Source organism: Canis lupus, chromosome 26 (genome assembly GCF_003254725.2).
Source record: "Canis lupus dingo isolate Sandy chromosome 26, ASM325472v2, whole genome shotgun sequence".
Classification (NCBI taxonomy): domain Eukaryota; kingdom Metazoa; phylum Chordata; class Mammalia; order Carnivora; family Canidae; genus Canis; species Canis lupus.
The window spans coordinates 21,295,458-21,437,898 of record NC_064268.1 but is presented as its reverse complement, the minus strand read 5'-3'; the positions used below and the strand labels follow the sequence as shown (position 1 = coordinate 21,437,898).

Sequence of the window (142,441 nt, the reverse complement as noted above, 5' to 3'; positions counted from 1 at the left end):
TGGGTTAAGCTCTGAGATTTAGCAGTGAACAAGCTTCCATTCAAGTTGGAGAGACAGAGGATAAACAAATGAGATTATTGTAACTGGTGGCAAGGACAATAAAAACAAATAGGTTAATGGTGGGGAGAGGGCTGGGGAGGGGAGACGAGTTCTTAAATGAGGTACTTAGGGAAAGTTTCCTAGAGAAGGGAATATAGCATCTGTCCTCAGACCCGAAGGCTGGCCATGCTAAGATCTGCAGAAGGGGCATTTCGGGCAGGGAGGGCAGCATGAGCAAAGGCCCTGAGGTGGGAAGAGAAACGAGGCCAGAGTGGCCTCAGGCAAGTGAGGAGTGGGAGGAGAGGGGTTTGGAGAGGAAGACTGGAGTCAGATCAACTGAACCTGGAGAGCACAGAAAGGAATTTGGTTGCTCACCAAGAGTATTTTAAATTCTTAAGAGCCGTGCATTGTGTTAAACACGGACCCTAGGGCAGCCTGGGTGGCCCAGCGGTTTAGCGCCGCCTTCGGCCCAGGGCATGATCTGGAGACCTGGGATCGAGTCCCATGTCGGGCTCCCTGCATGGAGCCTGCTTCTCCCTCTGCCTGTGTCTCTACCTCTCTGTCTCTCTGTTTCTCATGAATAAATAAATAAAATATTTTTAAAAAAGGACACTAAAATGATACCGTCCAATTCTCCTGCTGCTGAGATTCCAGGTAACTGACCGCCTGTCTCTGCCAAGCTGCCTTTGCTTGTCTGCCTCCAGTGACGGGGAGCTCATTACCCAACAAGGTAGGCCATTGTGTCTGTGCATAGCTCTGACAGTTCGATGCCCTTCCTTAAATTGCCTTCTGGGGACTTTCGCTTTCGCTCAGTGGCTCAGAGAGGAGATAAGGGAGTCACCCCCTTCTGTCTACTGTGTGCCAGGCATTGGGACCATAAAGAAGCATAAAACAGCCCTTCACTGGCAAATAGCTTATGGTCTTTTAGGAGAGGGGAGATGCTCAGATCTCCTAGAGCATATTATCCTATGCCGTAATATTAATCCACAACGCCAGGTTGCCCAAAGCATGGGGAAGGAAGGGAAAGTGGGAGGCATTCTCACTGGATAAACCAAGGAGGGCTCTGTGGAGGAAGGGTATTCTGGTCAGCGGAAGGGCAGAGAGACCCGGACGAGGGGTGGGCTGGGGTCTTCTCCCTCTGAGCAGCTGGGGGGCCTATGGCGTGGCGCAGGGTGAGCCCCAACTGTGTGTGGGAAGTGTGCTCTGAGGGTGGCAGGAATGACACTTTGGGCTGTGAAGCGATGTCCCCTGCTTCCCCCATCCTTCCTCCACCTTAGGTGCCAGAGGGGGCTGTTCTGAATTTCTGCCTTAGGAGTGGTTGTCACAGCAAAAGAGGAATAAGCAGGCGTCAAGCTCGTGGGTTTTGGATCTCAAAGGTTTGTTTTATGGCACTTGGATCTGGCTTTTGAGCCTCAAAAGTTGAAGTCTCGAACGGCCCAGGGCACAACACTTGGACTATGATGGGCATCACGGGATACTGTACCAGCTGCAGATGTTGCTGCCCTGGAAGAGATGGCACAGGAAGAGGGGGTGAGAGGACAGTATCCCATGGGGGGTAGTGGGAACCCTGCCCAGCAGTGGGGAGGCTATTGGTGAGCAAAGACGGAGCTGGGTGATAAAAGCAGTGCCTAGCATCTCATAACTATCCTGTTACACGAGTCTGTGCGTCTGTTCCGACCCCCTGCTATCCTTGTGGCTGGCCAGAGTTTTCTCAGGTGAGTCCAGGGCCTCCTGGAGAACTCTCTCTTCCGCTGGCTTTGCTCAGTCACTCCCAGGGGAGAGGCTGCCTGAGAACAAAGTCAATCAAGTGGAAAGTTGACTGAAAGGCACGGGCAGCTTCTTGTTAACATTGTTAAGCTCCTGGATCCAGCCGTACCTGAAGTTGTCATTTCAAGAATTTTTCAAGTATGCGAGAGACCAGATGATGGTTCTATTTTGCCTGTTGCTTGAGCTGCTATGAGTTGGGGTTGTGTCACTCACAACCAGGGGTCCTGGTAACGCCACAGAGGTATTATCATGCATTGAGTCGGGCAGGATGTTTTCCCATTCGTTTCTCTTCAACCCTGTGAGCCAGGGAGCTCTCTGATTTTACAGACGAGGCAGCTGAAACTCAGAGGAGGCGCGGGATGAGCCCAGGCCTCATGGCACAGCAGTGGTGCGGTCACGGTTTGAACGTGGCTCCGTTCTATAACCCAGCTCGCCTCCCTGCCCGGGTGTGCTCCTCCTGTAGGCTGCCCTGCTGCTGATGCTGCAGCCACAAGATAGGGAAGGGGGGTGTCCGGGGTGTGCACAGAGTCACAGAAGCGAACCGTTAGGCAGGAGAGAGCCGCTGAGCGCATCTGGATGGGGGAGAGAAGCAGATGGCCCATCTGACGCCACCACGTCGTGTAAGTTTATGGCGGCGGCAGGTTCTCCTCCCTGCTGCGTTTATAGGGATGTCTTCAGGATTTCCTTTTTGATATATGAGAGAGGCTCGTTGGCTGGGGCCCCCTCCGTCAGAGTAAATCATGGCAAACCAGCGGCAAGTGTTTGCATGGGGCCCGCACCCCGTGCGTGCTTTGGGATAAATCTTCTAAGTAACGTGCTTACACGTGTGACCCCGGGGACCAAACAGCGTGAAAAGGTCAAGTACGGAGGGCACGGAGAAGCTTGTCCTTTGCTCCTGCTCTGGACCAGAGCACAGAGCGGGGAGAGGGTAGGAGGGCATACTGGTTTCTCAGGGCTGCTGTAACACACCAGTACCTCGAAGCCCGAGGCATAAAACAACAGAGATTTATTCTCTCGTCGTTCTGGAGGCTAGAAATCTGAAATCGAGGTGTCAGCCGGGCTATGCTCCTTCTGAAGGCTCTAGGGGAGAATCCTTCCTTGCTTCTTCCAGCTTCTGGTGGCTGCCAGCAATTCTTGGCGTTCCTTGGCTTGTAGACACATCCCTCCAAATCTGCCTCTGTGGTTACGAGGCAGGCATTCCCCTGGCGAGTCTCTGCCGTGGATCTCCCCTCCATTCCCTTCTAAAGACACCGGCCACCAAATAAGACACTGGCCCCCACTCTAACCAGAATCACCCCAACTTAACTGGGTGGCATCTGCAAAGACCTCATTTCCAGACAGAGTCACATGCCTAGATTCTTGATGGATATGAATTTGTGGGGGGGAGATACTCTTTAACCAACTATAGAGGGTGACAGGGCACTTCCTGTGTGAGGGAGGAGCTTGTCTAGAGTTGGGAGGGGCTTCAGAATGTGCACATGCCCCTTTGGGGGATTTCCTTAAGATAACAAATATCCTAGAAGCCTAGCTTCATCCTGACAAATAGTTAGGTCCCTCTGGGGCCCATGTAGGCTGAATGAAAGCATTCTTTATAACCCAGTGACTCCACTCCGGGGAACATCCTCAGTAGAAATGAGTCCTGTGGTCACTGGAAGATATGCACTAGAATGTTCACAGCAGAATTATTCATCTTGGCTGAAACTGGAAATTACCAAATGTCTGTCCTGATAGATTAAGAAAACAGCCACAATGCTTTGCAGTCTACCCCACGAAGAAGCAGAGTCTATTTTTTTTCCCCTTGAATCTGGGCAGCTCTTTAATTGGTGTGGCCAATCGAACATGGCCGAAGCGATGTATGCTAGATCTAAGACTTCCAGAGGTCTTGCACACTGCCCCCTGGCCCTCTTGGAAGTCTGCGGTCACCATGTGAAGAGCCCAGGCTGGCTGGCTGGAGGATGCGAGATAGGTGGGCTTTCCCAGCTGCTGTCTTCCTAGACCAGCCAGCCCCAGCCACAGATGCAGACACATGAGTGAGCCCAGCTGAGATTAGCCTAGCCCAGCCCAGAAGTACCACCTTGCAGATCCCAGCCCAAATCCACCAGCAGAAGCACGTGCTGAATAAATGGCTGTTGTTTTAAGGCACCAAGCTTCGGGGAGCTTTGTTACCCAGTGATAGCTCATTGATACATCATCAAGAGTAAAATGGTTACATGGGTACAGTCACGCATGGAATAATACCCAACAAGGGAGAAACCAATGGATTACCATAATACACAATGCGGATGAATCGTGGATGTCGGGTAAGCCTAGCACAGCAGAACATGTACTATGTGATTCCATTTCACGAAAAGTACAGAAGCAGGTGAAAGGGATCTATGGTGAGGTAAGTCAGGATAGTAGTTCCGCCTGGGGGACAGTGATTAGGAGGAGGTAGGAGAGGGGACTGCTGGGTGCTGGTTATACAGGTATGTCCACTTGGTGAACCTCTTTTGAGCTGTAGACTTACAATGTGTGCATTTGTGTGTGTGTGGGTTCTACTTTGGGAGAGAGGAGAAAAATGCCAGGTCTCTTGTTTCTTTTTTAAATGCCAGAGAGCCGATGGGATTGCATCTTATTGGAGGACACGTGTGCCGGGGGGAAAGCATGTATAGTCAAAACACACTTGAAAATTCCTTGGGAGGGGAGCCGGGGTGGCTCAGCAGTTTAGCGCTGTCTTCAGCCCAGGGCCTGATCCTGGAGACCTGGGATCAAGTCCCTCATCAGGCTCCCTGCATGGAGCCTGCTTCTCCCTCTGCCTGTGTCTCTGTGTCTCTGTCTCTCTCATGAATAATAAATATATAATCAATAATAATAATATATTATATAAATAAATAAATAAATAAATAATAAATAAATAAATAAATAAATAATAGAATTTCAAAAAAAGAAAGAAAATTCCTTGGGAAGCTGTCGGGTTGGGGCCAACTGCTATCTCAATAAACCCAGCACAGCCAGTTTTTCCTCCTGTGCTGGGACAGATCGCTATTTCTCCTGTCAGACTGCAGAAGAAGTAGGGATTTATGTTTAGGGGTCACACGCTATGACTCTCACAGGGAACCAGAGAGGGTGGGTGCTCACACCCAGGCAGATGTGTGGGACCAGAAGTGAGGTGCTCCGCTTGGGGCAGGCACCCATCGAAGCCGAAGGAGCTGGGGAATGTGCTCATGCCACGTAACCTCTCTTGTTTTGGTGGGGCAGGCGATGTGTTTAGTTAGGTTGACCTTGACCAATTTTAACTAAGTTCAGTTAAATTCACATATGATGGGAGGCCAGAATGCTAAGGGCTTAACTCTTGATTGACCAGTTGTTCTTCATCTGTAACTCCCCAACCCCTCCTGAGCCAGCTGGGATGTCAGGGTTGTGTCATAAAACGTGAACTGTGATCCTAATGTGGTCCCAGACAGGTCACTTAATCTTTCTGGGCCTCAGTGTCCTCAGCTATAAATACATGATGAGAAGGGGGCAGTGGATTTGGACAAAACAGGTACCCCCTGCTAGCCTGGGGTTGTAAGCTGCCCTGTGGGAGAAAAAAAACACCCCAAGCCCCTTCCTAAGGGCTGCCATAGACTTTCTGGGTGACCCCGGGCAGTGCTGGCTTCCCTGCTTTATCTCCCCATCTGTGCATTGACTGGCTTAGCTCCATGGTTTTCTATTTGCAGCCACTGGGCATAGGCAGGTGCTGGGGCTGTAGATTAGGCCTGTGGTCACCAGGTCCAGGAAGGAGGGATTGCTTGGAATAAAAGAGAGCAGCCATGCACAGTAGGATGGAAGCCGGAGGAACAGGCCATGTGCTTATGGCTTTAGGGTGGGGCTGGGATGGGGCAGCTTCTCCAGCAGGTTGGCTTTCTCCTTAGCCTCGACTCCTTTCTGAACTCGTAGAGTGTCCTGAACTGGGCTGGGGAGTGGGTGGTTCTGGCTGCTGCAGGTGGACCTGGAGGGTTGAGGGGTAGGGGTGGCGTGGGGCAGGGTAGGGAGTGATATACAGAGACACTGAGAAGCAAGAATGGAAGGGCCAGACGGAATGAGAGGGCCAGACAGGCACAGGGGCAAGAGCAAAAGCCACGAAAGGACGTCACGCACACTTCTAGGCATGCTACAGATATTTACTGAGCATCTACTAGGCGCCCGATGCTGTGCTTGAGGCAGAGAGAGGGGTGGAGAGAGGGGGGAACAGAAACAGAGATGAGAAGAGGTAGAAAGATAGAAAAAAACAAAGACAGAAAAAAAACGAAGATAAGTTCCTTCACTCATTTCACGGGTGTTTATCGAGCACCTGCTGTGTCCGAGGCCGACTCGGGCAGAGAGGAGAGGCTGGTGGACTGAGTTTGTAGCTGGGCGATGCCTCCTGGGTGAGAGCAGGATGGGGGGAAGGTGTCCTGCCGGCAAAGCCCCCCAGCTCCTCCCGCAGATTGAGCCCCCAGCCTTCCCCGTCCCCCAGACCCTGTAGGGGCCCGAGCCTGGCGGCTCTCCAGAAGCGTCTGGGGCCCCTCAGAGAGACTGCAGAGTCCCGGACCCCGACTCGGGCCATCTGGCCGCGGGCCGGGGCCGGGGCCGGGGATTCAGCAGGCGCGGGAGCCCAGGTGGTGGACACGTGTCCCCGGGGGGCCTCCGCTGGGGCTCCCGCCGCTGTCACAGCCACACACGCCCTTCTGCAAACACACTCGGCCCGTGATTGATTCTCCGCCGTCCCCCCACAGCCCGGCGGGTCCGACTGAATGGCCGACGTGCTGCCCAAACACCCTGCTGGAACCACTTCCCTGCCCTCTGCCCCGGAAGTCGTTTGTTTGTTTTTAGACGCAGCCTTTATGTCCGGCTGAATGGCCAGCGGCCTCCTCGGGCCGCCCAGCCGAGCTGGAGGCAGGCCGCTGGGGCTGCCGGGGCCGCGGTCCCTCTGGGAACCCCGGGGACGCCCCCGGGCCTCCTGCGGCAGGGACCGAGACGCACCTGGGCAGGTGTCCCCTGGGAAGACACGCGGGGGCAGCTCTGCAGAGGCCGTCTCGCCCTTCCCTTAACCCCTTGCTAAGCCCCTGAGCCAAGCTCCTGCAGTTCCAGCACCTTCGGGCCTGGTCCCTGTGAATGAATCCAAGGCAGCCTCTGTTGTGAAGAGGCCAGGCTCTCCAGTGCAACGTGGGCTCGAAACCCAGGCCTGCCCCCCCCCCCCCGAAGCCTCAGCTCCCTTATCTACTCAGTCGGGTGACTGGGAGGGCTCCCCACATCCTGGATGAGAGCGACAAGCCTGGCACCCGCCTGGCACGCACTAGGTGCTCAGAACCTCTTCCTCTCTCTGTCCCCCTGACTCCCATTTCTCTTGGTCTCGGCCACGTGGCCTCCCTCCCCACCTGGATCTGCCCTGTAGACAAGGGAGCACCCTGGACCCGGAGTCCAGAACCCTGGGTCCGGATTCTCACCTTGCCCTACTCTGCAAACACCTGCACCTCTCTGGTCCAGCCAGGTCACCTCAAAAGCTCCCTCTCATATTGGGTGTCCAGGCTGTGAGTTCCTGGGGACACTAGAACTTTCTGTGTGCTTTCTGTCTTGCTTGGGACACATAGTAGGTGCTCTGGGAACGAACAGGGAAATGAGGTAAGTGGTTCATTGGCGATATCTGGGCACCAGATTGTGCAGAATTGGTCGGAGGGCTCTGGTTGTCAGAAGGGGCTCATTCTCCTGGGCCAGCCCGGCCAGGCTGAGCTGGGGAGGAGAGGTTCTTGTACTTCTATTCATGGAAACCCCATCAGCCTCAGCCTTCTCACTTCTAGTGAGGCAAAAATGGGGATAGGGTGGGATTAGGGGGCCAGCTCTAGCTTCAGAGACCCCCAACCCTCTGTTGGGCTGGAGAGACACCTGGCCCTGCCCTTCCCTCCTTCCCCTCCCCTCCCCAGGGCCTCAGCCTGCTTTTTTCCTTCCTTCCTTTCCGCGTTTAGCAGTGTCCAGGAAGCAGGGCCCTGTACTCATCTGTTACTTCACCCACCCACCCACCCACCCACTTATCGCACAAGCACATCTGTGGACATGCCCTTAGGGTTTCTGAACCTGGTGAGGGTGACAGGAGGTCAGGTAGCAGGGATAATTCAGGGCATTGAGGGCTGTGATGGGGACTCACAGGGCCTGTGGGAGCCCACGGGAGGCTCCTAAATCAGCCTGGGGTATTGGCTGTCGGGGCAGGCTGCCTGGAGGAGGGGATGTTGAACAAAACACCTGCAGTAGTTAATGGGGAGGTGGTGAGGGGTGGAAGCGTTTTGAGTCAACAGAACGCACAGCATGTGCGAAGTTCTGAGAATGGCCCTGGAAGGAAACAAAGGCAGCTCGAAATGGCTGGAAATGGGGAGCCAGTAATAGTAAGGACGGCAGTAATCATCACCTTCCCCAGAGGTGTTTCTCACTGAGCCCTCCTAGCCATCCATCCCCATTTTACAGACAAGGGAACTGAGGCCCAGACAGGTGCAGACTGGCCCCAGGCCCCAGGCTGCCTGAGCGAGGCCTCCTCGCCAGGCCTGGGAGCCGGCTCCAAAGGGGCAGGAGAGGCAGGGTTGACGGGCTTCCTCCCAGAGCTCCCCTGGGCTGGGCTGGGCTGGAGGCCCCGGGAGGCCCCTCGGGTGGGGGCGGGGCGTGGGAAGGCTGTAAACTGGTTTGGGGCGGCAGGGCTTTCCTGTCGCTGCCGGTGGCCCCCGCCTTTGTCCTCATGTGTCACTGAGGAATGTGGCTAAGGTCTGGATAAAGGCATCTTTGTTTGAAGGCCTGGGGGGGAAGGGGGAGAGGGAGGCTGGAGAGAGGGAGGAACGTGGCCAGGAAAGGGTTACAGTCCCTCCCTCCTGGCTGGCCCCGCCTCAGGTCTGGGCAGGCAGCACCCTGGCCCTGTGGACACCCATGTCCTCTGCTTGGTTGGCTCTTAATGCACCTCTTGACCTTAGGTCCCTAGCTTCCCTTTCTGTGAGCCTCAGTCTCCACATCTGGGTAATGGGAATTATCTTCCAACCTCCATGGATAGTCTGGAGGCTCCAGCCAAAGAAGCCACGCGGTTGACTACATGGGTCAGGTCTATTGATGAATGAGAAAAAGGCAGTCCAGAGAGGTAAACGGACTTCCCCAAGGTCATGCGGCTTGACCTTGAAGGGGGCCGATGAAGTCAGGGGCCTGCCGAGGCTGGGTGAGCAGGGAGATGGGGACCTGTGTGCCTCTTGGAGGTGGCTGGGCTCCAGGTGGGGCCTTTGGCCTTGGTGAGGAGGAGTTACAGGGATCACTGGCATGAGCGCACTTGCTCAGGGAAGCCTCTTGAGGGTGGGCCCTGGATTTACCCTTGGCTGCCCCCGCCCCTCCCCCACCCCCAGTGCCTGCACGAGGTGGGCAGTAAAGACCAGCGGTTCCAGCCACCGCCTCTGTGTGATCCCCCCCGCTGGTCCCGAGCTTCTCTGCGTCCTGGCTTCCTTCTCTGTGAAAGGGATCTAAGAGGAGCACGCACGTCCCAGGGTTGTGGGGAAAGTTGAAGGAAATAACGGGTACGGAATCGGCCCAGAACCTGGCACTGGTTAGGAGGATTAGCGGGACAATGGACATCTGCTTGATGGCTGCACAAAAGATTTTCCCAAGGTCACAGCGAGGGGAGCTTGGGGCAGCCCAGGGCTCCTCCTGGCTCTTCCTGCCCAGGAAGGAAGGGTGTGAGTCCTGGAGGAGCTGCCGTCCTGGGTGGGACAGTTGAATAGAGAAGTAGGTAGCCTGGGCGGCCAGCTCTGCCCTTTTGGGAGGAGGTGTCATGTGGGGCTGGAGCTCAGGGCCGTGGCTCCCCACCCCCTCCCCACGGTGACAGACTTGGACAGACAGATGGGACAGGGCTCAGCACGCTTAGTCATGGCCCAGATATAATCTTGTCCCCAGGGGCGGCTACCTCTGTCTTGCTCCCTCCCAGCAGCTGCAGCCGATCCCAGTAAATCCGAGAGCCTCTCTTTGCTCAGTGAGTGGGGCTGGGCTCACTCCCTTTGGATGCAAGAGGAAATGGAAGCCCAGAGAGGGGGAGTGGTTTACCCAAAGTCACACAGCAAGCAAGGGACACAATTAGTCCCCTCACTCATCACTTGGTAAATATTTTTGGAGTGCTAAGGGCAGGGTAAGTCCTTTAAGGAGGGTGTTCCTGGAGGGAGGGCTGACTTGTTGCAAAGGTCTGGAGAGGTCCTGAGATGGTCGAGGGGGTGGGAGCTGGAACTGGTGTGTAGGGTCAAATCCAGGCTCTGCCACTTGCTGTGTGACCTGCTCTGTGCCTCCGTTTCTTCACCTGTAAATTGAAGATATTCATAGTGCTTATGTCATGGGGTGAATGTGAAGATGACCCCGAGATAAGCCATGTAGGATGCTATGCCTGATGCATAGCAGGTGCTCACTAAACGGGAGCTGGTGAGAGGGTACAGAGAATGAAGGGCATCTGGACCTGGAGGAGCACTGAGTCAGAGATGGGTAGGGAACATCTGGATCCCAGAGGGGGAGGTCTTCGGGGACCACAGAAGGAGTCACGTGGTCTGAGTTGCCATTGTGGGGGTGGGGTGGGGGGTAGCCTAGAGGCCTGTGGGTCGCAGAGGAGATGAGCCAGAGGAACAGTAAGTGGGGTGGGGTGGGGGGTGATGCCCGGTGCTGGGCCTCAGCAAGGAAGAGAAGGAGGTGGAAGGGAAGGACCCGGTGGGGCTTGTCTGGACATGGCAGGAGGAGGAGCCTCAGGTTCTGATGGAGGCCAGGAACGGTGGAGGGAAAGGGCGAATGGAGCCCTTGACCAGAGTGAGAAGCCCCTCCTGGGAGCCTCCTGGGCACCGGGAAGGGCTCCGTACAAAATAAAACCACACGCTTCCTCGTTCAAAAAGCAGGAATAGTGCCCATAAAGGTACACAAATATGAAACTTTTCTTTCCTTCTGCCCGTCTTGTCTGCTCACGTGATGCGTGCTATGCTCCAATGTCCCATCGGACCTCGCTTACATAACACGGGCTCAAAGATAAAAATTATTAAGAATTTTAAGGGGCAAATAAAATAAAATAAAATAAAATAAAATAAAAAAAGAATTTTAAGGGGCGCCTGGGTGGCTCAGTGGTTGAGTGTCGGCCTTCGGCTCAGGGTATGATCATGGGGTTTTGGATCGAGTCCCACATTGGCCTCCCTGCATGGAGACTGCTTCTCCCTCTGCCTATGTCTCTGCTTCTCTCTCTGTGTCTCTCATGAATAAATAAATAAATAAAATCTTTTTAAAAAAGTATTTTAAGACAGTAACAGAGAAATGTTAAAACCTATGTGGGGCCCAGCAGTCAGGAGCACTCCCCACAGGGCCCGTGTGACCATAGAGATCACTTATCCATAAATTGACCGGGACTGTGCCCATTTCTCAGATGGGAAAACAGAGGCTTCAAGGAATTAAATGCAGGGGACGAGCGCCCCGGAATTCTCACCTGTTCCCGAGCACCCTATATTTTCCCCCACCTGCGCCTTCTCACCTCTAATTTCTACTGACTGAACGAACTCCAGAGGAGTTCAACTTCATCGAGGCAACTTCACCGTAAAACACAGGAGCTGTTAACAGGGGCGCAAAGGGAGAGGCAGGCTGCCCTGGAGGAAGACCCAGCCTAGACCCTGCGGCATGACCCTGAACAGGCCACTCTGGGCCACGGTCTCGCTGCAGAGACTCTCCTGCCCACCTCTGTCCCTTCCTTTCCAAGGCTTGCCTACCTCCACCCACGTCCCTCTCAGTGTCTGAGGCTTGAGGCCCTCATAAAAAATAAAACCACAGTCCCCCCAATGTGCTTGCCGGCTTCTCAGACCTTATTTTTTTTGGCTGCTAAGGAGACTAATAAATGGCTTGCCACTTGACGTAATCATTAAGGGCTCCACTGAGCTGTGGGCAGTGTTTCCTCCCCTCCTTGGCCGGGCCTGGGGCGCCCAGCCATCGAGGGTGGCAGTGATGGATGGTGTCATCACGGGGCTTGCCCAGGGGGAGTGCGGGCGGTGGGCGGGCATGGCTCTCTCTCCTGCGGGCTCCTGAGCTATTCATTATGGGAAGGGGGAGTTGATGTGTGGGGCTGACGGCTGGCTTCCAGAAGGGGCACGAGCAGGACTTCCAAGGGGAGTGTGGACCAGGATGGATGTGGAAACCAGTGTTTGGGTGCAAGGAGTCCACTGACCAATGGCCGATAAACAGATGGAACACGAAGAGGGTAACCTCAGGAGTGTGTGATCCATAAACACACACTACGATGTCTTTTTTTGAAAGTTCAAGAATTATAACAAATTTTAAAAATATCCTTAAAAAATATAGCACAGGGATGGCAAAAATTTTCTCGATCTCTGAGACTGAGTCTCTCAGTCTCGTCCCTGTATCTATACCCCTGCAACGTGGCTTCTCAGTTCTTCCCATCAAAAGAGCGTCTGGTTCCCACTCCTTGAATCTGGGCTCAGTCACAGGACTGGTTTTGGCCAATAGGATGCAGCAGAGGTGCCGCGGTGCCGGTTGTGAGCCTGGGTCTCAAGGGGCCTCGTGGTGTCTGCTTGTGCTCTGAGAACTGTGCCGCCACCACGTGAACAAGCCTGGGCCGGTCCCCTGGGGGATGAGAGACCGCGTGGAGCAGAGACCAGCCCCAGACATACCATGGCACCCCATCAAGATCAGTAAAGCCACCCAAACGTTCATACTTGAGCCTGGCAGGAGACCTGCCCAGCTGACCTGGAGATGCAGGAGTGATCATAAGTGCTTGCTGTCTTAAGCCAGTGAGTTCTGGGGTGACTTGTCACACAGCTCTAACTAGCTGATGCAGATCATGAGACTCAATGTTGGTGACGGTGTGGGCAAATAGACTCCCCTCCCTCCTGTAGGACCAGCAGGAGGGCAGCTTGCTAAAATTGTGCATATCTGTGCAAGTCACTAAAAGATGAAAAGTGGTGTAAATGCAGTTTTGTGGGCCTGTTTCCTTATCTGGAAAATGGGGGTAGTCGTGCCCATCTCACAGAGGTATTGCAGAGATGCAGGGATGGCGTTATGGCACAACACTTAGCACTTTAATAATGCCCCCAAGATGACTGTCCTTCTTTTTTTTAAAATTTTTTTAAATTTTTATTTATTTATGATAGTCACAGAGAGAGAGAGAGGCGCAGAGACACAGGCAGAGGGAGAAGCAGGCTCCATGCACCGGGAGCCCGATGTGGGATTCGATCCCGGGTCTCCAGGATCGCGCCCTGGGCCAAAGGCAGGCGCCAAACCGCTGCGCCACCCAGGGATCCCGACTGTCCCCCTTCTTATGAGCACATCACAGGGGCAACGACACTCTGGGAAGCTTATTTGTGCTCTCGGCTTTGGGGGGATTAATTCCCTGAGAAATCCTAAAGCATTTGTTTCTTGTGGACAAAGATTTATCAACGAGGATGTCCGTGGCAGCCTTGTTACAGCAAGCAAATAACAACAAACAAAATGACCAACATTACAGCAACCAGTGTTGCTTATTTTGCTGCCTTTTTTAAAGATTGCTCATTGTTCACCAATTTTTCTTAATATCGCCCAAATAAGTTATGGCTATAGGCTGTTCTGTTACAGTTCAGCTGCAAAAATCAAGGTTTCGAGGGAACTTTACTGATATTAACATTTTCAGGCTGTTCCACGAAAGTAAAAATCAAGTCACAAAAATAGAATTCTAATGCGATCCCAATTCTTGTAAAAAAAAATTCTTTTATCTCTCTTTCTAAAATCTGTGCAGAGAGAAACCTCTGGAGGAAATGAACCTCAAATATTGTCTTGGTCTCCTTCCCGCCCCCCCACCCCCTGCAGTGGGGCTAGGTGTCTCTCTCCCTCTCTCTCTTTGCCTTCTTCATATTAATGAATTTATTTTTTTTAAATTTTATTTATTCATGAGAGACACACACACACACAGAGAGAGAGAGAGAGAGAGAGAGAGAGGCAGAGACACAGGCAGAGGGAGAAGCAGGCTCCATGCAGGGAGCCCGACGTGGGACTGGATCCCGGATCTGGGGACCACGCCCTGAGCCAAAGGCAGACACTCAACCACTGAGCCACCCAGGTGTCCCTAATGCATTGATTTTGAACCTATCTGATGCCAGGTGCCTTAGGAAATGCCTCTGTTTATTTGGGCATCTGTGAGTTCTCACAGTGAATCTTAGAGGTGGAGCCTAGAACTGTCCCTACTTCACAGATGCCACCAATAAGTGGGAGGGATGCCACGCGATTGTGAGTTTGGTGAGAGAATGAGTGAGCGAGACCGGAAGCTTGTGGCCAAGATGAGGAAAAGTCTGGAGGCCTCAAATAAGAAAGAGCGAAGGCCGGGTGTTAGTGTCCCCATCCTGACCGGTCGCCATTCCCTCCGAGACTCCCCCACATGTCCCTCCTCCTTCCTCCACTTAGGACCGGAGTCCTTCCTGTCATCTGCTTGAGCTCCTCGCTGCGTTTTCCAGACCTGGAGGGACCCTGAGAAGTTATCTTCCCCTCCATTCTCAGGATTTTTTTTTAAAAGCAATCTTTTCACTCTGACGAACAAAGAACTATTCATCGTGGAAAATTTGAAAAATGATAAAGGTATGAAACAGCAGAACAGCCCCCGCTCCTGCCCCACATTTCCACCATCAGCACAGTCAAGGTTGACACCTGGCTGTGGTTCCTGGTGGAGACTTGCCCTCGGTTTTCCCTATACGTGGTTGGCATCGCACTGGCTATATAATCTTATAACCTGCTCATTCTCTGTCATGTCAGTAAAGATCCTTGTAGACATAAACACGGCAGGTGGAATATTCCAAGTGTGGGCATCCCCAGTCGACGTAACCGGTCCCTGGGGTCTGAGGAATCCCACAATTTTGTAGGAAGCTACTCACTCTGACCCCAAATAGCTCTGTGATTAACTGCTTTATTTTTTAAAATTAATTAATTAATTTAAGAGAGAGAGAGAGAGCACGAGCAAGGACGAGGGGCAGAGGGAGAGGGAGAAGCAGACTCCCCGCTGAGCAGGGAGCCCAGTTCAGGGCTCGATCCCAGGACCCTGAGATCATGACTGCCTGAGCCACCCAGCTGCCCAATTAGTTGCTTTAGATATTGGGGCCCACCTACAATTTTGATCAAGAACAATCCTCTAAGAAGGTTCAGCGTATCATCTAGAGAGGAGGTGTGATCTGCTCAAGGGCTGCCAGCAAATCAGGGAGGGGCAGACCCGGGACTGGGCCCCGGGCTGCCTGCCTTGTGCATTTATCGGACAGTCATTAGTGGGCACCATCTGTATGCCAGGAACTGTGCTCAGCCCCGAGGAATCAACGCTGAATCAGACAGACTTGGCCTCTGCTCTCTCGAAGCTTCCATTCTACGAGCGAGGCTGTAAAATCCTGGTCATCCAGTCAGGTGATCAGTTTGACTGGAGCGTTGGGAGCTGAAGGCAGGGTGGGGTGGGGAAGAGCCGAGCAGAGGGAGAGGTGGGGCCTAGGGTGGGCTGACCTCTGAGCTGAAGCTTAAGGATGGGAGAGATGAGAAGGCCAGAGGGGAGGCTGGCTTGGCATGAGCGAGGACAAGAGCAGGAGACGGGGCCAGAGAGTGGGCAGGGCCAGGGCACACAGTCTCAAAGCCCGTGGTAGGAGGCGAGCAGAGGGTTTTAAGCAGGGGAAGGACGTGACCGGATCCGTGTTCTAAAAGGTCACTGGCTGCCGTAGGGCTGTGGCTGGCGGTCTGCTGAGGCCCTGCAGGTCCGGCCTCCAGGTGCACGGCTCTGATGGGACCCTCTCCCACCCCTACCCCTCGGCATCCCTCCCAGGGGCCTGCACACTGGGTGGGTCCATCCGCCTGGCCACAGGCCAAGGCCCCCTTGCACCCATGGGGATCGGGGACCCCCTTCTCCCACTGCCGGGAGAAGGGAACAGCAAATCTCTTCCCTGGCCTGGCTAAAAGCCTGCCTGCCCTGCAGGGCCCGAGTGTCACCCCTGTTCTGGGCATCACGCGGGACTGGGCTGGCTGTATCCTGCTTCGCTCAGCCTCCCTGCAACCCTCTGACCTCAGTGTCATGACAGGAGGTGGCCTGATGACCGCAGCTCACTGGGCACCCTGTTGAGGTCAGAGCCTGAATTAAGAGTCCTCCTCTCAGCTCCATCAGCTTATACCTACCCCACATGCCTGGTCTCAACAGTCAGGCAGGGCCACAAAGTCGCCTGCCCAGGATCATAACAGCCAGCCCATCAAGGGCGCAGCGGGCCTGTAGGACAGCTCTCTGTAGACCCCACATGTCCCACCCTAGGCTCTGCTTCTCAGCCCCTGGGGGGATGCTTGCCATTGTTCAGAGGAAGGAGGGCGAGGAACAGGGTTCCCTCCAGCGGGAGCAACATATGCCAAGTCCTAGATGGGACAGTGTGTAAATATGTGGGTGGTTTTCGGTAACTGCTTTATTGAGGTATAATTCACGTACCATATCATTCACCCATCTGAAGTGTACAGTTCAGTGGTTTTTTTGGTATATTCAAGAATCGTGCAACCATGGCCATATTGAATTTTAGAAAGTTTTCATCACCTCAAAAAAAGAAACGCTGTACACTTAGCACTTAGCCCCCAAACCCTTTGTCCCCCTACCCAGCCTCTTGGAACTTCCAAACGATAGATTTGCAAATTCTGGACATCTCATATAAATGAAGCCATACGATATGTGGGTCCTGTGACTGGCTTCTTTCATGTAACATAGTGTGTGAGATGCTTCCAAGCGGTGATGCGGATCAGTGCACTACGGCTTTTTATGGCTGAAAAATATTCCCTTGTATGGATAGACAACACTTTACTTACCATTCATTAGTTGATGGACATTTGGGTTGTTTTCACCTTTTGACTATCACGAATAACGCTGCCCTGATCATTTTTGTATGTCCGTGTGTTCTCATTGCCTGTGGATATATCCCTAGGAGAGGAATTACTAGATCATATGGTAACTCTAGGTCTGACTTTTTATTTTTTTTACTTTTTATTATTTATTTATTTTTAAAGATTTTACTTATTTATTCATGAGAGAGAGAGAGAGAGAGAGGCAGAGACACAGGCAGAGGGAGAAGCAGGCTCCATGCAGGGAGCCTGATGTGGGACTTGATCCCAGAACCTCAGATTCATGCCCTTGGGCCAAAGGCAGGCGCTAAACCACTGAGCCACCCAGGCGTCTCTTGGTCTAACTTTCTAAGCAACTACCAGGTTATTTTCTGAAATAATTCAAAAGTTGTATGTGTGTGTGTGTGTGTGTGTGTGTGTGTGTGTGTGAGAGAGAGAGAGAGAGAGAGAGATTGAGAGAGAATCAGTGCATGGACACCTGCATTTGTACATGCGTGTTAGGTATGTGAGCACTTTTGTTAGGTGTCTGAGTTAAATTGCCCTGAAGTAGGAGCTATTTGTGATAGTTTTTGTTCTACTTATAGAGGTAGGTAGGTGGGCATTCCTGGCAGGGGGCTGGGTACAGGCAACAGCTGGGAGGTAGAAGCGAGAGAGGGGAGTTCTCTCTCCAGATAGTGCTGGAAAATGGCTAGGTCCCCTCCACTTCCACATTTGAGCCCACATGTCTTCCTTCCACCCTCCCAGCCAGGGCCACCAAACCCACAGCATCTCATGCAAATTGCATGCAAATCTCCTGCCTCCCATCAGCCCCGCGGCCCCCAGAGGAGTGGGAAATATTCTCGTTTGGGTCCTTCCCTTCATTAATTTCCGAGCCGTAGTACATTACTCATGGATAATTAAGAGTGAGCTATTAATACAACATTTAATATTCAAGTGCAGCGAAGAGGAGAGAACTGTAAGTCACAGAATCCTATTCGACAAGACATTGCAGTTTAGCAATGAGATTTTTTTTTTTCCTCCTTCCAGATGCTCAGGACTGCTTGCATCAAAATGTGGGCCTGAGAACTTCATTTATTGATAGAATATGAATAAGACCTTAAATCACCAGGAAATCCATTTATTTGAAGAGCCCAGTGGAGATGGCCGGGTAGTAATTACACCCAGAAGTGTAACTGTCTCCATGGGGCATGTCCAGAGCCAGGAGATGGTCCAGCTGTCCCACGGCTGACGGGGGGATTGACGGCAAGCGGGCTGGGCAGGGGCAGAGACAAAGAAAGAACCGTGGAAATGTGACAGTGTCTGTCTACACCTGGGGCAAGGGATGAGACGGGGGTGTGGAGCAGTTGGATTCAGGCCACCCATAAGCCCTGCTCATCCTGGCTGGAGGCTAGGGCTGCTGGATTGGCCCAACTCCCTCCCCATGTAACCTTGAAAATAAAGATCCTCCTGTGTTTCAACCTCAGTGATTCCCCGGGCCTGCCATAGTAAAGGAGCTCAATAAGCATAGTTGAGCATCTTGAGGCCTCAGTTTCCAAAGCCATAAAATGGGCTTTCAGGGGAACAGTCTCTAAGAGCCAGTTGATGTTCATGGAGGGGGGAACAGCATGCGGCACATGAGAGTCATTTGAACGCCAGCAGCTGTCTGGCCACGTGGCATGTGTGGGTGCCAGACCTGGGTCGCGTCCTGGGCCAGCTGCTCACTAACTATGTGGCAAGTCCTGTCCCTCACGGGGGTTCCTCCTCCCCTTCTGTAGAGTGAGAATAAGTTGTCCTGAGGCCTGCTCAGTTAACGCACAGATGGGACCTCGCACGTCGTGAGCCCTCTGGTAGGTATGTGGCACCTGCCACTGGCAGAGAGTGGCTCTGTGGTTTTGGCAGTGGCTTTGCTGTGCTCTGATTGAGCAGCCCAGGGAGTCAGGGTGGGGGTTTCAGTGGAGCAGGGTGGGCCTGCAGGCAATGGGGTGGAGGTGGAAGAAAGCTGCTCTTTGCCAGGCATGAACTGGGTACTTCCACATGGATGGGTCTAACTCACACCCAACCTGCAGGAGCAACTCATTCCTCCATTTTACAGGTAGGGCCAAGGAGGCCCAGAGACATCGAGGAACCTGCCCAAAGATGCTCAGCAGAGCCCAGTTCTGAGACTCTTGGATCTCCGTCTCCGAGGCCTGTGCCATGGGTCCTTGCCTGGGATTCAGGGGAGTGGTCGGTGGGTGGGTGTAACCAGCTGGGGCTCAGAGTCAGACAGACCTAAGTTCGAACTCCAACTTCACTCTGTATAATCACAGGAGTTATTTCTTATTTCACCACTCGGGCTCCTCATCTCGAGGTGGGAATAGCAGAATGAGAACCAACCTGTTGGCATTGTTCCGAGGGGCAAATGAAGTGATGCTCTCTGGGCCCGCAGGGATTGTACAACTCATCTCACCGGTGGGAATGATCTGGATACCCATTCACAGATCATAGAACTAAGGTTCATAGAGGCAAAGCAACCTTCAGGGTCATTAGAGAGCAAGATGCTGCTTGAACCCAGAGTTGTCTGAATCCAAAGTGAGCCTTACCACACCATAGTTAATATTAGATTAATTAATATGATAATGACTGTGATATGAGTACTGATTTCTTCTCCTGCTGACCCCTGGGGATGCTTCCTGTCTCCATCACCCTCAGAATCTGGTGGTGTTAAGCTGCTGTGGTTTCTCAGGATGGGGGTCCTGGTGAGGCCAAACTTTGAGAGGCAGGAACACAGGTGGGCAGAGCAAGCCTCTCCCCAACCCCATCCTGGACCTACCCTCCCTGGCCTCATGTATTAAGAGGGATCTGTCACTGGTCCTCCTTTCTTGCCTATGATGGGCCAAACAAATGGGCTGTTCCCTGTTTGCTGGCCTGCCCAGGCCTCCTGGGCCTCTGCCAGCCTCTACTGCCCACCTCGCCGTTGCAGGAGGGTGAGGGTACATCTTGGCCCGTGGGGGTCTGACAGTGCTGCTGGCTGCAATTCATCAGGGTGCCTGACTCCTCGACCAGTGCTTCTGTGCTCTCAGATGGCTCACCTTGCAGAAAGTTGGGGGAAATTGATTTTCAAATGGGGTAATGAAGCCTGGCAATGTGGCAATGAAGATATAAATGGATGTCCTTTCTAGGGTGCCAGCAGGGAGAGTTTGGGTTCACATGTTAAAGGAGATGCTCCATGTGCAGGCTCACTGGAGGGATGGGATGGGAGTTGTTTCAGGGTCCTACCACAGGGGTCTTTGGCTCTTACTGGAAGGTAGAGAATTAAAATTAAATAACTTTTCTCTTCTTGATGGTGGCCATATTTGGTGACGGCTGCCATGATGAGGTGGCCAGATTTTGTGTTAGCTGATAGCTGTGACCTAATCATGGAATTATGAGGCTGAGCTAAATTTTGCAGTGGGCTAATAAAATTTCTAGATTTTCTGCTGAGATCCCCAGAGGTAAAGGGAACAGGAAAAAAAGAAAGAAGAAAGAAAGAAAGAAAGAAAGAAAGAAAGAAAGAAAGAAAGAAAGCAAGCTTGTAGTTGGAAAGAGCTGGATGTGGTCCAGCTCCCCATTTTATAGAGGAGGAAATGGAAGCCCAGAGAGAGACCAGAGGGTGTCCAGGGCCATGCAGCGAGTCTGCGATGGCAGCCAGACTCGGGGAGGAAGCACGACCTTCCTCTGAACACAGTGAGTGGCAAGGTGTCATAGCCCAAGGGCACTCAGTTGGTAAAGGGCACAGTCGATCTGAGAGCAAATTGCCCTGGTCTCCTAGGCCTTCTGCTGAGGGGCAGCCTACATATTCTGTGAACTTTGGGACAGGCTCCTTCCTTAGTCTGGCTCTAGTGCTCAGCTTGGCCCTCTGTGCAGATACTTCAGGAAGGCTTGTTGAGTGAATGGAGAAATAAGAGAAGGATATTACATTCATTGTCTACCCATCCACCCACCCATCCACCCATCTGCCTGTGGAGTGAATGTTTGTGCCTCCTCCCTAATTCATACATCGAAGCCATGGCCCTCAGGTAGCTGTATTTGGAGGTGAGGACTCTAGAGGAATCATGAAGGTTCAATGAGGCAATAAAGGTGGGGCCCTGATCCGATAGGTTTAGTAGTCTTATAAGAAGAGACACCAGAGAGTTCTCCCCACCCCTATCCCTGTGCACATACAGAGGAATGGCCATGTAAGGACCAGCGAGAAGGCAGCCATCTATAAGCCAGCAAGAGAGGTCTCACCGGAAACAGAATTAGCTGGAACCTTGATCTTAGACTTCCAGCTTCCAGAACTGTGAGAAAATAAATTTCTGTTGTTTATACCATACAGTCTATGGTATTTTGTCTTGGCAGTCTGAGCTAATACACCTTCCATTTCCCTTTCCCATTCCTTCTTGCCTTTCTTCCTTTCTTCCTTCCTTCTTTCCTTCCCTCATTTCCCTCACCCATCCTTCCCTCATTTCATCTCCCATCCATCCATCCATCCATCCATCCATCCATCCATCCATCCATATATCATCCTTCCTCTCTTCCCTTCATCCCTTCTTCTTTTCCTTCCTTCTCTCTTTCCATTCATCTACCCATCCTTCCATCATTTCATCCATATATCCATTACATATCTATCCATATGTTAGCCTTCCTCTCTTCTTCCCCTCCCTTCTTTTTTTCCTTCCTTCTCTCTTTCCATTCATCCACCCATCCTTCCATCCATTCATCCACCCATCCTTCCATCCATCCATCCATCCATCCATCCATCCATCCACCCATCATCATATATCCATCCATATATCTTCCTTCCTTCCTTCCTTCCTTCCTTCCTTCCTTCCTTCCTTCCTTCCTTCCTTCCTTCCTTCCTTCCTTCCTTCCTTCCTTCTTTTCCTTCCTTTTCCTTTTCCTTCCTTCTCTCCATCCACTCAGCCACCCATCCTCCTGCCCCATCCTTCCTTTGCCTACCCCTTGTCCATCCCATGCTGGTACTGCTGGATGCCCTGACACCCTCACCCCACTCTCTGCACCATAGCATTACCCAAACCATGTCAAAACCTGCCCCTGGGACCCTCAGCCCAGAGCCCTGATGGGACACCTCTGTATATTTTCTATCCATGGTGCCTTACCACAGGATTCTTTCTGACTCCTTTGTCACACAGGAAAACTTTGTGAAGTCAGAGCAAAATTACCCTTTAAATGTAATAATAAAAAAAAAAAGCCAACTAGCCATAAGTTTGTACCATGAGGGAATAAATAGAAAATTAACTTTATTTACACAAATAGGAATGATCAAACCCCAACAGCTGTCCAGGTATCAGGCTACAGAGTCTGGAGTATTCGAGGAGGACTTCCAGACGGGAGGCTGGCCTGGAGAAGCTAGGTACCTGGAGGAAGGCCCCTTCAGGGGAGCTCACCAAGAATTCCCAGCAGCCTGTCCCACATGCTCCACCTCAGCCCCGCCCAGGCTAGCTCCATGCAAATCACCCAGGAGCCTCATTTGTATACACACCAGCTCATTTACACATCCCCCAGCTCTGGGTGCAGAGGTTGCCACAGGCTGGCTGACAGCAGCCCTTTTGTTTTCACCACCATTCAGGGAGCTGCTGCTTCATCCTTAAAATGGGGGGCAAAAAAGAAAGAAAGGGAGAAAAAAAGAAAAGAAAAGGGAGTGAACCCCTCAAGACAAAGAAACAGGCACCATCTGGGCAACAGGAAGAAAATGCTACTGTCTGGGGTTTGGGCCCTCGGGGAAGCAGGTGACTGGGACCAGGCCTTGGGAGTGGCTGGAGCAGAACATCTTAGACTTGCTGGCACTGGCTGGGGTCCCGTCTTGTACGTCGCTCTGGCATCTTGGGCTGTGCCTCTGTTTCCCCATCTGGGAAATGGCAGCCTCATAGTACCAGTGTGGAGGTTGCTGGCATCTAACAGCTTCCAGAGCTCTTGCTTGTGTATTTACTCCTGCTGCAGACCCCTTGTGGTGAAGGGACCTGGAAGGGCCCTCCCAGCCCTGCCATACCTGCCCCTTCCCCGCCATGTGCCTTGGTTTCCCTCAGTGGTAGGACCTTCAAGGACTGGTTCCCTCTGGTTCTCCCCTCCTCCCACCATTTAATAAATAGCAACAAAAGTCAACATATGTAGTGATGATAATAATAATATGAATATTAATCATGCATGTAAGCAAGATTCCCTTCCTGACCAAGCTCTGAACCTGAATTTCCTCATTTTATCCTAGTCCTAACTGCCCAGTGGCCCAGATTTTACTGCCATGTTCATTTTACAGATGAGGACATGGAGGTGCAAACGGAGGCCTCAGGCTGTGGTTTCTGCAGGCAAAGCTTTCACCTCCTAGAGGACTTTGCTTGTGCTCCTCTTAGTCCCCTCCCCACAGGTCCCTGTGCACAGAGCAGCCACTGGACACTCCTGCAGTGCATGAGTGGGAGGGCATGGCATGCTGGCAGTGCCAAGGACCTAGGGCAAGAGTTGCCCTTTCTCAGCAAGTTAGACCTTGCCCAGGAGAGCCGTTGTTTAGGCATGGTGGGCCTGGGGTTTGGTGGGCTAGAAGCTGAAGTGTCTTACGGGTGGTGGAAGGACACAAATATTTAATCTTGCGCTTTGTCCCTGACTTCATGGGCCCTTCCATCCTTGATCCTGACCCTGTCTCTGAAACTACGTGCCCCTCATTTCTCACTATTCTTCTTGAGTCTTTCTCCTCTTCAAGTTCCTGTTTGAGTGAGTGTGGTGCAAAGGCCCTGTGGTCCGTGCATCTTATGGTCTTTCTTCCTTTTATTCTCACAATTTGATTGCATTATGTGTGTGTGCATGTGTGCATGCGCCCATCCCACTAACAGGAAGAATAGGCTTTATGCGTGTAGCTGTGAGTTCACATATGTGGGGCCCTTGTGTTTCCATGGGGTTTAAGAACATGGATTCTGCTGCCAGCCAGCCTGGGTTCAAATCTCAACTCTTCTAGCTGCCAGATGTGTGACTATAAGCAAGCCATTCAACCTCTTGGAGCCTCGATTGCCTTACCTGTAATGGGGATGGTAGTAGTTTTTAGCCTACTAAGTGGATAGATGGAATGAGTAACACATGCATAACTGTGAAGAATGGTATTTGGCCCAGGTTAAGCTCTCTTATAGGGGTCAGCTATGATAATGCTTGAGTGTGTGCATGTGTGTGTGTGTATGTGTGCGCACTGCAAGTTGGGTCCAGAATTTTTATCCAAGCTAGCACATATGTTGGGCTTATCACATGTGTGTATTCACACATGCCCGTGTGGGTGAATGTCTGTACACAACATATGCTGGCACACATGGGCACGCCTGCATTTTATGTACCTGTGTGTATTACATGTGACCTGTGTATTCATGACGGGTAGATGCAACCTGGTAGTCAAGAGACACTTGCAAGGTGTGGCTTGTGCTTGCTCTGAACACTTCATATCAATGTTCATTAACTCGATTAATACCTTAATTTGTGTGGAAGGGTTTGTAGGAAAATCGAGCTTGTTCTTTCTGTAGGAGGTAGTAGGATTTGCCTCAAGCCCTGTGAAAGAGGCTCTCCTCTCTCTCTCTCTCCTCTCTCTCTCTTGTTTCTCTCTTTCTTACCATCTTGGAATCAGGAAGGATGCCCCCCTTCCCCAGTCAGGAAGAGTAGCTCACATGACCAAGGCAGGCCCACGGAGCCCTGTGGGTGGGCTGGTAATGCTCCTGCTGTCTGCAAGGCTGGCTTCAGGAGCCGCTCTCTGGTCACACCTGGGAACGAACTCTCTCTGCAGTATTCTGGGGGCCTGGGGGGGTGTCCCAAACTCTTCTTTTGGCCCCAGTCCTACCCCCAAGTGTTTTCCCAAGGTTCACATTGCAGTTTTAAATTTAGCAACTTGCAAAGCCTTGTATAACCCTGGCTGTTTCATCTTTCCAACCCTGGCTCCTGCTTGGGATCTGGGGGCCTCTTAGAACCTTTTTTGGAAGGGATAGAATTGGAACCATCATGAGGGGGATCAGAGGGGGCAAGAGACCCTCAAGTCCTCATCAATCCCCCTGGGACACATCCCATTTCATAATCATTCCTCTCTGCCCGAGAGCCTTCAGGCTACCTGGTCATGTGCCTCTCTTTCGGTTGGAGGAAGCTGGCGCCAAGGCAGAAACACTTAGCTGGAGTCACACATGCGGGTTTGAGAGCTGGCTCACCTCCGAGTCTCTATGCAAGTCGGAGACCCTTCTGCTCCATGGACCTCAGTTTCCCCTTTCTCCACCTATCCAATGGGCTTTTTGTTCCTCCCCTGGTCTTGAAGATGGTGCAAAGATGAGAGTGTGTCTGTGATCTGCAATTCACTGTCTTCTCTTGAATTTCCCTGGAAGCCTTAACTCCAGAAATGTTGGTGGGTTCATCTGCTGCTGGGAGGGGCATATGGAGTATGGACGGGTTGGGTGGGTGGCCCAGAGGTCTTAATTTTTGTTCCCTGGTAGCCTTGGGCATATAGAAGTTGCCATGCAAGTGGTGGTTGAAGGATGATACCTCCTAGGAGTGGTGATTTCTGGAATGTGACCCTCCCCCTCAAGGTCACACAGCCGGGCGAGGGCCAGCTGGTTGCTGGGAGGGCATGGACCCTGGTGGTGACACAGGCCACCATTGTGCAAGTACTGTTTGTGCCTGTCCAGGGGGAGGAGGGCGAGGGATTAGCACTCAGCCTGTCTGCTCCCTGGGAGGCCTGGCGAGGCGGTCATTGGGCCAGCTGGTCTCAGGGGAAGGCGGGGGGAGAACCTGACACCCCAGAACACTTGGCCCTGTCACTCCCAGGGGATTTGGTGAGCCGGTGGGTAACCTGGTCGGGTACACGCTGTGCTGGGTGACTGGGGGTGTGGGGGTTAGGGGAGTTGGTACATTCTTCTGAGTCCAGCACAGTGCCAGGCACATAGTAGGTCCTCTGTACATATTTTCGTATGAGTAAATGAACAGAAAAAGTCTCGATCTCCCCACCTAAAACCTCCACCAGTCTTCCCAGGCCAATATGTGTTCCCACCATGATCTCAAAACCTAGATCCAGAAGCCTGAGAGGCACCATTGCTTCCTTCCATCACCAAGACCCAACGATTCCACCTCCAATGTATCCAAACCCACCCTCTCCCCTCTCTCACCTTCACCATTGTCTCTCCCTCTGCCCCTCTCCTGCTCCCCCCAATTTCTTCTCCACCAGAAGCAGGGGCGGTCCTGGCTGAGTGTAAGTGGTCACATCAGTCCTCTGTTCAAAGCCTGTGGCTTTAAACGCAAATGCAGACTCTGCCTGCAAGGCCCTCCTTTTTTTACTCAGCCCCATTGCTCTCAGTTTTGCTCCTTAAATGGGCCAAGTTCAACCAGGTTCCCACTTCAGGCCTTTGCTTAGACTGTTCCTTCTTGATGTTCTCAGGGCTCATTTCTGCTTGTCTGGCAGGCCTCACCAGTATTTGTGATTTTATTCTTATGTCCTTATGTTCTTTCTAGTGGTCACTACCTTGATATCAGGTTATAGGGACATGTCTGGAACAAGATTGGGGTGACAAAGGTGGTGGATGCTTGGAATGATTTTGCGGGAGCAGAGACACCCTTCACTAGGATGGGCTGCTTGCCATGTAGTCATCTGTTAAACTAATTATTCCTCCTTCCTTTCTGTCCATCCATCCATCCATCCATCCATCCATCCATCCATCTCCCCATCCATTCATTCATCCATCTGTCCATCCACCGGTTTGTCTACCCATCCACACCTGTTTGTCCATTCATTTCTTCATCTGTCCATCCATCTATCCATCATCTATCCATCCATCTGTCCACCTGTCCACTTGTTCATCTATCCATTCACCATCCATCCACCTGTCCATCTGTCCACCCATCTACCTGTGTATCTGCCATCCACCCATCCCTCCATCCATCTATCCACCCACCTATCCACTTACCTGTACATCCATCTATCCATCCATCCATCCACCCATTTGTCCATCTGTCCACTTACCAACCCATCCACTGGTCCATCCATCTACCCATCCAGCCATCTATCCACTCATCCTTTCTTCTACCCATCCATCTACTCATTCACACAATTTTTTAAAAAGGATTTTACTTATTTCTTCATGAGAAACACACACACACACACACACACACACACAGGCAGAGACACAGGCAGAGACACAGGCAGAGACACAGGCAGAGACACAGGCAGAGGGAGAAGCAGGCTCCATGCAGGGAGCCTGAAGCGGGACTTGATCCCAGGTCTCTAGGATCACGCCCTGGGCTGAAGGTGGTGTTAAACCGCTGAACCACCCGGGCTGCCCTCATTCACACAATTTTTATTAAGCTTTTTATTTGACCTGGCCAAGTTATACAATCTTGCCGGGCTTCAATTCTCTTTTCTTCAGAATGGGATAAACATTCCCTCGCAGTGCGGCTGTGTGGCTCACACGAGATGATGTAGGCATGGTTCCGAAGGTGTGCCTGGCACAGAGGAGGGGCTTGGCCAACACCTCTCTCAGAAGCCCTGGCATCAGTACGGGGATCTGGGAAGCAGGCATGTACTCCTCATCTAGCTCTTGTGCTTGCAGAGCCTCTACCTCCTCTTCCCTAGCAGGTTAATTCCTCAAGGGCTCAGCCAAGTCACACCACACCCATGGAAGAGGAGGGAGGGAGGACCTACTGCCCAGGTGACCCTGGGGCGGGGGCCACCTATCCCCTTGCCCTGGCGAGGGACCATGGGGAGGGGGATTCACGAGGGGCCAGGCTGTGTGTGGTTGTGGGACCTCGGTCCCCTCTGGATCTCTGCTCATGTCCCCCTACCCCTGCCTCTCCTCTTTTCCCCCCTCCTCCTCCCCTCCTCCTCTTCCTTCCCTTTCCTCTCCCCAGCCCCAACCCCCGGGCTCTTGCTCTCTGTCAACATCAGCGGGAGAACCTGCTTCTGCAGTTTGGCCCTGGTTGTCTCAGAGACACACGATCACAGCCACGTTCTTAGACCCCAGGAGCAACCGACCGCATGTCCCATCTGAGCCGCAGAAGCCCTGAGGAACAGAGGACAGTGGCAGCAGAGAAGCCTAGAGTCGAGAATCCTGGGATCTAAGCACCCCAGAAGTCTGCAGCCAGGGCTCACGGGATCTGGGATAACAGAACACTGGGGGCAGAGGGTTTGGGAGTCAGGGGAGCACTGCTTGGGGCTGCCTACGCCAGTTGCCAGTACCCCACCCCGTGTTGCCAACACCTCTCTTTCACAAATATTTACTGAGCACTTACTATGTGCCAAGCACTGTTCTAGGCCACTTGGGGATAAATCCATAAGCTAAGCAGGCCAAAGTGTCCTGCCCGCTGGCCTTCACCCACGGAGGGGCCGTGACCACACAGAACCAGCCGGCCTGGCAGGTTAGGGGGTGCGCACTGGGCGTCTTGGCCGTAACTCGGCACCACCTGTATCATCTGCTTCCTATTTTTCTGGAAGTTGGCTCACTTCACACACACAAATACATTCTTTAAAGGAAGTTTGCTGCTGCTGAAAATAACAGGAAACCAACGTTAGCGGCATCCGACAGAAAGTGTCTTCAAACATGAGCATCGCGAAAATAAAAAGCCGTCATGTGACAGCTGACTCGATGATTTGAGATCCGCCTCTTCCTTGAGATCTCGGGGGTCTGCACCACCTTGGTTGTGAAGGGCAATTGGAGGCCACTGGAGCCACCGAAGACCAGAAGTGCGAGGACATAGAGAGGCTGGAAAATGAAAAGGTATTTTTTAAAACATTCTCTCCATGGACCATGGACACCGTCAGCCTGCCTCTGGGCCTCCAACTAGTGTGACATCAGGCATGTCATATAACCCTTCTGAGCCTCAGTTTCCCTATCTGGAAACAGGGGCATGATGGATACACCTTCGTCCTGGGGCTGATGCGGGTGTTAATGGAAAGTAAGGGCTTCAGGTGACCTGAAGGCTTGGCGAGGTTGGTTAATTCCTCTGCCACGGCCCCGCCTCCTGGCACATCTGTACAGCTGTATCTGGCTGCTTGGAGGGGGAGTCCCCGGGGATCCAGCACCTCCTTGGCCCCCCCAGGACCCTCACGCCTTTGCCTTCTCCTGATCAGCCTGACCGCTCTGGGCCGAGCCCTCCGGGCCAGCGGCTCCGGGGCAATTTATGGGCCTGCCGTTCCCTCCTCCCTGATTCCCCCTGGCAGCGCGGCTCTAACCACCCCCAACCCCCGCACCGGCTGTATTTCATACCCAGAGAGATTTAGGGCCCCACCATCCTCCTGTAGGGAAATCGGGCCAAGGGGAATTCTAATGTGGTTTTATCAGCTATATCACACTCACTTTGCTCGTTGGGGGACGTGCAGGTGCCGTTGGACAAGTGCTCGGAGCAGGTGATAAACTCTCTACATCTTCAATCCTTGGGAGAAGGGGCTGTGGGCCATGTAGACCCCCGGGACGCCCGCAGTTCAGATAGTTTGGAACACCCGAGTCTGGAGCTTCCAAAGGGTCCTGGGGCTTACCCAGGTGTGACCGGTGTGGTTCATTCATTCGTTCCCTCTCCTCCCCACTCCCTCCCTCACTGAAGCATTGAACCTGTGCGTGCCCTGAACCCCGCACTAGGGATGCAGTTATGAACTGAACACGGTGCCTGCCCTCTGGGGGCTCACACTCCCAAATGCAGCAAGCTTTGTCTCGAGAGACTCGGGGTGCCCTGAGAGCCCCAAGGAGGAACATGGCCCAAATGGAGAAGGCCAGGAAGGCTTCCCAGTGGAGGCAGTGGTGGGGAGCATCCAAGCTGAGTTATGGGAGGACGAGGAGGAGCCTTCCAGTGTGGGGGGCAAGGAGCTGGGGAAAGAGGGGGAAGGGAAGGTGTGGAGGGAACAGCATGTGCAAAAAGCTCAGAGTGGGGAGATGGAGGGGGCCTCTGAAGAAGCAGCTGGAGCACAGGGCGAGTGGGGGTGGGGTGGGGATGATGCTAGGGAGCAGGAGGCAAGGCCTCTGGCTGAGGCAAAGACTGTGTCCTGAGGGCCATGGGTTAGGAGAGGGGTCTGGAGGGGCCAGGGAAGGCCACAGGGACATGGCCAAGGGACATTGCTGTAGGGTGCAGGAGAGATGGGGACCGGGAACGGGGGGGAGTGAGTGCATTGTATTGCTCAGGCTACCCTGACTCAGAGATGGCGAATCTCTTTGTATACCGGACAGACAGACGTCCTGTGGCCCTCAGGGACCCCATCCCCTGTCTTCTTTCCCCAGATGCCCTTGGTCACAGCTTCCCCTTCCAGCTCTGGGAGGAGGTGTCAGGTGCATGGGAGGATGGGGCCATGGGGTGGGGCGGTGGGCCTTGGGGAGTGCAGCGGTGACAGAGGGGGAGGCCACCCCTCTGGGGTCCCCAGGGACTCTGCGGTATGTCCTTTATTTCTCTCCACAGCAATGCTAATTCGCTCCCTCTTGCATCTTTTCCTTTTCCCCTCCCCCCTCCCCTTCCCTCCCTTCCTCTTCCCCGTCCTCCCCTTCTGTGCGATGCTCCAGGTCCTCTTCTAGGCCACTGAGGGTCCAGCACAGAACCGATCAGGCCCAGGTTCCTGACCTTATGGCGCTTACATTCTAATAGAAAGAAGACCCATGATGCACAAAACAGGTCAGAGCATAGAATATGTCAGATAATGATCAAAATGAAGCAGAGAAGACCGGAAGCGGGCACGGGGGTGGTCAGTCCCCCAGGAGAATGCCTCTCCCAAGCTGGGTCTCTCGTTCCCAGGCCTGCCCTTCCCCGTGGCTACCAGCTACCGACTTAGGTAACCACCAATGGTATACGGCGTAGCCCGGCGTGTTTCAAAACTTTCTGTAAATGCAAGCATCCCCCATGTATATCCCATGATCACGTTTTTGGCTCGACGTCCTCGTTTGAGACTGATCCTTGTTGATACGTGACGCTCCAGTTGACACACTGTCACCGTGATAGACTATTCCGCAGTATGAATGTGTCACTACTCATTGAATCATCCTCCCGCTGATGGACATTTAGGTTGTTTCCAATTTTTTTTTCTTTCTCTTTTACCACCCAAGCTGTAGGAACTTTCTTGTACCCGTCGACACCCTCGGCCTCGGTGTTCTTTTAGGAAAGAAAACCACCTGGTGACAGAAAGCCAATAGTACCTGTCAAACCTCTCAGCGGGCCCCACGATGACGAGGATGACGAGGATAACAGACAACTCCCAGGTCCTGAATGTTTCCTTCATCCAAGTCTGCCGCAAGCCCCTTAGCCTACAGCCTCCTGTCCACCCCCACGCCCCACGAGGTGGACCCTGGCATTGATCTCACGTAACAGACAGTGGTGTGGAGACCAGAGAGACCTGACAGCTTTCCCAAGGCCACCCAGCCAGAATGCAAACCCTCTGAGCCAACTGCTGCCCTGCCCTGCTGCTCCCTCTTCCTCTGTCACCTGTCCCTCCTCTATCACATCCCTCAAATACCCCCAGCTTGGTCATAACTCTGAGCATTCGCACCGCTATTCCCTTCTGCCGAGAATGCTCTTCCAGCCTCATGTCCTATGCTGCCTCTCAAGAGCCTTCTGGGATCCTTTATTCTTTTTCCTTCCCAGCACGCACTACATGTATAATTAACTAGTCCTCTGGGTCATGGTTTAGGTGTGTGAGTTCCACTGGGCAGAGCCTTGATTTTCATCTCTATGTCCTTATTCTTTTTTAAAGATTTTATTTACTTATTCATGAGAGACACACAGAGAGAGGCAGAGACACAGGCAGAGGGAGAAGCAGGCTCCCTGTAGGGAGCCCGATGTGGGACTTGATCTCAGGACCCCAGGATCATGACCTGGGCCAAAGGCAGACACTGCACCACTGAGCCACCCAGGTATCCCCCATCTCTATGTCCTTAGCACCCAGCAATGGCGTCAAGTAATGCTGGGACTGAGCACTTACTCCGCACCGGCCCTGGGCAGAGTGCCTTACATTTGATCTTCACAATTATCTCTTGAAGTGGGGACATGGTCTTCATGTCACAGGCAAGGAGGAGGAGCAGGAGGCAGTGGCTTAGAGGCATTAACCAGTGTGGAGTGGCTTGCCCAGGGTCACACATCAAGGACAAGCAGAGGTAGGATTTGAAACCAGGTCTGCCTGGTTAACATCACCATGGCCTTCACTTGTCTCCTTGGACACTTGAGCATCACAGAATTCACACATATACCGCCTTCATTTCACCTAGGGGGAGACTGAGGCCCAGAGAGGGACCACGACTTGCCCAGGGTCACACAGAGTTGGCAGCAAGCATGGTCCAGCCCCGGTCATCTCCTGAACCCCTAGGCTCCTGGCCACACCGGCCCAGACTGCATCACCCCATTGGAATGAGGGTGACATGTGTCACACGTCTCCTTCCACACTGGGGGCCGGTGGCCAGGGACACGGCCAGGAAGGGAAAGCTCGGTGGTGGAGCATGAGAGGCACGGAGCAGAGATGTGTCTGTCACTCTGGCCGGATGCTAAAGGCAGCTCCATTATTCAGGTCATCAGGCTGAGCCACCGGGTGGGGGAGGGAGGGCCTGCCGCAGCCGGGATGGTCAGCTGGCTGGGCTGCAGGGGGCCGCTGGGCCCCGGGAGCTGTCACCGCTGACGGATGGATGGGGACAGCTTCCAGTCGCCGGCCGTCCCCGCCACGAGCCCCGTGGCCATCGCTGTGGCCTCCCACGCTGGCCTCCCGCCCAGCGCCTCGCTTTGAACGTCCACAAGGCCTTTTGTTCCCGCAGCAGGGGCTGGGCGGGCAGCATTGAGGGGCCTCTTTCAGAGGAAGGAGCTGCCTGCTGAGGCTTCCCCCTGCCCCCAACCCCCACTGCGTTCCTCTAATTACCTGTGGGCAGGAGGGCCAGCTGAGGGGCCAGCTACTTAGGAAGCTGCTTGGAAGGGGGGTGGGTGGTGGTGGCGGCTGGAGAAACCTCGAGTTCCAGCCTCCAGATCCCAGATGGGAAGCCGGGGCCCAGAGAGGGCAACAGCCTTGCCTGGGGTCACACAGCGAGTGAGAGGGAGGGCTTGGGCTGGACCCAGGAGCGTAGGTAAGAGGAGGGAGGAAGACAGCACGCGCGTGTCTCAAACACCAGCCGTGTGCCAGGCACTTGACACTCACGGTCTTCTTGAATCAGACAGACCGGTGTCAGCTTACCCTCACCTGCCAGATCTGGGGCCTCGGGCGTGTTAACTCCCTTCTCTGAGCTCCGGTGCTCATCATCTATGAGACGCACTTATTTATTGAGCACCTTCTATATTCAGGACCACGAGGAGTCATAAATTAGACACAGTCTCTAACCTCGTGGGGCTCCCTGCCAAGGGAGGGGGACAGGTGAGTTAGTAGAAAGCCCAGCACACAAGGAAAGTGGGGTGGTGGGAGGGCAGAGGGGGCAGGAGGACCTCAGGGGGACCCCTACCCAGCCTGGAGTCCGGGAGGGCTCCACGGAGGGCACTGGTCTGGAGGATTTTATCCAGAAAGCACTGCGGGGCCATGCATGGGTTCCGAGGGTTCGGTGATATCTCCCCAGGTCCAAGGGGCTGGGGCAAAGGCAGGGGGTGGTGTCAGACCTCCTGGGAAGGTCCAGGTGAGAGGGGACTAGAGCCTGGCCCCAGACCCCACGTCTTCCCACAGGCTGGGCTCTGAGCCAGAGGCCTGTGGACTCCTAGTACTGGCCCAGTTTGTCAGTTCCTCAAAAAGCTTAGACTTACCCTTGCCCTATGACCCAGCATTTCCACTCCTGGGTGTCCGCCCAAAGGGGTTGTAAACAGAGAGTTGGGGGGATACTCGTACACCCGGTTCACAGCCGGGCCATTCACAACAACCATTGGGTGGAAAGAGCCCAGCTGCCCATCACAGGTGAGCAGAGAAAAAAAATATGCTCTAGCATACAACGGAATATTATTCAGCCTTAAAAAGGAATGAAATACTGACCCACGTCACGACGTGGACGAGCCTTAAAAACATCATACTAAGTGACAGCAGACACAGAAGGACCAATGCTGTGATTCCACTTATTCACAACGTCTACAGAAGAGGCAAGTTCATAGACAGAAAGGAGAGTAGAGGTTCCCCGGGGCTGGGTGGGGAGGGGGGACGGGGAGTCATTGCTTCATGGGTACAGGGTTTCTGTCTGGGGGGATGAAGAAGTCTTGAAAACAGAGAAACCTTTGGGTTCCCAACACTACGGTATTATAAATATCGCACCCGAATTGTCCAATGAAAATGTTTAAGACAGCAGGATTTATGTTGTGTATATTTTACCACAACGAAAAAATTAATTGTATACCAAAACCCACTGAATTTATACTTTAAGTGAGTATATTGGGAAGCCCCTGGGTGGGTTAAAATGCCTGCCTTTGGCTCAGGTCATGATCCCAGGTCCTGGGATCAAGCCCCACATCATCAGGGACCCTGCTCAGCTCGGAGTCTGTTTCTCCCTCTGCCTCTGAAGCGCTCTCTCTCTCCCCCTTTCTCAAATAAATAAATAAATCTTTAAAAAAGTGAGTATATCTGTGGCATATGAGTTCTATCTCAGTAAAGCTGTTAAAAACAAAACGGTGGGAGCTATGTTGGGGCTCCTTGGATTTTCAGTAAAATGGAAAGAAGGAGAAATCGCCTTTGCGGAGAAAGAGGCCAGTTTGGCAAATGACGGCGGGCTGTCGCTGATCCCTCCCTGGGGGTGTACATTTTCCCCCAAAGGCTGTCCAGAGATTCCGGCCCCATTCTTCACTGACTTGCTGTGTGTGCTTTGGCAAGTCACACAACCTCTCTGGGCCTCGGTGTCCTCATCCATACGTGAACTCCGTCTGCAGAAGGCTGGCTGTGTGCTGTGAATTGTCTCATCCAGTCCTTACCGCGTTGGAGAGGACACAGGGGCCCAAGGAGGGGGGAGCCTTGCCCGGGTCTCCCTTTGAACCTGGTCTGCGGCTGGCCCAGGTCGGCCTCGGTTCTCTTGCCCCTTGGTCCCAGCACTCCCGGGCCAGCCCCCCTTCCTCCCCTCCGTGTCCGTGCAGAGCTGGTCACGGATTTGGTTCCTTCTGCAAATGATCTCCATGTGTCGGGGATTGGGTTTCCCCTTGTCTGGCCCTGTCCCTCTTGGGACCCGAGGCCCCCCACGGTCTGCTGCAGCCCAGGTGGGGCCTCCCGAGCAGCTCCATTGCTCATTCTGACCCGGGAGGGGGCCCGGGCGGGACGGGGCCTGGGCATCTGGTTTAACGATCAGAGCAGGGGCTTGTTTCGGTTTCAGTGACCCGTGGAGCCCCCGGGAGGGGGAGAGAGAGCAGACCGGCAAACGGGGTGCAGTGAGGCAGCGGGGGCGACGGGAGACCCGGAACTGAGCAAACAAATCCTGGAACGGTAGGCAGAGCAAACACACTTGCACGCACGCACGTGCACGCACACGCACACACACACACATGCATGCATGGAGGAGAAAGACCCTTTAGGCGTCCCTATTTGCAGACCTTCATGCATCCTTTCATCTAACCATTTAAATGGCTGCTATTCTCCATGCACGTTCCATTCGGCCCTGCTTCTGGGCCTTTGCCTGGCGGTTCCTGCACCTGAACCCCCTTCCGGGCCATTCCTGTGGTTGCCAAAGCCCTGGCTTCTTGAGCCCCTCCCTGTCCCCATCCCCTGACCCCCCAACACTGGCAGGGCCCTGGGCTTCCCCAGACCCGTGGGCCAGGGAAGGGCGGTGACGGCCCCTCTGCTGGGCCGCTGTGCGAGGGCTCTGTGGTCTTGGGCAGGCCCCTTCCCCCATGTCCCCTGCCCCCCTGCCCCTCCGTTTCTGGTGCCACACCTGTAAAAAGGCAACTCCACACCTCCGCCTCACTGGATTTTCATGAAAGCCCTGCTGTGATCATGCTCATTTTGAGGATGACTAAAAGAGAGTTCCAGAGAGGTGTAGTCGTTAGCCCAGGGTCACCCAGCTGGTTAGAAGGGTTAAGCTCCAGCGCCCGGGTTTTCGTGGCTTCCCTTGTTAAGGACGGCCAGCCCGGGAGTCAGAGAGGCCTCAGACATTGCTGCCAGCCCCTCAGCGCTCCTCTGCTCCCCCTTCAGTTCTGTCCCTGCCCCGTGGGAGGGGCCCGGGCATCTCTCAGCCCCTCTGGGCCTCCGCCTCCTCCTCTGGGGGCACGGAAGCCTATTCCTGCTTGCTTGGCCCGACCCTCCATGCTGGGAGGTAGAGTGGATGGGAAGAGGGGCTCCCACTTCTCAGAAGGGCAAACTGAAGCTCAGAGAGGCCAGTGGTCTTTCCAAGGAGGCAGAGCCAGGCCAGGGTAGGGCTGGGATTTTGAACCCAGGCTTTCGGCTTCGCTTCTCAACCCCAGACCGTCTTCTGCTTCTACCTGGTAGGTGTAAGCCAATCCCCATGGCGGGTGTGCATCTTGCTAAGCCCCTCACTGATCCTGACCTCGGGAGTCCCAGTCAGAGCAGGCAATAGGGAGGGGCTGGGGACGTGGTCTGGGGAGAATAATGCTCTCTGGGGACTCGAGGCTCCGTGGGCCCTTCTGCGGCACCTCCAAGTGGGGTGGTGGCTTTAGTTCATCTATCAGGTGGGCAGATGGGCGTACTATGAGGATGCAAATGAATTAGTAGTAAAATGTGTCCAGTGCTTAGGACCAGACCATGCAAACGTTGGTGATGTACTAACATCACCAGTCATCAGCTGGGCCTGGCATTTGTTCGGTGCTGAGGCTGCCTTTCTAGCAAAAATCTAGTTCGTTGTCATGAGGACTTGGGTTGGGTTAGGCCATGACACTTGGCCTTGGCCTCTCCAGGGCTCAGTGTCTGCATCTGAGAAATGGGGACCAGGCTCCTAGCTTCATCATTCTCAGGCAATCCAAGCCTCAAGCTACTGGGAGTCACCAGATGACAGGTCTGATGTGGCCCACCCAGGCTCCTCCACCCCATCCCTGGCTGCCAAGCCCCAGCCCAGGACCCAGGAGAGAACCAACTTCTCCCGGGTGGGTGATGTGTGGCGAGTGGTATTAGGTTTCAGTGCCTGATTTCTCCTCCTGCAGGGCTGGCTGGGGCCAGTCTGCCCCTCTCCCCAGATTGAAAATACCCATGCAAATCCCCCTTGTAAAACAGCCAGCCTCCTCCCGTTGGGCCTCTGGGGGACACGCAGAGGCGAAAATGTCAGCAGGAGCCTGTTCCTGCCGCCACCTGGTTCTGCCCAGCCCCTTGGGGCTCAGTACTCCTGGCATGGGGGGGGGATTCCGAAATGACAGCTGGCAGGTGGGTGCCAGTCGGAGCCACCTCCGACCTCCGGGAAGGGCTGGGAGATGGGGTTTAGAATACAGATTCCCTGCCCTGACCCTGAGAGGCAGAGTTAGCGGCCAGATGGGAGGGCCTGGAAATCTGCTCTTTACAAAGCTCCCAGGTGACTCTGCTGCCAGCTAGCCTGGGCTGTCCACCTGCCACCACTCCTGACACTGAGGTGTGCTTGTTTATTCACACCTGTCTCTCTTGCAGCAGCATCCAGGCCTCTGAAGGCAGGGCTGGGTCTGAGTGACGGCTGCCCACCTGAGTAGATGCTGGGTGGGATGAACGAAGGAACAAATGAATGGACGAATGAATGGATGGCCACTGGAGAATTCTGGACTTTCTCACACCTGACCGCAGGGACAATTTTGGGGCTGATTTTCCTTTTACTATGAACTCAGTTTAAAGCCACGAGGAAGTGTTTTCTAGATTGTCTGGGATCCCCTCCTCCAGGCAGTCTTCCCTCATGCCTTCCCCACCTGCTCTGCCCCGTGACCTCACCCATCTCATGTCATCCCTTATTTGTCTCCTCACCCCCCCGCCCCCCACCCTGGCGCCCACCCCAGGCCTGGCATGGAGTATGTGACTAGTAACTGCTGAATGACCAAACAGATAGATGAATAAAGATCCATGTGATCAAATCCCTCCCAGCCTCTGCCTCCCAATAGTGGGAGGTCTTGGAGAAGCGCCCCTCTTCTTGCTGTGCTCCCTCTCTGTTGCTTCATGCCAGTCCTGTTGAATGTGTTGGGATTCTTGATACTTTTTCCAGCTCCCTGTCCTCTGCATGTGCTGTTCCTTCTATTTGAAACTCCTTCCCCTCTAGCACATTCCTTCTCCTCCTCCCTGTCTCTGCTTCAGGGCTCCAGCTGTCACTGGGGCATTCCCTGATCGTCCCCCCAGGAGCCCCAGGCTCTGACTGAAGCTGCTCTCTGTGCATTCGAAATGTGAGTTCCTTGGGGACAGAGGCCACGTCTGCTTCATCTCTGTCTTCAGCTCCTGAGTGAGCTGGGAATGTTTGTTGAATGAATGCATGATCTTGTTGGAAAAATACAACTGTAGCTTCTTTTGACTAGTTATTTATGTATTTTGAGAGAGAGAGAGAGAGAGAGAGAGAGAGAGAGAGAATCTCAAGCAGATACCCTGCTGAGCATGGAGCCCACTGCAGGGCTCGATTTCATGACCCTGAGATCATGACCAGAGCCGAAACCAAGAGCCAGGCACTTAACCAACTGAGCCACCCAGGGGTCTCTGTAGCTTCTTTTAATGTTGGTTTTAAACCCCAGCATGGCTGGGGGACCTGAGCCAGGGCCCCATGGAGGTAGGTGAGTCATGAAGGTTGCAGGTACCGCTCTGGGGAAGGGCCTTTGAAGGGCCCTGCGTCCTGGAAACTGGTCAGCCTGGGACCAGAGGCCATTTGTTCTCCAAGCATGGGCTCCTCAGTGTAAGGCTGCGCTGACACCCCCAGGGGGCTGAGCTGCCCATCCATCCCGGAGCTCAGAGAGGGGCAAAACCAGCCTGAGGTCACATGGCCGGGGGTGCAGAAGCAGAGGGCAAGCCTGCTGCAAGTAGCCCCAAAACCACGCTGGAGAGAAAGGGTCCTGGCTCCCACCTCCCCTCAGGAGGAGGAAGGGGAAGCCGCACCTGGGAAAATCCTTGGTAACTTTACGGACCTGTGTGATTGTCAGGGGCTGCTGTCATCACGCTGAGACGCCCCCACTTCCAGGAATGGCCTGGCCCATCCTTCTGAGTGATGGTCATGATGGCGATGACGGTGTATTAATTAACTGAGAACGCAGGAGTGTCCGGCCTGGTGCTGAGTGCTGAGGGGACAGAGAACAAGAATAACACGCTGACCACGGTCACGGAGCGATTGCAATGTGTCCCATGCTCTCCTAAGCCTACCTCCTATACTAACTCATCCAACCTTCTTGATAACCCATTTTACAGATGAGGCAACTGGAGCCCAGAGCAGCTAAGGGAGGCTAACGACGTCACAGAGCTGGGAGGGGGTAGAGGCAGGATTTGACTCAGGACCTCTATGCCCCTGACCATGACATGAGCCATGTGGTCAGCCCTGGTCCCTGCCTCCAGGGAGCCGGGCCCGTTCCCACTGATCTCTGAAGCTCCTGCTGTTCCTGGCTCTTTGATCCCAATGTGAAAGATGCGTGCCTTTCTGTCTTCTCTCACTCATTCAATCAACAAACACTTGTTGAGCACCTCCTAGGAGCCACCTTCTCTGCGCTGGAATACAGCTAAGTGTGGGGTAGAGCTAAGCTCACCCCATCCAGGGGACGGGACTTCCCAGCTTGGCTACACTCTGGTGTGTGCTCTGAAGGGCAAGCCCAGGGACGTGTGAGACTCACCTTGTTTTGTTTTGCTTTTTCTGCCATTTCCAGAGCAAGTGAGGTGTCCATGGAGGCTGGAAGGGGGAACAGGAGTCAGGCGGGAACCAGCAAATGTGCAGAGGCAAGGAGGAGGGGAGATACTCCAGGGGCCTGACGTTCTGGTTCATCCCACTGGCGGGCCTTCACTCAGCCTGTCCCTCCTCCGGCTCTGGCTCCCAGCTTGCCCAGCAGGCCGTAGCTCAGACACTGTCCCCTCCAGGAAGCTGTGGCCTTGTCTCCTTGGCTGGGCTGGTGGCCTCCTCTAGGCTCTGACTGGTCCCCTGCCACCCAGATTGCTCCCTGGAAGCAGGGCCGGGTTTGGGCACCACACTGGTCCCTGTCACTACAGTGTGGCGGGAGTGCTCGGTGAGTGTTGAGTAAAGGAAGGAGTGAGGAAAACCACTGCCTGACTTCTCTTTGCTGAGGGTGAAATCTGTGACGCTGGCGCCCAGGAGACTCATGGGGACAGTCCCTTCTGCCCCTGGTGGCACCACCCCAGAAGTTTACCCAGACCCCAGCCGATGACCCCACAGGGATGCACGGGGTGGGGTGGGGACACTGGATCCCGTCTTCCCAGGGGAGGAGGGAGCTTCCGCCAGCCTGGGTGAGGCTTCCCCAGAGGGCCAACTGCTTTTGATCTGATTTTTGTTCTCAGGTGTTTGGAAATGTCTGTCAGTACACACCTATAAGGATCTGTGGAGACACACACAGACGTGGCCACAGGCGCAGGTACACACAGACATACACGCACAGGACCACATACACATACCTGCGCATGGACAGACACAGAGGAGGATGTGCACATAGACTCTGGACACACACACATGGATATGCACAGAGACTCTCATGGACACAGGCAGATATGCACACAGATTCACACAGACACACAGATATGCACACAGACTCTCATGGATGCACACACGGATACGCACACAGACTTACATGAACACAAGCACATGGATATGCACACACTCTCATGGATGCACACACGGATATGCACGCAGATTCACACAGACACACAGATATGCACACAGACTCTCATGGATGCACACACAGATATGTGCACAGACTCACACGGACACACACATGGATATGCGCACAGACTCTCATGGATGCACACACGGATATGCATACAGACTCTCACGGACACACATGGATATGCACAGAGACTCACATGAACACACACAGATATGCACAGAGACTCTCATGGATGCACACGGATATGCACACAGACTCTCACAGATATGCACACCGACTCACACATGGGGACACATGTGGCTCTGCCCTGAGGCAGGGGGGCCACCACCGGGTACCCCTGGCCTCTGGTTCTGCCCTGTGGGTCTCGCGCTCTCCCCCACATGGAGGGCAGGGAATCAGGCTAACAGCAGCTACATGGCCAGCAAGGTTAGCATGAGAATTACATGTGCAGACGTGGTGAAGACCTCAGCTTCCTGCTGCACTCCCCCGGAGGCACGCAGGGCATGGGCCCACCTCTGCCGCCCCGAAGGGCCTCACGCTCAGAAAGGCCGGTGTGTGGCTTCCTGCTCTCCCGTCGCTACCTCCAAATTCTTAGTCACTTCTGAACAAGGCACCTCGCAGTGTCATCGTGCCCCGGGTCCTGCAAATAAAGCTGCTGGCGCTGGGTGTGTCTCCGGGGTCTGCGACCTGCAAGCACCAAGTGGTGGTGGTGGGGGGGCTCCACCTGAACCAGACTCACGCTGGGGTTTTCTGGAAGGCAATGAGGCCAAGCAGGAAGGGTGCGGGACTCCAGGCTCAAAGGCGAGGCTCCGACAGCCAGGGGCCCAGAATTTGCTGACTGGTTTACTGCAAGCACCAAGGGTGCGTGAGGACAGGAGCAAAGAAGGTGGGGATCTAGGCACTCCCGAGATCCAGGCCCACCTTTACCACTGCCTGGGCCTCAGTTGTCCCCATCTCTGCAGTGGGCACTGACCACAGACCCGTCTGAATGTGGGGGCCCTGTCCCGGCTCTGCCCAGCCCGCTCCTCCACCCAGGAGCTGGGGCCTGATGATGTCTACGCGGCGAATCTGGCCCCGGAGGCGTCCGGAGATCAGCTGCTGGCCGGCCGAGGGGGAGGGGGCCTTATCTGGCTTGGAGCAGGTGGAGGGCCCGAGCACTCAGGGCCTGCCGGCTGCCTGGTTTGTATTTTTAACACCCGGCTCTCGGGCGGTGACAAGGTGTCTGCTAAGTGAGGTAATAGGCAATTGAGTGGGTTCCGCTTTGCCGAGGGCCCTCATAAATCACGTCTGTCAGGGGCCCGTGTCACGGTCCAGGGCAGCGGCCGCGCGTCGGCAATTAGCCAGCCTGCGCCCGGTGGCTGGCCCGCAGCCCACTGGCCCGGCACCGTGGCCTTGGCAGGGCCCGAGGGGGGCTTCGGGCCCCCACCCCCTTTCTCTACCCTCCCGGCCCACCCTGGCTCGGCCTTGGACGGACAAGGAGGGGCTGACCGGGTGCAGGAGCGGACCCCAGGGTGGCAGCTGCCTCGCCGCTCGGGAAGCCTCCCGGTGAACTCAGCAAATATCTTCCTCTCTCTGGGCCTCGGTTTCCTCGTCTGTAAAGTGGGTGAGATCATTCTTTGCTTTTTTTTTTTTTTAAGAGTCCATTTATTTATTCATGAGAGACACACAGACAGAGGCAGAGACACAGGCAGAGGGAGAAGCAGGCTCCCTGCAGGGATCCTGATACGGGACTCGATCCAGGATCACGCCCTGGGCCAAAGGCAGACGCTCAACCACTGAACCACTCAGGTGTCCCTGGGTGAGAAAAATCTTGCTTGGGGACTAATGGGTGGAAGAGGCAAGGGTTGTCATCGTTACTATGATGACAATAACAAACACTTGGATGCTTGCTCTGCACCAGGCACTACTCCTCTCACATCCCCTTCCCTGATTCTAAAGCTTCCTTTTTTGGCGGAGACAGTGGGGGCTTCATAGTGGCTCAGCTAGCATTCAGGGCAGCTGCTAAGGCGGTGCTGTGTGCCCGTAAATCATCAAAAATCCTGCGAGGTAGATAAGCCCCTTCTGCAGATGGGACAAGTGAGGCACTGCTAGATTAGTAACACCGCTGCATGATGCGAGGCAAGTCTCAAAGCTGGGCAGTCTGGCTTCCTAGTCCACACACCTCTCCTGTGTGGTTCAGGCGGACGACGGCGCAACCTGAAGCCTTGGGAGGGAGTGAGCTCTCCATCTGGCAAGGAGCGTAAGCAGTGGCTGGGCAGGCCTCTCCCTGGTTACTGGGGGAAGAGGGGAATCCTCTATTGGGCAGAGTGGGATGGACACTCTGGGAGATGTAAGCTGTTCGGGACCGGGTTGCTGACAGGGAAACCAGGACCAGGGAGGGAAGGGCACTTGCCCAAAGTCACACAGCCAGTGGTAGCGAGTGTAAGACTTAAAGCCTGTGAGAATCTTGGGTTGGGTTCAATGTGGTTCCACAAACATTGTTGCCCTGGGCACCTGGCGTATAAAATGAAACCCCAAAGGGCACTAGCCCCATAAGAAACCTGTTTTTTTTTTAAAAAGATTTTATTTATTTATTCATTAGAGACACAGAGAGACAGAGAGAGAGAGAGAGAGAGAGAGAGAGAGAGAGAGACGCAGAGACACAGGCAGAGGGAGAAGCAGGCTCCATGCAGGGAGCCCAATGCGGGACTCAATCCTGGGACTCCAGGATCATGCCCTGGGCCAAAGGCAGGTGCTAAACCACTAAGCCACCCAGGGATCCCAAAACCTGTTTCTTTCTGTCCACAAGGCAGCCTTCTCCCTAAGGCCTGCCTTTGATCCACTCCAGCATCGTTACTTGGCACCTGAGCCCCGACCCCAGCCTCACTCTGCTCATCTGTAAAATGGGCTCTTGTCAGTAGCTGCCCCACAGGCTGTGAGGATACCAGGGGTGCATGGTGAGGGCTTAGGCTAAGGGGTCTATCTCGGGGGGGATGTCACTATAGGTGATGGGTGTTTTATTCTTGTTACCTCATTTTTTCCAAATTTGCATTTTACCAGGACTGGGCTGGAAAGCTCCGGTAGCAGGTGGCCAAGGCCTGAGGCCCACACAGGGTGGGTGCTTCTGGGCCTGGAGTCTCCAGGGTGGGAGGTGGAGCCCTGAGGTCCCTTCTTAGATATGTACCCTCACCTAGAGGGAGGACAAAATGCCACACTATGACACACACTCACACGCACTCCCTCACATGAGCTCAGAAACACAGATCCTACTTACTACCAGTAGTTCCCAACACCTGCTGTGTGCCCCACATGGGGAAACAGAGTAATCCAGACCCAGAGAAATCCCTGCCCTCAGACAATGTACCCCTGAACCCCACCCCCTTGCACGCACAGCCTGATACACACACACACATAACACGGGTGCACCCACACACGGGAGGCCCCGGTTAGCTCCTCAAATCTCTCCTCCGCTACCCTCCCCTTGTCCCAAATCTTCCTGCCCTGCTTTCCCGGAAAGTAGGGTGGGGGACTCAGGCAGCATTGATGGCCCCAAACAAAGCTGAGTGGGGATCCTGCCCCCACCCAGGCCTCCTGAGGGCCTGCAGATGGGAATCCCGTGGCTGCCACCACTCCCCTCCCTGCCCCCCTGTGCCCCACCCCTCCCGCCAGCCTGATCAACCTTTGTGATGGGGAAGGGAGCAGGGGAGGCCCCAGGAGAAGATTCTTCAAAGAAAACCTCTGGCCCCGCCTGTGCCCTCCTGCATTCAGAGCCTCTGGAGTGGCTCCCCAGTGGGCCCGGTCAGAATAGGGGCCGGAGGGGGCATCCGGGTGGTTTAAAGAGATGAAAGATGCTTCTGTCAGGGGGGCACTTGGACCCCAGTAGGGCAGTGTTTCCTGAATATTTCTGCCTCTTTCTGGGGACAACAGACACCAAGTGCAGCCTCCAGGCTCATCTGGGGCCCATCAGGTGCACAGACCCCTGTCCCACCGGCGGCCCTGGTTGGGGGTGGGGGCAGCGGGCCCCGGAGACTGGAGACCGCCATCTGCGTGGCCGTCTTGGCTGCCTTGCCTCCCTGGGGGTCACCAGGGGCCGGGATCGATGCCGGGCCCAGCTGCCCAGCGGCGCCCCATTACGAGCCGGGCCTGGCCTGGCTCTAATTGATTACACTGGGGCGTCTGCGCGGGCCCAGGTGGCAGGGCCTGGGCAGCCTCTCGCTCCCTCAAGGCACGGTCGGGCTGGGGACAGGGGAATGGGAAAGAAAGGAGCCACGGGGCGAGGGCGTCTGTGAGCCCCAATTAAGCCACGAGTGGCGCGGCCCAGGCTGCTCCTAATTTGGTTTGGGATAATGAGCTGGGGAAATTGGCTCCTGTCTGACTGGAGTGTAAGCCCCATCTGGGCTGGGCCCTGGGAATAGCCTCTTCAATCCCTGGCCTGGGGATCGGGGAGCAGGGGCTGGAGCAGGCTCCTGTGGTGGGCACATCTCTCTAGTGTGCAAACACTTTCTCCTTTGTGTTCTCAACAGCATCTGTTGGTGGGGGTGGAGGGAGGGAGGGAGGGAGGAGGGGGCACCATCATGGCCCCATTTTACAGACGGGACAAACTGAGACCCAGAAAGGGAAAACGAGGGAGTCTCCATTGACACTCACTCGAATCTAAGCCTTGGACCCGTATCTTCTCATTCAAGTGCTTCTTGTTTTTCCTGAGGATTTTGTTTTGTTTTGTTTTGGCTTTTAGGGTTGCCAGGTTTAACAAATAAAAGCATAGGATGCCCAGATTTTAGTTTCAGATCAACAATGACCAAAATTTAGTCCAAGTATATCCTGTGCAGTATTGGGGACATACTTATGTTAAAAAATGATTTATTCTGTATTTTATCTGGCAACATTATCCACCATTCTTAAGAGCCTTGGCAGGGTCTGGGGGTAGCAGAAACAAACTCTGGAGCCAGGGGGACTTGGTTCCAGCTGTTTTGGGACTCTCTTCCCATGAGGTTGAAGGGGGCAAAATAACACTCCCCCACATTACCTCCCAAAGACGCTGTGTCCTACCCCCTGGGAGCTGTAATATGTCACCTTACATGGCAAGAGAACTTTGAAGTTAGGGCTTTTGAGGTTGGGAGATTACCCCGGATTACTTGGGTGGACCCAACGTGAGCACGAAGCTCCTTCTAAGAGGAAGGTGGGAAGGTCAGTGAGTCAGGGAAGTCGTCTTGACCGAGGCAGAGGTCGGAGTGACGCACTTCGGAGAGGCAGCAAGGAGCCTTGAGCCAAGGAATGCAGGTGGCCTCTAGAAGCTGGAAAAGACAAGGAAACGGATTCTCTTCTAGAGCTTCCAGAAGAACCGTGGTCCTGCTGACACCTTGATTTTAGCCCTAGAAGACTCGTTCTGGAATAATGACCTCCAGAACGATAATAAATTTGTGTTGTTTGCAGCCACTGAATTGTGGCGACGTGTCATAGCAGCAATGGGAAACAGATACAGGAGCCTTCGGTGAGTTGCTTAAGGTCTCTGGGCCTCTGTTTTGTCGTCTGTAAAATGGGGATGGTCCTCTTTTCCACGCAGGGTTGATGTGAGGCTCACTCAGGGCGGAGCAGCCAGATGGTCCACTTGGCTGTGTTTATCGGAGAGCCTCAGTGGGATTCTGCGGGCCCAGCTGCGGCCTCCTTCCCCCAGCACCAGGCCTGCAGTGTCTTCAGATGACCTGGGGGGAGCTGAGAAGCAGCCCTGACTTTCTGGGGCGTGAGCTGGGCCCTGACTCCAGAGGATAGGGCTCACTGCACCTCCCAAAGCTGCTCTTCAGGGACCAAGCAGCATGGGTCTTGCATTCCCCCTGCCGTTTCTCAGCTGGGTGACTTTGGGTAAGTGAGTCACCATTCTGGGCCTCAGGACACTGTCCCCTCCCCGGGCCTTTCAGAGCATGAAGTCACAGGCACTCAGTGAGCACTGGTTCCCATGGATTCCAGCTCGTTCCCATTTGGCAGGTGAGAAAAGTAAGGTCACAGGGGACTTGCTGAAGACTGCACAGTGTGCAGTGGCCAGACTGCTGCAGCCCCCTCTGTGCTGGGATGACCTGGCACTCTCCTCTGGTCGGGGACTCTGTAGGTATTTTAAATCCCTGGGATGTCAGGAGGAAAAAGACAGAGCACGTCCTCTATTAGACTGAAGGAGACAGCTCTGAGATGTGCTTCTGATTCTGTGTGTGCAATGACCTGTGTGTGGGCACCCAGGTGACCGTGCGCCCTGCCAAGTGGTCCCCTGAGATGGGGCTCTCATTCTGATGAGGAATGGGTTTGCTCATGTCATACCTGACATCTTCTTTGGAGTGAATTCTGAGCCAGAACATGGGCCAGCCATGCTCCAGCCTCGCCAAGGCTAGACCTTCCTCCTCCCTGGCCAGCCTCTCTTCTTTCCCTGCTGGATTTGATCAGAGTCCTCCTGGGATCTTGGGGATGCAACCCCAGAAGCCTTCCCTCACCCCTGGAACACCCAGTAGGCCTGCGGTAGGTGTTAGGATCCTGATCCATGGAAAGTGAAACAAAGGCTGAAGGAACCTGCCCAGACCACTCGGCTATAAGGTGTTGGGTTGCGAAGGGGACTCAGGACTTCTGGGCGGCCCCCAAACCTGCTCTCCCCTCACCAGGAGGAAGAAAAGGTTTAGCGATTGTGAGGCCTTTGATGCCATGCTGCCTGAGTTCAAATCTCAGTCCTTTTTGCGCCAGCTGTGTGACCTCAGAGAAGTCACCTCACCTCTTTGAGGCTCAGTTTCCTCATCTGCAAAATGGGATGGATAATAACAGTTGTCCCCACTTACGAGGACTGTCAGGTTAAATGAGTGAATAGGAGCGAAGCACTCAGAGTGGGACCTGACACATAAGAAAACCCACTTCAAGCACTGACATCCTTATATTTATTTTATGGTGAGAGACTTAGACTGCTGGCCGGACAAGGCTGGCTGTTCCACGGCGCACGGGACGTGGGATTAACTGACACCAAACCCCGGGGAGAAACGGATTCCTTTTTGAAATTCCCATTTGGTCTGCTGAGTCACCGTGGAGGGGAGCATCTCGGTCAGGCGCCCCTCTGGCTCTCACACCTCCCCCCCACCTGCTCATCTTCCTTTTTAACCCAAAGGGGCCAGGCAGCAGGCCAGAGATGCGGCAGGCAAAAGCGGCTGCTTTAGGACTCAGCAACACATTTTTCACGGGGTGCATTTTCACACTTTTATTTTGTGACAGCTGAGGCTGCTTTCCCGTTTATGAGGCTGATACCAAATGTCCTTTGGAAACAAACTGGCCTGTTGGAAATGGTCATGAAGAAGGGACCATGCCCTCAAGTTTTCCCGTCCCTGTGCCGGCGATGGCTGGGCCTCTGCACCTGCCTCCTGTGTGATCCAATCAGAAGCCTGGACGGGGATCTGTCGAGGACGTTTTAAAGAGTGGGATGCAGAATCTTTCCTTGTGTAACTTTTGCCTTTCTGAGCCTTGGTCACTATGTAGAGAAGACACAGGTGGTCCAGTTATGGGCTGACCACATTTTTTGAAAATGTTGTGTGTTCCAGAAACAGCGGAATGACTTTGAATGTCCAAGGAGTCTAGAAACACTAAGAAACTCCTTACCTTTCTCCTTTTTAGTTTAAACATTTTTTATTTGAGAGAGAGAGAGAGAGAGAGAGAGAGAACATGACAAGTGTGGGGAGGGGGAAAGAGAGAAGGAGAAGCAGATTCCCCACTGAGCAGGGAGCCTGATGTGGGGCTCGATCCCAGGACTCCAGGATCATGGCCTGAGCCAAAGGCAGAGGCTTAATCAACGGAGCCACCCAGGCGCCCCTCTCATTTTTAGTCTAACTAAACACAGTCCCATGGTGCCCTCTCCTTTCCTGCCACCTGAAGTCCACGTTGGTATAATTTCTTGTGGAGGGCGATTCGGAAGTAGACGTTCAACGTGCTATATATAAATATGTATTTATTTATCTCTCTGCTCATCTGCTTCATTCTTAGGGCTCCATTTTTAAGAAAATAAGTTATTACAATATCACATGAAGATTCAGCTATAAAAGGATATTCATCTCATCAAACATTTAGAAACAACCTACCTGCCCAGCCATAGGGGATTGGTTAAACGGATCATGTGGCATGCCCATAGTGGAATATCATACAGCCAGCTTGTTAACAGGTTGTAGCAGACGAATGGCAGCTCCACCAAGGGTAGGGTTCTTGTTCATCTTTTGGGTTTTTTGCTGCTGTGATCCCCAGGATCTAGGACAGTGCCTGGCATAGAGGAGGTGCTCAATAAACATTTGTTGGAGAATGCGTGAAGGAACAAATGCTTAACATGGAAAGGTCATCTTCCTATTGTCAAGATCATCTGTGTTATCCCCTTTTTGTGTAGACGTGCACCATGCCTGTGTGGAGGAAGGGTCTAAAGGGAATAAGAAGACGAGTGTGGTGACTTTGAGACTTGCTGATTTTAGGTGGTTTTCCCTTTATGATTTTTCGGTGATTAGTATTTTCTTAAAATTTATTCAATTACTGAGGGTGCTTGGGTGGCTCAGTTGATTAAGTGTCTAACTCTTGATTTCGGTTCAGGTCATGATCTTGGGGTCATGAGATGGAGCCTCGAGTCAGGCTCCTCACTCAATAGGGAGTCTGCTTGAGATTCTCTCTCTCCCTCTCCTTCTGCCCCTCCCCCTTGCTCGCACACGCTCTCTCTCCCTCTCCCTCAAAAATAAATACATCTTTAGAAAAATTTATTCAATTACTGTATTCTTTTTGAAACTGAGAAATCACACACGGGGTATGCTCCTCCAATCCTTTTGATGAAAAGATCTCTAGCACGTAGGTTCAAAAGTGTCTAATGGGAAGAGCACACAACTTCCCAAACTCTCAGATCTCAGCTCCCGAGAGCACGCAATTCCAAATCCCAGGGGCCAAGGGTCCCTGCAGTCGGGCCTTGGGTTTATGCTCCAACAGCCAGTTCAAAGCTCCATGACCAAGATGTCAAATCTGGAATTTTAACCAATGACAAAGCAAGAGATTTTCTCATGTTTTGATCTGGAAATCCTGGGCTTTGGGTACGAAAGTGTCTGGCCACCCTCGGCCACCTCAGTCTGGATCAAACATCCAGGATCCAAATGGATGGGGCTGGCCTGGGCTGCACAGCTGGGATCAGCTGCCTACCTTTGGTTCCTCAAAGTCAGTGCAAAGTTCCCTGATTAATTGAGGGTCCATCAGGAAAATACTCAGGGCAGGGGCAGGGGTTGGGTAGGGAGGTTAAACATGATAAAGGCTGAGTGCTTTATAAACAAGCAAACAATGCTGGTAAAGGAATTTCAGACACCAGAGCATAGAAGGGAGGGGAGGTGGGAGGTCTGGGGGTTGGCCGAGGCAGGGAGGGAAGGACCCCCTGCCTCTACTCCATTTGAAGGAGGCTTTCTTCATTTGTGGGTAACTCAGCTAGGAATTGTTAAGAACAAGAAAACTTCCTGTCGTTGTCTTTTTATTCTTTGCTTTCTCTGGACATTTAACTCCTGCCTTGGGACTTAAATATACTAAGGTCAAAATTGCAGTGGTGTCTCATCAAACGCATGATCAACTGGACTGTGGGCCCCACCAGGGGGCCTTCGGAGGAAGTCCTCTAGGGCCATTTGGAGGCGACATGCTGATGCCAGAAACCAGGCCCTGTTTCTTACCGGACGGGGCCCCAGGAAACCTCCCAGGCATCTCTGTGCCCTTACCCTGGCCTCTCCACGAGTCTCTGTATTGACCCCCAGCGAGCCTGTGGGTCCTTGCTCACAGAGGGTGCCAACATTGTCACAGTGCAGAGGTTTGCATTGAGGCTGGGGTGTCCTGTCAGGATGGCAGGGGTATGACGGGTTGGAGGGAGGCTGGAGCTCACCTCCGTGTGTGTGGCGGGTTGCCGGGAGGCCCAAAGGAAGAACCATGGGTGTGCCCAGCTAACCCCATGGGCCTGGTGCTGCCGGCCGCTCCTGGGGACACCAGGTTATTCCTCCTGGCACCCCCTAGCCGTTCTTGGAATCTCAGGCCCACTGAGGATCCTGGGTTCAGCAAACATGTTTGGTACGAGGACCATCTCTCCAGGATTCATGTGGGAACCCCTGGGCCCCTTCCTTTCCGGAGCGGGGTCCCCTTCCTCCCCACCAAGGTTGGGGCAGGAGGCAGAACCCAAACTTGCCTGTGCTGGGGAGCCTGTGTTCTTGCCTTCCTCTCTCTTTCCATTCTACCTGCTTTGGTCCTACAGATGCCAAGGCTTTTAGTTTTTCTTCTTAGTCATGGCTCCATTGGTTCAGGCAAATTCTTCCAGAACCCCTGAGCTAAGATGGATGAGAAGAGCTGCCCTGGCTGGGGAGGGGTGAGGGCCTGTAATCCCCTGCTCCCCTGTCTCCCATCCATACCCCACAGGGCTACTTGTAGGGGCTTCACAGAACCCCCAGGGTTCCACAGAGGACAGTTTGAAAACCACCAGTGGGAAGTCGAGCTCCTTCCTTGGGGATTCAGAGCTGGGCTTAATGCCAGCACTGCCCTGGCCTTGCTGTGCGGACCAGTGGTCTCGGTTTCCTGCTTTTACCTCAGTGCTCAGAGGAGCCAAGGTGAAAAATAAGCCCCTCCTTTGACAGTGAGGAAAATGAGAGGCCCAGAGAGGGCACTCCACTCGGCCCAGGGTGCACAGCTTTGTCCAGAGGCAGAAAACACCCCGGGTTGAAATGTCAAGACCGCTCTCAGAATTGAGGGGAGTCCTCATCTTGTTGCACGCATCTTCCCTCCGGGCTGCCATCCTAAACCCAGCGGGATGGGCTCAGGCCAGATGAGCACACACCAGCCCCACTCCCCCGAAGCCCCAAGGCTGGCTTTCCCATCTAAAGGCATGGCCCTCTCAGGGTATTTATTTTATTTCTGTAGAAGTGGGAAGCAGCTCTCCAGGGCCCTGCCAATGACACGTCTGCTCGGAATGTCTTCCTTGATATTTCAGGATTAAGACAGTAAATTCCTTCTCTGGGGTGTAATGTTATAAACACTGGGCTGTTGGGGCGGGAGGTGGGGATGGAACAGCCACTCGGCCCCCAACCTCAAGTCTGTGGCTGAGGTGGGGACCGGGGAAGGAGCTGAGGCCTCAAGATGACCCCCACTCCAGATTTGCCGGGGGCCTCCTCCTCCTCCCCCCTGGGGTTGGAAGTAGGAGGCAGGTTTTATTTCCTGGGACAGTGAAGGCTTGGGAGCCCACATCCGATGGGCGATGGGTGGTGAGTGGCTTTTCCTCTCTGATCCGAGGCTGCCTCATTTCTAAAACAGGAGTAATGGCCAAGCGCGCAGCACCAGGCCAGGCACATAGTAGGTGCTCAGTGCATCACAGCTACAATAATTACTGGTTTATTCTTACGGCCGTTATTGTGAAGTTATTATGAAGCATAGTTGAGTGGGACGCACCTGCCGCCCCTGCAACGTCGTGGAGGAATTGGGGAAAGAGGTGAGGATTAGCAGTCTGAGTGAAGAGTGCTTGGGATCAGGGATGGGCGGGTCAGGTGAAGAACCAGAGAGGGAAGAAGGGGTGCTCCAGGCAGAGGGCTCAGCGTGGGCAAGGACTTGGCAGGGTGGCGCATCACTGCTTCTTGGAGAGTGGAAAGAATTTCGACAAGGCTGAGACACCATGCGTGGGGGGTAATGGCCAAGCAAGACTGGGGCATCCTCAGGGACCCCATCACACCACATCCCATGAGCCATGGCAAAGGAGTGTGCAGTCTTCCAGAAGGTTTGCATGGTAAGCACGGGGAGGTACACTTTATGCCAAAGGACAATTGGCATATAGGCAATTGTCAACAGCAGGCTTACTGGCATGGGTTGCTCTTGGGGAACATAGGGCTGGGGTGAGGGCCAGTGACAGTGTGTGCTCACGTGGGGCTTTCCAGCAGCTTCTATGCTTAGGGGTGTAGGAGGCCAAGGGCAGAGCCTGAAGAATCAGGTCAGGGGATGTGGTTATCGTTAAGCCGAGAGCAGAGCGTGGCTCCTCATTCCTGGTGAGGTGCCAGTTAAGTTGCTATAATCGGCAGCAGTTGTGAAAAGGATCTGCAGGCTCCGCTGAACTTGGGGAAGTGGGGATCCAGCTCAGCCAGGCGACCAGGAGCAGGGTTCCTGAGGCTGGGCAGGTGAGAGGCCTGGAGCCAGGCTGCGGGGCCCTAGGCCCGCTCCGCTGGGTCCTAGAGAGGGGAGTGTGGGTTTGGACCCGAAGGGGTGGGGACCTGGCCTGGGAAAGCCACATGGAGCCCCCAGTCCAGGGCCTGAGTGTAAGGGCCCCCATGTATGCCAGGGATTTTACTTTGCAAAATGCCTCCTGAATTCTCTGGCGTAGTGTGTGTGTGGGGTGGGGTGGGGGGGTGAGGTGGGGGTAGTTCTGAAGCCAGAGGTTCATGTTCAAATCCCTCTGCCCCTCGAGAGCTAGCTAATCTCAAAGTTCTCTTATCCTCTGGGTATGTTTTCTCATCTCTGAAATGGGTTTGTCACACTCCGACCACCTGCTATTATTGGCAAGGGCACAGGATAGCCGTGCAAAATGCCCTCAGGGCTGGTGTTCACAGTAGGTGCCCGGGGAATAACTCCGTGTGGTAAAATGATGACACTGATTCTAAGGTGTGGTCTGCTCTGTGCCTGGCCCGGGAAGCGGTGGCTCTGAGGCCAAGACGCAGCAGCTAACGTGGGGAATCCATTGATGGATTAATTGCACCAATATTCAGGGGCCCTAGGTTTACTGGAAATACAGGTTGTGCAGAGCTCTGGCCCCAGTGAGGAGCCAGGGCCCTCTTCCCCTGCTGTGTCCAAGGCTCCACACTGCTGATGGCCCACTGTCCCCTCCCCTCCTCCTCCTGTCTGCCCTGGGTTCTGTTTTCTCTCTCACTCCTCTTCAGGCTCCTCTGTGAGCTCTTCTTCTTCTTGTCTCATAGACTGGAGCTCTCCGAGCTCAGCACAGACGCTCTTCTTACTCCCCCTCACCTGCTTCATTTCTCACTCCCCACTTCCTCTTCCCACGTCAGCTTTTCCAAGGGGGCAGGCTTTTCCTGCCTCAGGACCTTTGCATCTGCTGTCCCACTCTGGGCTTGATGTCCATTTTCTACCAACACCTCCTCAACCTCCATTTCCATTCCAGGCTCATTCATTCATCCATCCACCCATCCACCCATGAGATTTTGTCATTGTAATGGAAGCTCCACCATGCAGGAACTTTGTCCTGCGTGTCACCCTGGCCCCAGTCCCTGGAGCAGGACTGGCGGATGGTAGATTGCAACCACACTTTGCTCTGTGAGTGAATGAACAGTGAGCCTCACGGGGGAGGCACCCTCACTCCCTGGTGAGAGGAGGCCCAAGAGGAGGCCAATCTCCCTGACTAAGCTCTGGATTACGTGCAGGAGAGTTGGAAAAGTTCCCAAAGGATCATCCAGCGCATCCATCTCACCCTCATGTAGCAGATGAGGAAGCTGAGGCCCCAAGCGACACAACGGCTTGCCCGGAGCCTGGGGCAGGCCCCGGCTTAGGGAACGGGGCTCTTGCCTCTTGTCCAGGAGACCGGCGGGGTCCAGGCGCCCCCGAGGCATTCCGGCAGCCGTGAGCCGTGTCGTATTTCTGTCATGTTACATAATGGGGGGCAGGTAATAACCACTCAGTCTCTGCCGTCTCGGCGCATAATAGGTAGGAAAATGAATTCAAATGTCATTCGCTACAATAAAAGAAAGTATTCTTAGTGCTGGCGGTGTTCAGCGGGGCTGAGGCGAGGGCGAAGCGCATTCTCAATGAATCACCTGCTACCGCGGGAGCGAGGGGATCTCAATTATTCCCTGGCAACGTCAGCCCGATGAAGTGTAATCACTGAGGTTATTTTTATAAGTGAGGCTGGTGAATAGGCGTGTGCGGGTGCAAAGGCGAGGAGGCCAGACGTGTGCGTGCGGGTGCCTGGGGCAGGGACACTTGTGTATGGGTGTGTGCGGGTGGACCCCTGGGAGAGGGTTAGCGGCTTGAGCAGGCGCACATATGTGTGCACGTGTACGTGTGTGGCACTCGTGGATCTGGGCATTCTGTGTGACTTGCCCACCCCCTGGAGAGTCAGCCCCGTGAGGACAGGATGCCTTGGGGGTGTCATTCACCCATGACGAGGTTTCCCTGCTGCCCGGACTGGTGCCCGGCACACACAGGTGCTTCATAATGTCTGCTAAATGTGTAAACAAATCACCAAGCCCCTTGGTTCTTCCTCCAATAAAACCTTCAGATCTGACTGCTTTTCTGGACCTGGGTCAGACCCACTGTTGTGACCCTTACAGTGCATGGTCTGAGCTACAGCCCTGGGGGGGGGGGGGTCTTCTTAAAATTCAAATTGGACCAGGCCAGTCTCCTGATTAAAAAAGCAAAAACAACCCAGTGGCTCCCCACCGCACCCAGAACAAACCCCTAAATCCTCCCCAGGACATAAAAGATCCTTTAATGTGGTTCTTTAATTCTTCCATGGGGGAGGGGGTGGTCTTTTCCTGCCTCAGGGCCTTTGCATCTGCCGTCCCCTCTGTTCTCAGCATCGCCTGCTTAATACGGTGCCTCTCCCGAGGGGCCTCCTTGGCCCACCCTGATCTCCGTTCCCCCCCACCTCCATCCCTCAGTTTTTCTCTAGCACAACTTTGGGTCCTCAGGACATTTCTCACCCTCCATGAGGATCTCATGTATCAGTTTCCCCAACAGACTCCAGAAAGTTCTGGAGGGCAGGCAGGGCCATGTCTGCTTGATCACGCAGAGCCTTGCAAGTCCCCCACCACCCCCGGGCGCGTGGTGGCTGGCCCCTAAATAGCAGCCAGTGACTGCGGACGAGCACGTGTGGAGCGTCCTCTTGGGGACGGCGAGGTCTGAAAGCTCCCGACGCACCAAGCTGGGAAAAACACAGCTTCCCCAGCGGCCATCCCTCCTTCCGGATGTGGGCCACACCCTGCTGCCCCATTTCGCACTTGCCCTGTGCTTAAAGACATTCACCTCTCATTTCATCGGGAAGCCTTCTTTCATTGCTTTGAATTGAAAACTTACCACAAAGGAGAAGTAACTGCTGAATTAGAAACGCAAGCGTCAGGTGCCCAGGTGCCTCAGCTGTCAAGCATCTGCCTTCAGCCCAGGTCGTGATCCCGGGGTCCTGGGATCGAGTCCGGCATCCGGCTCCCTGCGAGGAGCCTGCTTCTCCCTCTGCTTCTCTCTGTGTCTCTCATGAATAAATAAATAAAATCTTTAAAAAAAGAAAAAAAGAAATGCAAGTGTCTTTCTGGTCCAGCTGGCCGCAGGCTCGCCCCAAGGCTCCGAGGCTCAGGACAGTGGCTCCCTCTCTGCTGGAGGGGGAGATGCAGCAGCACCCAGGAGACGCCCCCTCCTTGCCGGATCAGGGGCGCTGGAAGGCAACCAGGACGACTTGTGTCACCCTGGCGTTCAGCGGCTTTTGTCTCGTGGCCTGTGCGTGGCCCCCAGCCCGCTCTGTAGCACCTGCTTTCCTGCCCAGGACTTTCCGATCCTGCAGAAAGACCTAAGCACTTTTTCAGTCTCTCCCCCTCCCCCTCGGCTCCCCCCCCCCCCCCCCCGACTCCCCAGCGACCTGTGTCACACTCCAGGGGCAAGTCTGGGTCCGGAGCGCCGCACTGGGGGCCACGGGCTTCTGCTTGCAGGGCCTCGGTTTTCTCTCCTGGCAAATGGGGAGCCTGGCATGACCGCCCGGCTCTCGGGCAGCAGTGAGGATGAACCGGGGCCCCGGAGGGCGGGCCCCCGTGCTCAGGGGGGACGAGGTCTTGGCTCCGGTCTTTCCTGTGTTTCCAGCTGCTTCCTGGGACAGTTTGGAATTTGTATTTTTCGGTCTTTGTCTGCAAGGGAGAAGCATGGGCCTCTTTACATAATTTTCATTCCGTGAGGCCGGAAAGGGGGTCTGCGCAGGTGTTTTCGGGAGGGAGCTGGGGGCCCCGGGGCGGCCGTCATTGGCAGGAGGCCAGACGTCCTTGCTCCTCAGGACCGCGGGTAAGGAGCGCGGGAGCATGACCGAGTGCCTGCTTATTGGGGCACCAGCTGCCACCTCCTCCCCACCCACTGACTCCTTCAAACGACCCACAGGGAGGGGCTGCTGCGACCCTTCTTATAGACTCGGAAACAGGCTCAGAGAGGCAACGCACTTGCCTAAGGTCACAGCTGGAAGTGGCAGAGGCAGGATCTGAACCCAGATTTGTAACCCTGAACCACTGTCTCCCTGTCTTCTTTTCAAGATTTTTTAAAAAAGATTTTATTTATTTATTCATGAGAGACACAGGGAGTGTGAGGCAGAGACACAGGCTGAGGGAGAAGCAGGCTCCTTGTAGGGAGCCCCATGTGGGACTCGATCCTGGGAATCTGGGATCATTCCCTGAGCTGAAGGCAGACGCTCAGCCACTGAGCCACCCAGTGGCCCCTTTAGCCTTCTTTTCAGACAACAACAAAGCCGCACATGGAAATAATAATACCCCTTCCACTGGAGAAGCTCCCCCTGGCCCACAGAAGGCTTTGGGGACATAGAGGAGGCCCAGAGAGACAGGAGGTGACTCGTCAAGGGTGATGTAGCATCTCTGACCCCCCCCATCCTCCTGTCCCTCAGTAGCTGGCTCTGTCACCGCCCTGTCATCCCTCTGCCTTTTCCTGCAGACTGTCGCCCAGCACAGGCAGCAGGGTGGAAATTCCTCAGCACCCGGGGATTTGGGGGGCACTCCCCACCCTACAGTGTCGAGAGCCCCGTGACTGTGAGGCAGCCTGTGGTGGGGAAGTCACCGCTCTGATCCTGTCTCTCAAGTGACTTTGCTCTGGGGGAGGCGGGGGCAGGAGACTTCACGAGGAAATCCGGGGTGTCCCCCGCGGCTCCGGATGCCACTGGGCCGCTCTGGGCAATGGCCACTCCGGCCTTCAGAACCCTGACTTCTCCGCCTTCAGGGATGAAAACCTGTGCTCTCAGCCCGGCCGGGCTCCCGTCCTGCTTCGTCCGTCCGTCTGTCCATCTGCACCTCTGCTCTCTCCACTGACCCTGCCAGTCCCTCCGTGTCTCTCCTCCTCTCACTTCCCCTGTCCCTTCCCCTGTCTCCGTCTCTTTGCTTCACTTCCATTTGGCTTCAGATCCTGTGTGTGTGACCCCCGAAGGACAGATTTAGGAAAACAGATGTAAAAGGACCCAAACTATAGCTACACAGATGACCTGTGGGGTTTGGTTTCGGTTTTTTATTTTAACTTTTTTGGATGGGATTGGGAGGCGGACTCAAGGGGGAACAAAAAACCATAACAAACAAGATAAATATTGTATGAATTGAGTAAAAGATGAGAAAAAGGAATGTCTCTAGACAATGAAAAAGAACTACAGACAAATTGAAATTCAGCTCCCTCTTCCTTGTCAAACCAGTTCGGAGCCCAGTTCCTTCCTGAGAAGTAGGAGACAAGACCTCTCTCTCCTGCCTCAGTGCACCCCCTGCCCTCCCCGGTGGACAGGAGGCGAGATGCTCAGGAGAAGGTGGGCGTGGGGAGTCGGGGGGCAGGGGGCGGGGGGGCGGGTAGGGGGCCTCCTCCTTGCGCTGCACCTGCCCCAGAACAGGTGCTCCCGGGAGGTTTCAGCTGTGCGGTCTTGGGGGGGTTGCTTGCCCCGTCCGAGCCTTCACGTCCTCATGTACAAAATCAGGACAGATTCAGAGTCCTGGCCGTGTCCCCAGGACTGTCTCCCTCCTGACTCTGGAACCTGCTAGCGGTGGAGGTAGAGGGGAGGGGATAGATGGTGTTCACAGGAGCCAAGCCGGGGAGGGGGCCAGGCGGGGCGGCAGGGCAGCTGCTGAATCACCCCCCACCCCCCACCCAGAGGCGGCGTGGGGACCTGACAGGCAGCCCCGGGCACCTGTCTCCACGCCCCAGTCCTGGATTCAGATTCCCACCCCAGCACTGAGTCTCGCATCCGAGGCCCTGCCCCTGGCCGTATCTCCTCTTGGCTGGTCTTCCAAGCCCGCCCCTTGGCTGGCCCGCCTGCCTCCTTCCTGTAGCCGTTGGGGAACATTCCACCCACCACTGCTGCCCCGAGGCTTCAACAGTCTCCAGGGAGCCTTCGCTGGCTCTTCAACCCCAATCGAGGTCCCCCCCGCCCCACCTTCCATCTCTCACCATTGCTCTTCTGCTAGGAAGAAGCTCCCTGGAAGGGGCTGGAACCCAGGTCCCACTGATGGGCTAGTCTCCTGAGGTTCGTGCCACCCCAATGCCCCCTGAGGTTGGCAGGGGAGTCACTGACCCGGCCCCTGCCACAGTGTTCTAGGTGATCTGTGTCCCAGGGTCAGAGAGACCAAGCAGCTGGCTTAAGGCCATGCAGCATAGCTGGGGGTCCTGGCTAGAGCCCGGCAGGCCCCCACCCCTGGGGCCGGGACTGAGATGGCTGAGACTGTGCCCAGAGGACCCCGTGCTCTGTCCCCTCCAGACGACCCACGCTGGGATGCGGGAGGCACGGGTGACGCCGGCTGGGGCGTCCAGGCCGCTTGCTGTGGGCCTGCGCAGTGGACCAGCAGGGCTCGGGAAGCTCATCAATAATAGATCTGGCCGCAGCTGACGGCCCCCGCGGCGGGCGCCCGTAAATCAGCCTGACCGCGGTGACCACGCCGGCCAGCGCCTCGTGACCAGAGCACAGCCCCAGGGAGTCACCCGGGCTGCCAGACCGGCGTTCCCAGGTTCCTGGCCCAGGGCAGGGGCGCACTGGGCTCCGCTCGCCCAGTCTCCGCCTCTTCTGGCTCTCGCTGGGCCCGGGCCCCTCCGTCCCTCCCCACTGTCACCCTGGTCCACAGGGACTGCCCCAAGCCCGGTCTGCTCTCTGCACCCGGCACCTCCACGTCCACGCAAGACTCTTCCCTTGCCACCCGGGTCCACCTCCTAGATCGTTACATCCCCTCTAAGCTCAGAGTGTAAACTCTCTAGCGAGTTCCTGGGTGCCTCAGTTTCTCCCTCTATGAAATGAAGATAATACAAGTGCGCCCCACATCGGGCTCATGGGCTAATGCATGTTAGGCCTCACAGTGCCCAGAACCTGTAAAACCCCAGAAATGGGAGCTCTGCCCCCTTTGCCAGCCCATCTGTGGCCACACTCAGCACTTGCCACACATGCACACCCCTCTACAACAGTGCTCTGATTTTCCTATTCAAGCCCATGCTCTTCACATGCCCACATGCCAGCTTTGTCATGAACACATTCACATATGCATCTTGCACATACGTGTCTACATGTGTTAGACCCACCATGCATTCTGGTTAACTATGCAAGTCAGGCTGGGGAGAAGGTGCACCCGACTGAGGAAGTAGCACTGTGCAAAGGTCCTGTGGTGGGAGGGCACAGGTAAGCTCAGGGACTGAAAGAGGCAATTGTGCCTGCTGTGGCCACATTCCTGTTTGCTCCCAAGGGACCTTAGATAACAGGCCATCGTGTAACCTGACACAGGGGGGCTCGATCTCTTGCACAGTCTTGCCAAGCCAATGCTTCTCAGGTCGGGGTCTTCCAGCTTGCCTCCATCCTGCCGTTAACCACAAACATTTACTTTCTCTTAGTTCGGCCCCTCCTCCCCTGCCTCACAGAGGGTCTCAGGCCTCAGTGGCCAAGCCTAGGGAGCTCAGTTTTGGTGAGAGTCGAGCTCAGGGAGAGTGCGCCAGGAGGGAGGAGGCTGGCCATAAATTCCCAGTGAGTTGCCGCTGGCAGCTCTCCGCCTGCTCTCAGAGGCCATAAAATTTTACTGGAGCAAGAGCTGCTGCCCAGGAGGGCAGCCACGCAGGATTAGAGGGCTGCCGGCCCTCGGGGCCCCCCTCACCTGCCGGGCTGCGCAACCCCGGGGCTCATCCATCGGGCCTGCTTTCCTCAGAGGCTCAGGACGGCCCGCCACCTGCCCAGAGCAGAACATTTTACAGTTTGGGAAGTAATTTGCACCAGCCCTTCAGGGAATCTTCCAGGCCTCCCAGGGGGCTGGCAGGCCGGAGTCACCGTGATGCTCATTCGACAAATGAAACAGGCTCAGAGGGGGTGACTGTCCCTGGCCAAGGCTGCCCAGCGGAGTCAGGTGACTTGCATCGAGGATGCTTGAGTCCCATGAGCAAAGAGTATTCTTTCCCCTGGATTTCTCCTTTTTTATTCACCCACTCATCTGTTCACTTGTCCACCCTTTTCTTCTTTCCAACTATCCGTCTATCCATTCTCCCACCCACCCATCCATCTATCCGTCCGTCTGTACATCCGTCAGCCTCTCCGTCAGTTGGTCTGTCCACCCAACAAATGTTTGCGAAGCAGAGAGTATATGCAAGGTACAGAGCTCAACAAAGCACAGCCCCGCCCCCAAGGAGACAGACGGCTGCTGATGTCCCTGGGGAAGGTCAGCGCCCACCCCCCGGCACCCGCCTGTGGGCAGAGCAGAGCTGGGTGCTGGCGACAACGGGGCGCCCGTCATCTGAGCTTGCTCTCAAGCTCCCTTCTGTGGGCCAGAAACTGCGAGGAGTGTCTTCCCAGCCACGCCACGCGTTTGGAGCACGCACCTACTGCACGCAGTGTCTCCCGGGGTTGACCTAATTCGTGGCCGTCTTAGTGTCCTTAGTCTGCTGCTTTGAGCCTTCTCAGCAATCGGGACCCCCGGGACCCGAGCCGGCGGCATGGGGCAGTTAAAGGCTGTCGGGGGAGCCGGGGGGGGGGGTGGGTTGCGCAGGGGCGCTGTGCCAAGGTGGCCGAGGAGCAGAGGCCTCTGGGAAAGGCCTGCGGTGGGCACCGGCCGGGTTCAGCCCGGCTGAGGCCCGTACAGGAAACATCTTGGCCTGGCAAACAGGATGGTCGTTTGCCGTCTGAGCCTCGGGCGCCGTGGTGCCGGGGCAGAAAGGCCCAGAATAGTTCCTGCCCTCCCCTGCCCCCTGCCCCCTGCCCCCTGCCAGGCCCCTGCCTGCTGTTCAGCGGCCTCCGACCCCCCGCAGGTGCCCGCAGATGGGAACCTCCACCAGCAAGCCTGCTTCCTCCGGGCTTCCCACGGACCCTAGCCTGCAGAAGGGAAAAGCAGAGGTTCAGGGAGGGGAAGTGGGTACCTGTGGGATCCCAGCAGTGTGCAGGGGGGTGCTCAGTCAAAGAGCTTCCAGCTCCAGGCCCGGGGTGCCTTCAGGATCGGGGGTCGGGGAAGAAGGAGCCGCCTTTGGGGGTTTTCTCACCTCCTGGCCAAGCTGCCATCTGAGTGGATCTAGATCCCCCCTTTCCTGGGGCTCCTGGCCCTCATCTCTGCACCCTGCTCCCCCAGGGCACGGTTCCCAGAGCTCTAACCTCTGGGAGCAGACTCTTTCAACGTCCTTCAAAGGCTCCTCCTAAGGGCAGGTGGCTCTTAAGAGAGATTTCTGGAATGGAGCGCGGTGACACAAAGGGTATGGGGGTGTGGTGACCCTGCATCTGACAAGCTCTGAGTCTAAGCCATCCTAAAAGCTCCCCCATCCCTCCCTCACTGCCCTTCCCGCCCACATCCCTCCCCACAGAGTGTCCATGCAGGGGTGCATGGCAAGCTCTGTCCGGGCTTGAGAGGTGGGGCACACTGACCGCCACCCCAGACGGCCCCTGGGGTGCCAGGAGCCCAACCCTGCCTTGCTGTGTAATCTTGGGCAGAGCACACACCCTCTCTGGGCCTCCTCACTGCACTGGAAAGGACATCAGTTGGGAATCTCTCTTCTTGCTCTTGAATTTTCTAATTTGATGATATTAAGATTCCTTCAGCCTCAGGTTTCTGAGAGTCTGTGATTCTCAGACTCAGCCTTTCCAGAATTTTCTCGACCACTTTGTGTCTGTCTTGTGCACCAGCGATTGTTCTGGGAAGCCCTGCAGGGTCAGCTAAGGCTCCAGCCCAGCTGTGGTCCTCCCAGGTCATACCTCAGAGGTGTCCCTCCCCTTGGGCTTTGCCTCTGCCCCCTCATAATTACTGGTGCTGTAGCTTGTTGGTCAGCTTGAGCAAATCACTTCACCTTCCTGGACCTGTTCCCTCATCTAACAAATGGAGATCAGGGTGCCCACGTCTCGACGTTCATGTCTGCTGGGGGAGTGGTGGTGGCTGCTGAGGGTGAGGGGGATTGGGCCCTAGTGTAGACTCTGCCTCCAGGGCTACTATTTTGGTGGGGGGACCAGGCATCAATTAGGGACAGGACTGTCCTGGGAGCCCAGCGAGGGGCCTGAGGGCCCCAGAGGCACCTTGGCCCCCGGGGCCCAGCCTCAAAGGCCCATGCAGGCGTGAAAGGCTGAGCTTCTGTGCCTCCGACGCCACGAAGCGGGGCGTGAAATCTGGGCGCACGCGGTGCAGCAGAGCAAGGGCTGGGCGGACGCAGGCCATCCTTTGATGTGCTTTTGGGGTGTGTAATTAACTGTAACTGAAATATTATTTGATCTTTTATGTGGAAAATCAAATTGTGTTGTGTCAGACGTGAATAAATACACACCGGTCGGTTTCTGCGGCGGCTCCTCCCCAGCCTTCTCCTCCCTCTGCCCGCTCCACCCCCTGCGCCATGGTGGAAACATAATTCTCGCCTTTTAAACTTTTTCCCTTTGTCTGGTTGTGAAAGGCCCCATTGTCCTGGGGCAGGGGCAGGAGGCGGGGAGGGGTCCCCCGAGCAGGCGGAGGGGCTGGGGCTCGGGGGCTCAGCATCGGGAGCTCCCTGTCTCCAGTCTCCCACACTGGGTGGCTGGGAGCACAGCGTTTCAGGGGTCGGAGCCTCAGTCTCCCCATCTGGGGTCCCCTCAAGGAGGGCCCCACGGAGTGGGGGCAGGGGAGCCTCACTTTGTAAGTGATGGGCCCTGAAAGTGGGATTTGAGACGCTGGCAGTTGCTTTGACGCAAGGGGGACGGTGTCTCTGGAGACTCAGTAGGTGATCCGAGTTCTGATCGGTTCCTCGGGTGAAGCCAGGGGAGGGTGCTGGGGGCGGGCGGAAACATAGTCCAGTGGTTAGGGACCGACTTTGGAGCCAGCCAGGCCTGGGTTCAAGTGGTGCCGCTGCTATTTACCAACTGTGTGACCTCCCCGAGACTTTGTTCCCCCACCTGGAAAGTGAGGCTGCTCCCTCCCTGGGTTGGAGAGCACCTAACCTGCGCATGTTCTGTTCCTCCTGCCTAGGACTCCCTTCCCTGCCTCTTGTCCTAGTCGACACCTCTCCATGTGCCAGGGCTCAGCTTGGACGTCACTTATTCTTACAAGGGACCTTGGCTGGCACCCCTGGGCTTGCCTTCCTGAAGGGTCCCTGGTCCCCTCCCTCTGCTTTCTCCAATTCTCTCCCACAATCCCCCCCACCCTCATCCTATGCCTGCACGGACCTGTTCTAGTGGCCACCTTACCCTCAGCACTGTGAGCAGAGGACGCTCCCCAGAGATGCCTCTTAGCTTTTTGGCAGCGTCCCAGCACCTGGAACAGCATGAGGCACAGAGTGGGAGCTCAGGAAGTGGTAGCTGCCATTATAGCTGCAAACTCCGGCTCCGACGGGAACCTCCCCCTGTGCTCATCAACCCCAGTCCCTACAGGGAAATCTGGTGCTGGAGTGGGAGCAGGAATCAGAGATGGCCAAGTGAAAACACTGGGAGCTGGGCCCGGGCCAAATCAAACATCCGGGAATTAAAAAAATAAACAAAAAAAGAGAAGCCACAATTATTGTCTGAACCGGTAATATTTACCTGACTGGGAGACAATATAATTTTGAGGAGTGAGCCGTCCAGCTTCTAGCTGGTCTGCCTCTGGGGGTGGGGTGGGGGTGGGGGTGTTTACGTGGGTGGAGGGCTTCTTGCTTCTCCAGGCAGAAAGGCAGAGAAAGAGCCAGGAGAGGATCCCCGACTCTGAGACTCTCGCTGTAGAGCTGGGGAAACTGAGGCCTGCCAGGGGACAGCTTCCAAAGATGACACAGAGGGAGAGAGAGCCCAAAGTGGTTTCCATGTCCTGACGCCTAAACCAGTGCTGCTTCCTCCAAGAATGACAATAAAAGCATTTGTCAAGCATATACTAGATGCTGGGTCCTGGGCCAAAGGTTTTCCATGCAGGTACTTTTCCCTCCCTGTTTTATAGGGCTCACATTTTAGTTTTCATGAACCCCTTTCTCCATTAAAAAATACTGAAAATTAGGGATGCCTGGGTGGCTCAGCGTCTTAGCACCTGCCTTAGGCCCAGGGCATGATCCTGGGGTCCTGGGATCGGGTCCTGCATCGGGCTCCCTGCATGGAGCCTGTTTCTCCCTCTGCCTGTGTCTCCGTCTCTCTCTCTCTATGTCTCTCATGAATAAATAAATAAATAAATAAATAAATAAATAAATAAAATCTTTAAAAAATAAAAAAAATCCTAAAAATTATATTTTATGACTATGTTGGTAGAACAATGAAAATATTGATTTCATATGTTAAGCCACTGTGTTCAAAAGTTCTTTTTTTGCCCTTCTGATTTTAATTTATTTTATTAAAGATTTTATTTATTTACTCATGAGACACACACACACACACACACACAGAGAGAGAGAGAGAGAGAGAGGCAGAGACATAGGCAGAGGGAAAAGCAGGCTCCATGCAAGGAGCCCAACGCGGGACTTGATCCCGGGTCCCCAGGATCATACCCTGAGTTGAAGGCGGCGCTAAACCACTGAGCCACCCGGGCTGCCCTCCCTTCTGGTTTTAAAATAAACTAAAACACATTCAAAGCCCCTAATGTTATCTCGGGTCCTAGGCTCCGTGACTGCCGTGGCTTGATGGTTAAATTGATTCTGTACAGAGGGGAAACTGAGGCACAGGGCGACGTTGAGGCTCAAAGAAGTAAGGCCCCTAGCTCAGACACATAACCTGTTAACAAAAGGAGCTGGAAAAACCAAGGTTCATTTTGGGGTGGGTGACTTACCACCAAGAAAGGGGCCATCCCCCTGCGCCCCCAGGACTTGCCCCCTGCAAAGCCTCTAGCTGAACCCCATGTTCTCCTGGGTCTGGGCTGTCGCTGTGCTGGCTGGTGTCCAGCATCTGGAAGGCCTGTGGTGCCCTACAAGGCGACACATTCCCAATGTCCCTCCCTTTCTTGATTTCTACAGTTTCAGGACTTCCTGCCCTGGGTGTTCAATGGAGTCCTGGGCCAAAAGCCATTGCTGGAACTCGTAGATTATATCCTTGGTCACTGTAGGTCGGGACTTCCCAAGGGCTGGACCGCCGGCCCCAGGCTGGAAGAGATGCTGCTGTCTGTTGGCACAAAGGACATTGAACAGTGAGAAAGTGGCTTCTTGCTGGTGTTCCTTCAACCTGCTGGTAATACCAGGGAGAAAGTCTTGGTTGGGTGTTAATGTGTCGGCAATACTCGTCCCTAAGACTGATTTCTCTCCCTTTGTAAAGCCTCGGGAAATGGAGAAGGCAACCACGTCTGTCTCTAAGTTAGCTGCACTGCTTTTTCATCGTTTTGAGGGTTCCTTTTTATCGATGGCATCTTATACGGGGTTCCCATTTAAGACGGAATAGAAAGTTTCTTTTTTTAAAGATTTAGTTTATTTATTCACGAGAGGCACAGAGAGAGAGGCAGAGGGAGAAGCAGGCTCCACGCAGGGAGCCGACGTGGGACTTGATCCTGGGTCTCCAGGATCAGGCCCTGGGCTGGAGGCGGCGCTAAACCACTGAGCCACCCAGGGATCCCCTAGAACGTTTCTTTTACAAATAAGTTTAAGTAAAAGATAGAGGTCAGTTTAGAGGAAAATACTAAGTAGATCGGCACAGAAATCGTGCTGGAGGTGCATAAAACCAGTGAAGTCTGGAAAAGCTGCTGGAGGCCACAAAGGCCCCCTTGTCAGTTTGACTTCGGGCTCAGATAGGGCCAGTGACTTGCCCAAGGTCACACAGCAAGCGTGTGGCGTGTAGAAAGGCCTCAAACTCAGGTCCTTGTGCGTGCAAAACCTATGCTTTTATTTCAGGAATTGTTCACTTTTTGGAATGGGGTGGGGTGGAGGTCAGGGCCCTGTTGGTGGCCGGTTCCTCAAAAGAGCTTGTGAATCATGAAGGCATGATTTCGCCAAAATTTTCAGCGGCTTTGCCATTTAGTCTCAGAACTTCCGCACACACTCTGCCACCTGTCCTTGTCACCCCCTGCCTTGTATGTATGATGACAGCTGCTTTCCCTGGCTGGGACTCTGTTCTGCTCCTGATCACGTTCCTCGTGTCCAGTCCTTTCTCTAAGGGTCACCATGGGGTGCAGAAGGGGCCACAGAGGTCGGTGGGACACATGTCCCCATCTGCGTCCACGTGGCCCCAGAGAGCAGAGCAGGGAGCCAGGCCTCCCTCAGTGGAACCAAGCTGGTTCTCAGTGCCAGAGCTGTTCCGCCGGTGGGGCTGCCTGGCTAGAGAGTGATCTCTCCGTCGCTGGAAGCATGCAGGCAGAGGCCGGGGTCGGAATTCTCACCCTAGGAATGAAACAGCCTCTAAGCTCCTCTTCTTTACCAGACATGGTCCCAGCGTGTCCGCGGGGCTGGTGAATGCCGTCTGGGCACCTGGGGCCAGACGGGGCGGACTGGGGACCCGACTCCTCCAAGCCCCACCTCCCCCCGTTCTTGGCTTCCCTCAGCTTGCTAGCGCCCATCCCCGCCTCGTTATTGCCGTTCTAGGTATCAGCTGCCGTGTTAACAAATACCCCATAACTTAACTGGCTTAAAACGGCAGCCACCGTTCACCTGGCTCTTGAATCTGTCACCCGGCTCGGGCTCAGCAGAAGGGACTCCTCGCTGCTCCGGGTGCCATCAGCTGCCATGGTCTGAGCGGGGTCTTCTTTTCCCCTTCATGGTCCACGAGCCGCTTGGTCCCCCTCCCCGCGTGGAAGCTGGTTCCAAGTCTCCGCACGGAGCACGGGGGACGTGTGTGATGTTACCCAGCCCGCGTGGAAGGAACACGGCCGCCTTCAGCCGCCCTCTGTTGCTCCGGCCATCACAAAGGTCAGCCTCGTTTTACAGAAGTGGAGATGGAGGCTCCACCTCTCGAGTGTGAGGGACAGGGGACACGGCGGTGACCGTCCTTGGAAAATATATAATCCGTTGCCTTAACTCTGCTTGCTTCTCTGTTTGCTGTCCCGTGACCACAGGGACCTGGTGTCACTCGCTGCCACATCTTCAGCTTCTGGACGGTGCCTGGCAAACAGTAGGTGCTCGATATGTGCTTGTCGGATACAAAAATGGAGAGAGGATGCAAAACAGAGGCAGAGTGCCTGGTCGGTGGCTGGCGGAGGGGCGGCTGACGGCCCGCGGGACCCGGAGGCAGGGAGCCCGCCCCGGGGGAGGCCGGAGCGGGCCAGCCTGTGGGGTCTGCGGCCCATGAGCTGCGTGGGGCACCGGCCTGGGGCGGGGTCCAGGCAGGCGGAGGCCGCGTCCACTCGGCAGCCTCCCTCCGCTGGCAATTTCCCTAACGGCCGGGGCCGCACAGCCAAGAGTAATGAAACAGAGGAATGTGGGTGACATTTTTCTAAAGAGGAAAAATGTAGACTTTCAAGTCAAACTGAAAGACTTATCGGGTTCGCAGCGAGGCTAGAGCTCACGTTTGCGAACCGGCTGCTAGATTGAGGGGCACAGCCGAGTCCCGGGGATGCTCGCTCCCCGCCGGGCCGTGCCTGCCGACACTGTTTTGACTGGATCCTGGCACCTATTTTACTCCGGCTCGTCCGAAACGGAGATGGGCTGTGTCTGGGGATGGCGGCCGGGAGGCTGCGCAGGGCTCTTCGCTGATTGGGGACGGGGCAGGTGGCCGGGCTGGGCACCCGCTGGCACCCGGCGGCTGGGCGACGGAATTGACCACAACACCCAGTGCGATTCGCCCATCGAGAAAGTTCTCTTTCCCTCTCTCCACACGCCCTGTCTTGTTTCCGACACCCCCTCCCCGCCCAGCAGCCCCTCGAGGCTCAGAGAGCTCCAGGGCCTCATCCAGGGTGACGCCAGGGAACTCGTCCCGAGGCCCCACACAGTCCCTGGTCTCCTGGTTGTCAGGCTACCGCGTCCGGAATTGGACCTTCTGGTTAGTGGAGGACTCTGGTTAGGTGCGGGGTGTCCTGGTCAGTCCTCTGGGTTTGTTTGTTTATTTATTTATTTATTTAAAATATTTTTATTTATTTATTCAGGAGAGACACAGAGAGAGAGAGAGAGATAGAGAGAGAGAGAGAGAGAGAGAGAGGCAGAGACACAGGTAGAGGGAGAAGCAGGTTCCATGCAGGGAGCCCGACATGAGACTCTATCCTGGGTCTCCAGGATCATGCCCTGGGCTGAAGGCAGGTGCTCAACCGCTGAGCCACCCAGGCTGCCCGTCCTCTGGGTTTAGATGCTGGCTTCCAGAGGCTTCTTCCAACACCCCTGAGCCCCTTTCCTGTCATGTGTGTCCATCCATTCTGTAGAGCTCCGTTTACTGGGCCATCGGACCAGTGTGGCTGTCGGCACCTTCGTTCCTGTCCCGGAGCATCTGCTGTGTTTAGGCTGAGATCTTGAACTCGATGTGCCCCAGACTGAACCCGACATCCCCTCCTCTTCCCTCCTCGCTCTCCCCTGGGGTGGCTTCTCTCATAAACCGGAGGAACACCTCTGTCTTTCTAGGAGGTGCCCTCGAGTCCCCTCTCCCAGGAATCCCCAGGCACGACTGTCCCCGAGGCCTTGAGCATCTCAGGTCTGTCTGCCTCTCGCCTCCCACACTGCCACCACCCTAGTGGGTCAAGACTGCCAAGCACCCCCCACCCCCACCAGTCCACCCCAGTCTGTTCTCCCCTTTGCAACTCAGCCACCCCACAGCAGCCAGAGCCTCCTCTAAGATGCAGCTCACCCCCTGCCTCAAATCTAGCTTCTCAAGGGTCTATGGGGTCTGGACACCCTGCCCATCTGCCTGCCACCCCAGTCTTGCCACCTGTCCAAGCCCCACGTGCACGACCAGATCACCTGCAATTTTGCACGTGTTCTTTCTCTTCTCCCTCATACCTCAGTGTGCACATGCTGCCCTTTCTACCTGGAAAGCCACAATGTATTCAAATGGTCTGCTCCTCCCTCCTGTCCTGCCCTGGGCGGTGAGCTCCTTGGAGACAGGCCTGGACTTTACCCATTTGGGTTCCCTGGTACCCTTCATATGCCTTAGCTCATCACAGGGGCTGGATGCACGTTCATTGTATGACTAAGTGACTCCAGCCTGTTGGTTGACCACATCCTCTGAAGAGGTGGTCCAAAGCACTGGGGGTTACCCAGACACGTGGTGGGTCCCAGGGGCCTGGACATTCAGCCCATGGTGTCATGGGATCCAGCTGGGCAGAGATGGCCTTAGGAGCTAAAGGTAAAGTGAGGCTCAGCATTTGGGAGCTGGGAGCCTATGGTTGTCCAGAGAAGGGACTCAGGTCAAGATGTTTTGGGTCTTGTCTGGGGGACAGGGAAGGGAAGGTCCAATGGCCTGAACAAAGGCCTGGAGGCCTGGAAAGGAAATTGTCACGGAGGAGGGAGACGGCCAACAATGAGGCTTGTCTGAAGCCAAGACTGGTGCAGTATCAGAAAGTCAGGCAGTTAAGCGTCTGACTTGATGTCGGCTCAGGTTGTGATCTCAGGGTCCTGGGATCGAGCCCTGTGTCAGGCTCTGTGCTCAGCAGAGGGGGAGTCTGCTTGGGATTCTCTCTCTCCCTCTCCTTCTGCAACTCCCCCGGCTCATGCTCTCTCTTTCTCTCTCTCAAATAAAATAAAATTTCAGTGCCTATAGAAACCTCAAACCCAAGCCTCCATTCATGGGTGGGGAAATGGAGGCCAGGGGCAGGGGGCCTTGCTTCTGACAGAACCAGGGGGCCTTGCTTCCGACAGAACCAGAACTGAAAGCTGACTCTGAGTCGAGTTTCCCTGGTTCGGGAACACACCCCGAGGAGGAAAATGGGAGGTACTTGGCCTACAGAGAAGCCCTTGGGGCCATGGAGGGAAACGGCACTCCTCAGGCCTGTTCAGATCACCTCAATGTTACTTGAAGGGTGTGGGGGTCACAGAGGCACAGACTACAATTTCCTTGGAGGAAATGACCTGCCGTCTGGGGTGGCAGGGGCATGTCTGGGGAGACTGGCTGGTAGACCAAGGGGAGGGAAGGGAGGTGCACCTTGCCATGTCTGGGTCGCTTCTGCCACCAGCTGCCCCTGTCCTCTGGGCCGGCCTCGCCGTCCAGCAGCCAGCGGGGGACAGGGAGCTCGCCAGCTTGGGAAAGCCCTCGCCTTCCCATCCTGTTCCAGTCCCGTCCAGAGGGGCTGGCTGGGGGCTGTTGCCTGGTGCCTCCATCAGCTCTGCCCCCGCCCCTCATATACTCACAGTAACAATAAGTCTTAAACACTACCACTGGTGGTTGTGCATGGCCCGCCTGACTTCAGCTTAATCCTCAGGAGTTAGGAATTCTTCCCAGTTCACAGAGGAGGAAAGTGAGATTCGGTTGGCTGGATTCAAACCCAGATCCGCTTGGCTTCAAAGCTCTGAGGTAGTAGACTGAGTGTTATGGACAGGCTCAGGCCCGGTGTCCTACTGCAGGGGATTGTCGGGAGCTGGCTGGCCCCGGTCCCCACTGCGGTGTGTCTGGGCTTCCTATTCTGGAATCGAAGAATGTTGACAGGACACAGTATCTGCCACCAGATGCTTGGCCTACAGGGAAAGACGCCCGGCTCTGTGATGCACCTTGTGGAACCTCCCCGATGCCTTCCCAGAGCCCCCCACCCCCCAATGTGCACCAAGGCGGGTTGTTCTTTCCCTCCCTCCCAGCTCTGGCTCATGATGTTCACAGGACGTTTGCATGGTGTACGCCCCTCTCGATAGATTCGCAACTCACAAAGACGGACATGGCACCCCTAAAGCAATGCCTGGGCCCCATAGGTCCTTCGTTAGTTCTGACTTAATATTGTAAGATAAACACGCACACACACAGAAACATGCCAAAGTAAGCCAGGATATGTACTGAGGGGTTTCGAGCAGGGCAGTGCCTTTTTTTTTTTTTTTTAAGATTTTATTTATTTATTCATGACGGACAGAGAGAGAGAGAGAGAGAGAGAGAGAGAGGCAGAGACACAGGCAGAGGGAGAAGCAGGCTCCCCGTGGAGAGCCTGATGCTGGACTTGGTCCCAGGACTTCTGGGATCACGCCCTGAGCCAAAGGCAGACGCTCAACCGCTGAGCCACCCAGGTGTCCCAGGACAGTGCTTTGAAAGGATTATTATTTTATGTATTTTACACGAGTGAGCCATGTTCATGATAAAAATACTAGAACATCAAGATAAGGATTAAAAATAAAATCCCTCTCACCAGTAGCCGCTATTACTATTTTGGTAAATGAGTCTTCATACTTTTTCAAGCTATATGCAGGGATGTTGCATTGACTCATTCCAGCAGGGCACCATGCATACGGTATTCTTGAGTGATTACAGTTGTCTAGTGCACAGCCTGGGCCACTGTGTATGGCAACCCGGAGTATGTGTATGTCTGTGCATGTTAATTTTTTATAGCAATGATGCCAAACTACATATACTGTTTGAAAAATTGCATTTACTACCGAAAGAATACTGTTATCATCTTTTGTGTTAATAAATATCTCATTTTTAAATGTCTTTAAGATAATTTAGGCTATCAGGTTGTTTTCAATGTTTTCCACTTAGTGATACTATCCCATATTATGATGAACATGCTTCTGGGTCTTTGCGCATTTAAGTTCTTGGGATAAATTCTAGGAATTCTGAGCGAGAGGATATCTGGTGTCTAAGGCTTTTGATACAAACTGCCAAGTTTTTCTCTCGGAGTGCTGTAGCGATGCGCTGTTCCACCAATAATGCAGGAAAGAAAAAGGCCAGTATAAATCTGATACGACAGTAAGAGGAGGAGAAGGAGAGGATATGATGGAGTACTTGGTTTGCCAGGAGCCTGCAGAGAGAGATTTCTCTTTAGCAGGTTGAAGGAAGAACAGTCTGTCAGTAAGGGCTCAGCCTCGTGGCCTGTACTGTTGAAGCCGCAGCTTTACAGCTCGGGTTCGGGCTCTGCCCTGAATCTCTATTTGACTTTGAGCAAGTCGTTTACCCCTCTGCAGTTTCTCTCCTATAAACAAGCAAGATTAGGCTAAATTTGGAACAGAACATAGATCACCTTGTGATTGATTGGTAATGCCTGCCTCAGAAGAGATTGCCCAGCCCTCCTGCCTTGGCAGGGAAGAGTTCTGTGATCACTTAATAATGCCTGCCACAGGCATGGGAAGTGGGGTGATGGAGCCTTTGCCATGTATTTGCTGTTTCAGGACTAGACACCCTTAGAGGCTACTGAAACTCCGAATAGGTAGGGAATTTCCCCCAATACCTCGTTTTTCAGAAATGTCTAGACTTTGAGTCATGCTTCATCGAGTTAGCCAAGTGCTCCTACTCTGGTCTGTCGTGTTCTGGGTGTATTGCAACGGAGCTGAGAGGCAAACGACATCTAATTTCTGTCTCTCGACCCTAATCTGCATCTCATGACATTGTCTTCAGCCTGTAGAGGGAGGATTGGGGATTTCCTGCAATTTCAGTATTCCATTCAGTTTTTATCATTTTAAGGTTCATGCGTTTCTAATTGTTATGAATACCATGGCAAAATTAATAGTTCTATGGTTGGTTTATTACATTTAGTAAAATTATGTGCATGCAGTGTTTGCCAAGAGAAGACGCGGCAGGCTCCTTAATCATGTAAAGATGATAATTTAGTTGTTACACTTGTTGAAATGATGGGATTAATTTTTAAAAAGTTTGCAAACTGGAGGAGAAATGTAAAACATTAATTTAGTTAGACAAGCAAGCCGACAACTGACAAATCCTTTCAGCCAAACCTGGTAATGGAGATGCTATGGACCCCGCAGGGAAGAGACTCATCAAGGAGGCTTTGGCTCTCTCGGGGAATTGGGAGTGTGAGGATGGAGTGTGCTGTGTGACTTTTGGGGAACCACTTTCCCTCTCTGGGCCTTTATTTTTCTTCTATAGAATGGGACCAGAGGTATGGTTTCCATATAATGTCCTGCAGAGTCCTAGGGCTTCAGAAAATGTCTTGGGAGCTTAAAAAAGGCAGATGGGATGAGATTTCAGCAGAATGGGCGTCAGTTTTGGGGAGTCTGTCTAGATTCCATTTTTGAGTGCTGGCACCCTGATTGTCCCTTGGGGAATCTCTCTCCCACCACTCTTATTAGTTCCATGTAGTCCTTTTTTTTTTTTATAAAGATTTTATTTATTTGTTTGAGAGAGAGAGAGAGAGAGAGACGGAGACAGAGATAGCGAGAGAGCATGAGTGGGGAGAAGAGGGAGACGCAGTTTCCTCACTGAGCAGAGGGCCCAAAAGGCAGATGGGATGAGAGCCCAACACTGGGCTCCATCCCAGGACCCTGGGATCATGACCTGAGGTGAAGGCAGACCCTTAACCCAGGCACCCCTGGTCCATGTATTTCTGGAAGAGTTAACCCACCTCCTGGTTCCAGAGGGTAGCTCTGACCCAGATTGGCCAGCAAACTGCCTCGACTATAGTGATGGGTTTGGAGCAATCACGTGACTTCTATGTGTCCAGTCAGAGCCACTGAACCTATTATCCTGGCATTTTCGTTAGAACTATTTAGAATGAGTGTCTCATAACTTTGGGGTGGCTGAGCCAGGACAATGAGAGACTAGAGCTTTGAGGGCCATCTTGGTCATGATTTGGGAAGAGTTTGTTTGAGAACAAAGCTGATGCAAAGGAAAGTAGAACCAAAATACAAAACAGGGACACCTGGGTGGCTCAGAGGTTAAGTGTCTACATCTGACTCAGGGCATGATCCTGGAATCCAGGGATCAAGTCCCACATCGGGCTCTCTGCGTGAAGCCTGCTTCTTCTCGCTCTGCCTATGTCTTTGCCTCTCTCTCTCTCTGTGTCTCTCGCGAATAAATAAATAAAATCTTCAAAAAAAAAAAAAAAAAACAGATTCCCAGTGTCAGCTTTCCAACTCCTGGATCCAGCCAGACCTGATGCCTTGGACTTTTAAGTTATAGGAACCTATGAGCTTATGTATTCCTTTTTTTTTTTTCCTTCAGCAATTATAAGTTGAGTTACTGTAACTTAGAAGCCTAAAGGGTCCTGACTCACGTGGACTCTCATCCCACTTCAACTCAGGGGACCTCCATCTATCCATTTTATACTTTGGAATTCCACTTTAAAATTTTGTTTGAACAAAGAATCCCGTTACTAAAAAGTAAGATTGAGACTAGAGGATTCATAGAGATCATTCTACCTGTGACCCCCTGGGTGACACTGCAGGTGTGTGTGCCCACTACTGTATGAACTAGGTGTGGAAGGAGGAGGAAGGAGGCTGCTCTCATCAGTTTCACTGAGAAGGAACCATGTGACTTGGGTCTTGAAGGATCAATAGGAGTTCTCCAGAGGGAAGGAGGAAGCGAATGGAATTCCACATGGAGGGAACAGCATGTGCAGATGGCCTGGAGGTTGAGGACTAGAAGGTACTGGGGGAGGCTGGACAATCTGATGTGGCTCAGGTCAGGGATCATGGGTGGAGAGAGCATGGAGACTTGATGAAATGAAACAGAAAAGCAGGTACAGGCCCACTGGGCAGGGCCTCAAATTTTGGCATGAGGATTTGGACTGTGGCTAGCGGGCAGTGGGCAGCCATGGCAAGTCCTTGAGCAGGAGAGAGGCAGGCCCCTTTGGGAGCTGGTTGCTGGGAACGGGACAGACTATGGAGGGGAAATCGGTCTCTCCGGGTGGCTCTGCCTGAGACTTCTGGTCCTCCTGTCAGCTCCGGAGGGATCCCAGGTCCCCACAGCCTGCATACCAGAGCTGGCTGGGCCTCACCATTCCCAGCCCTGGAATCTGAGCATGCTTTTGAGGAAGGGGGCCTGGGAGGCTGCTTGGTGGAAACTGGGAGGGTGGGGAAGGACTTTTCAACTCTTCTGGCTCCTTTTAGCCGGGTGTGATTTACAGGGATGTTGTGCTGGTTCCCAGGGGAAACCAACCTTTTCCCACTACCCTGGGGACTTTGTTGGAATCTAAGGATATTATGGAAATTCTTACAAGTTTTCAGGGGCTACTCTCTTTTCCCTTGACGGCCTCCTCCCTCCAGTCGGCCATATGAGCCGCATTACATTATAACGTCGGAGGCTATTCTCTCTCCCTGGATCACCCTGCCCTGCCTTTCCTTGCCCCAGGGTAACGGTGACCCTAACAACAGCGGAAGAACCAGCAGCCACAGCAGACAGGAACGTGGATTGCATGCCTACTACGTGCCGGCACAGCACTAAATGCTTTACATGCACTTGCTCACAAAATTCTCTCACCAGCCTGATGAATCTAAGACTTTTAACCAAAGCAAGCCAGAGAGATGAAGAACTTGCTTAACTAAGGCCTAGAGCTGGGAAGAGGAGGAGGTGGGATTGAACCCAGGGCTGCCTGAGATGGGACAGGTCTTGGATTTGGGGAGGCTTGGCTGAGAGTTTGAGGAATCTGGGTGTAGGGAAGAGCAAGAGAAAGGGAAGGTTGAATCAGGGGTGTAAGAGAAGGGGAAGGGGAGCAGAGGGACATGAGTCACGTCTCGGCAGCCCTGATTGGGACAGCTTGAAGAGAGGAAGCAGAAGGATTTGCAAAATGAATGTCTACGAGGCTCCAGGCACAAAGCAAAAGGAGACAAAGGACATGGGGCCACCCTTAGGATGAAAGGGAGCAGGTGACTCACTGTGGGTGAGAGATGGGATGCAGAAAGCTGGGGCTTCTGGAAGCCCCAGTCTGGGAGGAGGCGCAGGGCCTGGTGCCTGACACCCGGGGCTTCTCAAGGAGCAGGGCAGGCTGTTGGCCGCTTAACTTTCTGGGCCTTCAGAGCCATATCATCAACCAGGAAGGGGCAAGGGGGTTACAAGTGTCCAGGTGCCTTTTACAAGCTCACCTTGACCACAGTGCAGCTTTCAACGCAGAGAAGCCACAGGCAGGGAGATTGGATCGTTGGGCAAAATAACCACATTTAAAAAATACAGCAACATGCATGGCACCGTGGGTGATGTCGTCTGGGCACCAGGCAAGGCCAAACGTCTTCCACCTTCAACCCTGTTCGTGTGTCTGCATGACTGAGCATCTGAGCTCCCTGGGTGGCACTGTCCAAACCTCCAGGTCTTATTTGAGCAGCTCTCTGGGCTTGGGAGGTGGGGTGTGTGTGGCAAACTGATCACCCTCACCCCAATGGGCACAGACGGGCAGAGCAACCCTACTACCCTACCAGCTGTACTGTGACTCCAGTGTCAGCATTAGCTCCATTTTACAGATGAGAAAACAGGCTCAGAGGGGACTGGTTGGCATCTGGATATGGGTCGGCCTCTAGAGCTTGCCCCCGTGCTTTTCCCAGGGTCGAGCCTCCTGCCCCCTCGTTTCTCAGGGGTGGGTATTTGGCTGGTTCAGAAGGAACCCCCCACCCTGTCCCCACTGCCACCCCTGCCCTTGATGGGTCCCCACCCTGGGTGCAGCTTGAGGTTACTGTAGCTGATGCTGCCAGGTGACCTGGTTGGCTTTTGTGCCCAGACCCAGCCTCTTGCCCAGGGGGCTCCTAGAAGCTGCATGCTACAGGTAAGATGGGGAGAGGGGCACAGAAGGAAGAGGGGAAAGAGTGGGGAAGGCTTAATTCAAAGGGAGAGCAAATGGAATGCCATTCATGAAAGACAGAAAATAATAATAATACTAATAATAATAATAATAATAATAAGGGACACCTAGGTGGCTCAGTCAGTTAAGCTTCTGCCTTGGCTCAGGTCATAATCTTAATGTCCTGGGATGGAGCCCCAGGTCGGGCTCCCTGCTCAGTGGGGAGTCTGCTTTCTCCCTTTCCCCCTGCCCCTTGCCCCCTCTCTGTCTCTCTCTGTCTCAAATAAATACATAAAATATTAAAAAAAAAAAGAAACAGTAAGAACAAGAATAGTAGTAATAGCCAGGCCCTCTTGATGAGCACTGTCCACAGATTATCTTACTGAATTTGGACGGCAGCTCTAGGAGGCAGGTATTCTCATGCCTCCATTTTACGATGGGGGGACACAGAAGTTTCGGGAGCTGCTGAGAAGGGCCGGGGATTCTGGCCCTGCTTGAGTGGGTTTAGGAGCACGTCGGGGCAGGGGCATGGCCAACATGACCTTTCGGGCTGTCCTGTCTGCAGAGCCACCGTGCAACGCTGGACAGTGTCGGCCCAGAGCCGACCAGGCTGCCCAACAGCGGCACGTCGCCCCTCCTTCCCTGAGCCATCTGTGGGTTCCAGGGAGGAAGCATCCACTGAGACTAGCAGAGCGGCCGGCGGGTCTCCTCTCCACGGTGGGGCTTTCCCTCCTGATCTGAGCTGGGAGCAGCAGGAACAGCAATCACAGGACAGGGAACAGCAGCTGTGCGGAGCCAGGCCCTTGCTGCTTTATCTCATCCAATCCCGTCGCATCTCCGCCAAGTGTGACCAATATTCCCATTTTGCAGAAAAAAGAGACTAAGGCTCCGAGAGGTCACGTGACCCGCCCAAAGCTGCACAGCAGGGGGCAGCCAGGCTGGGCCGGGCCCCCAGGTCTCTCCCTCCTTCCTCGTCCTGAGGTTGGCTGCAGACTCACGTCACCGGCGCTCCAGCGTCCGCCCCTCAGGACTGCCAAGCGGGACTCGCGCTCCGGGCCTGACACCGACGGTGGAGAGAGCTACCCTCTCGGGCCGTACTCCCATCATACGTCCTCCCTTAGCCTGGCCTGAGTCAAATTCATGTGATTTATGCTGAAACAAGCCACTATGTGTGTTTAATCCTGGGGCTGTGATGACCGCAGCTTTGGCCTGATTTATGGGGCTGTCGGGTTTTTTATATGAAAATCACTACCTGAGAATATTCGTCCTCCTAGTATTGACGGAGTCGGACCATTTGCTTGAGAGGCGCTGAGAGAAAAAGGGAGTCCCGTCTTAGCCTCTGGGAGTTGGGCTGCAGATCGCCGGGGGAACTGCAGGAGATGCACATGTGGGGAGATCCACACCCTCTGGGAACGCACGCACACGGGCACGTAGCCCCCACAGCACGTGTTCATGCCCATACACTGTGTACATGTGATAGGCGTGCCCACATGCAGACACACGCGTGAGGGAATATATGCTTGTGCTTACACTCAGCCACAGTGCACGCCCACACTGGTGTGCGTGCATACATATGCTATGGCCATGCCCACACATACACATGTGCATGCACACACATGCACAGGGATGCACCCAGTCACGCTCACACGGGACCATGCATTTACCCAGGCTTAGTGCATCTGTGTGTTTGTGCAAACACACATAGACCCAAACATACTCAGATGCTCATCCATGTGTGTCCACACTGCAGGCATGCCCACAAGCACACTCATGGAGGTTCAGGCATATATTTCACACCACCCAATTACATATCCACACTCATATATTTGGATAATTTCATGTCCTGCACACTACCCTGGTCCAGGCCTGAAGGCACAGAGAGGGACTGGGTGAGGAGACCTGGGTTCAAGTCCTGGCTCTTTCCCTTCCCAACTGTGGTTTTGGGAAGATAGATATGACTCTCCATGTCTCAGTTTCTCCATCTGTCCAAAGGGGGCATGGAAGCCAGCTCAGAATGCTGGATAATTAAGGGAGGCAACATCGTTAGAGAGCATGATGCATAGTGGGGCTCAGGAAGTGATGATTCTTTGAACGAGTGACTGGACCCTCAGGAGCCATGACTCTGGGTAGGGTAGTTGCTTCCCAGCTTTGGTGTTCAGGCCTGACTAGGTCCTCCGTCTGTGTTCCGTACGCACTTCCCATTCCAGCTGTCTGGAACTACTTATAGTTCCCTGAGCCCACAGACCTCCGGAGCCTCTAGGGTTTTACCAATGATAACCCCAGGGCTTGGAATGCCCTTCCCTTACATCTCTCCAGAAAACTCCTACACATTCTGCAAAGCCCAGCCTCGGAGTCATCGCCTCCAGGAGGTCCTCCATGAATACATTGCCCTCTATGCACTCGCACAGGTACCTCTTTCTTTGCCTGTCTCCGGGTCAAGCTCCAGCGCCTGGTATGTAGCAATTACTGGCCCAAGTGACACTCTTTAATAAGAGATTAGCTCATGAATCCACTCCCAGGACTGTTTTTTTCACATCACTGAAGTAGGGGCCTAACAATAACATTAAGGGCTGGTGCTGGCTGCTAGGCCCTGTGCTAAACACCATACCCTCACTGTCAAACTTCTGTCCCATTTTACAGGATAAGCCAGGTGAGGCACAGAGAGATAACTAGCAGGCCCAAGAGGCCTGATGGGGAGGAGCTGAGCTTGATATCTGGTGGACTCCAGCATTCGAGCCTTAGCCACCTGCCATGGAGGATGAGTTGATGATTGACTGACCGGCTGACCAGCTGACTGACTGGCTGACTGACTGACTGAATGAATGAATGTCAGCCCAAAGGAAGGAATGAATCAAGAGACAAATAGGCAGATGCAGAAACCAATGGCTGCTTTACTTCCTCCTCATGGGTCACCGTCAACAAGCCCCCTCAATGCCACCAACCCCAAGGCAGCGACCAGGGCACCTGGTCGGGAGGCCCTAGCGGCCCTGGGCAGCTTTGATTTTTGGACAGACCCCCCTCTCTCCCCCAGCTTGTGCTTCCTGCTTTGTCTAGATGCCAATGGACGTTGGGCCGTGGCTGTCTGCAGGATATGGACTCTGGGTCCTGAGCCCCGGCTGGCACACGTGCCCAGGGCCAGCCCGGCGCCACCCCAGTGCCCAGCCCTGCTGCGGCTGATAGACAGGAATCCATCCAGGGCCAGCTGCACCCCCCTTGGCCACTGCCTGCAGCGGGAGGGAAGTAGGTCAGCTGGAGCCTCTCACCTGACACGCGGGCCCATCATTCACAAGGGGAAGGCGTCAGGGGTGCATTTCGACTACACAGTCATAAGCTCCGGGATTCGGGTCCGTGAGTGCCGTCCTGACAGATAAATTGGTTGGAATTCAATCGTCTGTGACAGGCGGGCCAATGTCCCCGACTGCTTTCCGCCTGGGACTGCGTGGCTCCCGGGAGGGAGAGTCGGGAGGCCTGCGAGAGTCGGGCTTCTGGTCGGGGACCTGCCGGGGTCCCTGGAGGCCGGTGCACGCCTTCCTGGGGTGGGCGAGCAGGGCTGTGCCCAGGGACTCTGCCACTTGGCCACTTGGTTCCTGCTTGCTGTGTGACCTCAGGCAAATCTTTTTCCCTCTCTGGGCCTCGGGTCCTCCTATTTTAAAATGTGAGGATCCATTATCTTTCCTTCCTTCCTTCCTTCCTTCCTTCCTTCCTTCCTTCCTTCCTTCCTTCCTTCCTTCCTTTCTTCCTTCCTTCCCCCACCCCTCCCTCCATTCATTCCTCCCCTAGGTGCTAAGAGGATGTTAAGACTTATAAGGGGTCTAGTCCTCAAGGCATTCATTCATTCATTCATTCATTCATTCATTCACTCCACAGATATTTATTCAGGACCCGCTCTGTGCCTGGAGCTGGTAAACAGCACGGGAGCTGGGAAGACAGGTCCTCATCCTCCTGGAGCTGCTGAGTCAGGGGGAGACATGAGTCAAGTCAGCCCACAACCGTGAGTACAAATTATGCTGGATATACTATAAAGTCAAGACAGAGGAAAAGAGAAGCAGGGGTCCCACCTGGAGAAGGTGCTCAGGGAAGCACCAGAGAAGGGGAAGGAAGGCTGAGTGCATGATCTGGGAGGTTGGAAGGCTGAATGGCCGTGGGTGGTCTGGGGCGAAGAGCATTCGAGGAGGAGGGGAGCCCCGTGCAGAGGCTGGACGCCAAAGAGGGTGCTGTGGCTGTTCCCGGATTTCTTGGGGACCAGGGAACCTCTTTTTCTGCATCCTCTGCTCCCTTAGCCTGTCCCCTGTTGGCCTGGACCTTGGCCCACCTGAGAAGAGTCTATACTTCAGTACAGTGGAGATACATCCATTTTCCTTGGCTTCTTCATTGCGCTGACTCTCCCCCTGTCATCCCCTAGAAAATGACAAATATCTCAGGAAGCAAAACAAATATCACAGGGAACAGAAGGTAGGCAGGCATAGGACAGGGTGCAGGTTGGACAAACAGCCTGGGGAAAGCCTCTGGGGACCGCCAGGGCTGGGAGGTGAGGAGGCTGGGAGCCAGGGTCCGCCTGTGGCTGGGTGATTCACCCACCGGGGGCTCAGTTTCTGCATCTGTGGCTGGGGAGAACCTGCTGATTGCGTGGTGCCTTTCACCTCCAGTAATTTTCCATTGCTGAGCGGGGTTGAAAGGTGCCTGGCACATCTGACTTCTAGAAGCAGCAAAGGGAAGGACTTTGAGCCCAGCCTCAGCGTCTCACAAGCCCTGGTCTGAATTGCGGCTCTGCCTCCATCGGGCTGATTGACTGGGTTGCTCCTCCAGCCCAGGCTGACCTCAGAGGCTCTGTTTGCCTCATCCGTGAAATAGGCACGGTCTGCCAGCCATGACGGGTCCTTGTAAGGTTCAGCACAAGGACATAGCATTTGTCAAAGGGCGGTTTGCATTTCGCCAGTGAGGGGGACAGGAGCATGGTTTCTATTTCTCCTGTTTATGTATTTGTTTTAATATCTATTGGACATACATCTAATGAGTACATCCTACCTGTGGTTCCATGAGTGTTATTGCTGCAGATGACACTCAGGTTGGAAAAAATCAGTCAATTAAAAAAAAAAAGACAAATAAATAGTTGGGGGGGGGTATTTAAATGTATTTAAATGGGGCAGAAGTGTGTTAGGTTGGAGGGTGCTCACGTGGAGCCCTCAGCATCAGGCAGGGGCTTAGCAAGGTGGTCCATGGCTGCTAGATTATGAGGAGGAGGAGGAGGAGGAGGAGGAGGAGGAGGAGGAGGAGGAGAAGGATTTTTCTGGTTGAGAGGTGACCGTCTCCTGTGTCACGGGGAAATGCCGGCTGCTTTGGTTAGATGGCTGTGTGGCCTCAGGCAAGGCCCTCCCCCTCTCTGGGCTGGCCCTCACCCAGTCGGAGATCTCAGTGGACAGCGATGCCCTACAATGGCCTATGACTCCCGGCCTGCCAGCTTTGCAGAGGCTCTGAATGACAAGGCCTCCTCCAGGCCACCTCTGTCTCCAGGTGCTCAGGGAAACCTCTGGTGTAAATAGCAGGGCACAGCACAACAACAGGAGCATCTGATTAAAGCCTGGCAGGGCCCCGCCTCTGCTTTCCAGCCAGAGGTGACACAGTAGCGCTTCTGCCAAACCCAGGTGATTTATGTACCTGCCCCAAAGGTCACGATGCTCGCACTTTTTCAGCCTGGGAGGCAGGGAGGTCAGGAAAGCACTGGCAGAGGGAGTTTAATGAGGCAAGTAAATATTAGGTGAGCAGTGGTGATGGCCACAGGCTGGGGGCTGGGTGGACGGCTTCTCCCAGCTGGGAAGCGCGAGGGGTCCTGACCATGTCTGTACCTGCAGTGGCTGCATCAACTCCTGGCGCCCCACTCCAGAGCACCTGTCTGAGTAAAGAACCCGTCTGAGATGGGAGAGTCTAACCCTCAAATGGCTTTGCCTGAGCCAAACTCATGCCTTGTCCTTCTGCTCCAAGGGACAGTCTTCAGTGGAAAGAAAGGAGTCTAGGCCTAAGGGTCAGAGTCTTGGATTCAAGTCCTGTCTCACTAACTGTGTGGTAATTGGGCCACTCTGAACCTCGGTTTTCTTCTCTGTAAACGGGAATAAATCAAATGCAGCTGAGAGTCTAGGAGGGAAGCCAGCTTTGGACGGAGGTGATTGCATTTGGTAAGAACAACCCCAAGGCTGGGGGAAGCAGACGAGTCAGCTGGCAAAGCCCACAGCTTGCCTGGTAAACAGCGGGTGCTCAGTGGTGTCAGCTCATGTCTGGTCTTGAGGCTTGAGAAATAGGTCTCAAGGATCCTCAAAAAGAGGCCCCGATGTGATAGATCAGCAAGAAAGGGCATCCCGGGTAGAGGGAAGAGCTCATGCCAGGGCCTGGAGGTGGGCGGATGCTGTGCTTGGTTAGGGAACCAGGCCCTGTCCGGGGTGCAGGAGCAGTGGGGCAGCGGTGCAGGCAGGGCACCCCGTGAGACCAGAGAGCGGAGGTGGGGTGGCACAGTTGCGGAGAGGGGGGTGGCAGCAGGAGGAGGCATGATCAGATTAGTTCCCCTTCTCTTCAACTTTTCAAATTCCTTCATACACTCCCCATGTATGTAATTTTATGAACCTGCGTAAATGTCATGTCGCCTCTGTGTTTCTCTAGTGCTGACAGCTTTATTTCCTTTTTTTTCTTTATCCTGGTTTTCCTCCCCTCCCCAACCCGCCCCCCCCCCACCCCCGACCACCTGCCTGACAAGGTCACCCAAGTTAACAACCTGGTCTTAATTCCTTTACAATTGTCATAGCCGTCCCTGTGCTCACATCGTCCTAACCAGACACACACAAATACCCATGTGAAGTTTCCTGATTGATGTTCCTTTTACAGCAAGGGGATCCTATTGTGCACACTTTGCTCTACCTGGCTTTTCCCACTCAAAACGTCTCCTGTAATCTCTTGAGCCGACTGGGATATAGTCTGGTTCCCTCTCGTCAAGGGCTCTGTGATATTCTGGGGCACGGACACACCCCCGTGCTCACTGTTTCCTGTCTGAGAGCATTTGTGTGGTTTTGCCTTGCTGATTTTTTGCCATCACGAGTGATGCTGCAGGAAACGTTCTGAGGCACGTGGCCTTAGAGAGCTGCGTGTTATTTCTGTGGGAGAGACTCCCGTGGGGGTGGGGGCAGATTCGCAGGGCCCTACGGTGGATTTTACATTCTCAGAGATGGAATACAATCACTTTTCTCAAAGGCTGTAACATGTTACATCTGTGGCAGTGATGACCGCAAGGGCATTTTCTCCCCCGTCTAGTGGGGCGGGGTCATTGTTCCTAGACTAATGGGGGTCAGGGATTTGGGTTTTCCAAGGGTCTCTCCAGGTCCACAGGGAGGAATAGGTTAGAGGTGAGAAGTACTGATTCAGATGATTATTTAATTGATACCTGCCAGGTTGTGAAGTCTATGAGTGCAAGGTCTGGTCTATTTGTAGTCCTGGATCCTCCAGTAGTAGAGTATACAGAGGAGGTTCTCAGCGAACATAGGTTGAATGAGAGGAGAGATGGGTAGATGATGGGTGGATGTGTAGATAGATTGATGGATAGATGGATGGATGGATAGATGGGTGGGTGTGTAGAAGGACAGATGGATGGATAGATAAATGGATGGATAGATAGACGGTTATATGGGTACAATGATTTATGGATGGACAGAGGGATGGATGGGTAGATGGATGAACAGATGGATGAATGAGTGGATGGATGGATGTATGGATGGGTAGATGGGTGGATGGATGGTTGGATAGATAGGTGAATGAATGGATGTATGGATGGGTAGATGGGTGGATGGATGGTTGGATAGATGGGTGGATGGATGGATGGGTGGATGGGTGGATGGGTGGTTGGATGAGTGGATGGATGGATGAACTCTGACAGCAAGCCATGTCTTTTTGAGAGATTCCATTTCCCCCAGTCTTGTGTGTGGACAAACAAAACAATTAGGGATTATCAGCTCCACCCCTCACACTGAGGACATGGCAGCAGGACAGGCCATTGGCAGGGAGAGGTAAAAAGATTCTGAGAGGAGAACCGATGAGCAGCTGTGGAGAGTACAGAATGATCTGGTTCACCTTGCCCTGCTGGTGCTGCTTTGAGACTCAAGGGTACAGCATCAAGCATCTCTATCCCCAACACCTCCCCTGCCCAGATACTATGCCCTGCAGCAAAGGGAGGGCTGTTGAGGGTTAGAGAAAAGGCTCCTGGTGGGGGGGACCCAGCTGTGGAATGAGGAGCAAGAGAGATGCCTATTTTCAAGATTTAATAAGAGTAACGGATATTTATTTACTGTGCATTTCTGTGTGCAAGGAACTGTGCCTTGTATACATCTCACCTCCACAGCAACCCCATGGGTGGCTGCTCTTTCTGTAGCTGTGTCATAGATGAGGAAATGGGGGCTCAGGGGCGTTGGGTCACACAGCAAGGAAGTGAGGAGCTGACCAAGCCTTGGCCACTGATTTTCTGTACTGCTTTTTGCTACTTCTTGAAAGCGGGCCCAGCAGTGTCCCATCTCTGCAGGAGCAAGCCCAGACTCCTCCCCTTCACATTCTGGCCTCCACTTACCTACTTGGCAGTCCCAAGTAACCTTTCCTCAAGACCCAGGCAGCTGTGGCCTCTCCCTGCCTCCTCTGCCCTGCAGGGTAATATGGCAGGTGTGGGGCGGGCTGAAATGTGGCCGTGGACAGAGAACACCCGTGTTCTAGTTTGGCCTCTGCCATTCCCTAGCCTCACTGTCCCCATCTACAAACTGGGGTGATATCTGCCCTTGAAAGGATGCTATAGGGAACTGCAAGGCTGCTGTGTTCTTACGAGGGATATTGTCATCTCTGACCTGAGCCACCCTGTCAGGCTCTCGGGGTCACCCCTGTGGTGGCTCACAGGGGGCAAATATGAGACCATGGCTTCTCACTTCACTCCCAGCCTCCCAGACCATGCACTCAGCCTTCCTTGATGCCACCTGCTTCTATCATCCTGACCTCTGAGACCTTGTCTCCTGCTTTTGAGTTTTTTTTTTCTTTTTTTAAAAAACATTTTATTTATTTATTCATGAGAGACACAGGCAGAGGGAGAAGCAGGCCCCATGCAGGGAGCCCCATGTGGGACTCCATCCTAGGGCTCCAGGATCACGCCCTGGGCCAGAGGCAGGCACTTAACTGCTGAGCCACCCAGGGATCCCTGCTTTTGAGTTTTTGTCATAGTCTTACCTTGAACTCAACACCCGTGCTTCCCTTCTCTGACTGCCGCCGGCTGTCCTGGGTAAATCCTCTGCCAAACCAGTCTAGTCTGAGAACTTTGGCTTCAACACCTAGGGAGGAATGCTTTCTTGCATGCTCACCAGAGCTTCATTCATTCGTTCACTCAGGTGTTCAGTCATATGCTAAATAAATACCTGTCGACGGTCTACTATGTGCCAGGCGCTGTGCTGGGAACAAGGGGCATAGCAAGAAAAGCGCTCACAGAATTCTCATGGAATTTATATATATCAACCAAGGCCTGACAAAAACTTATTAAATGAGGTCTGTGCATTTTTCAGCCTTAGTTCTGTGTAGTCCAAGGGATGGATGAATGAGTAGGGGTTGAGTAAGTTCAATATTAAACAGATTTTTCTGTACCTGAAATGGGGAGTGAGCTCCCTGTCATTGGAGGTGTGCAAGCAAATCCTAGACAACTCCTTGATATGCTCTGGCACCAGTGAGAGGGTTGGGCTACGGGACTTTTAAAGCCCTCCCAGCCCTGGGTGTCTATGGCTAGGGGCTGGACCCTGGCCAGCATCCCCTCCCACTGAATTGCCCCAAGCCTCATGGCTTTGAGCCCATTTGCGCACAGGCTCCCAGCGTCACACTGGCTTCTGGCTCCTCCAACCTGTTGGGTTTTGCCAGGAGCCTCCTGCCCCCCCTGCCATCCTCGGGCAAGGAAGGGCCCCACTCGGCCTGCCTCCTCTGGGCCCTGTCCTGTTTATGAGGCTGTTGTCCGGGGTTGCTGGGGCAACGCTGGATCCGTGCCCCGCTCGGAGCCCACCGACTCTGGGGCCTTTCCACGCTCTTTGGACACAGCAGCTGCTCCTGCCTCCTGCCTGGGCGGGTCCCTTGGGTGGAAACCCAGCGACGTGTGTGTGTCTGTGTGTGTGTGTGTGTGTGTGTGAGCACCCTGAGCTCACACGACTCTGGGTTTTCTCATCTCGCTCCAGCCAGAGGACCTTCTTCCCACTGTGCTGGGTGCAGTAAGAACCCAGGCTCTACTGCTGGGCTCTGTGGGTTTGATTTCTACCCCCACCGGCAGCTGCCTTAACCTCCCCTTGGCGATGCTCCACCCCAGAGCGTCTGGACCCTCTCTGCGTCCATGTGAATTATGACAAAGCTTTTGCCTGAGAGAAATTGGCCAGGCTCGGTGACGAGGATGTCCTGTCTGGATGGGGGAACGGAGCCCACCGTGCCCATCTCGACATTTCCACCCGAGTGGGCTGCTCCTTGATTCCTGGCAGGAGGCTGGGTGTCCATGCTGACCAATGGGCCCGATTATTCCTTGAGACCCCCCCCCCCACACACACACACATCATCGTCATTTCTTTGCTGCCCGACACCTGACCCTGTGCCTGAAGTGAGCCTGGCGTCCAAGAGGCCTTGTCCTTCTAAAGCCTCTCCGTCTCCTGGCCCCTGTGGGACCCGGCGCCTCCCCACCCATCCTCAGCAGGATGGAGATTTGCAAAGGGTCCTGAGTGGGGAGACGGGGGACCTGAGTACCACTTCACTTTACTACAGACCCACCGTTTAGCTTGACGTAGGTCACATCCCTTCTGGGCACCTTAGTGCCCTGTCCAAGGTGTGGGTTAGGGCACGTCAGCGAGCCGAGAGAACCGTTTTTCTTTTTTTCCTCATTTATTTGCAACAACTTTCTTCTTCCAAATGAGACCTTAGGTGGAACAGTATGAACAAGAGAGGGGCAGACCAGGACACAGCAGGGATCTAGAATAATCTTCCTCAGAGAGAAAGGCGGAGATGGGGGCTGGGAGGGAAAGAGGAGGAACCGGCAAGTTTGGAGTCGCTGTCCCAGACCCCTCGGCCTGTGGAAGCCCGGCCTGCCTGGTCCCCTCCCCTCGGGCTCCTGTCCTCTGGGTAGAGCCAGCTGCGTCCTGGGCTCTGCGGAGGTGAACGCCTTTGCCTCTGAACGGGGCCTTCCCGGAGACCGTTCGCGGAGAGCCCAGGACAGGGGCCTGGGGGGGGCTGGGGACCACTGGCGGAGGCGTGAACAGCTCCTTCCCAGCACTGAGCAGCACGTTTTGTTTATATTGGGAGGGTTTCTGACTTCACAGCGAGAGTATTTTGGGAGAGACTGTCTCTTCTACATCTGGATTGGGGTAGGGACCAGCTGTTGCTCCTGTGTCTATGTTCACGCTGTTGTCACACGTAGGGACAGGCTGCCAAGTGCTGGGATGGGGGCTGTTGCTGGAACAATTCTCTCCCTCCCACTGCTCCCTGGGAGTCCCTGGGTCTCTCTAGAAGGCTCTGGCATGGGCGGCAAGAACCAGGGGCTCAGGCCCGAGGGCCTGGGTTTGGATGCCAGCCCTTGCTCTCTCACTGCAGAGCCCAGGGTGAACGCTGTCCCCTGGGGAGCCCCAGGTCCTCGTCTGGAAGATCTGGGTGACTAGCAGGGTCCACCTAGCATGGAGTGGGGGGTGGGGGTGAAATGAGACCGTGCCCCTGGGGCATTCAGGGGCCAGCAGAGGTGCGAGCCTTGTCTCCGCAGCACCTGGGGGTTCTGCACACCGTGACAGAACCAGGAAACGTAGGCAGGGACAGGCCCCTTGGGACGCTAGCCAGTGGATTTAGCTCTAGGTCATCCTTCCCTGATACACACACACTCTCAGACACACATGACGTGGACACACATCCATGTCGAGATGGACACAGACGCAGATGCATTCACATATGCTAGCGCGTGAGCGTGCCACCGGCCCTAGCACATGGACACACACACATGCACACACATACACATACACATGGTCAATTCAGTCCAATGAGTGTGTCTGTTGCCGGTCATACTAGGCAGCGCTTCCCAACTCCGAGAAAGGCAGATGAGAAAATAGGCCCCATAGAACTGTCGTGGGGGTTACGTAAGAGAAAATATGTAGAGGGCCTGAATGTCTAGTCTAAGGGGGGAAGCAGATGCTTCCTAAAGCCCCAAACAAAGCACATGAAACAAAACCATTCTGATCGGGGGAAGGGCTGCAGTGGAATTAACTGCAGGTGTGGTGGGAAAGGGGGTTATCAGAAGATGGGGGGTCAGGGAGACACCCTGTCCCTGTACAAGACCATATTGAAATCATGAGAAGGTGCTGGTTGGTCATGCATTGGAAGATCTCAGGACAGAATGTTCTGGAAGAGGGAACCTGGGGGGCAGAGGTCATGAGGAATGGGGAGAGGGTGGGACAGAGTGGATGACGCTGAGGGACACTTGAGAGTGACGAAGTAGTACATCCGGGGTCTTGCGGCTGTGGTAGGGAGTTCAGATCGTCCTCTATGTGTGATGGGAGCCACTGGGGGTTGTGAGCATAGAAACTTCTCAGAGATTCTTCAAGGACTTCTTTCTCCATCCACCTGTGTGACCTCCTGCACACACATGTGCAATGTTATACATCCGGGCACGCACACAGGACCCTCTCGGTGGCCCACACCTGGCGGAGCCCCTTGGGCATGTGCGTGCATGGTGTGTGCTGCAGCCAACAGGCGTGTGGGCTCTCAGGCACACCACACACGGTGCACATGGGCATACCCACACACAGCACCCCCACTCCCCCTCAGGCATTTTGACTTAGCAGAAGTGGCCAGAAGGTGACTAACTCTCAGCCTGCCTCAGTGAGGGTGGTGTGGTGAGGATGTGGCCCCAGGGGTTTCCTGATTTCAGAGACAGGCCCCTGGACTTTGTTGTTTCTGTGAAGGGCGTTGCTTTTGGGGAGATGGAGGGCAGGGTGATGGAGAGAGCCACACTGGGCCTACCTTCCACCCTTGAGCCTCAGTTTGTCATCGGTAGAGCCAACAGGGAGACTTGGCACCACTACAGGCCACCACACTCAGAGGACGGGCTCTGGAACCGTGTGCAGATCTGAGCTGGGCTGAACAGGGAGTCCGCGTCTGACAACAGGCTGGATGCTGCCTTCATGCTGCTGCGGGTGATGTGCACACCCCACACGCTGAACCCTGCAAGTTAGTAAGGTTATCTCCATCTTACAGATGGGGAAACTGAGACTAGGTCTCATGGCCAAAGTCAAAGTGCTGGGAAGTTGGAGCCGAGTCCAACGTCAAGTCTGCTTTGTGATTTGTGGGAACCCTCCCTGGGCCCCCATGTGCAGTGGTCATGCTCACCTTCCTCACACTCAGCCATCCTCCTTCAACTCTGAGCACCCTGTAAGTGAGAAGCAGAGCCCTTCAAATGGCAGGATCCAGAGTCTTAAGAAAAGAATTAGAACCCAGGACCTTTTGGAGAGGAGCACGCCCCACAGTGTTTCTAATCAGGTTCAGCCCCAGGAGACTCCCGTTGTCCTGGGATGAAGCCCTCGCAGGGGGGTGAGCTGTAAGCCTAGGCTGTGGGGGCTGTGCCAGCCTCTTGGATGGCCAGGTCCTCCAGCGGGGATGATGTGGGGAGCGCAGAGGACACAGTCACCAAGCCTCAATCTCCTCCACAGCTGTGAACAGGGGAAGTGCCCTCACTCCAGATGGCTGTGGGGTAGAGCCCGAGTGCCGGGGCCGCTCAGACCTGGGTTCGCATCCTGGCTCGGCCTTGTCCTGGGCCTCTGTCCCTTTCCTGAGCTCTCCCAGCTGTCACACGGGGATGAGAAAGAACACCTGCTCCGATGCAGGGCTTTGCCCTGCAGTCTCGCTCTCTCTGACATCTCCTGTGTCTGCAATCAAATAAGTGCTCAATAAACATCCGCTTGAAAGTAGGACCCATAGAGCTGTCATGGGGATTACTACATAAGAGAAATTATGTAGAGGGCCTGGCCCACAATAGCGGCTTAATAAACATTCACTGCGGTGTTGGTGTAACGTGCTTGGAACAGCGTTCCGGAGGATGATGACAGTACAAGTAATGGTAATATGGAATTGTGCTAAGAGTTAGCCTAGGATTGAAGTTCTGTGGTAATAGTGTAACTCACTCATTGCACGGGGTATCTGTCATCGGCCAGAGTCATGTCCAACATTTTACAAGCCTCGTTCCCATGAATCCTTCCCTCGCAGCCTGGGGGAAGGAGGGGTGCTTTTCCCCTTCCCGTTTTACTGCGGGGCCAACAGAGGCTCAGATACGCCAGGACTTGCTCCTCATTTTGAAGCTAGGAAAGGGAGGAGCCGGGACTTGAACTGGGTTCCTCTGTGGAATCTGCAGGGCTGTTTCTCCAAACTTGGTCCTTCCTGGGCCATCTCAATTTTTTTTTTTAAGATTTAATTTATTTATTCATGAGAGATACAGAGAGAGAGGCAGAGACACAGGCAGAGGGAGAAGCGGGCTCCCCGCAGGGACTTGATCCCAAGACCCCGGGATCATGCCTTGAGCCAGAGGCAGATGCTCAACCTCTGAGCCACCCAGGTGCCTCCATCTCAATGGTTCTTGCCCCATTACCTACCCAAGGTTATTCTCCAAATCAACCTTACATTGATTCACTCAAAAAAAAAAATCTTAGCCTCGGCCTTAGCAACAATATCCAAGACATCCCAGGCTAGAACTGGTGATATTTTTAAAACATATTAAAATAAATATTAGATAATTACTATATATATGTGCATATATATATTTTTTAAATTAAAAAAAATTTTTAACCACCATCTTTTGGCCACTGGGATGTTTGAAACTCACTGGGGACTCACTGGTCCAGTTCAACCATCTTATTTTATGAGAGGGCCCAGAGAGGTTCAGTGATTTGCCCAAGGCCACACAGCAAGCAGAGCTCGGGCCTCCTGACTCGCAGGCCTGGGGCCATCCTCTCTCTCGCAAACAACTGTGTGTATCAGGAGAGCACAGCTCCCCCAGGCATGGGCCCAGCCTAACTCTGGAACCAAAGAAGGCTGAGCTTCACAGATACCATTTGTCTTTATCTTCAGAGACATCTTTTCAGGCATGCCTTCTTGCTCTCACTTTATTTTATATTTATTTATTTATTTTTACTTATTTGAGAGAGAGTGAGAGTGAACGGGTGAGCATAGGAGAGGGGAGGGTCAGAGGGAGAAGCAGACTTCCTGTTGAGTGGGGAGCCTGATGCAGGACTCGATCCTGGGACTCTGGGATCATGACCTGAGCTGAAGGCAGATGCTTTGCCCACGGAACCACCCAGGAGCCCCTCTTGTTCTCATTTTGAACTGTGAAGCTCGGGAGGACCTGGCTGCCTCAGTCGGTGGAACATGTGACTCTTGATCTCAGAATTGTGAGTTCAAGCCACAGTTGGGTATGAAACCCCCTTAAAAACAAACAAACAAACAAACAAACAAACAAACAAACAAAATCTGAGGCTCACAGAGGTAAAGCAACTCTCTAGAGAACACACAGCAAGTAAGAAGCAAAGCCGGGATTTGAACCCCGGATCCAGGCATTGTGCCACAGAGACTGTGGCTGAGGATAGAGTCCCCAGTAGAGGGGACGCTGCCGCCCCGGGTGAGCATGTGGCCGACACAGGCCAGCTGGGCGCCTTTGGTTTTGGGACCGACCAACCTCGTCTGCTTCCCAGCCGGCAACAGACGCCGCCTGCACCTTCCTGCTTTCTCTTACAGGTTTAGGTCACAGAGGCCTTTGCTGCAGCTGACGGGCTACATATTTTTAACTCGGAGAAGAACGTCCCAGCCCTTCGGAGCTTCCCGCCAGCAGCCCCTCGTTGGGACCAGGAACGCAGCTTGCTTCCTGCCGTCGGTAGTCTCGCCTCCACCCCCACCCCAGCCCCAGCAGCTCCGACTTCTCAAGTCGAGACGGCGAAAGGTCTTGGGAATTTTCATAAAACTCTCAAATCTGGCTGCGAGCCAAAGGGAAACAGCTCGGAGAGAGGCTGACGCTGTCGGTAAGATGATAGAAATATGGCATTCCTGCGGCGGGCGATGGCGGGCCCTCCTGGGGGCCGTGGGCCGGGCCCTGGTGGCCAGAGACGCGACGGGCAGGACGACACCCAGGAGTCACCAGGCTCGGCTGTGGGTCTGGGGCCGCCCGTCGTCCTGCCCATCTTTACAGGTTCAGAGAGGGGTGGCGACTGGCCTGAGGTCACACAGCTGAGGAGTGGTGGAGCTGGGATTTGAGCCCAGTCTTTAGCACTGTAGCACCATTATGCACACCTAGACAGCCACGTGCCACATGCCTACACACACACACGCACACACACACACAGAGCAACGCATTCACACACACGCCCCATGTGTACGCATACGGACACAACCCGTGCACACACACAAGCCCAACAGACTCACCAATGGTCACGCAAATGCACGCACACACGCACACATATGGTCACACAGATGTGCACACATGCACGGACTCACACACACGTTCCGAAGCCCCGAAACTATAGTGCTCACCTGGCTCCCTGGAGCAGGGCCAGGACTGTGTCCCTCAGACCCCAGGAGCATCGGCTTCCTTCCGCCCCTCCCTCCCGCCCTCCCCCAGATGTTTGCTGTGGCTCCCGCCCGCCAGCCAGATGTGCTCAGCGCCCCAGGATGTCTCCGAGATCCACAGGCTGAGGGGGCTGCCAGATTGCCCCCAGATGTCTCCATGACACCACCTCCAGCCCCAGGCAGAGAGGAGCCAGATGCTCAGAAGGGACCCGTCGCTCCACTAGGGTCACAGGCTCTCCTCGAGCAGGAGAAGCAGGCCGGGGAGGGGGGATGTGGGGGCTGAGTAGGAGCCCTAAGGCTTGACGTCCGGCTTGGAGCCACCGTGAGACACGGGGCTGACCCTCTGCCTTCTCTGAGCCTGGTTTCCACGCCTGGGCAGTGGTCAGCAAGGCCAGACGGGGACTTTGACACTTAGAATTCAAGCGATCGCTCAGTTTTCCCTCTGCAGGTGGAAAACAGATCCCACTGCGAGCCAGTGGCAACACTGGGCTCAGACCCCGGCTCCTACAAATCGTGACCGGGTAACTTTCTATTTAACTGAACCGGCTGCTTCAGCGGCAACGCGGAATAGAACACGGGAATGAAAAGAGTGTTGTTTTCCCGCTGGCGGGCCTGTTCTTACATTTCCGTGTTGCCCTAAGACATTTTTCTCAGGGATCACTGAACAGCAAGAAGGCATTTCTCCCTGAAGCATCCAAACGACCCCAAACTAATGCCCTTGACATAACACTTGCCTCTCCCCAACCCGGAGCTTTGCTCTGTTTCACCTCAGGCTCCTGATTCAGTTTTGGGATTTCGGAAGTTGGGGATCACGGTGACAACGTAAGCATCACAGTGCCGGGGATGGACATGATTGTTTGCCAGGTGTGTGGTTCGTCCTTTCCTCCCAAGGGGATGCAGCATCAGGAGGACGGGCTTCTGAGGGAGCCAGAGGTGAGTTCAAATCCCTGTCAAGCCTCTTAGCAGCTGGGTGACCTTGGGCACTTTGCCTGGTCTCTGTGGATCTCAGTTTCCTCATCCGTAAGATGAGGATGCCCGCACTGCATAGGGCTTTAAAGGCACCTGTGTGGTGCTCAGCGGGGCTGGCACAGGAAGCTGCTGGTGGTGTCAGTGGCCTTGGACGTTAAGCCCGTTTTCCAGAGAGACAAAGGGACATGCCCGAAGCAGCCCGGCTTCTGCAGGCGAGTGGCCAGGTCAGAGCCCAGGGCAGCCCGACCCACAGCCCGCTGGGTGAGGTGTGATGTCATCGTTCTGGATCTTCCCTCTGGACCAGACCTTAGGTTCTCTGCAGCGCTGTCCGGGCCTTCCCTAATTTACCTTCCCAGACGAAAACCTCTGTAACCCGCCCCTATGCCACCCGCTCAGGCTCGGATCTATAAAAAGCTGACTGGGGCTGTTATTTTGAGGGCTGTCACTGTGTTTCCCTCCAAGGGTCCCTGCTGGAATTGACCTCCGGTTCTCACGGCTGGCGGCAGAGCTCGGTGCCGGCTTTCAAGAGCAAGGGACAGACAGTGGGTGTCAGCGACAGTTAAGGTCCGAGGCTAAATTTACACTCCAAGGAGGGCTGGCCCTCCCTTCTTGGCTGCCACCCCTGCCCCTTCCTCTCCTCCCTCTTCCAGCAGCCGGTACACCTACTGTGTGCTCCCCAGGGCCCCCCAGGTAATCCTTTCACAGCCGAGGAAGCCACAGCTCAGAGAGGGACAGTGCTTTTCCCAAGGCCACACAGCGCAAGAGTGACCGGTTCTCCCAGACTCGCAGCCCCGACTCTCTCTCTCTCTCTGGTTGCCTCGCTTGTGCGGCCTCTTCCCTTCTCACCAGGCTCTCCCTCCTCTTCCCTGTCTCCTGGCTTCCCCGCCTTTCCTCCTTTCTTCCGGTCCCTTCTCCAGAAGGCTTCCCACTCCACCTGGTTTTCCTGTCGTGATCATCATAATCCTGAAAACACATCAGGACAGAGGAGCGACACTTAGCAGCATGTGTGAGCTTTCCCTCTATCCCACCCCGTGAGCTAAGTCCATCCCGTGTGTAGCATCCTCCGACAACTCTAGGAGGTGGGCACGTTGTTGTGCTGTCTCCCGGCAAAGACAAGGGTGCCCAGGGCAGGAAGCCACCTGCCATGGTCACACATGAAGCTAGGGCTAGGGCTGAGTCTGCATTTAGGTCTCACTGACTGACCCCAGAGACCTCATACTTCATCTGCACGCTGTGTTAGATGCTTGTGTGCGCACATGCACACACACACAATTTTATTATTTTTAAAAAAATTTAAAAGATTTTTAAAATTTATTTGACACAGAGATAGAGCCCAAGTGGTGGAGGGGGGGTGGGGGACAGAGGGAGAGGGAGAAGCCGGCTGAGCAGGGAGCCTGGTGAGGGGCTTGATTCCAGGACCCTGGGATCATGACCTGAGCTGAAGGCAGACGCTTAACTGACTAAGCCACCCGGGTGTCCCCACAGAAAGAATTTTAAAAATTGAGGTTTAACTTACAAATTGTCAAGTGAACAAAGTTTAAGTGAGAGCTTAATGCCTTTGTACATACGCACACTGCCCAACATGAAACACCCTGAGAAGTTCCCTGGGCCAGAGTCCACCACCTTGACCCCAAACTGTGGCCTTAGCCATGCCTGGGCCGGAATCCCTATGGTGACACCTCCAATGTGTTGCTTCGCATTTCTGAGCCTCAGTTTCTCAATCTGTTAAATGGAGTCACTATGCCCGCTCTCTCATGGGGCAGAGAAGATGAGGCCCCGTGCTGGTTTACACACGCCTGCAGAAAAGTGGGGTTAAGTGTCACTATTATTAATATGCCAGAGCCTCGCCCTGGCCCCCCTGACACCCCCACTCCCAGCCCTCCCGGAGGCTGATGTTGTCCATCGGACCCCCAGCCCCCCTCTAAGTCCTGACCCCCCTCAGCCCAAGAAGACCCATGGAGCCAGGCCTGCTTCTCCAGGGGAATGGGGCACCGCGGGCCGTGACCCCGGCCGCTTGCCTGACCCCTAGACCGCAGCCTGCAAGAGGCCAACCCCCCCACCCCCAGGCCCCCCCTTGCTCGATGAGGCTGCGCCCACCCGCACCCATTCATGTATTTTGTATTATAAAATGACTGCCGTCACCATGGCAACATAAAAGGAGCCGATCTCATTACTGAGGCCCGGACACATTATTTTCTCCAAGGAATTTCTTCTTTTCATTATTTCCCTCCAAAGGTCAGTTATCCTCTCAGGCAGGGCGGGGGGCGGTGGGGGGGGGGTCTGCGAAAGGTGAGCCGGATTCATAGCAGAATTCCCTTGGCGGAATTTACAATCATGTTGTCTTTTTCCCCTGCTCTAACACCGGTGGAGAGATTTTCTTGCAGCCAAGCGGTTCTCTTTAACCCCTGCAGCCCTGGTGTGCAGGCCACGCAGGCAGCAGAGTGGGCCGTCCCTCCTGGGCTGCCCGGGGACTCTGCGGCCCTCTCTGGGCCTCCTCCACTTGGCTACCAGAAGCCATGTCCTGAGGCCAGGGGACTCTGGGCTTTGTCCCATTTGCCGCGGAGGATGTGGGGGCAGGGTGCATAAACACAAACTGCCTTTTCTTGGTCCCCGCCTCTCGCTAGCGAAAACACCCCTTCCGAAGTCAGGACCAGCACCGATAACCCTGATTCCTGGTGCTCTCTGGATTGCATGTGGCATAGCTACTGCGAATACCCTCCTGGCGTCAGACAGGGCTCCATTCAAATCCTGACTGTGCCACTCTCAGGTTGTGTGAGCTTGGGGCAAGTGGCTCCATCTCTCTGAGCCTCGTCTGTAAGGCAAGCCTAATACGGGTCTCTAACTCAGTTGTGGGGTGAGGACGGATAGGGGTATGTATGTAAATCGCTGAGCAGAGTACCTGGCGCCCAGAAAACAATAACTATTAGTTATTATTTATCTCGAGGTGTATTTATCTATGTGCCAGTTACTGCATGTATCAACCCTCGATTGCTCTGTAACAAATTACCCCAAGATTTAGTAGCTTGAAGCAAGAGTGATTGTATATTGTCCCTCATTGTTTCCGTGGGTCGAGGATTTGGGAGCAGCCGAGTTGAGTGGCTCTGGTTCTGGATTTCTCTTAGTGTTGCATTCAGATACGGGGTGGGGGGGGGGGCGGAGGGAGGCTGTAGTCATCCGAAGACTTGACCCCGACTGGAAGATCTAATTCCAAGGTGGCCTACTCATGGGCTGGTTTGGTCAAGAGCCTCAGTTCCCCTGGGTCTCCACGTGGGTCTATCTTGGGGCTGCTTGAGCACCCTCCAGCATGGTGGCTGGCTTCCTCCCCAGTGAGTGACCCAAGAGTGCAAAGAGGGGAGCACCAGTGGATTTATGACCTAGCTTTGGAAGTCCTGCCCCTGTCTTGGCCACCATCTTCCGCTGGTCACACAGGCCCTCTGTGATTCAGTGTGGGAGGAGACTCTACAGAGGCACGCACAGCAGAAGCCGAGGAGGATGCGAGGAGGATGCGAGGCCAGCTCGGACGGAGGCTGGCTACCACGTGGCACCACCTCCTTCACCGAGACGATCTCATTCAATCCTCACAGGGAAGGGTTGAGAACAATTCCCATTTTACAAAAGAAAAAGTTGAGGTGGCGAGAAGGAAAGTGGCTTGCCCAAGGCTCAGGGGCCATCAGGTCTGATTCCAGGCCCAGGCTCTCCACCCAGTCTGCTTCCCACGGGCCCGGCGCCTCTCTGGGTCGGATCCTGCTGGTCTGAAGGAAGGAAGTCTGCCGGGAGGAGAGAGCTTCGGGCGGCCCGAGGCTGCATCACAGCTGCTCGGGGCAGAGCGGTGCACAGATACTCAACAAGTGAAGCCAGTCAAAACACTCCCCCCGACGAAGCCAGTGGAATCAGTGTGTTTGTAAAACTGACGGCGTTTTTGTTGACAGGCAAATGTCTATATTACATGGCAACAAATGGCTGGAAGATGCAAAAACACAGTCAATCATCAGGGATTTTTTTTTCCCTCCTCTTTAAAAAAGAAAATCTCTCCCACCACCAAACAGGATGAGTGATGTTTGCATCGTGTTTGCCAATCTCTCTCCCTGATCTAGCAAGTTCCTGGGGCGCAGCGCGGACGCTCGGGGGCAGCCCAAGTCCATTAGCACCAAACGGGGAGGGATTGTCAGGGTCTGTTCAGGAAGTAGAGAACTTCTGTCCTGGAGGTGAAGGGCTGGCCCGGGGGGTCCCGGGGCTCAAGGGACGCGCGCCCGCCAGGCCTGGGGTGGGGAGTGTCAGAACGCCAGATCGGTTGGCGGTGGCTTATGCTGGCTCACTTTGGCTCCGAGTTTCTCGCTGACTCTGAGGCTGGAGCATTTCTCAAACCCCGATGTACCTGGACCCTGCAATAGCTGGTGAGAATGCAGATCCCCCGGCTCCAGCCCCGGAGACTCTGATTCAGCAGAGTCATGCACCTTTACTACCTGTTCACCACTTCCCGGAGATGCCGATGCAGGTGTTTCTGGGGCCGCTCCGAAAAACGCGCGGTGTGGAGGGAAGACTCCGTGCTCCCGTTGCCTCCGCTCGGCACGCTCCCGGCCACACTCCCGCATCCAACTGGGCTGTGTCTCCAGCAAGTCACCTCCGACTCCCTCTTTCGTAGGACAGATCACCCTTGCAGGGATCCTGCGTCTACCCCTCTCATTTTTTTTTTTTTTCTGGCCAAGTCTGAGAGCCGTGCAGAGGATATCTGATGCTCCAGGCTTCTGTCTGATACCATTCTTTCACATTTAGAAGCCATCAGTTCATTCATTCATTTGACGAGTTTTCTTGAGCATCTATTATGTGATGGGCACTGGGGATACAGCAGTGACTGAGAAGCATGCGGTCATCTGTGTCTCCAGGGAATTTGTAGTCCTCTAGCACGGATGGATTCAACAAGGCAAGAGACAAAGGAAAAACAAAACAAAACAAAACACCTCTAAGTGTCCTCAAGGAAATAAACAAGGTGGTTATATGGAGAATGAAGGGGCACCTACTTTACACTGGATGGCGGGTCAGGGAAGATCTCTCTGAAGGTAGGACTATTGGTTTGAGATTCAAAGATGAGAGAAAGCTGGTTGCATGAATAGCGGAAGAAGGTCAATCCAAGTGGAGAGAATAGCATGCACAAAGGTCCTGGGGTGGGCAAGAGTTAGGCCAGTGTGGCTGGAGTGGAGTGGGCAAGGGCAGACGGCATGTGATAGTCAGGGGCTTGACCACATACAGGCTACTGCAGAGCTTGGATTGTATTCTGAGTCTGGTGGGAAGCCTTTACAGGGTGTTACGGTGGGAACTTACAGAGCTCACGGACCATTCTTTGGGCCAGATCCCTATCCTTTGGCAAGTAAAGAGTGATCATTTTACCTATTTCCTGGGAAACTTCTGGTAAATATCTCTGTTATTACTGATATGACTCAGGCTTTTGATGCCACCTCCTCCAGGAAACCCTCCTTGCTTCCACTCTGGCAGTTTTAGATGTACCTTCCCCTGAGCATTCACGACACATACATAAATACACCACAATACAGTAATACATTCTCAGAATTGTGGTCAATGCCCATTTTGCTGGATGGCAGGCTCCCGAGGGCTCAGCCTCATTTTACCTCTGTGTCTCCTCAGGAGCTTCCTGGATCCCAGCTTGACCTCAGTGCCCCCTTACGGGAAGTAAGGAAAAACTGTTTTTGTCAAGGTCGGTTGCTGTGATGCTCATAAGCTGCTTACCACAGTGTCCTTGGTACGTAGTGACATCAATAGGTGTTGGCCGTGCTTCCTGGGGACAGACCCTGCCACCCCCAGTGTCCCCACCACCTCACCCCAGACAGAAATTCGGCTCATCAAGCCCCGGGCATTGCTCAGGGATGTGTTTAGGTTTGCTATCTGGCTGTTCTTTCAATGTCTTGGATTTAATGTTGGTGGGAGACACTCACGCGGACACTCACACTTTGAAGACGTGCATGGAGATTTGTGGCATCCTGACCCTTTGGTGTGAAACAGCTAGAAGGAGCTGGGGAAGAGGCTGGAGCTGGGAAGCTAGTGACTTCTGGGGCTTGGCTCTCTGGTTCAAAGTAGAGGACGTTTCTCCTGGAGGACATGGGGGCTGCAGGACATTTAGCCCTGGATGTGATGTCTGGAGCTTGGGTCCCTCTGTAACCATCCACCCGTCCACCCATCCATCTATCCCTCCATCCATTTCATAAATGAGCCCCAAGCACTGATTGTGTCTGGCACCCGGGACCCAGCGGTGGCACAACAGACGCCATCCCTGTCCTCACAGAGCTGACGTTCCATGCAGGATGGAGAAGAAGCCAATGTGCTGTGAGCACCTACTACACGCTGGAGATTCCTCCTACGTGATTTTCATGCTCACAACCAGCCAAGGTTGGTTTTGCTGCCGCATTTTCCAGATACCAACATGTGAGGCTCAGAGGCGAAGTCAACTGCCCAAGCTCACCAGCTCTGGGTTGGTCTCACTGGACTTTAGACTCGGCCCATGTGATTCTCCTGCGACCCGTACCTGTCTGTGGAAGGGACAGTCCAACGTGGAGGCTGTCATTCTTCCACCCCTGTGGTGACCTGATTTCTGATCTGAGCCTCCTCGAGGACAGGACCTGTGTCTTCTCCATCCTGGTTCATCCCCACGGATCCCACATGTTGTCTAAATAGCAGCAAGGCCAGAGCATAGGGGTGTCAAACAGAACCAATTCCAGCATCTACACCCTTTTGGGCACCGATTGAACCACCTCTCCGGGAAGCCTGCCCTGATTGCCCCAGTCACGGGGACCTCATTTTCCCCTCTTTGATCCCAAAGAGCCCAGACGGTGGCATCATCTGTACCACTTTCTTCCTCCTCTTCCCCTCCCTCCTCCTCCTCCTCTAATATTAATCAAATATTAATCAGTCTTATACTTAATTGAAATGTGCAGCAGTGGAGGGTATAGTCTCTGCGTTAGGAGACTCTGGGCTTGGACCCCAGCTCTGTCACCAGATAGATGGCCTTAAGCATGTCCTTTTACTGCGCTGAGCTCCAGTTTCTTCAGTCTCTAATAGCAGAGGGTTATCCTAAGGATTCAGTACAGACACAATGTTGATCGTTCTTCCATCGTAACTATTAATGAGGAGAGTTGGGGAGACTTTAGAGTCCGCCCCTCCTAGTAGAGCTTCTGAGGACTTGATACGAACAGAGGAAGAGCTGTGAATAGTGGCCGAACTCCTTATTTTATTTACCATCAGAGGAACTTGGCAAGAACGCATATCGCATATTTGCCGTGGAAAGGGACCGAGGCCATGTGAGACGTGTGTCCCAACCTTCTCTCCTGAGCCCCGGGACTCCGTGACACTCTGCAACTTGGGGCACCGACCTCAGGGTCCTAAGAACTTTTGGGTGGATCTTGTTACCACCCCTCTGGCCTTCGTGCTCCTGCCGGTCCACGTGTCTGAGAGGCCCCATGCGTTAGACAGATGTATCAATAATCCAGGTACATCTTCCAGGTAAGTTTTTGGTTTTTAATGGATGTTGAGCATTTGTTCTCATTAAGGACCCGGGAAACGTGAGCTCCGGTGCTGGAGCGTTCAGCTTCCACAAAACGCCGTGAGCGCTAAAATTTGCTTCTTTTTGATTCAGTCTCTTGCTAGCTTGAAGGACTGGATTTTATAACAGGTCAATTTCAGACCATTTGATATTGATATATGAAGATCCTTAGGGATTATTGAATGCATTTTTCATCCAGCTGCGATAGTATCATATAAGGAAAATGGGATTGACTGTTAAGTACAAATTGAAAAAGACATGGTCATTTAAGATAACTCCTTATCTGTATACAAGGAAATAGTATCAGGGAAATAGACCACCAGTTGACAGAAATAAATTTCACCTTGGGTTCCTCCTCCACACGCCTCCTCAACTGCTGTTCATACTTGCCTGGGATTATTCAATTATTCTGAGAGCCCTTTCTTGGGGCCCCTGTTAGGGGATGCGTCTGCAGGGAGAAGAAAATTCTCTGCTGCTTTATTCTGGAAGGAAGGATTGAGTAGGAGGAGCTGGGACCATTAATGGGGGAACTTTTGGGGAGTTTGGAATGGGGCAGCTCCAGCCTGGAAATGGCAGGTGTCCCTCGCAGAGCCCCCGACAGCTGGTTAAGAGCAGGTGAAGATCTGAGAACAATAGTTTGCATCCACCAGGCTCACTCACGTGACCTCGGCTGCACATGCTCCCACCGCTGGAGTGGTCCTAGCCAGGCAGGCCTCCTGTCCAGGTGATATCCAGCCCTGCTGAGGGGCCTGTGGCCTGGGTGACAGGCTGGAGATTTCCATTCTCAGTGCAGTAGACCACTCTTCATGCCCGCATCTCTTTGACATGATACAGTTCACGTGATCTTTTGGGAGCAACATATTTGTCCACCCATTTCGGTCAAGGAGGTAGACTAACTAGTTGAAGCCAACACAGGTCCTGCCTGGCTCCAAGGCCTGTACTCTTCTTGACTTTAACATGAGCAGTGTGGGTTTGAAGGCCACTCAGAAAACTCTCCAGATTCCCAAATATCCTCTTCACTGGTTGGCAGAGCAGTTGGGAATGTGTGTCCAGTCGCCCAGAGAGGCACAGCATGTACATCTGTTTCTGCTCCGTGCAGCCTTCCCTTCTCCAATGCCTGGGACAGAGGGTAGAGGAAAGAGGCTGCTTCTCCTTCCTGCTCAGGTAAGTCCACCTGTAGGGAGGTCAGCTGGGGTATGTGTGCTGTGCTTGCACCCTCCCAGCCTGTGGACTCCTGTGGAGGACAAGTCTTGGGACAGGTGTCTGCCTTGGTCCTCAGTGAGCAGGGGTCATGTCCCAGCCTAGCTCTCTACCCACCTCTGTGTGAAATCAGAATTTCCCTCTGATTCCACAGAGAAAAGGGCTTTCATAGCCCCAAAGCAAGATGGGCGATCTGGGGCTTAAAAGTGATGGCCCCCTCTAAGGCACCCTGAGGACCTAGTATGTGCCAGATGAGCCTTGCCCAGGAGACTCTGAGAAAGGTGTGATGAAAGTGGGACCAGTCCCTTCACAGGCATGATTTTGTTAGAACTCACAGCAAGCTAAGCATCGTCACCTCCATTTTATAATTGAAGAAACTGAGGCTCAGAGATAGGAAGTAATTTGAACCAATCACACAGATAAGTTAGTGGGGGGAGATAAGAATTTGAATCTGTGTTTGTTCAACTCCAAAAGATTTTATTTATCCATTCATCCATCCATCCATCCACCCATCTGTGTGTCCATCCATCCATCCATCCATCCATCCATCCATCCATCCATTCATCCATCCATTTGTGTGTCCATCCATTCATCCATGTGTCCATCTATCCATTCATTCATCCACCCATCCATATGTCCATCCATCCATTCATCCATCCATCCATGTGTCCATCCGTCCATCCATCCACGTGTCCATCCATCCGTCCATCCATTTAACTATCCATCTGTCCTTCCTCCTTTCCTCTTTTCCTTACTCCCGTATAACTTCCTTTCCTTCCTTCCTTCCTTCCTTCCTTCCATCCTTCCTTCCTTCCTTCCTTCCTTCCTTCCTTCTTCCTTCCTTTTCTCCTTCTTTTCTTCTTTCTCCCTTGCTGTCCCTCCCTCTCTCCTTCCTTCCCATCCATCCATCCATCCATCCATCCATCCATCCATCCAATGTAATCAAGCATGTGCCAGACAATAACCATTCTTATAATGAATGATGCCCTAGGGGTCAATGAGTGATGCCCCAGAACTGTTCCCAAGGCCACCATGTCTGGAGTCTGACCATCAGTCATCATGATTGACCACTTGGATCATGTTGAATGCCATAGTTTAAGCTTGCCAGGAGGAGGCAGGAAGCAACAAGTTAGGGGTTTCTCTTACTCAGCAGGGGGACTCAATTTGGACATCAGAGCCTTTACAGGGAAGATGGTGTATGTGGGAAGTGGGGTGGGGAGTTGCTGGCATACGGAGTTCATTTTCCCCAGGAACCCACAGGTAAATCCTCTCCATGTCCTGTAATTCCAGCCCAGCAGTCAATACATGTGGGGCCCTGAGTCGATTCTTTCCAAGACCCATTGAATCACAGCACTTGATTCTCTTGTTCTAATAAAATGCAGCCTCCCTCATGGACTAGACTAAATGAACAAGTCCATAGAGATTTTTAGGTTCTCTCTCTCTGCCTTTTCACTCAGGCAGGGTCTGAACTACTGGCTGGTAGAGTGACATGCTCTCTGGAGGCTGCATGTATCCCTGGCAGGAGCTGCTACAGGCTTGATGGTTCCGAGGGCTCTGGGTCCAAGTCTTGCCAGTGGCACTGGGGCAAGGCTCCGTCAGTCTTGGATCAGAAATAAAAACCTTGTTCCTAATCCTTCTAAGCAGGGACTTAGTTTCCCTCAAGCAGAATAGCTAAGGGATATTCCATGCTTCTGTAGGCCCCCAAAGCATGGTGCTTGCATTCCAGAAATTCACAATCTAGAGGGGAGGATGGATGTGCGGGCAGCTGTGATTCATAACCATGTGGTGCAAGAGTATTAAAAGAAGCAATACTGGATTAGTTTCTTGTTGCTGCTGTAACAAAGTACCATGGACCTGATGGCTTAAGACACAGAAATTGATTGTCTCCCAGTTCTGGAGGCCAGAAGTCCAAAATCAAAGTGTCACTCAGAACGTGCTCCCTCCGAGGGCTCTAAGGGTGGATCCCTCCTTGCCTCTTCTAGCTTCTGGTGGCTCTGGGTGTTTCCTAGCTGTGGCCATGTCGCTCTAATTCCCACCTCTGTCTTCATGTGGCTTTGGCCTCACGAAAGGTTTTTTGTCCTAGGCCTAGTATTAGATGCTTTATGTTCTTTGTCCCCATGGATCAGCAAAGACACCTGTGGGGTGGTGGTGTGGTACCCATTACACAGAGGAGAAGAGTGAGGCCCAATCTACAGCAGAGCCTCCACTGTAGTGTCCCAGAACCTCATGGCAGCAGCCCACAGCCTGGGGTTGAGGATGAGGAGGAAGTGCCTCATGTGCATTGGAAGGCCTGCTTGGAAAGACTCACACTTGGTACCATTGGGTGGGGTTGTCTCCAGGGAGGAATCAAAGATGAGCTCCGGGTGGACGGTGTAACCTGAGTGACCATCTTCATGTTACAGATGGGGAAACTGAGGCATTCGGAGGGGAAGTGACATGGTGCCAGCTTTTGCTGCTCCTCCTGCCTAGACTCTTCCTTGTCTGGGTACCTGCCCGGTCATCTTCCTCACCTCCTGTCTGATTCTGCCAACTTTCTCAGCACCGCTTCCTCTGACCGCCTTCTTTTTAATTGCTACCCCCAGCCCCAGTGCTGCCCAGTGTCCTTCCCTGCTTTATTTTGCTCAATTGCACCTTTCACCGACTGCCATATAACTTACTTATGCATTGTCTGCCTCCTCCAACCAGAATATAAACTTGGTGGAAGCAGAAAGATTTATTATCTTTTTTGCTCACTGCTCAATATCCAGCACCAGCTTGGCATCTAGTAGGACCTCAATAAATCTTCTTTCCATCTATGACAAAAATAAGTTTTTGGATTTTATTTTTTTAAGATTATTTATTTATTCATGAGAGACAGAGAGAGAGAGAGAGAGGGCAGAGACACAGGCAGAGGGAGAAGCAGGCTCCATGCAGGGAGCCCGATGTGGGATCTGATTCCGGGACTCCAGGATCAGGCCCTGGGCTGAAGGCGGTGCTAAACCGCTGAGCCACCTGGGCTGCTCTCACCCATGGATTTTACTTATAATCAAGAGGCCACATAGGAGAGTGGTTAGGGGGACAGGCTTAGGGTCAAGTAGACATTAGTCAAATTCCAGCTGTGCCATGTATCAGCCAGGCGTCCTGGGCAAATGACTCAAATTCTCTGTGCCTTGGTGTTCTCATCTGTGCAATGGGGATGCTAGCTGTGCCTGCCTCGTGAGGATGTGCTGAGGACTGATGAGCTGCCTCCTTCAGAGGGCACTTAACATGTGGCGAATACATTAGGTGCTCAATCAATGCTAGACTTTAATATTGCCGATGAATCAGAGATCCTTGGAATTTCAGTGAAGAGCTTGGAAGATCACCTGCTCTGACTTCCTCTCGCAAATGGGGAAACTGAGGCATATTCCATAGCCTAGGAGGGCGGGTGCTTTGCTCTTCCCTCTCAGTTAAGAGTCTGGGCCTCTGGGGATTCTTGTAGCCTGTGGGATGGAGTTGAAGCTCCCAGCAGGCCTCTGCCACAGAGAGAGGGGTGGAGAACTCTGTCCTGGGCTGTGAGGGGTGAACACACCCTGGATTGGGCAGGTGGCCTTCCCCCCAGGAGGGATGCTTGGGCAAAGGCTGACCTGGTGCTCTCCGAATGACCTGAGGCCTGGGTGGTAGGGCTCAAGTGTCCAGGGAGGCCACCGGCGTCCAGTATATCAACAGAGGGAATGTAATACAAGGATCTCTTCCCCGGGGCCAGGGCTGCCTGACGGGAGCCACGCAGGAGGTGCAGCGGCCTTCACCCCTGCTTCGGCCTCCGGTCTCCCACCAGCCCCTCCCCCTGGCTGGCCCTGTTGAGGGCGAGGCAGCTGGAGAACCAGGGCCGGTCTGTATGGTGCAGAGCAGGCTGGGGAAACGCAGGGAGGTGGCGGGAGGATTCCACCCCGCACCAGCATCCCTGGACTGTGACCGCTTGGGGATATCCCTGGCTGCTGTTGTGACTGTCCTCGGGACACCTGGGAGGTCCGGGCTGCCAGCAGCAGCAGGGCTGGACAAGAGGCTGGTGGCTGGGAGCTGTTAGAGGCTGGGGAGGCCTTGTGTGCGTGAATGATACCTCACATGCTCTGGGCCCTACAGCCTCCCCAGGGAGGTTGCAGGGATGTTTGCCCTGTCCTGTCTGTGCCCTCCTGGGAGTCCTCCCACTGCAGACAGCGATCCTTTAGAAGTGTTTGAGAGCTTGGCCACTGCCCACCCCCCCCCAAACCCATGTGGTTCCTCCTCCCTGCCTTGAGAAGGAGAGCCGGACTCCTCACTCCTGGCAACCCTCGCCTCTCAGGACCCATTAGGTCCCTTTGACCCATCTGACCTCAGGTCCTGCATTGCTGCGCTCACCGCACCCCCATCCCGACATTGGTCTCTACCCCACAAACCTACTGAGTTTGTCTGCATCTCAGGGCCTTTGTGCATGCCATCCCCCCCTTTGTGCATGCACTCCCCCACCCCTAACGTCCTTCCTCAGACCTTCACAAGACTGTGTCCTGCTCAAACTTCCCCTTTTCAGAGAGTAGGCCCTCCCCTGCACCCCACCAGTCCTGCTCTGTCACCTTGTTTTACTGCAAAATATTCTCCTTTATGTGTTTCCTCGTTTAACATTCAACCTCACCCCTGGAGAGGGAGCTGGGGTCCTTCTGGCATCTGGAAGAGCATCCCGCATGGAAGTGCTCAGTGAGTACCGATGACATGACTGAGTGCCTTCTCACTTGCTGACACAGGTCAAAGAAGGAGAAGGGCCATGGGACACTCAGCGGCGCAGTGAGCCCACAGCAGAGTCCCGTGGAGGAGACCGGCGCCCCAGTCCCAGCATGTTGGGCGCTGCTCCTCCTGCCCCTGTTCTGAGGGGTCCCACACCCTGCCAGCCTCAGCACAGCCCCCTTGAGTAGTGGGGCTGGACTAGGGTGGGAAGGGTCTGACTTTATGGGCCTGTGGTAGGGGGACAGAGCACGGCAGTAGGCACCCAGGTAGACAGACACCGCAGTACGTGGCCGCGGTGTGGCCAGGGCGTGGTCCAGCTGCTAGGGGGGGCGGAGACAGAGTCCAGCCCTCCCGGACTTTGCTGCGGCCCCTGCCCCGGGCCTGGTGTGTCTTGCCCACCCCCTCCCTGCCTGGAACCCTCACAGGGTCCAGGGGATGACTCAGCACAACAGCCAAGGGACAAAAAGGGTCTCACCTTTTGGAGCCCACATAGATAAAGTCTGGAAACCCAAGGCTGGCTTGGCCCCCAGTGACACCTCCCAGGATCTGCAGATTCCGGGACAGGAGATCCCCGAGGGGTCCTACAGCCCCTGGGTTTCCAAACTGTGGGTGCCCCTGGGAGACAGAGAAGAAGCTGCTGGCCATGACCCCAGTTCAACAAGAGCACCCCCAAATCCACCTGGCACACATCTCGGGCTGCACAACGTTCTATTTGTCAAATGGGCTCTGCGGTTTTAATTTTTATTTTTTTAATCAGGCTTTTTATTTGGAGATACTTACAGATTCGTATGTCGTTGAATGAAAGAATTTAGAGAGATCCCACAGAGCTTCCCCCACTTTCCCCCAGTGATGACCCCGAGACGAGATTCAATATTAACATACGACATGTAATGACCCAGAAACTGGCATGGACACGGTCAACATCAGGAGCATCTCCATCAGCACAGGGACCCTCCCACTGGCCTTTCATAGCCTCACCCACTTCCGCTCGCCCCAGTTTCTCCTTGACCCTTGACACCTGTCCCCCATCCTCCCCCACTCATCTACACTTCTTTAATTTCATCACTTGGACAGTCGTATGTAAATGGAATCATACAGTATGGAACTTCCTGGGACTTGCTCTTCTGACTCCACACAGTTCCCTAAAGAGTCATCCAGGTGGTGCGGATCCATAGCTTGCTCCTTGCCCCTGCTGTGTAGTATTCTGTGGGATGGATGAGCCACACTGTGTGGATCCACTCACCTGTGGAAGGACATCTGGGCGGTTTCCAGTTTGGGGCTGTTACCAATAAAGCTGCTGTGAACATTCACGTACAGGTTTTTGTGAGAACATAAGTCTTCATTTCTCCGAGTCAAATGCCCAGGAGTGTGATTACTGGGTTGTACGGTAGAGTGTTTACTTTTTGAAGAAATTGCCAGCCTGTTTTTCCCATTTTATATTCCCACTGGCATTGTATGAATGATCTAGTTCCTCCTCGCCCTCATCAGCAATTGGTTGTGTCACTATTTTTAATTGTAGCCCTTCTGGTAGGTGAGCGGCACTGTCTCATTGCAGTTTTCACCGGCGTCCCACTGATGGCTAGTGATCCCCTGCTCCGTGCTTAATGACAGTGGCTTTGTATCACCGGCCCATTTCACAGATGAAAGAAGCTGAGGCCCGTGGGTTGAAACAGGTTTGTTCAGCTACAGCTGGATCCCTGCTCTTGGTCACAAGCTCTTCTGAGAAAAGGGAGGCAAAGAAGCTCTTTAAAAACGATGCTTTTTTATGAAAGTGTGGAAGGCATGATTTTGATACCCTGACAGGTGTATGCTTTCTGTGATACGTCTTGCCTGTTTGGAGAGCTGGCTTCAAGGTGTCTATGAGCGATGCGTTGTCACAGCAGAACTTTGCAGCATGGCCATCAGACCATGGGACACACCCTCTTTACGGACCTGGGGCTCCTGTAAGTAAGCTGCCCTGAGTACAACAACAGCAAGGTCCAGCCAGCAAGGGGGCCACAGGATGCTGACTCCCCGAAGGGACAAAGTAGACACACCCCCAGGCTACCGCAGAATCCTTAATCCCGCCAGGCCAAGCCCAAGGGTCAGAGTTCAAGGCCCCCTCTCCACCCGCCAGGGCCTCAGCCCAGCTCCCTCACCCTCTGCTTCCTACCTTGCAACTATCTGCTCCTCACAAAACCTCTCTTCCCCTCCTCGGCTTTCCAGATCTCTTCGTGTGTCTTATTTTATCTTATTTTATTTTTGGAGAAAGCTGCATCGAGGAGACCCGGGAGGAGGAGGGAAACACAGCATCTGCGAAGGAAGGGCGGCTGCAAAGACAACACGCAAAATTTTTTTTTTTAAGCTGTGGTAATAAATGCTATTCAAAAAAAAAAAAAAAAGAATGAAAGAAAGAAAGAAAGAAAAGAAAAAAAAAGAGAAAAAGAAAAACCCACCCCACAATCTCTGAAAAACACAGCCCATTGAAATGACAAGCCGAAAATCATTTGCTAAGCGCGAAACGGGTCCCTTTGTCACCCAATTCTTCTGTTGACAGTTACCTTTCAATCCCACAATTGTGCAGAAAGGGCTGATTTTTATTCAATGTTCTATTCACTCTGCGTATTAATGAAAAGGGGGGAGGAAAAAAAAACTTGTAAGAATGGTGTTTAGGAGGCTGATAGACAAGCCGTCTGGATTCCCCAGCCGAGCCCTCTTATCAGTGGCCCACAGTGGGGCTGGCGCGGCCGCCTCGTCCCGGCTCAACTTGGCGCACCCACCTGGTCTCTCGGCCCTGCCATTGAAACCCTGGGGTTGATTGATTGATTGATTGATTATTATTATTATTATTTTTACCAAAAGTCTTGATGATCTCGTCTCCTTACCAGGAAAGGGGACAGACACAGGTCATGACTTAACCCCTAATTCATGCACGCGCGCACACATTAACGCAGCACCTGCTGTGTATCAGCAAACCGGGGGTTTTGCTCCTGTTAGGGGTCAGGTGTTCGAAACATCGGCATGAGTCCCACTGGCTCCGGGGAGACTGTGTGCCCCAAATCATTTTCTCTAGGTATCCCCAAGGTGGAGGGGCCTCGGCGCCATACGGGCCCATTTTCATACTCGTGTTTTGGCATCTCAGCAAGGAGCCTGTCCTGGGTGTCACACTCCTGCTCCTGGTGTGTGCCAGGATGTCGGAGGCTGGACAAAGTGACACCCCTGTCCCCCACCGCCTGGGGTCGGTTCTGTTCAGAGGCAGTGTGGGATCATGTCTGTGCTGAAGGTGGGGCCCCAACAGGGCCTCCAGTCTCTCCTCTGCCACTCACTGCCTCCGGGGGTGGGGGTTGGGGCACATCCATTTGTCTCTCTGAGCCTCAGGCTCGTGGACTGTCACGTGGAGACAGTGGCATCACTGTAGTGGAGTGGCCCTCGGAGGATGTCACAGGCTGAGTATTGAAGCCCTGACCTCCAATGTGATGGGATTGGGGGCTTTGGGGAGGTCATTAGGGTCATGAAGGCAGGGCTATGGTCTGATGGGATTAGTGCCTTTCCAGAAGAGACACCAGGGACCCCTCTACCCCCTGCCACGTGAGGACGCCGCGAGAAGGCTGCCACGTGCAGGAGCAGGAAGGGGGCTCTCACCAGAGCCGGACCCCACTGGCACCTGCTCCCCGACTTCCAGACTCCAGAATTGTGGGAAGGGAAAAGGCTGCTGTTTAAACCCCCAGTCCATGGTGTTCTGAGATGGCAGCGTGAGCAGACTAAGACAGAGGGAAAAAGGGAGCTTCTACGAGCCCAGGTCCCTGGCCCACCTTTCCCTCCCCCCTTCCCTCCCTCCTGCTCTTCCTTTCCTTGTTTCCTTTCATGGATTCCAGAATTCCAAGAGGGGTTCTGTGCTGGAACGGGGTGGAGGGAGGGCTCAGGAAAGCAGAGAAGAGCTGTGTTTGTGACAACGAGACCCACTGCCTGGCTGGGTGGTGAGCTCCCCGGCATGGCGGGGCCGTTAGCAGAAGCCAGATGACAACCTGGTGCGGTCGTTGTGGTGAGGTGGGGGTGCACCGTACGGTTTGGGGGGGACCTGTACCTGCCTGCCGGGCTTACTTGCCAAGCCTGTTTGTCTTCCACCCGCCACACCCAGGTAGCTTCATTTTGCCTCTAGCACCAAGGCACACCCATGGGCCATTCTAGAATCCTCTTCTTCCCTCCACCTCACACCCAGTCCTGGAGTCGTCCTGACAACTCTACCGTCAGAGCATCCCGAGCCTCTGTCACCCTCCCACGTGGCACCTGCAGTGGCCCTTTCTCTGGGCTCCCTGCTTCTCCTGTGGCCCCTCTTAGCAGGGGGAAGCCATGAACCCATTTGTAGGATCTCCCCAGGTCTGCTCAGAACTCCCCAAGGGCTCCCTTCATGAGGCCCTCTTCCCCCAGCCCAGGAACTCACAGGGCTACTCCTCTCCACCCAGCTTCCTGCCATAGCACCACTTCCTCCGAGAGGCCTTCCCTGACCTTCCCTGTCCTTCGACCTCAGCTCGACCCGACCCCTCCCTCAGCTTTATTTTTCTCCTCACCACACGTTCCCACTTTCTATGGCATCATGTACTTGTTCGATTAGTCACTGAGTGCCTCCCACGCTGGCCTGAGAGCTCCTGAGAGTAGGAGCTGGCTACTCCCCCTGGCTCAGGTGATGTCCTCAGGTGCATAAAGGGAGTCGCACACGGCCTCTGGGCCTGTAGAGGGATGCTCCCTGGGCCTTATCCTAAGGCTTGTCTCTACTGCCCTCCTGACTCAGAATCGTGGGGTTATCATAGTCCCCCTTCATGCTGAAATCAGCACGTGCTGGGTGGCGATGACCTGTGACACCCGCCTCTCATCCTGATCATGCATTTGGCCACTCAATAAACATTTATTGTCACCTGCCAGGTAATGTGCAAATGTTGGGGACCCAGCCACGAAAAAGATGGGCACGGAGCTGACATTTTTAATGGGGAGACTGAGGTGGGAAAAAGTGAATTAATATAAGTGATGCCAGGAAATATGAAGGAATAGGGGGCAGGGTAAGGGGTCGTGGGTGGTGTCCTTGTAGGGGGGGCCGTCAGGGAGGACTTCTGGGAGCTGGCAAGGGCAATGAAGTCCTCAGTGACATGCTGCACTGTCAGGGGACAGGTGGGGGCACTGGTGAGGCCAGGCTTTGCAGGTCTGAGGCACTTGAAAGAGCCTCAGATAGGTTCTAAGGAAAGGACTTAGCGGGTCTGAGTGTGTGCCTAGGGAATGGTGAGCGATGAAGGAATGAGCGACTTGAATGAGTTGGGAAGTGAGCATCCTCTACACCGTGGCCCACGGGGCTCCATTGTCCAGCCCCCTTTTATTCACTGCTCCTCAAACTGCCCCATGGCAGGTGATCCTCCCTGAAAGACAGACAGCACCCCTACACTCTTAGACTCTCTGCCGTATCCTGGGGCCTCGCCCACCCACCACAGAGTTTGGCCACAGTGGTGCACAACCTCGGGGAGCCAAGCAGGGGAACCCTCCCCAGATACAATGAGGTGCGCACCCTCCGGCCTCCTTGGGAGGCAGCAATAATCGGGACAGGCGTCTGTATTTCAGGTTCCACAAGGCCCCCTCCCCTCCCCTCCTCCACTGTGATCGCTGACACCACGGATTTTAATATATTCTCACTGGCGGAGCTATTTGCATTCAGACGCAATTGTGAAGCAAGACCCTGGCTCCTCAGAGCGGGCCCCCGGGATCAGGATTGGGATGAGGAGGAGGAGGATCTGCTACGTTCTTAGGCTGGGGGCTGGGGGTCAGGGGCCTTTGAGGCTGGGCAGAGTGGTCCGGGATAGGCTGAGCCCCATACCTACGGGGTACCAGAGCACCCGCCCTCCCTGCCCAGGCCCAGCTGCCACGGCTCTGGCTTGTTTTGTTCCTTCTGGGGGTAGAAATGGGGTCAGGCAGTGTTCTCTACTATGTGTCAGGCACTGTGCTTGTCTCTGGGTCTTGGTCCTTGAGACCTTACATGGGGGCCCCAGACAAGAATGAGTCAATTAAGTAAACAAGATAATAACACACTGGGATGAATGCAGCAAGGGAAACCAAATGGGCGGAGACACATTCCTTGGGGTGTTTTTTTTCTAGATTGAGTGGTCAGGGAAGGTGAAGTGGATGGATTGCACAAATGTGCCCAGCCTTTCACACCTCCCTGTCGCCACGGCCCCTTGCAATGGGCCTTCCCAGCTCACCCCGTCAAGAGGTAGACACTATTTCCCTTCCACTTCTTGGATCTGTGACCGACTTTGGACAATAGGATGTGATGTAGGTGATGCAGGGCCAGCTCCTGCCCCGAGTCTCAAGAGACCTTGCAGACTTCTGCTACCACCTTGGGAATATAAGCCCAGGCTTGCCTGCTGGAGGACAAGAGACACGCGGAACAGGGATGAGCATCACAGTCAAGGCCAAGCTGGACCAGCCAGCACCCAGCTGCTCTGCCAGTGGGCCTCACATGCAGAAGTCAGTAGAACTGTGGGCTTGTGAGCTAGACAAATGCCTATGCCTTGGGCCATGAAGTTTTGAGATGCTTTGTTACGCAGCGGTAGCTAACTGATACAGCAGGTCAGTGTGATCAGGTGACATGTCATCAGAGACCCAAAGGATGAGAACAATTGTAGTGGTGAGGAAGCTGCAGGAGGAGGATTCTAGGAGGCGGGTACAGCTAGCACAAAGGCCCTGAGGTGGGAGATGTGGAGGCTTATTTCAAGGACAGAAAGGAGGCTGACATGGCAAATAAAGAGAGGAGAAGGGGATATGGGGGAGAGACAGGGCTGGGGCTTAGGCACAGGGGCCGCCGTAGGTCCTCCTGGTGTTTGAAGAGCAGCAGTCATGGATCCTAGGAGTCTAGAGGCAGGAGCATGAACTGGATGGCTGGTGTGGCTGCTTGTTTTAATAACATGGACGGTAAGAGGCAGGAGTAGGAGAAGGGGTGGCATTTCATAGGAGTGTGGACGTGGCCTGAGGGGGCTTTGAGAACAGGTGTCCATTGTGTGTGTGTGCAGAAGAGGGGAAGGCGCAAGGAGACACACAGGAATGGGCCGCCACAGAGGCTGGGTTTGAAGCGCCAGAGCCCATACCGAAGGACTTGCTTCTAGCCGCCATCTCCACTGCAGGGGACGGTGGGGGACTGCGGGAGACGGCAGGGGTGGGGAGCACCTTTTAGCTCATTGCCTTTCTACGCTGAGAATAGTTCCTTCTGGCATTGGTTTGGGCTTTTCCTTTGCTGGGGTGATTTCTCCCGGTTGTCTCCTGCCCTACAATTGAGTGCCGGGAGCTTGGAAAATGGGTTGGGGGTGCCACGGGGAATGAAAGGGAAGGTGTAAGAGGAAGAGGGACTGCCCCGGGAAGCAGGTGCCTTCTCTGCCTCACATCACATGACCCTACCCCCATCTAGTTGCAGGACAGCTCCAGGCACTACAGCAACACCTCACCTGAGCCCCGACATCGCTCCCTCCTCTGCCTGGCACCGTGGGATGCCATCAATAAGTGCATCGTGGATAAGTGTCTCAGCCTCCCACCCTTTGGAGGGATAGTCCTGAGCTGTATTTCAGCACAGGACGGAGCCCCAGGTGCTGTTTCCCCAGCAGGACAGAGCCCCAGGTGCCCACACAGCAATCCCCAGCATCACCCCCTCTCCTGGTTGTCCCTTCTTCCCTCTCATTCTCTGCTCCCTTGTCACTCTTTCGCAGGACCCTCTCCCCATTGTCCACCTGCTTTCTTGGGAACTGGGACGGATCAGGTGGGGGCTTACCTGGAATACCCAGAGGGGCATCCTCCTGAAGCTGCAGGAGGTGTCCAATTGAGGGCTGGGCATAAGCCGCCGACCCAGGGTGGCTGTGACACTCGTTCCTCCACATGGCTCCTGTTCTGAGAACACTGATGGAGGAAGGAGCCCACAGGGGGGAGGAGGCTGACGACTCCGGGTCATCGCACTTTACAGTATATAAAGCCTTTTCCCTGCCATCGGTCCTTTGCAGGTCACAACAACCTGGGGACATCAGCCAAGAAGGCACAGTGCTCCCCATCTACAGATGAGGGCAAAGGGACGCAGAGAGGGGCAGTGGGGGTGCTCAGGGCTGTGTGGAAAAATGCCCGGGGCTGCATATGTCCTTTTGCAGAAGCTTTCTGCAAATGTAAGCAAATACTTCAAAAAATTATCCATGTGCTGCTTTTCACACGAATTCCACCTCCACCATACACAACCCATCTTTTTCACGTGTTCAGTTTATACGGCTGCATCGTATTCCTCGGTGTGGCTATCCCACCATTCCTTCATCTAATCTCCTACCAGTGGCTCTCTAGAGTGTTCCCCGTGGTTTTCCCTCATTGCTTAAAGACTTCATTGAATAACCTAATACATCTATCTGCATCTAGGGGGGACATTCTACAGCATAAATTCCTAAATCTGAAAATGTCCATTTATTTTATTGACAGACTTTATCACCAGAAGAACATGACAGCGGCCTGGCTGACTCTTCATCATTTTTAAGATGTGACGACAGTCACCTCCTCCAGGAAGCCTTCTCAGACTTTCCGGCCGTGTCAGGAGCCTTGTCTGGACCCCTGCCTCTGCGCTGGGCATGTGGCATGCTGTATGACACTGGTCTATTTCTTCTCTGTCCCCGTCTTCAGACTGGGAGCTCCCTGAGACCAACCTCTGTGATTAAACCAGTCTTCGGGCCTATTCAGGCTTCAGCGCAGGGCTCGGGGCTGAGTAAATACCAATCCCCTTTGCGCATGCCTCCCAGAGCTGGGGCCTCCAGGGCGGGCAGCCTCTACTTCCACCTTGCCCCCTTGCCCTGGGGATAAGGCCCAGGCGTGGCCTCTGCTCCCAACACCTGCAGGCCACTCCGTGCAGGCCCTGAGCCCCTTCTCCTAGCCGCTGGGGCCTCCGCTCTCTCCCTTGAACAAATAATAATTGTTAGAAAAAGGCCTGTGGATAAATTATTATCGTGACCCTCATTCCAGTGCAGAAAACTTTTGCTAGCTGCCAAGCGAAAAGTCAAAATTTGCATTTAAATAGAAAACGTTAGGCGAGCTGAACAGGGAGACCAGTGCCCCCAGAGGCCTCTGGGGGTGGATGGGGGGAGGCCGTCAGTGCACCCCGCCCTGGAACCCCACTTGGGGCAGGGGGGACCGTCGGAGCCTGAGGCCAACTGGTCTTTTCTGTGGTCTGTGCCCCCTCGGGGTTCTGCAGTGTCCGGCCCCGCCGGGGCTGTGCGAGGGCTTGGTGGTCCACACGTGCACCTCTCAGATGCCCTCCCTTCAACTCCCTTTGAACCTCAGTCTCCCTTCCGGGGCCCACAGTGAGCAGATAATCACAAACATTCAGGGCGGGAGGAGACTTCACGGATTGCGTCAAGGAGAACGTTTAGAGCGCAGTTTCTGAGCTACACAGACAAGGCAGCTGGGGACTTGGCTACTTGCTAAGTCACTTAGCCTCTCTGAGCCTCAGTTTCCCTGTTTATAAAGGGCAGGTAAGAAACCTTCATAGCTGCATGTTATTATATAATCAATAGAATTTGGGATCCCTGGGTGGCTCAGCGGTTTGGCGCCTGCCTTTGACCCAGGGCGTGATCCTGGAGTCCCGGGATCGAGTCCCACATCAGGCTCCCTGCATGGAGCCTGCTTCTCCCTCTGCCTGTGTCTCTGCCTCTCTCTCTCTCAGTCTGTGTCTCTCATGAATAAATAAAATAAAATTAAAAAAAAATAGAATTTACTGTAATTAAGAACTGTGGTTGTTTCTGTTGGAATGCTGGAATTCTACTGTGGCATCCTTGGCAAGTGCTTGGATTCCTCCCATGACGGGATGCTCACTTCCAAACAGATCAGTCTGTTCCCTCTATTTTTTTTTAATATTTTATTTATTTATTCTGAGAGACACAGGGAGAGAGGCAGAGACATAGAGGGAGAAGCGGGTTCCCTAAGGGGAGCTCGATTCAGGACTCGATCCCAGAACTCTGGGATCATGCCCTGAGCCGAAGGCAGATGCTCAACCGCTGTGCCACCCAGGTGCCTCCAGACCAGTCTGTTCCATTTGGCACTGGCTTCTCCTTTCCCAAGACCATCCCTGGAATTGTGGGAAGATGTAGGTGCTGCCTTGGCATATTCTCTGACCCTCTTTTCTGGGGACACCCGAAACATCTCTTTACCTGAGGGTCTGCTCAAATACCCAAGAAGGTCACTCCTCTGGGCCACCAGGAAACTGAAAGCAACTTCTCAATCCAGAAAGAAAAGAAATAAATCAATTAAAGCTGATGTGCAGTGAGTAGCCTAGACTCAGAGGGACTAGACCCTGAGTCTCATTTCTACCTGGGTTGTCTGACCCTCAGTTGCCTCCCTGAAGAACGCAGAGGCTGGCACCGATCTCAGGTGGCTGTCTTGAGGATGGCCTGACCTCAGGCAAGTCCAGGGCTCAGCACGGTGGAGTGCATCAGTTGGCACTCATGAAAAGCTCATGACAGCTTGCAGGCCCTCTGAGTATGATTTGCATCAGGCAGGGGACCCTTGGGTGGCTCAGTGGTTGAGCATCTGCCTTCAGTCCAGGGAGTCCTGGAGTCCCAGAATCGAGTCCTGCATCGGGCTCTCTGCATGGAGCCTGCTTTTCCCTCTGTCTCTGCCCCTCTCTCCTCTGTCTTTCATGAATAAATAAATAAAATCTTTTAAAAAAGAAATTGGGGCAGCCCTGGTGGCTCAGAGGTTTAGAACTGCCTTCAGCCCAGGGCGTGATCCTGGAGACCCGGGATCGAGTCTCACATCCGGCTCTTTGCATGGAGCCTGCTTCTCCCTCTGCCTGTGTCTCTGCCTCTCTCTCTCTCTCTGTGTGCGTGTATATGTCTCATGAATAAATAAATAAAATATTTTTAAAAATAAAAAAATAAATTAAAAAAATGCATCAGGCAGGAGTAAGGACTCACTTCAGCAGTTCTATCTTGGGCTCCCAGTCTGTGCCTGGCCTACAGCCTTCTCTCTAAAATGTGATTGAAGCATCTCGGAGAGGACCAGAACTCCTGTCTACGTTGCAACCACGGCAACCATGCTGCCTGGCACAGAGTAGGTGCCTCACACATGTTTGTGTCCAGAGGAATGAGTAAATATATAACTGCTTTGTCCTCTGTCCCTAGGACGGAGCCTGGCACATAGTAGGTGTTCAATAGACCCTTGGTTGGCTGGAAGAGGGAAGCAAGAAGTGCCCAGAGTTCTGTCCAGCAGTGTCAGAAGAGGCATTTGGCCCTGCGTGGGTCCCACATGGGACTTGCCTCAGCTGACATACACCAGCTGCCCCCCTGTGCTCGCTCTGTTGCAGGGAAGAGTGGAGACCTCTGTACTTAAGGACTCACTGATGCTCGGGGAAAAACCAGGCCCGTTGGGAGGACTTGCACCTGACAAGAGTGCAAGAGTGTCCCAGCTGGAGGATACTTAAGATTGGGTGGAGCAGGAGGGCTGAGGGCTGAATCATGGACATCTTCCTGGAGGAGGGGCCCTCTGAGCTGGGCCTGGGCAGGCTGCGGTTTATCACCTACTCTAGGGGCCCCAGGTTTATGAGATCAGCCCATTTCAAACCCCAGCGACCCAGCCAAATAGGTGTTCTTATCTTTATTTTGCAGGGAAAACTGATGCTCAGACAGGTCAAGAACCGGCCCAGGACCTCACAGCATCAAACATATCTACTGGATTTTAAAGCTTGCCCTTCAAAAGAAAAAAAAATGTGTATACAGTACTGTCTGTATGTGGTTAAGATTAAAATAGTAAAACATGTAACATACGCAGTATTCAGCAATACAGTTAAGAGTCAGCTAATCATGTCGCAGGTAAGCTGTCCCTGTGGAGCGGCGCCGGGAAGAAGCAGGTGTGGGGCAGGGAGTTGTCGCTTTGGCTATGAAGCATTTTAGTACCATTGGATTTTGTAAAGCCTATGCGTTTGTGTTCCTTTTACAGCAAATAAAAGATTAATTGAAAAAGGGACAATGGCCTATATAGTTCACTCTGCAAACCATCTTCCAGGTCCCTGGGGGGAGGCAAGCCCACAGCAGCTGGCACCGCACGCCGGTCGTAGGGCTTCCCCCAGCGGGGCAGCCCGTGAGCTGCAGAGTGGCTGCCACTGGAGATAGGGTGCTTATTTCTGCACGTTGGCAGGAAGTAGCCAGGTTGGGGCCTGGCATATGGGTGAGTGCTCCCTGAGCGTCCCCCAGCCCCAAACTGTGGGCCCTCCACCCCTGCATGTGGTGGGAGTCCCTGAGCACAGAGGCCTGGCCTCCCTCACTCTCCATTCCGGTGGCCCAGCTCCTGGCTGGGCACGGTGACCTTCCCCCAAGGCTGGCTGACCAGGCACACCTGAGCCTGCCCTCCAGGGGCCCCCATTCGAGTTCAGGGTGACAGATGATTACCCAGATCAACTCCCCAAATGACGGATGGTGACCAATCCAGTCCTCTGAAGAAGCCTGCTTGGTGGCAGGGACAGCTTCACCAAGAAGTGGTGTTTGAGCTGAGCTCTGAGGGCTGGAAGGATGCTGGGGTGACTGCACAGTTGGAGTGTGGGGATGTGGGGAAGCAGGGAGGAGTGAGGCAACAAGAAGGGGAGGTGGGGGAGGGAGGTGGGAATGTAGGGAGGGTGAGGAAGGATAGAGGAAGGAAGGCCTGTGGGAGGTCATCTCAGGAGGATGGGGTGGAGCCCAGGGCGGCACTCCAGCCAGGAGCTTTGGGGGCCAGGGTCCCCTTTCTGGGCAAGCCGCAGCACCCCCAGGGGCGGGACAGGCCTTGGGAGAGGCACATAAACCAGCTAAGTCCCACGGAAAGGTTAACGAGGGCCCTGCTGTCTCTCAGTAAAGTCACTTCACACATTTACAATGTACCAGTCAAACCAATTAGCTGTGAAAGTGTTGTAGGGGCCGCATTTTATTGGATTCTGGTCAACTCAGAATTGGTTAAATAATGTCTGCAAGGAAACATGAAAGGACCGCACGTGGGGTGGGATGGGATGGGGGTGGCTCTGGGCGGTCCTGCATGACAGACAGGAATATGGGCGGACACGGGGCTGCAGGAGGCGTCGCTAACATTGTGCCAGGAGGTCTCTGCCCAGAGATCTGGGAGTGTCCTGGTGATCTTTCTGCCCAAGGTGGGTTTCAAGACTACCCCATCACTGGAATCACCTGGGGAGCTTTTTGAAAAAATACAGGCCTGATGGCCCGGACCCACCCCAGTGGCATCCCTTGGAAGATGGGAGCAGGGCATGGCTTCTTTTTCCAAGACCTTTCCCTGGGGTATTCTGATGTGCAGGTAGCAGGAAGGAAAGACCCTGTTCTATGCCAGTGGGCTCAACTGGGGGTGGCAACTGGGGGTGGGTGGGATGTCGCCCTCCCAGGGGACATGTGGTGATGTCTGCAGACACTTTTGGTTGTTATAACTGGAGGGGGCAGCTACTGGCCCCTAGTGGATAGAGGTCTGGGATGCTACTGGACATTCTATAATGTACAGGGCAGGCCCTACTACAAAGAGTCATCCAGCCCCAAATGTCAGTGGTGCCCAGGTTAAGGAATCCTGTTCTAGTCTATTAGACTGTCCATTTGACAGCCAAGCAAACTGAGGCCCAGACTGGCCGATGGGCACTGTCTGGGGTCATGCAGGGAGTGTTTGGTGTCAGACAAGCAGGACTCATGAACTTCTGTCCCTAGGCTGTGTGCCTGGCACTGTGCTAGGCTCTGTGGGTTTAGAGATCAGTCTGATTCCAGAGGCCAGTTGATCCAGTTGAATTTTGGGGACACAGCTGAACCCAGGCTGGGGTTTTTCTGAGGGTCTGGGGACCGTATGACCTCTCAAAGTTACTCCTTTCCCTGCTGAAACCCCCAGACAGATCTCACCTCTTTAGCAGATGGGTTCTCAGAAACCCTCTTGGTTGGAGGTCTCAGCCCCACGCGACTGGTCTCGGATCACCAGGGGTCTGTCCATTTGTCCATTCGTCCATCCCACGGCGGGAATCGGAGCTGTGTGCAGGGGGCCGGGGGACCCAGCTAATTGCAGCTCAGGGAAGGCCAAGTGGAGATTAGCCCACAGCAAGGAGCAATGGGAGGCCAGCGTCTGGGGCCAGGATGGTACCTGATTAGTTAAATTGCCAGCACCTGCTTGCTTTTATTGCAAACATAAACACGGCCGCGCCGACGATCGCCAGCGAGCCTAATGCTTTCCGTATTTGTCACATCTGCAAGGTCCGGGGTCGGGCAGCAGGGAGGCCTAGGCCTGGGCAGTCCGGGGAGGCAGAGGGCCTTGGGTGAAAAGACGTTGCCTTGGACCCTGGGGGAGGGAATTTGCACTTGACCAGGCCTCCTCGGCGGCAGGCCCTGCACAAAGCCGTCTGGCCCTCAAAGCCTTCCTGTGAAATATTATTATTTTTCTTATCGAGACCTGGAACAGCGGAGCAATGCGCCCAAGTGACCCAGCCCAGGAGGCGCCCAGCGTGGAATTGGAATCCAGGTCTTTCTGCCTCCAAAGCCTCCGCTCCTTTTTGCTACCTGGGTGGAGGGAGCTCCCAGGGGGTTCCTACGGAGATTTCTCAAACCGTGCATCGCAGTGTCAAGCAACTGGCTGGCGAGCTCACGTGCGCTCAGGAAGGGAAAACACGGTTTCCGACGCTCCGGACAATCTGCGAGGTGACCACAGGCTCCCTATCTCCTCCTCCTGGGCCTCAGTGTCTATGTCTGTAGGGTGGTCATCAGGTCCCCCCACTCTGCTCCCAAACCCCAGGAGAAAGAGGCCGGGAGGGTGGGGGGTTGGCCCTTGAATGTGTCCGAGGTCAAGTCCAGCACTGGCTGAACTCATCCACTGAGACTCCTCGAAGGCCCATTAAACAGCATCGCGCTGCCCCGTCACATGGGCGCAAGCCGCGGCCTGGGGGGACCCTGCCACGCGGGGCGGCATTCACTCCGCCGTCACCCGGCAATTGGCCCATAAGACAAACGGTCTAGGAAACCATTTCAAATTAACTCTGTCTCCATTACAGGCACTTTTATGAAGATAAACTATTTGCGGGATGTTTACAGGAGGGAGCCCTTCGGTGCCGCCAGAAGGTCAGAGGGAAAGTCAGCGGGCCCGTGCGATTGTCATTCGAGAGCCGTGGCACTTCTCCTGCTTTCAGAGCATTCAAATGTGTGTCTCTCCCCCTCGGTGACAGATGCTTCAAACCTGTGACACGCTTTGTCAGAATTTCATTTGTCCGAGCAGCTCTAGCCTTCTCGGCAGATGCTGGTGATAGGGGACGCAGTGCATTTAAATCCCCTTCTGTGGTTTTTGGAAATGAAGGGGGTGGCGTGGGGCGGGGGCCGGGGGCGAGGGGTTCCTTCTCAAGCACCGCATTTCACCTCAAAGGGGAAAAAGCAAAAATTGTGCCCTAGAGCCCTGGAGAAGAGCAATTTTTTTTTTTCTTTTAGAGACATTTATTTATTTATTTTATTTCATTCTATTTTTTTTTACTTACAAATTTATTTTTTATTGGTGTCCAATTTGCCAACATATAGAATAACACCCAGTGCTCATCCCGACAAGTGCCCCTCTCAGTGCCCGTCACCCAGTCACCCCCACCCCCCGCCTGCCTCCCCTTCCACCACCCCAGTTCGTTTCCCAGAGTTAAGATTCTTTCATGTTCTGTCCCAAGAAGGGCAAATCTATATTCATTCCCCCCATCATTCATTCGTTCATCCCCTTGTTTATTCGTTCAGTGGTTTATTCAATAATGTGCGTTGTCTCTTATTCATTCCCCTGAATTGCTTTGGGTTTTCCCCTGGAAAACTTCTTGTGGGTTCTTATGTATGTTAGAGCCTCAGTTTCTGCCCCTGGGAAATGGGATGATGAGAGTCCAGAGCCTTACTAGGACGAACTGGGGTCATTAGAATGAAGCAGTTGGTTTACTCCCTGGCCCGGGGCAAATGCCCACAGGATGGGGCTGGTACTGTAGGGGCGGTGGTGGACGATATTCTGTCCTGCAGAGGTTAGGTCGCTGCTCATGGTCACTTGGTCACTTGGCCTGAGAGTGAGCCTTGGGGTGGGGTCTGGACCCAGAGCCTGCGTTCCTTCCCTCGGCCCTGCTCTTCTGCTAAATGTCAGCACATGTGTTGCCTGGGCCTGTGGATCCAGCCCTGGGCCACCAGCCTGTGGTTGAGTGGTGTGGGCTGAGCACAGATCCAAACTCTGATTCTTCTGTCCTCGCTTGGCCTTGTCTAGGGTGGGGCCGCCTTCTCTGGGAACCCCAACACCCAGTAGGGGCTGCCAGTGGTGCTCATTGCCATCTTTTTCGACAGGCGACACCAGACAAAGACCCTCCTAGGCCTGAAGGACCATTGTTCTCTTCAACCTCAGGTAGGCCTTTCTCTTCTCTCTGGGCCTTGGCTTTCTCGTCTGCAGAATGGGCATGCAGGGGGTTTCTGAGCCCTCTTTGGGCTCTGAAACGATGTGGGTTTTTTTTTCAGAAGAGAGGATAAGTTCACTACCACTTAAGGACCCCCTTTTTGGAATACTCTGGGGGCCTTGGCCACACACACTTGACATTAACCAATGCTCAGAAACCCTCCCACCCCTACCTTTCTGCCCCAAAGGATCCACGGAGCCCTGAGTACTTGGGGGTCCCTATGCTCGCCTCTGAGGAGCTCTCAGAACCTGTAGGTTCCCCCCAGATCTCTTCTTTTCCTCCCCCAAACTAGTCACTGGCCAATACCAAAGAGGCTTCCTTCCTTCCTTTGGGTTTCTCTGAGGAAGGCAAATACCTCCATTTCTCCTGCACCAAACTCCTTCTCTTAGCCCAGGGCGCCCTATCAGGCTGGACCACCTCCCCTCTGCCGTGGGTAACATCACTCACATGATCTGGGCACAGGGTGAGGATACTCATGCATCTGGACAGGCCACAGGAAATACAGCGCAGGGCAGCGGGTGGGATGTGCCAGGCAGGCAGAGGGGGAGACGTTTTCCCCATTGGTTAGAAGGCGGGTTTCCCCCGGCTTTTCCAGAGCCTAGCTGTTCACTCAGAGAGAGCCCAGAAAGGTAGAGAATTCGTAGGGTAGTCTCGGCAATGACAAGGTCGATGGCTAAAGGAAAGAAAAGAACATTCCAATCCGTACATTTAGGAGGCTGGGGAAGGGAAGGAGAGATCAAATTAGAGTCTAAGAGTTCGGAGCCTGAGCAGGTCTCTGAGGCCCCCGGGAAAGGTTGTGGGATCCAGATGTGGCGGGGGGAGGGGAGCAGGGCAGGGGGGCGGGGGAGGCCTGTTCACAATTAGCCTTGATTTTGTGTGATGACGTTGAAATTGTGGGCAAACATGAAAGCAGAGTTGTGAGGACATGTCTGTCCGAGCAGCCCCGGGATTAATTCGACGTGAAGGACACAGGCTGAGGGCTGGCACCACATGGAAGCATTTTGTGTGGGTTTTGATGTCTTGCCAGCTGAAGGGGGCTCCGCCGCTCAGGCTGGAGGGGTCCCCCGCCCCCACCCCAGCCCCCGCGTGACTGGCTGACTCTGGACGAGAGGTTAAGTCGCGAGCACCAGAAGTTTCTGCCTCCCGCAGGATTGCCCTCTGGCCCACCCAGAACTGAAGCCAGCGCGGCGGGCCCGCATGTCCGCACAAAGCCAGGCGTCGGGGGCACCTTGCCAGCCCCGAAGGCAGTGGTGGGCGGGGGGTGCTGTGGCGGGGGAGAGCCTGCGAGCTATTTCAATATTTCTGATATTACAGGGGCTGGGCTAACCCACATGCTGGGGCTTTGGCAGCCGACGGTTTTGTAATGGGGCTCTGCTGGAAGGGGCCTTGGTTGGGGATCTTGGAAGTTTGTGAGGACACTTGGGGCCGGGAGGGCATGTGGGGAGCCCAGGCTCGCCTACCAAGGGCTCTGGCTCCGAAGGAGCCTCTGTTGAGCCAAATCCAGGAAGAAACATCACTTTAACATCTCCAGGCCGTGGTAGATGTTGGAACTGGAGAGAGAGTTGTGGCTCCAGGGACAGTGCGAGGTGCTGTCCTTTACTGGAGGAGGTGCCCTTGGGCAAAGGAGCCCACCTCCACCGAGGCTCAGTTTCTCCATCAGTAAAATGGGGGGAATATTCGGCCCTCCTTCGGAGGATAGTTGTGGGAATCGGATCCCCGGATGTTCATAAAATATTAGCATCTAATCAGTATCCAATAAACAGCTCTCACGCTTTCCAGCTTCATGGGAGACAGTAGAGCACTCTGATACAGCTGATATGATTATCAGCATTATCGTCGACGTTCCATTTGTTAGTATTCCTAAACAGTTTTGTCGAAGACACAGGGTGCTATAGAGCATGTCCATTGCTGAAATCAGGACAAGGACCCCTTTCCGTCAACTGAGGCAGTGGCCCAGCTTTAGTCACCAGCCCTGCTGTTCGTGGCCCCAGGGCCCCATCACGTGCCGGTGGGCCGGCTGCCAGGCATCTAAAGCCGTCTGGCAGCCCAGAGCCCCACCGGTGGGAGTGGAAGAGCGTATTTCACGCAGTCCCGGTGACCCTTGGAGGTCCTTGGGGAGACAGGAAGGAAGGGGCTCTGTTTTGGTGGGGGAGGAGTCAAGGGAGACTCTTTGGGGGGGCAGGGAGGAGTTGATGAAATTTCAGGATGTATGGGGGTCAGCTTCCAGCCGGCTTGTCTACGTTAGAGAAAAGTGATCGCCACCCAAACACGCTTCTTAATGAAGCACAGCCTGTGCTTACAAGCCTTTCCCTTCCTGTCTTTTCCCTCTAGGAGGAAATTCTAAATCCTGAACACAAATGGCTACAGAATTATATTTACATTTATTTATATTTTCTATTCACACATATTTAGGGAGCTGGAAGCAGGGGGGGCAGGAGTCGGGAAGAGACAGGTTTATTCTAAATGGAAGGGATATTTCATCACTGAGCCTCTGCCCATGTGGTCAGAGCAGGTGAAGAGGGGTGAATAGTGGCTGACTTTCCCTTATTTGGTGTTTGGACTTTCTTTTTTTAAAAGATTTTATTCATTTATTCATGAGAGACACACAGAGAGAGGTAGAGACACAGGCAGAGGGAGAAGTAGACTCCCTGCAAGGACGCTGATGTGGGACTTGATCCTACGACCCTGGGATCACACCCCAAGCCAAAGGCAGATGCTGAACCACTGAGCCACTCAGGCATCCCAGTGTTTGGGTTTCCAATCAACACAAAACCAAGTCTGCCCTTCTGAGTAGTAGAATTAAATTGCTCAAAGCAGTAATTATGACAAGATTTTCAAAGGAGATACAGGTGGGAAGAGAAGGATGGGAAGGTGAATGTCATATGGTTGTAGGTGAGGTTTGGTCCAGCCAGGCTGGGGCACAGGGTCCAGGCGTGAGGCCTATGGGGCTCACTGCCCAACAAGTCCAATGCTGAAGCATGCTTACTCCAGCTTTGCCATGGAGGAAGAAGACCCAAGGGAGAAAACCAGCAAGGTCTACACCCATGTGGGTAAATCAGAGAAGGGATGGGAAGCAACACAGTTCACCTATTTGCATACAGGATGAGGCCCTGGTGCTTCCAAGAGGAACGGAAATGGACAATCAGGTTGGTTTCCAGTTTGGAGCTCTCTTGACCGTGGCCGCTGTGAGCATGCGTGTGCACATCTCCTGGAACACATGGGCCAGGATTCTTCTTGGGTTTATCTCTAGGAGCGGAATTGTTGGGTCAGGGGCTGAGTGCATCTTCCGCTCGGGGCCACATTGTGGCAAAATCTTTCCCAGGCAGTACACAGGCAGTAGACCACACGATGTCCCAGGAGGGCCCGAACTGGACCATGGTAACAGCCACCGTACAGAGCTGCTGACAACACTTGCAAACATTCTTTACCCTGGTTAACTCTTTTAGCTCACGTGACATAGGCATGAGTTATAACTCCATTAAAACAGCCAGGGATGAAGTGACTCAAGTTCACACAGCGTGCCAAGTTCAGGTCTGTGATCTTCCCAGTCATGATAAAATTCATTGCTTGTTTAGTTTTTCCTCTGGACCATGCATGTCTTAAACATTTCCCATGTATTAACTCAGCTTAATCCTTATAATAATCCTATGGGGTTGGTACTCATTCCTAGCTGTGGGACTGCAGGCAAGTCACAGCCGCTCTCTGGGCCTCAATAACCTCATCTGTAAAATGGGGCTAGAATCTCATTGAGGCCCAGCCCCACTCATTGTATTGATGGAGAAATAGAGGTATGGATGGAGCAGTTAAAGTAACTTGCCCAGGATCACCCAGCCAGAGATAGCCAGTGCTAGGATTTGGACCCACGTGGCCCCCTTGCCATCTTGTTTGCCCAATTCTCCATTCGAGGGGTATCCTACACTCCTGATGCACAACTTAAGGGGACCCTTCTTTTTTATTTTGCACTAGGCTTTGCAAATTAGGTAGCCAGAGAGCATCACGCAGCTTGGCTGGGCAGCGGGAGGTGCCAGCCCTCACTGGGCCTGCACTAGGTGCCTGGTGGGCACTCAGAGCCTGGAGTCCAGTCCCCTGCCCTGCAGAGCCCGCGGGGATGTGTGGAGCCCACAGAAGGCTCAATCCTATTATGCTATTAGCTTGGGCGTTCTGGGGTTGCGCTCTGCGTCTACTTGACAAAACACAGCCCGCGAGCAGAGCCCTGATCTCTTTAACCAGGCGGAATGGAGCTAGCACTTCAAGTGGCTTCTCCGTTATTACTGGCTTAGCACTGCCGAAGAACCAACAGCAATAAATACGCCACCAATTTGCTCTCTGAATGTTCTTATTTGCAGCACGCCATGCAGAAAAAATATTAACAAAAAACAAACTCCTCGCTCATAACAGGCTGACGAGGGCCTCTTTAGAGTGGCAATGTTTGCCTCCATCTCCTCTCCTTTTCTCTTGCTTTCTAAAGAAGCTATAATCTGAGTTAAGCAGCTGCTGGTAACACTCCCCTGGGGCACTGAGCTAAGAGAGGCGGTTGGCTTGGACGAAGATGGGCCCAGGAGGAGGACAACAGGTTGGGGAGCTCCCCCTCAGGAAGGCCAGAGCCAAGAGGAATGGGGGAAGCCTGTCAGCTGAATGGGCAGAGCTGGGGCCCAGAGAATTGATCTCACAGATCCCGGGGTCCTGGATACCAGGAGAGCCACTACCTCTCTCTGGGCCTCAGTTTCCACATCTGTCAAATGGGTCGATTCGTTGACCTCTTCTAGCTCCAACACTATATTTGACAACCTATTGTTCATTCTTTATGATCTTCTGGGTCCCGATCTAGCAAGGATTTGAGGGGATGGGTACTGTTTCTGTAGTTCTGGGATCACCAAGGTCCTCATGAAGATCCAGGCGTACAGAAGGATGAAATTATAATAAGAATAAGAATAATAGCAGCTAACCCCGCCTGTGCTGCCAGGGCCAGCTTCACTGGCATGTGACTCATGCTGTCACACAGAGCGCTGTGCTGAGATCACGCTCTGCTGTCACAGACTTGAAATGCAAAAGTTTCGAACAAGAGATCATGCCTTTTCACTTTGCACTGGGCTTTGCACGTTGTGTAGCCAGACCTGGGTATAAGCAATTAATAGAGAAGACTCAAATGAGGTTCAAATCCTGCCTCAGCCTCTTCTGAGCTGTGGGACTACAGGCAAGTCACAGCCCCACTCCGGGCCTCAATGTGGGACTACAGGCAAGTCACAGCCCCTCTCTGGGCCTCATCTGTAAAATGGGGCTAGAATCTCAATGAGGCCCAGCCCCATGCTGAGCTCCCTGGGAAAGCTTGAAACCGGAGAGGCTTATTCCTGCCTGTTGAGCACCCACCCTAGCCAGGCCACTTGGCCAACCTCTTCACATACATGTTGCAGACCAGGAAAGTGAGGCAGAAGGTGGCATAGGCAGAGGTTGCTCTTACAGCTGAAAAAGCCCCAAATGTTAAAAAAGGTTTTGAGGTAAACCTGAGATGATTTAGCTTGGGTGAGCCAGGACTTACCCCTGATGTGTGCGACTCTAACCATGAGGCTATACTCCCTCCCTTCTGATTCAACTTTGAATTACACAACCCCTCAAATACACAAAAGCCAAGAGATTAGTATAGAGAACCCCCAGCGCCAATCTCAATACCTATCAACTCACTGTTGATTGTGTTCACCTTGTCTCCGCCACCCAAACTGGAGCATCTGGAAATGAATTGGCTCTGAGGACAAACATACTGGTTATCACAGTCCGTGCCTCTGTGCCTACGGAGGTTGGCATTTCATGACTCTTCCACTCAAGGAGCTGACACCTGGGACAATCTGACATTCAGAGAATGCACGTGGAAACCCTGCGGCCAGAGCAGGCTTTTTCCCAGGCTGAATCAGGCATTGTGTCTGACACACACGGGGTGCCTAACAGAGCCTTTTCCATCGCTGAGCGATGGAAAACAGAGCACGTCCCACCCGCAGGAGCCTGAGATCATGGTTGGGAAGCAGAGAGCAGCCACCTTCACTTCCCAGCAGAGGGTGGCTGCACTGGTTCTTGAGATGACCTCGAGCCTTCCCCCTTATGAATTCTCTTAGGGTAATGACATTAGATCCCATTTCCAAGCCAGTTCTAGGAAGAGCATGTGCTCAGATTCAAGCACATCGGAGCTCCCAGGACGGTCTTAAAACTCCCTTTCCCCCTTGTATTTCCAGCCCCCGATAGTTTTCTTTTTATCTTAATATTCCTTGATGAAATTATGGGATGGGAATTGGTCTGTAAACGAGCCTAGTTAGGAACTATGGATATGGAAGACAATGGCCATAATAGTTGTCTTTTGCTGGGTGATAAGTTACCATTAGTTTAGTGGCTTAACCCAACATATATTTTATGATCTCACAGTTTCTGTGGGTCAGGAGTCCAGATCTGACTGAGCCAGGTCCTCTGCTGCGGTCTCATAAGGCTGCCATCAAAGTGTCAACTGGGGCTGTGGTCTCATCCGAGGCTTCACTGGGGAGGGATCTAAAGTCACTTAGGCTGTTGGCAGGATTCAGTTCCTTGTGGTTGTAGGACTGAGGGCTTCTGTTTTTTGGTGGCTTTTGGTCAGAGGCCACCTTCAACTCTGAGAAACCTCCCACATTCCCTTGCCATATTAGCTTCCCAACATGGTAGCCTACACCACGGTAGCTTCCTTCTTCAAAGCCCATCAGTGAGCTAGGGACTCCTGCAAGATGGACGTTATGATCTGGTGTAGTAATCATGGGCATCCCATCAACCCTGCCATGGGTTAGAGGCAAGTCATAAGTTCCCCTCACACTCAGGAGGAGGGGGGTTATTCAAGAGCACAAACATCAGGAGGTGAGGAATGGGGGGCCATCCTGAGACTTTCTGCCACAGTGACTCATCTACCCATCCATCCATCCATCCATCCATCCATCCATCCATTCATCCATCCATCCATTCATCCAGTCATTCAACTAGTATTTATTGATAACTTGTGCTGTACCAGGCCTGGAAGCTAAAATAGTGAGTGAGACAGACACAGTTCCTGTTACAGGGATACTTCTATAAAAGCACTTGAACAATGCGCCAGGAGGTTAGTCAGGATTCCTGGGGTGAGGGTGGGCAAGGGCAAACCTAATCAGACCCTGTTGTGAGTCTTCTAACTTGGTTTAAACTTTCTGCCTCGCCACCCCCTCCACCTAGGCCCATATGTCCAATGGAGTATGTGCCATGAAGCCCTTCCAGTGGTAACATGGTGGGGGGTGGTCAATCATCATGGTGAGCACCTATTGAGTGTTTTTATATGATGTGCCACACACTAGCTATGTTGCCCTGACTCACTCTCATCACAGCCCGTGTGCAGGGATTTAAGCCTGCGGTGACCCTGTTCTACTCTCCCTGAGAGAATGTATGCAGATGGAAAAAGTCAAAGGCTCTGTTAGACACCCCGTGTGTGTCAAGAAGAGGCGAGTGGAGAAGGGCTGAGGAAAAGAGGAGTTTGTGACAGAGATGTGATCTCTGGGGCCTGACTTTGGTCTCTGGTGTAAATGGCTCTTTATGCCAGCGTATTCATCTATGAAATGAAGGGGATGCTGGTGCTTAGCTCAAGGATCGATGGGATGGTGGACCCTGTCGATGACTGTAAAGTCTCAGTGCTGTGTTGGGAAGAGTGACAGCTGCTTAGTGAATGGCGGCTTCCATTGTGAAGCACCTACTATGTGCCACCCTGTGTAGGAACCGTCCCCGTTAAGCCCATGACAGGTGAAGGGTCTGAGATGAGACAATGCAGGTTGTGCAATGAAGAGTGCTCAACAGTCCGGCTTATGAGCTTACCTGGGATGGCTCTGTGGTGGCAGCTGGGGAATGTTCATGGTGTGGTGTTTGACTCCTCAAAATCCTCTCCTCTGTGGGGATCCTGCTCCTGACACCTGAGCCAGACCTCCTTTATGAATGGAGCCTTCTCCAACTCAAGTGGCTGCTCAGAACAAAGGGCTCCAGTCTTCCTAGAGGCTTGCCATCCTCTTCCTGGGATGAGAACTATCCATGGCTCCCCAGTGCCCTCGAGACAAGTACCAACTCCTGCCTGGCCAAAGCCCCACATGGACCAGCTCCTCTGGTCTCTGCAGCCTTGTCCTCCACCTCTACCCCTCTGGCTCTCTCTGCTCCAGAACCCTGAGCATCCCTCCCACAGCTTGGGACCCCTGCCTCCAGCTCTTCACATACCCTTCCCTCCTCCCTTTCCCTAGCTGGCTCTGGTTAACCCTTAAGCGATGCTTCCACAAGGAAACCTCACTTGACCCGTGCATTTGATCTTGTGCTTTACGTTCCAAAACCTTCTTCCACACTTCTTCTTTGCAGCATGTTGCAAACTTGGACTTACTTCTTTGGTCATTTGAGATAACTTGTTTGCTGTTTGCCATTGAGCTTCGAGATGTTACACAGGCCTGTTAGTCACAGCATGTCCAGTAAGTGTGCAGCCGGCATCTGTGACTGAGGGGTATGGCATAACTAGTGTCCAAAAACTAAGTTTTTGCCACATGGCAAAAACATGGCAGTTTTTCCCACATGGCAGCCCATGTCAAAATGCTCTCAATCTCAGGATAGAAGGCATCTCAGCCCATCTCCTTATCTGCAGATGGGGAAATTGAGGCACAGAGCCAGAAGGTGATACACAAGCTTGGGAGTCAGGCACACAGGCTCCTACCCTTCCACATCTTTTAATCATGACCCACGCCTTAAAATATCATTTAAATGAAGAAATTCATTTCTCCCTAATTATACAACTACCATGGGATCATAATAAAAATTTTGGAAAAAATACAAAAGCTTAATCTAAAAAATATCTGAATTGAAACATTCTCGCAGCCTACAGCTTAAACCTGCCAGCCCAGAAGTCCCTGAGCCAGATTCAGCAGCCCCGACCGACGGAGGCTCTTTGTTTGCCTCAAAGGGAAAACTCCTGTCACTTCCCTCACAAGGACAGGTGCTCTACATGTTGAAATCCTCCCCACCAGTACTTTTTGTAGGTCGATTTCTCTGCCCAGATGAGAGCTCACTGACAGCAAGTCTCCTTGCGGGTACAATGCACATTCTGTCCCTGTTCGACCCTCTCAGGGCCTAGGACAGAGACTGGCACACAGCAGGTGCTCAACAGGTATCTTTTAGGCCTTTGAAGGAATGTCAGGGGAGCAGACATGCAATCGGGGAAGACTTTTGCAAGGACCCAGCTTTTGACCTGGACCTTGGGGGAGCTTCCTTGGGGCAGGGGGTGGTGTGTGAGCCTCCTGGCAGCTTCTGGGCAGGGGTGGGTCTGAATCTCAGCAGTCACCGGGTACCTCCCTACCCCGAATAAGTGCACGTGTGCTTTCTCCCTGAGGCTGTGGCAGGTGCTTGTTGGGGGCTGCTGGATTCCAGCTCACTGCTGCAGTGGCCAGCTCAGGTTCTGTGCCGTGCTGGTGTGTAGAAGGAGAATGAGCATCAGTTTTGGAGTCAGGGCAACCTAGGTGTGAATTTTACTTTTGCTCACTCGGGTTGCACTGTTGTCCATTCACGGGCATGATACCTGTGCAGAGGCACGAGTTTCCCTGTGCAAGAGCACCCTGCACCTGTATAGGGCTCCACTCTTGCCGTCTTGCAATTCTTGAGAATTTCTGAACAAGGGGACCTGTATTCCATCTTGCACGGGGCCACCCAAATCCTGTAGGAGGTTCTATGGCCATGAGACCTTGGGTGAGTCATTCGACCTCCTGGGATTTAGCTCCTGATTCAAGAAGGGAGATGATTGCTTCAATGCACAGTGTGGCGACAGCAATGAGAATCTCATGCACGTAACTGATTACTACAGTTTGCACCTACTGAGCACAGGCCTGCTCTGGCACTGTGCCAAGTGCTAAGAACTGGGAGCTCTCACTGTCGCAGTCATCCCTCACGGCAGGGACTATTGTCGGGTCCATTTTATCGATGAGGAGGCTGAGGCTGAGAGTAGCCAAGTCTCCTGCAGGAGGTCAGTGGAGCCAGGAATGCAGCACAGCTGGGGTAGGGGGTCCCTCTGGCTGCCCACAGGGCTCTCGGAGCACAGTAGGTGCACGCCCACCCTCCCTGCAGTCAGATGTCTCCCAAGAACTTTCCTGCCACCGGGCTGTCTCTCCTCTTTCCTTTCTGAGCCTGGAGCACGAAAGCCTCCAATTTCCAAAAGCCATTGAGAGAACAAACTGTCTCTAAGGAGGAAGGCTTTGTGTTTCTCCATCCTCTTTCCCAGCGCCACTCTCCCAACCAGCCCCCCAAAGGCGAGGGGCCAGGACCTGAAGGGTTTCAGCTGCTCTGGTGAGGCCACAGGGGTGCGATGGGGGCGGGCACTCCCCCCGGAGCCTCCCTCTCTGAAAGGAACACCTGGGGCAGGTGTTGGTGGCCGGGGCCCTGAGATTCGAGGGTGCGGCAAGGTGCCCCTGCCCACCTCACTGACCCCCAAGTCCCTCAGCTGCCAGTAAGTTGTCTGTGACATTGCACAGGGCACTCCCCTCCTGGGGCCTCAGTTTCAGCGGAGGCATAGGTGTCGGCTGGCACACTTCGGTGTGAAGAGCCAAGCCCGCACACAAACCATGCTACCAATAAATCAATATTTGCACGAGTGGCCCTGTGCCTGTACTGGCTCGCCCCCCTCAGCCTGGAATGTTCTCCCCACCACCGAGTAACCCAAAGGCTAGTTCCCCCACTTGCTTCATGTCTCTGCTCAAACGTCACCTACTCCAGACCTCCCTCCACCACCCTATCTAAAATCAGCCTGCTTTACCCTCCCTGGCATGCTGTCCCTTAGCTCTACTCTGCTTCTCTCTCTCTCTTTTTAAATATAGCATTTATCACTTCCTAACTTCTGATATTTTATAAAAAAAAAAACCATATTGGAATGTAATTGTAATGAGCGTTTAGAAAAGTGTCTGCCCCTTCAGCATTGCTCGGTGCGCTTTGGCAAACCAGACACGCCCCTCTAACCAGCATCTAGATGAAGAAACGAACCCTCAGCTCCCTCTTCACATGCTCTTCCTGCCAAACCTGTAGGTACTGTTTCCTTATGTGTCATCTGTATTGTTTGCTTTCATCCTGTTTCCTGCCCCCGCTCCCCCCTCCGCCCCACTGTCAGCTTCCAGATGGTTTGTGTGTCCTCGGCAATTGAAACAGAGCCTGGTCCCACACTTTGATGAGATGGCTACTATTACTGCCCCCAGTTTATGGATGGGAAAAACCAAGGCCAAGAGAAGTGAAGTCAGGAGTGGCATGCGAAATAGTGAGGTGCTGCAATCACCTTGCAATCAGGGTATGACTAGAAGTGTGACCCCCCCCCCCTCCCGAGAACACATTCTGGAATAATCCAGGAAGGCTGATGCCCAGAAAATGATGCAATGAGGCCTCCCCTACACGAGGCCATCATGACCTGCAGAACAGGGCAGGGGGCGGACACCATTGCTTCTTCCCAGAAAGGCCAGATGGAAGGTGCGGGGAGAGCCCCTAACTGGGTGGTAATGAGGGGAGTAGGTCAGGCTCGAGGAGCGGGGTGCTCTTGCCAACCCAGCCCCCTGGAGAGAGGAAGGGAGGGCACAGGAATCAGCCAGAATGTGGTGTGAACTTAGCTGCAGAGCCAATCATGTCAGATTTATGGGGAACCCGAGACCTGTGGTTTGAGCCAGAAGATGGTGGTTGGGATGGAACCCTTTGGATGAAGTTGACAGGACGTGCCTTGTCTGGCAAGGGTCATCATGGCTGTAACTGTCCCCGTGGCCGTGGTAGCAAGGAGGGGCTTCAGCTGTGCCTGTAGGAGGGGTGTTGGTAATGGGGGCTTTGACAGAGGAACAACCCACAAGGGGTTCAGTGATCAGGGTGGACCAGGTGGGCCCTGGGAGGAATAGGTGAAGAGTCTCCATAGACTTCTCACCATGTTTCCAAGGGTTGGCCAAAAAAGAAACTGTGAGTGCATAGGGTTGGACAGTCCCCTGTGGTGGTGATGGATGCTCTGAGATGGCCCTTAGACTGCCTTCCTTCTTCTGGACCCATATTCTGCTAACACTTCTTACATGTGCTGTTTCCCCCAGCCTGTCCCCTCAGTGACCATCCATTATCCCTACTGCCATTACCCCTTCTTTTTTTTTTTTTTAAGATTATATTTATTTATTCATGAGAGACACAGAGAGAGAGGCAGAGACAAAGGCAGAGGGAGAAGCAGGCTCCCTGCAGGGGAGCCTGGTATGGAACTCGATCCCAGGACCCCAGGATCACGACCTGAGCTGAAGGTAGATGCTCAACCTCTGAGCCCCCCAGGCATCCCTATTATCCTTTTTTTTTTTTAATGTAATCTCTATGCTGAGTGTGCGGCTTGAACTCACAACCCCAGGACCAAGAGTTGTAGGCTCCACCGACTGAGCTAGCCAGGTGCCCCCGTAACAGCTTTCTTAGGACATAATTCACACACTATGCGACTCACCCATGTGAAGTGTACAGTTCAAAGCATTTGCTATATTCACATTACCACAATTTTAGAATAGAAGTATCCCCAAAAGAAGCCCTGATCCCTTTAGCCATCACCCCTAACCCCCTGTCTCTACCCTAGCCCGGGGCAACCCCCTACTCTCCTCCCTCTGTATATAGGTTTGCCTATTTTGAACTTTTCACACGGAGTCATGCAGTAAGTGTCCTTTCGTACCCTGTTTCTCTCGCTGAGCATGTTTTCAAGGTTCATCCACAAACGCACGTCCACTGAGCGTGTTTACAAGGTTCTTTGGCATGGGTGAGAGTGTCGTTCCTCTTCGTGGCCAAGTAATATTCCATTTTAGCCATTTATCAGTCGATGGACATTTGGTTTGTTTCCTCTTTTTGATCACTGTGAATAGTGCTGCTGGGAACACTGGCGTAAGAGTGTCTGTTTGAGTCCCTGCTTTCATTTCTTTCGGGTATTTACCTAGGAGCGGAATTGTTTTACCTTTTAAGGAACTGTCAGACTCGTCCCAGGCATTTTGATATAACAGGTCTGGGATGGGGTGAGGAATCCACATTTTCCACCATTCTCTCCTGCACAACAGAATAAAGAATAACCTTCTCATCTGGCCTCGAACTCCTTCTATGACATGACCGCAATCGACTATCCCAGCTTCTGTTTTGCTCCATCCAGTGAGGTCAGCTGTGATTTCTTTTAATAGAACACTCATGATCTCGCCTCTGCACCTTTGCTCAATGACCAGTTCTCTCGCTTAGAATGCCTGTCTCCCCATCTCACCTCCCTACTCAAAGCTGCATGGTCTCAAGACCCAAACCAAAGGCCACATGTTCCAAGAAGCCCTGGCTAATCTCCCAGGCTCTGTGCACCATCTCTGTCTGTTTTGACATCCACCATTCATCTTCTTCAATTTGTAATTATTCATGCACAGGGAGTATCTACCCCACTGGTTTTCTAGAATCCTGAGCTCTACCTTCTTCATCTTTGCATTTCTCAGTCTTGACACTCTTCCTGGTGTGCAAGAAGGGTCTGGTAAATGTGCATGAAGTGCTGAGGTGCTGAGAATTTCCAAGGCCAAGAAGGAGCTTAGCTGGATGGCCAGTTGGACGTGCCATTGCCTGGACCATAAGCTCCAGGGTACGATCTGTTCCTAGGCTTGTTCATTGCTGCCTTTCTGGTTTCTAGCACAGAGTCTGGTGTATAGTATTTGCAAAATGCATGAATGATTCAAAGATCCTCTAGGTTGAGTCCTTTGGCCAACAGAGTTGGGAGTATAGAGCAAGACCCAGCCTGCAGGGGAAGGATGGGGTCAAGGACCCCGAGTTTGAATCCTGGCTCTCCCTCCAGCTCTCCCTCTTTGATCTTGGGCAAGTCCATTTTCCCTGCTGGGCCTCAGTTTCCTTATCTGTAGAATGGGGGTAATGGAGTAGATGAGATTGAGGCAACTTTCAATTCTACTGAGTCTGAGATTGAGATTGCTTTTGCTGGCACAAGACATTGGCCTTGAAGCGGGGCACTGGAGGAGGCTGTTCCTGTCTGTCCTAGGGGAGATAATCAAGGCGTTCTCAATTTTCATTTGTGAAATTGCTGGGGACATTTGGGCATGCAGGGAATACTTATTGTTCCTGGAGCCTGACCTCTGGCTTCTGATCGATCTGGGCATATTTTCAATGCACATTTCACAGTGGAATGGCTCGGAACGCACTGCACTGGTCCCAACCCCCAGCTACTCTGAACACATGCTCCAGCTCCCTCTGACCCAGGCTGGGCCTGGAGTGGGCTATGCAGGTTGGTCCAGTTGGTCAAGAAGACCTCAGAAGGGCCAGGTTTGGGGTCTCCGGGAGGACAGTTCCCAGGAGTCTGGGCTCTGGTGTGTGGAAACTCGCCTTGACCCGTAGGCTCTCAAGAGATGGCCCTGGATCATGGTCCCACTGTGCCCTGCCAGAGCCATCTGATCATGAGTCTGCTTCCTAGTGAGGCTACAATTCTCCTTCATTGTACACCTGCTAGGTGAGGCTGCCACTGGCATCGTTGACAGTAATAGCCAACATGGCTCGAACTCCCGCCATGTGCTGAGTATTTCACGCACCATCACTTAAAATGTAGGGGTTAAAAGCGTGGGACTCTGGTTCCAGAAAGGCTCCGAGTCCAAGTCCCATCTGGAGACAGTCATACATCTCTGATTGAGTCCTCACCCAGGACTTAGGGACACAGGCCCTGGAACCAAGCGGAACTGCATTCTGACCTCCACCTGCCACTCGGCTCCTTGCTCACCCTGGAGCCCCAAAGGTCACCTCTCTGCACCCCAGCTTCCTTGTCTGTGAAATGAATACACAAACTTACAAGGATTCAATGCCTGAGTGCTCGACATGTTGCCTGGCTGGCAGGGAGCACCCTGAACCTCTCCGTCCATGAGAACATTCTTCCTTCAGCATCGCTGGTGCCCCTCCACCAGGTGTGACCACTATCTTGACTTCTGATGCACCCCCTGCCCTTGAACTTCACCCGAACGGAGCATGTGTCCTTCGTACCTGGCTTCTAGAGCTCCCACTGAATCTTTGAGGTTCATCCGTGCTTGTGGTGGCTATCTGCAGTTTTGCTGTCTTTCGTTGCTGGGGCATTTTGCATTCTGTGAACCATCCGTAGTTTATGCTTTCACGCATTCTGCTATCGACGGCCGCCTGCGCGGTGTCCGCTTCAGGGGGATTATGTCCTGCGGGGCTCTGCTGCCCACACACGGCTCCCCATTGGGTGTGGGCCTCCGGCCGGCAGGCCCGCACATGTAGACGGGTGTCCCGCCTCGGCAGGTGCGCTGAGCAGGCCTCCCCGGAGGTGGGTGCACCCAGACTCCGCTTTCATATGAATTCCCAAAGATTTTTCAGTGAAATTCGCACACCATAAAATTAACCATTTCAAAGTGAACCCTTCAGTGGCATTTAGCACATTGAGTGCTGTGCAGCCATCCCCCGAATCTAGTTCTAGAACATTTTCATCACCCTAAAAGTGAACCCCGTGCCTGCTCAACAGTCTGGAAATTAAACTGCACGTTCCCCTCATGCCCCGCCCCACCCCGCCGCACCCCAAGCCCAACAGCCACCACTCTGCGTTCTCTGGATTTGCCTATTCTGGTTCCTTCATACAAGTGGAATCGAACCGTCTGTGGCCTTTTGATTTTGGCTTATTTCACTCAATGTTTTGGAGGCTCATCCCCATGGTAACACAAATCAGTACTTCATTCCTTTTCGCGGCTAAATAATATCCCATCATGTGGATAGGCAATTGTACGGTATCCCAAGAATCAGATGTCTGGAACATATGTATTTTTAGAAAAAAAAAATCAGGTAGTGGGGAGGGTTTCATGTCAAAGACAAAGGTTGTCCTTTCTCTTACACCCTCCCCAGATAGCCACGGTCAACAGACTGCTGCCATAAACACACACGCACACCTGGCCTGGTGACACAAACAGGTTCCTCCCAGGGATCTGGTCCTGCAGCTGGCTTTCTTCCTCTCCCCCTTGCAGTCACTGGGAGAGGGTGGCAGTTCTCTACACCCTCCCCCTGGAGCTCTGTTGTGATGTGGTGGTTTCATTTATGGCTCCGGTGCTAGAGCCTGGAAGAGTCTCCCTGTCATCTGTGGCTGGGCCACAAAGGGGTCTCCTGTCAGAGGAGAAGGAGGAAGAGGAGTTGGCCTGGTGGCATCTGGGGACCGGGTCAGGGCCAGGAAGGCAGCAGAAGGGTCTCATCTCCTGGGAAATCCCTGCCTCCCCACATGGCTTGTTTTGAACGGGGCCAGCTCAGGCTGTGTAGGACTGGAGGTTTCAGTTTAAGCATTACTCAACCCTTGGTTTTTCTGGAAAATTCACTTCATCCTTCAATGAGTCCTTCGTGTTGTATCTCTTCGGTCTGTGACTTTTAAAATAATTTTCTCCCCGTTTTACCCAATTGGCCTTCCCCCTTGCCCACAAAGCTTTCTAAAATACTCAGGGATGGGATGCAGACTTGTGGGGGTGGGCAGGCCTGGTGGGGGTCCATCGGGAGAGCTGGGCCAGGACAGGTCAAGTTCTTTGGGGGCTGGATTTGTGGGGGGGGGGGTAGGTGATATCATTCCTCCTAAAGAAAACTAGTTGAAATCTATCATAGGTGGCCACCCTGGTCCTGGGGGACAGATCAGATCCTGCAGACCTTTCCCTGGGGACCGGGTATATGGCGCGGCCTGGAGACCCGGGGGCAACGCAGGTTCTTGGCACAGAGCTCTCCAACTGTACAGGCCCCCCTGCTCAGAAGAGCCCTTACTTGGCTTACTGCTCTACTGTTGTCTTGAAATTTGTCATACATTTCTAAACTAGGAGCCTCAGATTTTCCCTCTGTCCCAGGCCAGGCATATTATGTAGCTAGTCCCACCTGGGGACCTAGTCATAACCTTGGCGATGTCCCTTTAGCCTTGGCACAGTCCCTCTCTAGATCTCAGTTTTCCCAGCTGCTAAATGGGAAATGGCTACACAGAATGACTTTTGGGTGTTACCATCTGTACCCCAAACATTGTCTTTTTGTTTTTTTTTAACTCTTCATAATTCCCAACAGGCCACCATAATAGTGAATCTCATCACAGGTGTTTCCCCGGCCAGTGGCAGCAGCATCACTGGGGAATTTTGTTAGAAATGCAAATTCTCAGGTCCACTCAGACCTTCCAGTCAGAAACTCTGAGGGTAGGGGCACTTGGGTGGCTTAGTGGTTGAGCATTTGCCTTTGACTCAGGTCATGATCCCAGGGTCCTGGGATTGAGTCCTCACAGGGAGCCTGCTTCTCCCTCTGCCTCTGCCTCTCTGTGTGTCTTTCATGAATAAATAAATAAAAGCTTTATTTAAAAAAAAAGAAAGAAAAAGAAACTCTGAGGGTGAGCCCAGCAGTCTGTTATAACAAGTGTTACCAGAGCCTTCTGAAACTAACTCAAGATTCATTGGTGTCAGATTCACTGACAGCCTGTCTACACCACAGAATCCAGGCTCGAGGTCAGGTTGCTGAAGACTCCTTCTGGATCCGCCTAACTGCCTGTGACCACCAGCAAGTTGCTTCCCTGATCCAGGTCTCAGCTTCCTCATCTGTAAAATGGGCGGGTTGGATCTACCTTCCCTGTGGCCTCCAGGGTGACATACTGCCTCGTGCACTGTCCATTTAAAGCATCCTAAACATAGATTATTTTAAAAAACCACTTTTATGATAAGGGAATAAATGACGCTGGCTCCCAAGGTTACCTGGGCAGACTGTCTGCACTAATTTAGGCACCTGCAGCTCACCCCTTCCCTGGTCCCTGGTCCAGACTGAAAGTGTCTCTGGTCCTGGAAAAACATTTTGCTTGTTGTTTGTTTGTTTTGTTTTGTTTTTGGCACTGATGAATGATGAGGGTGGTGGCGACAAAGCTGAACTTCTTCAATTCTCTTTTTCTTCTTCAAAGAGAAACACAATCGGGTACATTTTTTTCAGCTTGCCAAGCCTGTTTCCTCATCTGTAAAATGGGCAGAGTATCTCCGTCTTTCAGAATTGTCATGTAGATTAAATGAAAACTTTACAGAAATGGCCCAGTGTGGGTGGGGACTGGGGTACAAGTGGGGATCGATGAGGTATTTGTGGGTTACTATTACTCAAAGCTCAGGAATCGAT

The 142,441-nt window shown here is 53.7% G+C and overlaps 1 long non-coding RNA gene across 1 annotated transcript; it reads left to right on the top strand.

Moving 5' to 3' along the window:
- Positions 1-57,653: 57,653 nt before the first annotated feature.
- On the top strand, positions 57,654-118,406 carry LOC118352352 (uncharacterized). Its single transcript, XR_004809307.2, has 5 exons — positions 57,654-57,754; positions 80,697-80,820; positions 92,616-92,896; positions 94,213-94,373; positions 116,335-118,406. It is a non-coding gene; the product is annotated as an uncharacterized LOC118352352 (long non-coding RNA).
- The last annotated feature ends 24,035 nt before the right edge of the window (positions 118,407-142,441 follow it).